This window comes from Procambarus clarkii, chromosome 6, assembly GCF_040958095.1.
Source record: "Procambarus clarkii isolate CNS0578487 chromosome 6, FALCON_Pclarkii_2.0, whole genome shotgun sequence".
Classification (NCBI taxonomy): domain Eukaryota; kingdom Metazoa; phylum Arthropoda; class Malacostraca; order Decapoda; family Cambaridae; genus Procambarus; species Procambarus clarkii.
In genome coordinates, this window is record NC_091155.1 from 16,530,592 (window position 1) to 16,663,091 (window position 132,500).

Below are 132,500 nucleotides of genomic sequence, written 5' to 3' on the forward strand. Positions count from 1 at the left end.
GGCATTTTTTCCCCCCCTGATAGTTCCCTCCCTCCAAGGAATACGTCAGACAAATGTGGGAATGCAATCCCAAGGGCACCGCAACTTCCGCCTACAGTTCCTCTTACAGGAGCAGTACCATGATGGGGGAGACACGTCAACTGCTCGACACGAAACAATCAGAACAACACACAATGTCACAATCTTCTTTAGATACAGAAGTTCACATATAAGAAGCAACAAAATTATATATTACAACAGCAATAACTATATTTACTACTACAGACATTTCTACTAATACTACTAGTACTATCATTACAACTACTACTGATAATACTTCAACTATAAAATAATTCTCAAATTAAAAATTTACAATGCAAATAATAATATATTTAATAAATAAATTAATAACTCAAAAGCAAAAAATTGGTAATATGGCACAGTAGCGTTCTGAGAACAAAATTATCTGAAATCTGAATCCATTTAAGAACAATTTGTCTTCACTCTCTAGTTATTTTGTATCTTAAGAAGTAAAGGTACTGATTGAATGCTAGTAAATGTTTAAAATATTATATTAGAGTAGTAAAGTTATCTTTTATAGGATGAATTAACGATGAAACGAGAAAGTTTTACAATATTAAGAAAGCAGAACCAAGACAAAATAATTATTAACTCGGCCAAACAAGCTGACTTGTTTGGTGAATCGAGGCTGTTAGGTGCCTCGATGTTGATTGACGCAGGATTGATTGATTGATTGGTGAAGATTAAGCCACCTAAAGGTGGCACGGGCATGAATAGCCCATAAGTGGTGGCCCTTTTGAGCCATTACCCGTATCAATAGCTGATACTGGAGATATGTGGAGGTGCGACTGCACCCTGCGTGACGGGAGATGTCTGCCCCTGTGGACGCAGGATTGTTGTTGTTGTTGTTATAGATTTAGCTACTCGGAACAAGTTCCAAGTAGCACGGGCTATGGTGAGCCCGTAACTTACCTGGCACAGAAGCGGGGCAAGTAGCACAGGCTATGGTGAGCCCGTCCGCAGGATTGCCTTGATTAAGCTTTTATACCCTGTCCAGCTTCGAGGTGGTGCATACAGACCAAGGTCACAGGACCCCTTTGTCCAGGTCCTGTCCAACTGAGTAATTGTGTTGTCGTTTATAATTTAATGGAGAAGGTTTGTCGTTTCTCTTCCCCGGCGCTGTGTCGTTAAAGGAGGGGATAATTACTTTTAGGTGTGTGTTTTGTGGTTGTCTGGGGTGAAGGTGAGCGCTGGAGGTCTTGGTAGTTGGTTGCGGTGGTGGGGAAAGCTACACTTCTTTAGGCGGGTTGATGACCAAACCTCACATCGCAAAATGGAGAAACGTGAGAGAGATAATGGTCCGTCTGGACCATTATCAAGTCGAAACGACGTCTGGACCGAAACGTTGTTGTTTCTCCATTTTCTGCTGTGTGGTTTGGTCATCATGTCTTCAGCCCCGTTATTGGGACTCGTCTAGTCTGCTTTAGGAAGGAAAGGGAAAGCGCCAAGCCATTACGACTATATAGCACCCAACCCGTTCTCGCACTTTCTTATAGTCAATATTGGCTTATTAAATAAGTGCATATGTGATACTAATTTATTGTGAATATTTTAGTTTACCTTGAAAAGCTTTATAGAAAACACCGACCTTACCTAACCTTCTTAGTATCTTAAGATAAGCATCTTATTGCTTCGTAATTACAATTATTATTTAACCTATACCTATAATAGGTTATGTAATAATTGTAATTAAGAAACAATAAGATCCTTATCTTAACATACTAAGAAGGTTAGGTAAGGTCGGTGTTTTCTATAAAGCTTTTCAAGGTAAACTAAAATATTCACAATGAATTAGTATGTCACATATGCACTTATTTAATAAGCCAATATTGACTATAAGAAAGTGCGAGAACGGGTTGCACTGGGAAGCGGTTAGGATTTGGGATGGGATGGGAGGAATGAAATTGTGCCCTACCACTTGGACGGTCGGGGATTGAACGCCGACCTGCATGACGCGAGATCTTCGCTCTACCATCCAGCCCAAGTGGTTGGGCATCTGCTTTAGGGTTAGGGGTGTTTATAGCCGTTCATTGGTTTATGGTAGTTGCAGATGATCATTGTGGAGAAGGTTGTTAAGGGGTGTTGTAGCTGTTAGGGAAAGTTGACATTAGCTATGAGAGTGATTGTTGGAGAAAGATGGGAATTATTAAATGAATAAATCCACAAGGGCCGTGACGAGGATTCGAACCTGCGTCCGGGAGCATCCCAGACACTGCCTTAATTGATTGAGCTACGACAGGGTTAAAAGGGTTGAAACCGAAGTTCTACTGAACTTACTGGATCCTGTAGCCTCTCCGAGGCACAAACAGTTTGTGCCTCGGAGAGGCTACGGGACCCAGTAAGATCAGTAGAACTTCGGTTTCAACCCTTTTAACCCTGTCGTAGCTCAGTCGATTAAGGCAGTGTCTGGGATGCTCCCGGACGCAGGTTCGAATCCTCGCCACGGCCCTTGTGGATTTGTTCATTTGATGCATCACGTTAGTGTGATCTCTGTGTGTGATGGGAATTATTGGTTGCTGATGGCAGTGGTTTTGGTGATGCCGCAGACAAATGAATGGTTTTCATTTGGCGACCCGTCTATATCTATACCCGTCTAAGGTATATACCTTAGTCTATATAAGAAATACTGTCTATATATCTGCCTGTCTGTTTGGCTGCTGACGTTTAGAGACCAGGGGGCCAGATTCACGAAGCAGTTACACAAGCACTTACGAACGTGTACACCTTTCCTCAATCTTTGACGGCTTTGGTTACATTTATTAAACAGTTTACAAGCATGAAAACATCCCAATCAACTGTTGTTATTGTTATAAACAGCCTCCTGGTGCTTCGGAGCTCATTAACTGTTTAATAGTCGTAAACAAAGCCGCCAAAGATTGAGAAAAGATGGACAGGTTCGTAAGTGCTTGTGTAACTGCTTCGTGAATCTGGCCCCAGACGCTTGGTGCTAGTATTACCAAATCTTGCAGGGTGATTGTTCTGGGGAATGGAACGGACATAGGGTGATCGGGGTCGGTACTATTGGGCCTTTTAAGAGGGGGGGTTGGGCCCTAGACGTTACCCTTCTCCCACCCATATAATCTTAGCCAACTACTTTGTCTGTCTACATCGCTAATGAAGGAGGAATTACTGCATTTTCATTGAACCTAAACAAAGAAATTACACTTTCCTTGCCAAACTTTGTTACACAATATGAAAGGTGTTTATGGTGCACATGCAGAAGGAAGGCTGAGGAACTAATTCACAAGTGGAGTGATGCAGCATCCTCCTCCTCCCTCCCTGCAGAAATCAGCAGGGAACAGCTCCTGCGACATGATGACAGAAGAATTAGGATAACAAGAGCACTGTCTAGTGATGACGAATATGGGGAACCAATCACAGCCCAAGAAGTAAGGGGCGCTATGAAAAAGGGTAAAAGTACAGCACCTGGTGAAGATGGCGTCACCTACGACATACTCAATGCACTGTGTGAAGTGTCTGGGAATCCACTACTCCACCTGTTTAACAAGTCATTCCTAAGTGGAGTGTTGCCCACACAATGGAAACACGCAATAATTATTCCCATACCGAAGCCCAATGACCCTGGTAATTACAGATCTATCAGCCTCGTGTCATGCACTTCCAAGATGCTTGAAAGGATCATCCTAAACCGACTGTTGCACAAAATAGGCAGGTTAGGGGAGGGGGTCAATGGATTTGTTAAAGGACGGAGCACAGCAAATTGTATAGTTAATTACTTGGCTAATGACACGGCTAGGTACTCTGTATTTGTTGACATCAAAGGAGCCTTCGACAAAGCACAGGGGATTGCGATCCTGGACGAGCTTGCATACATGGGTGTCAAGGGGAGACTCATGAAATGGGTTGAAGACTACCTCACAGGAAGGAAAGCCAAGGTTTGCTTCAATGGAGCAGTCTCCAGAACAATGAATATGGAACTCGGGACCCCCAAGGCGGAGTCTTAAGCCCTACACTATTCAATGTACTTATGAACGCCATTGCAAATATTGATTTTCCGGAAGTAACACAACAAGTGGGATATGCAGATGATGTCCTAATACAAGCTCCCACCTTGGGAAAAATTGAACAGTCCATTGAACTCCTCGGAAGGAAATGTATTCACAAACAAGACGAAGGCATACTCCCATCACAAGCGGAGAGCAAATGAAGAACTGCAAATTAATGGTGTAACACTTGAATGGGTTGACCACTATCGGTACCTTGGCGTCACTGTCGGCTCTAACAAGGGAAAGAAAGAGGAGCTCAATCAACTCATAGGAACATGCAAAAGTCGACTCAGGGCACTGAAAGCTATGACCTGGAATGGACATGGAGCCTCTATTGCCGTGCTCAAAATGATGTACACAGCCTATGTGCGCTTCGTCATAGACTATGCCGCACCAGTACTGTGCACCTACTCCCAAAGCGATATGAAAAGGCTTGAAAGCATTCAAAATGAAGCCATGACAATCATTCTTGGAGTCCCAAGAACTGCCAAAACGTCTAATCTACGAGAGGAGTTGTCCCTTCCCAGTGTTAAAAGCAGAATTCAGGAGCTGAATGCTAAGCTTGCAATTAGGATAGCCAGAGATCCCCATTACAATGATATTGCCAAGAAAAAACTGAGCTCTGTGCTACTTTCAGGGGGAAACAGGAGAAGCAAAAAATGGCATCACAGAGCAGTCTGCTACCTTGAAGAGCTTCACCTGCTTGAGCAAGCCCGTGAGCTCCTGCCTGTAGAGAGGTTACCTCCCTGGGAGGATGACTCATGCAAGATCATCATCAATGAAATGGCAATGAAAAAATCCAACATGATACCACAAGAAATGAGGCACAAGTATCTCGAGGACATTTATAAAGAAGCCGGAGATGAACTAGATCAAATCTACACTGACGGGTCATCTAATCCTATCAATGGCAGGGCTGGTGCAGCATACACGGTAATCAAGGATAATATCTTCCAACGCAGAAATGAAGAAAAAGCACGTATTGAGAACTATGCCTCTTCAACGCAAGCAGAGCTAACTGCCATTGTTATGGCGTTAAGGTTTCTTGAACGGAACACTAATGGTGCAGTGATTTGCACCGATTCAAAAGCAGCACTGCAAAGCCTAAGTAAAAATCAGGCAGAAAATCTTGCAATAGTCGCTGAAATCAAGAGAGCTGTGAGAGTACTTACCAATCAGGGAAGAGTCATCAAGTTTCTGTGGATCCCCTCCCATGTTGGAATATGTGGAAATGAACGAGCAGATGTGCTGGCTGCTGAAGGCGCTGAAGGAGACCATATTGAATACTTCATACCCAAGACTCAACTACAAATTAGAGGTATTATCAGGCAACATCACCGTGACAAGGTAACTGAGGAAAGGAGGATAGAAGCACAACCAGTGAATCTGTACGATTGGTACAACATGGTTGCAGCTGGCAATCCCAATCAGTATGGCCGAAGAGGAGGACGACGAGGGAGAGAATCTGTAATAGCGAGAATCCGTCTTGGATACAAATATCCATGGAGATTTGGAATGGAAAACAACAGTTGATCAGCGAAGTTGCAGAATCTGTGGTGAGAGTGATGGGACACCGCCTTGACCCACTATCTACGTGAATGTGAACACCTGAGAGACATTAGGAATAACAGTAGAATAATAAACCCCACATTGTTTGAGTTAGGAAAACACTATTTGTCAAATATTGATACTGTTCTTAAAAGATTTCCCCATTTTGCACCCCGCAAGATAACGTAAGCTTTTAAGGGTTGATAAATGTTAATCTTCTTGTTTGAGGAGCTGTTCACTTGAGACAGTTAAGCAAGTCCCAGCTGTGTCTGGGTACAAGTGACAGGATGAACAACCCAGCGGGTTTTCTTCCTATTGGGGAGTGTTGTACATGCTGCTATGGCGGTATGTTCACTCACAAGATGAGTGGCGCTGCCCAATAAACTCGCCCCTCGGGGCAAAATTTAAATTTAATTTAATCGCTAATGGCTGAACCAATCCTCCTCAAAAATTCATTAAAAATGAAATTTTCTACGTGATTAAATGTTAGTTTGTCTTATGTAGATTATTACTTATTGCCGAAGACAAAGTATATTGAAGATAGTTACAGTGATGAAAGAGAAAATGAAAGGTGAATAGTTGGTGAAGGGTAGGGAAGGTGGTGAAGGGTAGGGAAGGTGGTGAAGGGTAGGGAAGGTGGTGAAGGGTAGGGTAGGTGGTGAAGGGTAGGGTAGGTGGTGAAGGGTAGGGAAGGTGGTGAAGGGTAGGGAAGTTGGTGAAGGGTAGGGAAGGTGGTGAAGGGTAGGGTAGGTGGTGAAGGGTAGGGTAGGTGGTGAAGGGTAGGGAAGGTGGGTGAAGGGTAGGGAAGGTGGTGAAGGGTAGGGAAGGTTGGTGAAGGGTAGGGTAGGTGGTGAAGGGTAGGGTAGGTGGTGAAGGGTAGGGAAGGTGGTGAAGGGTAGGGAAGTTGGTGAAGGGTAGAGAAGGTGGTGAAGGGTAGGGTAGGTGGTGAAGGGTAGGGTAGGTGGTGAAGGGTAGGGAAGGTGGTGAAGGGTAGGGTAGGTGGTGAAGGGTAGGGAAGGTGGTGAAGGGTAGGGTAGGTGATGAAGGGTAGGGTAGGTGGTGAAGGGTAGGGAAGGTGGTGAAGGGTAGGGTAGGTGGTGAAGGGTAGGGAAGGTGGTGAAGGGTAGGGTAGGTGGTGAAGGGTAGGGAAGGTGGTGAAGGGTAGGGAAGTTGGTGAAGGGTAGGGAAGGTGGTGAAGGGTAGGGAAGGTGGTGAAGGGGTAGGGAAGGTGGTGAAGGGTAGGGAAGGTGGTGAAGGGTAGGGTAGGTGGTGAAGGGTAGGGAAGGTGGTGAAGGGTAGGGGTAGGTGGTGAAGGGTAGGGTAGGTGGTGAAGGGTAGGGAAGGTGGTGAAGGGTAGGGAAGTTGGTGAAGGGTAGGGAAGGTGGTGAAGGGTAGGGAAGGTGGTGAAGGGTAGGGTAGGTGGTGAAGGGTAGGGTAGGTGGTGAAGGGTAGGGAAGGTGGTGAAGGGTAGGGAAGTTGGTGAAGGGTAGGGAAGGTGGTGAAGGGTAGGGAAGGTGGTGAAGGGTTAGGGTAGGTGGTGAAGGGGTAGGGTAGGTGGTGAAGGGTAGGGAAGGTGGTGAAGGGTAGGGTAGGTGGTGAAGGGTAGGGAAGGTGGTGAAGGGTAGGGTAGGTGGTGAAGGGTAGGGAAGGTGGTGAAGGGTAGGGAAGTTGGTGAAGGGTAGGGAAGGTGGTGAAGGGTAGGGAAGGTGGTGAAGGGTAGGGAAGGTGGTGAAGGGTAGGGAAGGTGGTGAAGGGTAGGGAAGGTGGTGAAGGGTAGGGTAGGTGGTGAAGTGTAGGGTAGGTGGTGAAGGGTAGGGAAGGTGGTGAAGGGTAGGGAAGTTGGTGAAGGGTAGGGAAGGTGGTGAAGGGTAGGGAAGGTGGTGAAGGGTAGGATAGGTGGTGAAGGGTAGGGTAGGTGGTGAAGGGTAGGGAAGGTGGTGAAGGGTAGGGAAGGTGGTGAAGGGTAGGGTAGGTGGTGAAGGGTAGGGAAGGTGGTGAAGGGTAGGAAGGTGGTGAAGGGTTAGGGTAGGTGGTGAAGGGTAGGGTAGGTGGTGAAGGGTAGAGAAGGTGGTGAAGGGTAGGGAAGTTGGTGATGGGTAGGGAAGGTGGTGAAGGGTAGGGAAGGTGGTGAAGGGTAGGATAGGTGGTGAAGGGTAGGGTAGGTGGTGAAGGGTAGGGAAGGTGCATGGTGAAGGGTAGGGAAGGTGGTGAAGGGTAGGGTAGGTGGTGAAGGGTAGGGTAGGTGGTGAAGGGTAGGGAAGGTGGTGAAGGGTAGGGAAGGTGGTGAAGGGTAGGAAAGGTGGTGAAGGGTAGGGAAGGTGGTGAAGGGTAGGGTAGGTGGTGAAGGGTAGGGTAGGTGGTGAAGGGTAGGGAAGGTGGTGAAGGGTAGGGAAGTTGGTGAAGGGTAGGGAAGGTGGTGAAGGGTAGGGAAGGTGGTGAAGGGTTAGGATAGGTGGTGAAGGGTAGGGTAGGTGGTGAAGGGTAGGGAAGGTGCATGGTGAAGGGTAGGGAAGGTGGTGAAGGGTAGGGTAGGTGGTGAAGGGTAGGGTAGGTGGTGAAGGGTAGGGAAGGTGGTGAAGGGTAGGGAAGGTGGTGAAGGGTAGGAAAGGTGGTGAAGGGTAGGGAAGGTGGTGAAGGGTAGGGTATGTGGTGAAGGGTAGGGTAGGTGGTGAAGGGTAGGGAAGGTGGTGAAGGGTAGGGAAGGTGGTAAAGGGTAGGGAAGGTGGTGAAGGGTAGGGAAGGTGGTGAAGGGTAGGAAAGATGGTGAAGGGTAGGGAAAGTGGTGAAGGGTAGGAAAGATGGTGAAGGGTAGGGAAGGTGGTGAAGGGTAGGGAAGGTGGTGAAGGGTAGGGAAGGTGGTGAAGGGTAGGGAAGGTGGTGAAGGGTAGGAAAGATGGTGAAGGGTAGGGAAGGTGGTGAAGGGTAGGGAAAGTGGTGAAGGGTAGGGAAGGTGGTGAAGGGTAGGAAAGATGGTGAAGGGTAGGGAAAGTGGTGAAGGGTAGGAAAGATGGTGAAGGGTAGGGAAGGTGGTGAAGGGTAGGGTAGGTGGTGAAGGGTAGGGAAAGTGGGGAAGGGTAGGGATGGTGGTGAAGGGGAAGGGAAGGTGGTGAAGGGTTGGGAAGGTGATGAAGGGTAGGGAAGGTGGTGAAGGGTAGGGAAGGAGGTGAAGGGTAGGGAAAGTGGTGAAGGGTAGGGAAGGTGGTGAAGGGTAGGGAAGGAGGTGAAGGGTAGGGAAGGTGGTGAAGGGTAGGGTAGGTGGTGAAGGGTAGGGGTAGGTGGTGAAGGGCAGGGGAAGGTGGTGAAGGGTAGGGAAGGTGGTGAAGGGTAGGGAAGGTGGTGAAGGGTAGGGAAGGTGGTAAAGGGTAGGGAAGGTGGTGAAGGGTAGGGAAAGTGGTGAAGGGTAGGAAAGATGGTGAAGGGTAGGGAAGGTGGTGAAGGGTAGGGAAGGTGGTGAAGGGTAAGGAAGGTGGTGAAGGGTAGGGAAAGTGGTGAAGGGTAGGAAAGATGGTGAAGGGTAGGGAAGGTGGTGAAGGGTAGGGAAAGTGGTGAAGGGTAGGGAAGGTAGTGAAGGGTAGGGAAGGTGGTAAAGGGTAGGGAAGGTGGTGAAGGGTAGGGAAGGTGGTGAAGGGTAGGAAAGATGGTGAAGGGTAGGGAAAGTGGTGAAGGGTAGGGATGGTGGTGAAGGGGAAGGGAAGGTGGTGAAGGGTAGGGAAGGTAGTGAAGGGTAGGGAAAGTGGTGAAGGGTAGGGAAGGTGCTGAAGGGTAGGGAAGGTGGTGAAAGGGAAGGGAAGGTGGTGAAGGGTAGGGAAGGTGCTGAAGGGTAGGGAAGATGGTGAAGGGTAGGGAAGGTGGTGAAGGGTAGGAAAGGTGCTGAAGGGTAGGGAAGGTGTTGAAGGGTAGGGAAGGTGGTGAAGGGGAAGGGAAGGTGGTGAAGGGTAGGGATGGTGGTGAAGGGTAGGGAAGGTGCTGAAGGGTAGGGAAGGTGGTGAAGGGTAGGGAAGGTGGTGAAGGGTAGGGAAGGTGCTGAAGGGTAGGGAAGGTGGTGAAGGGTAGGGAAGTTGGTGAAGGGTAGGGAAGGTGGTGAAGGGTAGGGAAGGTGGTGAAGGGTAGGGTAGGTGGTGAAGGGTAGGGTAGGTGGTGAAGGGTAGGGAAGGTGGTGAAGGGTAGGGTAGGTGGTGAAGGGTTGGGAAGGTGGTGAAGGGTAGGGTAGGTGGTGAAGGGTAGGGAAGGTGGTGAAGGGTAGGGAAGTTGGTGAAGGGTAGGGAAGGTGGTGAAGGGTAGGGAAGGTGGTGAAGGGTAGGGAAGGTGGTGAAGGGTAGGGAAGGTGGTGAAGGGTAGGGAAGGTGGTGAAGGGTAGGGTAGGTGGTGAAGTGTAGGGTAGGTGGTGAAGGGTAGGGAAGGTGGTGAAGGGTAGGGAAGTTGGTGAAGGGTAGGGAAGGTGGTGAAGGGTAGGGAAGGTGGTGAAGGGTAGGATAGGTGGTGAAGGGTAGGGTAGGTGGTGAAGGGTAGGGAAGGTGGTGAAGGGTAGGGAAGGTGGTGAAGGGTAGGGTAGGTGGTGAAGGGTAGGGAAGGTGGTGAAGGGTAGGGAAGGTGGTGAAGGGTAGGGTAGGTGGTGAAGGGTAGGGTAGGTGGTGAAGGGTAGGGAAGGTGGTGAAGGGTAGGGAAGTTGGTGATGGGTAGGGAAGGTGGTGAAGGGTAGGGAAGGTGGTGAAGGGTAGGATAGGTGGTGAAGGGTAGGGTAGGTGGTGAAGGGTAGGGAAGGTGCATGGTGAAGGGTAGGGAAGGTGGTGAAGGGTAGGGTAGGTGGTGAAGGGTAGGGTAGGTGGTGAAGGGTAGGGAAGGTGGTGAAGGGTAGGGAAGGTGGTGAAGGGTAGGAAAGGTGGTGAAGGGTAGGGAAGGTGGTGAAGGGTAGGGTAGGTGGTGAAGGGTAGGGTAGGTGGTGAAGGGTAGGGAAGGTGGTGAAGGGTAGGGAAGTTGGTGAAGGGTAGGGAAGGTGGTGAAGGGTAGGGAAGGTGGTGAAGGGTAGGATAGGTGGTGAAGGGTAGGGTAGGTGGTGAAGGGTAGGGAAGGTGCATGGTGAAGGGTAGGGAAGGTGGTGAAGGGTAGGGTAGGTGGTGAAGGGTAGGGTAGGTGGTGAAGGGTAGGGAAGGTGGTGAAGGGTAGGGAAGGTGGTGAAGGGTAGGAAAGGTGGTGAAGGGTAGGGAAGGTGGTGAAGGGTAGGGTATGTGGTGAAGGGTAGGGTAGGTGGTGAAGGGTAGGGAAGGTGGTGAAGGGTAGGGAAGGTGGTAAAGGGTAGGGAAGGTGGTGAAGGGTAGGGAAGGTGGTGAAGGGTAGGAAAGATGGTGAAGGGTAGGGAAAGTGGTGAAGGGTAGGAAAGATGGTGAAGGGTAGGGAAGGTGGTGAAGGGTAGGGAAGGTGGTGAAGGGTAGGGAAGGTGGTGAAGGGTAGGGAAGGTGGTGAAGGGTAGGAAAGATGGTGAAGGGTAGGGAAGGTGGTGAAGGGTAGGGAAAGTGGTGAAGGGTAGGGAAGGTGGTGAAGGGTAGGAAAGATGGTGAAGGGTAGGGAAAGTGGTGAAGGGTAGGAAAGATGGTGAAGGGTAGGGAAGGTGGTGAAGGGTAGGGTAGGTGGTGAAGGGTAGGGAAAGTGGGGAAGGGTAGGGATGGTGGTGAAGGGGAAGGGAAGGTGGTGAAGGGTTGGGAAGGTGATGAAGGGTAGGGAAGGTGGTGAAGGGTAGGGAAGGAGGTGAAGGGTAGGGAAAGTGGTGAAGGGTAGGAAGGTGGTGAAGGGTAGGGAAGGAGGTGAAGGGTAGGGAAGGTGGTGAAGGGTAGGGTAGGTGGTGAAGGGTAGGGTAGGTGGTGAAGGGCAGGGAAGGTGGTGAAGGGTAGGGAAGGTGGTGAAGGGTAGGGAAGGTGGTGAAGGGTAGGGAAGGTGGTAAAGGGTAGGGAAGGTGGTGAAGGGTAGGGAAAGTGGTGAAGGGTAGGAAAGATGGTGAAGGGTAGGGAAGGTGGTGAAGGGTAGGGAAGGTGGTGAAGGGTAGGGAAGGTGGTGAAGGGTAGGGAAAGTGGTGAAGGGTAGGAAAGATGGTGAAGGGTAGGGAAGGTGGTGAAGGGTAGGGAAAGTGGTGAAGGGTAGGGAAGGTAGTGAAGGGTAGGGAAGGTGGTAAAGGGTAGGGAAGGTGGTGAAGGGTAGGGAAGGTGGTGAAGGGTAGGAAAGATGGTGAAGGGTAGGGAAAGTGGTGAAGGGTAGGGATGGTGGTGAAGGGGAAGGGAAGGTGGTGAAGGGTAGGGAAGGTAGTGAAGGGTAGGGAAAGTGGTGAAGGGTAGGGAAGGTGCTGAAGGGTAGGGAAGGTGGTGAAAGGGAAGGGAAGGTGGTGAAGGGTAGGGAAGGTGCTGAAGGGTAGGGAAGATGGTGAAGGGTAGGGAAGGTGGTGAAGGGTAGGAAAGGTGCTGAAGGGTAGGGAAGGTGTTGAAGGGTAGGGAAGGTGGTGAAGGGGAAGGGAAGGTGGTGAAGGGTAGGGATGGTGGTGAAGGGTAGGGAAGGTGCTGAAGGGTAGGGAAGGTGGTGAAGGGTAGGGAAGGTGGTGAAGGGTAGGGAAGGTGCTGAAGGGTAGGGAAGGTGGTGAAGGGTAGGGAAGGTGGTGAAGGGTAGGGAAGGTGGTGAAGGGGAAGGGAAGGTGGTGAAGGGTAGGGAAGGTGGTGAAGGGTAGGGAAGGTGGTGAAGGGTAGGGAAGGTGGTGAAAGGTAGGGAAGGTGGTGAAGGGGAAGGGAAGGTGGTGAAGGGTAGGGAAGATGAAGATGCTTTGTGAAGGTGGTGAAAGAGTGATTATGTAGGCAAGATTGTGAACATTGTTGGAGCTGATGGTGTTTATTGTGGAGATGGTGGTTGATGGTAACCATGTTCGTTGTTGGAGAACATGATGTTCATGTATATATATATATATATATATATATATATATATATATATATATATATATATATATATATATATATATATATATATATATATATATATATATAAAAACCTAGAAGGGGTACCACCTCTGGTGCAAATGTAGGGACCCATAGCCTCGGAGAAGAAAATAAAGAGTACTCAGAGAAGACCTTGTGGATCCTCACTGAACACTTTGATATTTTCTTCTCCTACCACCCCTATTCTTTTGTTAAGTGTGTATATTTATCTAACTTTATTTGAAAATGTCATTACACGAAAAAAGTTACAATATTGATTACATACAGGGTACAAGGCTGCTTGTCATAAGTTGAATAGCTCCTCCAGCTCCTCAGATGGCGGGCAGGAACCATGGATGCAGTGAGCATTTCCTCTCTGGATTGCCACACTAAGGCGCTGAAAAAGAAAACTGGCAGCTCTGGGGTCTCTAGTTGTTTCGATTAGCTTAGACCCCAACTCCTTTAAAAAGCTAGCAGCACTTTTACCCCAGGCACCAAGCGTCTCTGAGGCAATGGGGACAAAATTGTAGTGGTGCTCAAGGTCTCTGTATTTACGTGACTTGGCCGCTTCCCGGTGATTGGCAGCTCCTCCTGCTTGTGTAGCACTGAAATCAACATAGGTATTGGCTAAAGTTGAAACGCAAGTGTAGTCCCACACCAACTGTCTACCATTCTTCCAGGGGTTCACCGTAATTCCGTCTGGGCGACCGACAGGCTCATCAGAGTTGCGGGACATTAGGTAACGGGGCTCTCTCTCTGCTGGACAACCGGCTGTGGTAAGGCTTCTCTTAATAATCTCATTAACCTCGCCGTGTCTTGCATGCCATCCTCCGGTCCTTTGGCAAAGAAGGCCATGCCGTCCATATCTGTCGGCCTCTGCCTCGCCGCAAATACACCTGTATTCGGTGTGGATTGGGGCAGCTAGGCGGAGAGCCACGGCAATTCGGAGGGCCTGCGGTGTGAGACGGGTGCCGGTTGCTGACATTGGGGTTGCTAATAAGAAATCACCTGCATGGGGAGCTGCTACAGCTCTAAGTCGGGCAGTGTCATGTGGTGTCGTCGCAGCTTCTAGCAAAGTTGCAGCTTCTTGGTCGGCAATGGGGCGATCCCAGCTGGATTGCTTATGGGCTTCAGAAGGCGGTGGTTGGGGTGCTGGTCCTGCGAGAGAGACCCATTTGGTTGTGCAGTCTGTGAAGCTGGGATCATGCACCCCTGCCTGTTGAAATAGGTGCTCAGGTAGGATTTCCTTCACCAGGTTGTCAGACCCCACTGAAGAGGACAGGAATGCTGGTACAGCAATTTGTGTTGCTGTGCGCACGCCAAGGCCCCCGAGTCTGACAGGAAGGGAGGCCTGTTTCCACTGTGAGTCGCTGAGGGAAAGATTGAGGGCTTTTTCTAGTGTTGATTTCAGCAAGCTGTCATACTCTTCTAATTTAATATTGTTGAAAGATGGCGAACATCTTAGAAAGTAGGTCAGCCTGGGAAGGGACAAGCATCTGGTGATGAGGTAAAGTGCATCATGAGCATCGATGTCTTCAATCCTCTCGTTCATCCTCTTCAGGTCAGTGATCTTCTTACCAAGGACCCCGTCGATGGCATTCCTTCCAAGAGGAGCACCTAGGAGTGTGCTGTCCTCAGGGTTGGTTGTATGAATGTCAGGCAAAACAACCTTTATTTGCTCTATTATGTGCTGGTTGGTGGAGGTTATTTCGCACTTGGAAGGGTTCAGGGTGAGGCCTAGGCTTGCTCCTTGCTCCTGGATTATTCTTATGTCGTCCAAGAGTGAGGCTGGGGAGCCGGCTACAGTACCATCATCCAAAAATATATCATATATCATATATCAAATATATCATATATCAATATATCAAATATCATCATATATATATCATATATCATATATATATCATCATATATATATATACAAATATCATCATATATCAAATATATCATATATCAATATATCAAATATCATATATATATATATATATATATATATATATATATATATCCGAGGTCAGAAAATTCTTGAACCCCCTTTTGTACAGTCTGTGGCTGAGTGATTATAGTACTGGCCTCCTAAAGTATAGTACAGTACAACCAGGTCCTGGCTGACCGGGTTCGAATCCTTCAGGGGTCAAACGTTTTCTGATGCATGTTGGTTTGGGGACCATTCAAGCTTGATGCACAGTTGATGCTCATGCGCCCGTAGCATGTTGAGGTACAACACACACACAAACACACACACACACACACACACACACACACACACACACACACACACACACACACACACACACACACACACACACACACAAAGTTCAAAGGTTCAAAGGTTTGCCACCAGACTAGTATCCGAGCTGAGAGGTATGAGCTACGAGGAGAGACTACGGGAATTGAACCTCACTTCGTTGGAAGACAGAAGAGTTAGGGGGGACATGATCACCACATTCAAGATTCTCAAGGGAATCGACAGGGTTGATAAAGACAGGCTATTTAACACAAGGGGCACACGCACAAGGGGACACAGGTGGAAACTGAGTGCCCAAATGAGCCACAGAGATATTAGAAAGAACTTTTTTAGTGTCAGAGTGGTTGACAAATGGAATGCATTAGGAAGCAATGTGGTGGAGGCTGACTCCATACACAGTGTCAAGTGTAGATATGATAGAGCCCAATAGGCTCAGGAACCTGTACGCCTGTTGATTGACGGTTAAGAGGCGGGACCAAAGAGCCAGAGCTCAACCCCCGCAAGCACAACTAGGTGAGTACAACTAGGTGAGTACACACACACGCGCACACACCCACACGCACACACACACACACACACACACACACACACACACACACACACACACACACACACACACACACACACACACACACACACACACACACACACACACACACACACACAGTCCTTGGTGTGTGTCAGTCCTTGGACCTATACTGTTTCTGATATACGTAAATGATCTCCCGGAGGGTATAGAATTGTTTCTCTCAATGTTTGCTGATGATGCAAAAATTATGAGGAGGATTGAAACTGAGGACGATAGTAGGAGGCTACAAGATGATCTAGACAGACTGAGTGAATGGTCCAACAAATGGCTGTTGAAGTTCAACCCGAGTAAATGCAAAGTAATGAAACTAGGCAGTGGAAATAGGAGGCCAGACACATAATACAGAATAGGAGATAAAGTACTTAATGAAACAGACAGAGAGAAAGATCTAGGAGTTGATATCACACCAAACCTGTCTCCTGAAGCCCACATAAAGAGAATAACGTCTGCGGCATATGCGAGGCTGGCTAACATCAGAACAGCTTTCAGGAACCTGTGTAAGGAATCATTCAGAATCTTGTACACCACATATGTAAGACCAATCCTGGAGTATGCGGCCCCAGCATGGAGCCCGTACCTTGTCAAGCACAAGACGAAGTTGGAAAAAGTCCAAAGGTATGCTACTAGACTAGCCCAGAACTAAGAGGCATGAGTTACGAGGAAAGGCTGCGGGAAATGCACCCTACGACACTGGAAGACAGAAGAGTAAGGGGGAACATGATCACAACCTACAAAATCCTCAGGGGAATCGACTGGGTAAACAAAGATAAACTATTCAACACTGGTGGGACGCGAACAAGGGGACACAGGTGGAAACTGAGTACTCACATGAGCCACAGGGACGTAAGAAGGAACTTTTTCAGTGTCAGAGTAGTTAACGGATGGAATGCATTAGGCAGTGATGTGGTGGAGGCTGACTCCATACACAGTTTCAAATGTAGATATGATAGAGCCCAATAGGCTCAGGAACCTGTACACCAGTTGATTGACGGTTGAGAGGCGGGACCAAGGCGCCAAAGCTTAACCCCCGCAAACACAACTAGGGGAGTACACACACACACACTCAAACACACACACACGACATAAGTGAGTATAAAACACATGCTAATCATTCGTGGATAAGTAGTCAGCAGACAGCCGAATGGTCCCAGGTTATAACCCCAAGCAGGGCGAGACCTGTGAGCACATTTTCGTACACCTGATTCTTCTGATCACCTAGTAGTAAATAGGTACCTAGGAATAGGTAGCTATTGTGGGGTGCATCCTGTTAAAAGTTAGTCGTAGGCCTAGGGAGTGTTCGATAAATCTGCTAGGACTCCTGACCCCGACAATATGAAACCATTGCATTAAATTAGTCAAGTAAACCTGAACAAAGACCCTCACATATGTATTTTAAATACCTGTTGTAGAAGAAGAAAATATATGAGGCCCTTTTGATGGATTCATTATATTAAGTTTCTAGTTTGACTAATCTGTTGAAAGTTTCCTTAGGTCTTTCCTTAGGTTCATTATTAAACTCAAGAAGAAGGATATGAAAAAAATTATCATAATATTATCATTTATTGTCTGTCAAAGTTTTTAACAATTCTCATTGCTTCCTCGGATAGTTTATTATATAAGTTTATTAAATACAGAATTTAAAACATATTTTGTCCCTAAATGTTACATCAAATCACTGTTAAAATATAAATATTATGATATTACCATAATATTACTTCTATCGATGAACAATTAATATTAAAAAGCTAATTTTTATATAAAGAAAGTTAAATATTTTACGTTTCATAAATAAAAATATCTATTATTAATTTAAATTACTCATAAATCTTCAGAGTTGTCCTAGACGTCATGGTTTATATTAGAGTCCCTTTCTTGTGAATTATCCGACGTAACCAACGTTGACAGGAATGAACTTTCCACGGAAGCCAAGATTTCCACCACGATTCCCAGCGTAGCTTTTGTAGCCTCGAAGGTATCCTGCGGGAACAAAGATGGACCGTCCACGAGCACCGCTGAGAGCAGACGCACCGAAGATTCGTTTTCCATTGATGGACCCTCCAAAGCCACTCTTGGAGCTGCCAGGGAAGCCGTAGGGGCTTGCAGCAATCCCCTTCACGCCAGCAAAGCCACTTCGAAGACCACCAAGCCCACCGGAAGATTTTCCAAAGGAATCTATAGAGCCTTGGAGTCCTCCTCGGAAGCCACCAAGTCTACGTGAAGAGCCTACGAAGCCGTTTGACAAACCGTTCTTCACGCCAAATGAGCTGCCGAAGGAGTTGGCATTGATGCCGAAGGACTTGTCAAAGGAATGATCTTTAGCGCTGAAAGAGCCGTCGAAGGAGTTAACTTTGGCGTCGTAAGGATTTGCTGAGTTTCCTTTAACACCGAATGAACCGCCAAAGGAGTTAGCTTTGAAACCGTAAGGGTTGTTCGCGTTATCTTTAACACCTAAGGAGCTGTCGAAGGTGTTATCTTTCACACCAAAAGTGTTACCAAACGAGTTAGCTTTGACACCGTAAGGGTTGTTTGAGTTATCTTTGACGCCTAAGGAGCTGTCGAAGGTGTTATCTTTCACACCAAAAGTGTTACCAAATGAGCTACCTTGAACACCGTAAGGGTTGTTTGAGTTATCTTTGACGCCCAAGAAACTGTCGAAGGAGTTATCTTTGACACCATGAGAGCTGCCGAATGAATTAGATTTGACACTGTAAGGGTTGTTTGAGTTATCTTTGACGCCTAAGAAACTGTCGAAGGAGTTATCTTTGACACCATGAGCGCTGCTGAATGAATTAGATTTGACACTATAGATACTGCCTAACGAGCTATCTTTGACGCTGGAAGAACTGCCGAAGGAGTTACCGTTAACACCATATAGGCTGCCAGAGTTATCTTTGACGCCTAAGGAGCTGTCAAAAGAGTTATCTTTGACGCCTAAGGCGCTGTCGAAAGGGTTATCTTTGACACCGAGAGAACTGTCGAAGGAATGAGGCTTGCCACCATAGACGTTCTCATGAGCCCCGCCAAATCCACTGCTATAAGGCTTGACCGCGTCGTGCGCGCTGTGACTGGCTGAGAGGTCATGAGCCTTATTGGCAAAACCTTGTAGAGAGGATTTATCCAAAGACTCGGGAGCAATGCCACGGAAGAAGCCAGATGGATGGTGGAACGCCAACACGCCCCCACCACGACCACCGCTGCTTCCGTTTGCGGTGCCCCCATCAGGAGCAGCGCCGTGAAGGGAGGAGACGTCAACTGCCCTGCAGCAGCCCATCAGGAGAACAGCACACATGGCCTTCGCCAGCAGTGTCTGGGGACACAGATGTTTACACGTGTAAGAAACTGGAGTTAATACTAATGCCAATATCACTCATTCAGGACCAAATTACTTAGCCAGAGGGAACCACAAGGGACTTTCAAAATGAGACTTTAATCAAACTATAACATCGACAATTAATATTGCTATTACAGCTACAACTACAACTACTACTACTACTACTACTACTACTACTACTACTACTACTACTACAAGTAAATTAAACAAAAATTTTAGCAAAATTGGTTTTTGAACATCTACTCAGGAACGAAATATCTTAAATGATATTTCGCAATTCATATTTTTTGTTGACCAGACCACACACTAGAAGGTGAAGGGACGACGACGTTTCGGTCCGTCCTGGACAATTCTCAAGTCGATTGTGAGAATGGTCGAGGACGGACCGAAACGTCATCGTCCCTTCACCTTCTAGTGTGTGGTCTGGTCAACTTACTTTAGCCACGTTATTGTGACCCATCGCCTGCATATTTTTTTCTTTCAAGAAAAAAGAGTTTGGATTACAATAAGTTGAGTCGACGTTTAGTACATGGGATGGTGTAGCGCGGTTCTCGAGGTATATGCCCTGAAATTAATCATTAATATACTTTTATAATCAGGAGGGAGGGAGGGAATTATCACGGGAAAGTGCCAAACCATTACGACTGTATAGCACTTGGAAGGGGTCAAGATAATGATTTGGGATGGGACGGAGGGAAGGAATGATACCCAAGCATATGGACGGTCGGGGATTGAACGCCGATCTGCAATCTCAAGACTGTCTGGTTGGTGTGAAGGGTATTAATGGTGATCTTAATGGTCTCCTCTCGGTTGACAGGCCTTAAGCCCAACACAGACTAAACTAAACTCAAGTTTAGTAGATGCAGAAATAGTTAATTAGGTTATGAAGTAACAGATTAACAGGGAATATAAAAAAATGGAGTAAATTACAGATTTACAGATTTGTAATAATTAAAATTATTATAGCAAATATGGATATTGCATAATTTGTATATCAAGAAATAAATAATGAATAGAGTGAGCATTTCTTAAAATAAATTTCTCGTGGATTAATGGTTGACAAAAATGTGGTTTTGGTGTTGGGCTAATGGCCCACTAACTGTGGCAGGGTTGTTAAGACAATTACGCTAGTTAACTACCTAACGACCAGGTATACATCACTCGTGATCAAAGTTCAAAACTAAAGTATACTCTTAGTACATATATACCAAGAACTGGGGGGGAGTACACTTCTTGTTTAGTACATATATATCCTCGTCGAGAATAAAACAATAAAATTATTAACTCTGAGATACAAACTAACCATGATTGGTAGAGTTGGTTGTAGGGTGAGTCTCGCTCTGTTGACTACTGCAGGAGGGTCCTGTCTCAGCTTTTATACCCCCGTCCAGATTTGAGGTGGTCATTCAGACACAAGGTCACAGGACCCCTTTGTCCAGGTCCTGTCCAACTGTGCGATACTTTTGTCACTTATAATTTCACGAGTAATTTTAGTCACTTATATTCCTTGGTGTTGAGCCGGACAGTTTCCTTTTAGGGTGTGGTAGCTCTTAGAGGTGATGGAGGGGTCAATGGTGGTGGCCGTTGTGGCTGGTAGTAGCGTTGGCTGGGATTGTTGTTGTAGGTAGTAACTCTGGTTGTTGTTGTTAGTAATGGTAGTTGCTGGTTGTCATGGTGGTGATTGATGATGATGGTTGTGGTGATAGATATAACTGACGATAGCTGTTATTGGTGGTTTATAGTTGAGATGGTTGATAGGGTGCTGGTGGTTGTTTGAGACATGGTGGCATATGGTGATGAGGGGTTGTGGGGGTATTTACTCGTGGGGTTGTAGTGGTTGTGAGGGTAGTTACTCGTAGGGTTGTAGGGGTTGTGAGGGTAGTTACTCGTGGGGTTGTAGGAGTTGTGAAGATAGTTACTCATGGTGTTGTAGTGGTTGTGAGGTAGTTACTCGTAGGGTTGTAGGGGTTGTGAGGTAGTTACTCGTAGGGTTGTAGGGGTTGTGAGGGTAGTTACTCGTAGGGTTGTAGGGGTTGTGAGGGTAGTTACTCGTAGGGTTGTAGGGGTTGTGAGGGTAGTTACTCGTAGGGTTGTAGGAGTTGTGAAGATAGTTACTCATGGTGTTGTAGTGGTTGTGAGGTAGTTACTCGTAGGGTTGTAGGGGTTGTGAGGGTAGTTACTCGTGGGGTTGTAGGAGTTGTGAAGATAGTTACTCATGGTGTTGTAGTGGTTGTGAGGTAGTTACTCGTAGGGTTGTAGGGGTTGTGAGGTAGTTACTCGTAGGGTTGTAGGGGTTGTGAGGGTAGTTACTCGTAGGGTTGTAGGGGTTGTGAGGGTAGTTACTCGTAGGGTTGTAGGGGTTGTGAGGTAGTTACTCGTAGGGTTGTAGGGGTTGTGAGGGTAGTTACTCGTAGGGTTGTAGGGGTTGTGAGGGTAGTTACTCGTAGGGTTGTAGGGGGTTGTGAGGTAGTTACTCGTAGGGTTGTAGTTGTAGCTATTAGTTCATATATTATTTATGCTGAAAGTCTCTAATCGCCACTCTGTGTATTTTGATCAAATTTAATCCATCTTTATAAATAAAAATGGAAATGTTCGTTTTTTCAAAAGCGCTAATCTCCGAAAGTTCTTCACTGATTGCTTTGAAATTTTCACACAACTTTCCATTCGCATCTGAGCAGGTTTTCATATACGTATTATACAGATGTCACGTCTGTGACAGGAAAAAAACATGATTTTTTAAACTGTGTTTTTCATGTGTTTTTCATGTGAGGGAAATCTTCGAAACATCTTTACCGAGATGAAATTTTGAAATTTTGACACAATGTTGCATTCGAATAGGTGTTGTGGGAACCGACCTGTGAGATTTATATTTATTTAATTTATATGAATTTATATTTACGTTAATTTATATACTTCGATAGCAATTTGTATAATGATAAGTGGACTGTATTTCTGCAATAATCTCTTAATCTCACAAATCGATCCTCTACACATTAGGGGGGGTTATTAAATTAATATATATGCAGCCAATCAAACTACAGTAACTACATACATTGAAAAGGTTCCTTATCTTATAGTACAGCAGGTTAGTCCACCAGGTATAACTAGGGTGTAGACACCAAATTATCCTCTTTGAGGTAGCTTTCATCACCCAGGTAACTGATGTACAAAGCCTTGCTTCCTCGTCTTGACCTGTCAAAAGGGCGCTAACTGTGAAGCCAGATACCTATATATGACAAGCTATATCAGAGAAAATACTGTACATGGAACAATAAAGACCTGGCTTAATTACCTTTAGTTTGAGGCTATGTCGTGCTCTAACCGGATCACCCTATATAATGACATTAATGGCCATAAATGAAAGATACATGGGTTTCGGAAAGAACACTTAACTTGAATTTGTTGACAGCGTGTGATAATGGTACACCTTTGGTTTCCATAACACTTCGTCCAAGTAAAATTAACAGGAGCCGAATTTGCTCCCGAGAGCCTCTGGTCTAGTCTCAACAATGGCTGCGTCTAATACTCCATACTATTGACGCCTGGCCGACATTGTCCAGATATGATAGGAGCCGAATTTGCTCCACGCGTCTCGGATGTGACACAACAATGGCCACCCTCCTTCCTCCCTCTCGCCTGGCTTACATTGTCCAGATTTCAGAAAGTGATAGAAGGGTCACATTTACTCTACTTTAATATTGATAATTAAGTTAATTTATATAAGATGTTTTTATGATGGTAAAGTCCAAAGACTAATGTATTTAAGAATAATTCCCACCATAATAGGTGGTGAATATAATAGTATGTGGTGATGATATCCCGTTTTCTTTAGACGGTAATTCCACTACAAGTTACGTTTTCTATGGGTTAACTTGTTTATACAACACAGCTATTATCTGTCTGTATGATATATTAAATGGTGTCGGATTTTCCGACAGGTGTTATACTCAAATTCTGTCAGTTGAAATGTAACCAATCACAGGCTAGTAGGCCTCTGACGTCATGCCAGACAGAGGAGCATCAAGCCATGCTCCCAGTAGCCTCAGTTCTCCACACAGACTCAGAGTAGAAGGACCTCGGCTAGGCAGATATATACCTTGCTGTCTCGGTCAATAAATATATACAGAAGCGACTACTGTGTCTACCTTCTACCCGAACAAGGCAAACGAATATAGGCGCGTGTTTTTATATACCTACTATATACATGCCTCACCTGTGACAGGAAATAATTTTTTTTTAAACAGCGCCATCTATCGGATGTAAGAGCAACAGTACGCTGTAATCTCCTAAATTTCTTGACCGATTGCTTTGAAAATTTGACACAACGTTCTATTCAAATACGCGCAAGTTTTTATATACCTACTATATAGATGCCACACCTGTGACAGGTAAAGACATCTTTTTTTTTAAAAACAATGCCATCTGTTGCACGTTGTACCAAAACATGCTATGCAAAATATATTACAATTCCATTTAAACTTTTCCGATTGCATTGATAAATTGAATTTTCATAGATTTTGATTTATTTTGATTTTGATATAATTTTTTTTTTGTGTAACATTGCGTTGGAATTGAGCTGTGTTTTTTTATCATACTGTTCATTTCGTAAGTATAAGTATAGATGCCACACCTGTGACAGGTAAAAAACTTTTTTTTTTAAGAAACAGGGCCATCTGGTGCATGTAAGAGCAACACACATGCTATACTAAATATGTTATGATTCCATTCAATGTTTCTGATTGCAATGATAAATTGTATTTTCATAGATTTTTTTTTTTTTTTTTTTTTATTTAATTATTTTGTGTGACATTGCGTTGGAATTGAGCTGTGTTGTTTACATACCATTTATTTCATGAGTATAGTTTATTTTTTAATTTTTCATTGATTTTGTGATTTTTTTTTCTATATTTCAGTGATGGGAATATCAAAATATCTGATGTTCCCAATTATCTGATGGAGACATCAGATTATTTGGGAATGCATCGAATGAGGGAGTGGGGAATGGTAGGGAGGACGAGGGGACGGGAATGGAAGATAATTAGGAGGACGAGTGGACAGGGAAAGGGGGGTAATGGTGGGGAGGACAAGGGGATGGGGGAGATGGGGATGGTGGGGGATGGACGAGGGGACGGGGGAGGAGGGAATTGTAGGGAGGACGAGAGGACGCTGGAGGGGAGAGGGGAATGGTGGGGAGGACAGAGAGACAGGAGAAGGTTGCTGTGGCCGGGTACAGCCAGTTGTATAATAAGGAGAAACTCATCATATTCTCGAGTAAAGAAACCATATTGTAATTTCCACATATCAATTTAGAATATATTATTTTAGGGATACATCCAGATTTGGTTATTTCTAAGGATTTAATTGAAGAGTATGTATAAAGAAGCACGAGTATTTTTAAGTATTTTTTTATTGAATTTAATAAATTTTTTCAGTCAGTTTTCTCAGCATCAATCGATATGTTTAAACAAACTTTTATTCTATTATTTTCCAGCTAATTCACATTATTAGGTTTTGTGGGGTGATACAAGGACCCTCAGGTGACACTTCTCTGTGGCCTCAGGTGACACTACTCCGTGGCCTCAGGTGACACTTCTCCGTGGCCTCAGGTGACACTTCTCCGTGGCCTCAGGTGACACTTCTCCGTGGCCTCAGGTGACACTTCTCCGTGCCCTCAGGTGACACTTCTCCGTGGCCTCAGGTGACACTTCTCCGTGGCCTCAGGTGACACTTCTCCGTGGCCTCAGGTGACACTTCTCCGTGGCCTCAGATGTCAATACCTTGTTTTTATTCGAGGTTCAAGGTTTCTGGGGGCCACGAGTTACCGTGTATAGATGGACGTCATCCTGAGTACTGCACTTCAAGTCACGATTGACATCATACAGAGATCCGTAATCCAAGCCACGATCGACATCATCCAGAGCACTTCAGGCCCGCCTTGAGATGTTGACGTCATTACGAAGGCTGACGACTTCAGAGCAGGTGAAATTCTCACTCAGCCTCTTGCTTAGTAGGTCAGCGCTCAGAGACCTGAGCTGTCGTCATTGTATATACCATTTTAATATACCATATAGGTGTATACCTGTAGGATTAGTAGTACAGTCGGGTTCGTTCTCGACTTCCCATCGGAAATTCCGGGTTCGAATCCCGAGAGGGTCAGTAATAGTTGGGTGCTATTTTTCTGTCACCTAATGCCCTGTTCACCTCTCTATATATCATCTCTTCATCTCTGTACCATCTGTATATACTATGTATATTCCATCTATATAAATAGCATTTGTAAATTCCTTTTTTGCAGTATGTCACTCGCCCATACATCATTATATCTGCATATGTGATCTGTATATACAATCTTTATATACCATCTGTATACTTAATATGTATATGCATGTGAATATTCTCTCTCTGCTTATACTAATTGTAAGTAATACATGTATCTGTCGTCGGTATACCATGTGTATATACCATCTCTATTTACTATATGTATATACTATCTGCATGTATCATCTGTATATACCAACTGCATATTCAATCTGTATCTACCTTCTGTAAATAGCATCTGCATATATCCTCTGTATATACCATCTATATACATCGTTGTATATAGCATCTGTATATACAGAAAAAACATTATTTAAATGTCTCCTCAGCAGTAATTCCATTTATTTGCACTCTAGGGAGGTCCTATATATCATTATTTCCATTGTCAAGAATTTCCAAAGTTTCCATTCCCCTTTTTTGAGTGGGTTCTTAGTCTCAAGACAGCCCCGGCTATATGCTATTTTAGGGTTATGTTATTTAATAGTATGTTATTTTATATATGTGTCATTCACTGTATTATTATTCAAGATGTATTTTGTTTATTTACTTTATACAATTGTCTTGTAAAGTGGCTGCATATGGCAACACAGTTTTTGGTCAGTTCTTAGTTATGAACAATGAAATCTTTCCAGACAATAAAAAAAACAAGTAAAATTATTCAATTTGTGAAAAATGTGGTCTATATTAATTTAAGAAATTGTAAGTATTTGTTAATATTTTTTTCAGCAAGGATTGAAATAAATCGATCTTAAATTTTCTGTTTTATTTTTATAAAAATATCTGATGATTCATTGATGATTTATTCATAGAAATTCTGAATGGATTGTAAAGTTTTTTTTTTAGAAGAGTAAAACTTGGTGGATTATTGCAGCTCTATTAGCAAAAATACTTCATAGGTCATAACTGCTTTATGCATACACTGTATCACTGATCATATTGCTTTATTCACAAAACATTCTTCATTGGCAATAATTATTCACAAAATTACTTCGTCATTTGAGTTACAACCGCTGAATTGATGCATTAATCATGACTTGAGACAAGAATATTGTCCCTTTGAAATATCTACATTCACCAAAGACAAAAACACTTTACTTCCCAAGGCCGAGTTGTTTACCATAATTTCCACCGAAGCCTTTGAAGCTAGGATTATAGCCACGAGGAACACCGAAGGAGCCCCTATTACCTCTGATGAAGCCAGGAACACTGACAATAGATTTACGTAAATCCTTGAAGGCGCCACCGGAGGATCCTAAGGGACCATCAAGATCGTTCGTGGATCCATCAAACCCTCGGTGTAAACCTCCAGGAACACCTAATGAACCACCGGAACCGCGGTCATTGCCCAAGAATCTACCGCCACCGAAGCCGTGGATGGACGGTTTAATATTACCACGTGAGAAATAACTTGACTGGTCAACGTGAGCGGGGTGAGAAGGACCGCTGTAGGAAGTAGCATCGACAGCATCTGGAGAAATGCCACGGAAAAATCCTAATGGATGGTGGTATGCCAGAACCGGACCCCGACGGCGGGCGCTTCTGATGGAAGTGGCGTCACCAGGAGGTTCACCATTATGGGGGGACACGGCAGCTGCCCTGCACCAGGCCACCAGGAGGGCACCACCCACCATCACCAGCAGCCTCTGCTGATATACAAGTCCACATATATTAGCAATTCAGTGAGTAAAAAATTAAAAAAGTAAAAAAAAAACATATTTTTACTACTATTACTAATGCTATAATAATAATAATCATAGGAATTATAATAAAAACAGCAGCAACAACCACAGGCGACAGTAAAGGAGAGAGAGAACCCATACTAATGACACCACAAGGGTTGAAGATCAAGTCAGTCAATGTCAACATGAGACCATGGAAAGCTGGCCGGCTGTTAAGTCACGTTCAACCTTGATGACCAAAGCTTAGTCGACACCCACTCACTGACCCTAACCATACCATGAACACAAACATTCAACGGCATACATATACATTTACATATACCCCTTCAAGCAGGCCTGTGTAAAACAGGCCGAAAAGTGCGTTCTGGCTACTAGGTACGACATATGTAAATATGTCGTACCTAGTAGCCAGAACGCACTTGTCGGCCTACTATGCAAGGCCTGATTTGCCTAATAGGCCGAGTGATTTTCTTTATTTGCAATAAATTGTTTCCAATTGGTTTATTTGAATTATTATTATTATATTATATTAAGAACATAAAATATTGACTTAGTTATGTTAGTTTAGGTTAGGTTAAGATAGGTTAGGTTAGGTTAGGTAGGGTTGGTTAGGTTCGGTCATATATCTACGTTAGTTTCAACTCAAATTAAGACAAATGAGCTTATACATAATGAAATTGATAGCTTTATCATTTCATAAGAAAAAAAATCGCAAAATATATATATTCAGGAAAAATTGGCTTATTAGGCAAATCGGGCCTTGCATAGTAGGCCAAGTAGTGTGTTCTGGCTACTAGGTACGAAATATATATATATATATATATATATATATATATGTCGTACCTAGTAGCCAGAACGCACTTCTCAGCCTACTATACATGGCCCGATTTGCCTAATAAGCCAAGTTTTCCTGAATTAATATATTTTTTCTAATTTTTTTCTTATGAAATGATAAAGCTACTCATTTCATTATGTATGAGGTCAATTTTTTTGTATTGGAGTTAAAATTAACGTAGATATATGACCGAACCTAACCAACCCTACCTAACCTAACCTAACCTATCTTTATAGGCTAGGTTAGGTTAGGTAGCCGAAAAAGTTAGGTTAGGTTAGGTTAGGTAGGTAAGGTAGTCGAAAAACAATTATTTCATGAAAACTTGGCTCATTAGGCAAATTGGGCCTTGCATAGTAGGCTGAGAAGTGCGTTCTGGCTACTAGGTACGACATATATATATATATATATATATATATATATATATATATATATATATATATATATATATATATATATATATATATATATATATATATATATATATATATATATAAATGAAAACTCCACACCCCAGAAGGATTCGAACCCAGACAGCCAGGAGCACAATACACCATGGCGTATTTGGTTCTTTAACCACTCGACCAACCATGACTCTACAAAAGACGTTGGCAGCCGAGACTATTTCCCCAACATCCCGACAGCACTTGTTGGTAAGCTTGGGCATAGATATTTCATCGAATAACCTCACTTTGTGGGGCCACGTGAGCAACACAAATGCTCATCTCATCTTTCAGCAACTTCTTTTCGCCTCCTCAAACAGACCCGTAGATGAAACAACATTGCACCATATAGAGCAGCTTGGCCTGGTCACTGTACAGCAGACACAATACAGTACACCAAATACAGCAGCTTGGCCTGGTCACTGTACAGCAGACACAATACAGTACACCAAATACAGCAGCTTGGCCTGGTCACTGTACAGCAGACACAACACAGTACACCAAATATAGCAGTTTGGCCTGGTCACTGTACAGCAGACATAACATAGTACACCACATATAGCAGCTTGACCTAGTCACTGTTCAGCAGACACAACACAGTACACCAAATAGAGCAGACGCACAGTGCTCAACTACCAGAAATATCCTCGGCTCGTAGACTAGCAGTGAGTCACTTCCTGGTCACTGTCGTCACTGCTCACACACCGTACTTCCCCTCAACAAATATTGTTCTAATTATCTCTGTAAAAGCAAAAGTGTGTTGATTCATAGCTATTACGCTTTAAAAATAATAATAATAATGAAAATAAAAATAACAAAAATATTATTATTTTATTATTATTATTATTGGATTAGGAAACCACAGTTATGTATCTAAATATTTTATGTAGAGTCGTGAACTTCACCAAATCTTTTGCATTCTCCTAAGTGCATTATCAAGGCCTGAGTATACAGTTTGGAGAAGACTTGTACACTAATATAAGGTAATATTTAACACTATTAAATTGTTAACTTATCATATTCAACTGGTTAGACCAATCTAGTACGCGAATACAAATTATACATAAAAATATGTATAACTTTATAACAAGAGCATTAAATCGTGAATCAAGAAAAGCATGTTTTAAATTAAATTATATCCAACATTGGTTGATAGTTGTAAAATCACTAAATAACTGACCATGGTTGCTGTAGCTGGTTGTAACGTGTTGACTGCTGAGGGGAAGGGTCCTGCCTCTGCTTATATACCCTTTCCTGCACCGAGGTGGTGCATACAATCTTCCCAAGGTCACAGGACCCCCTTTGTCCAGGTCCTGTCCAACTGTGTAATGCTTTTCTGGCTAATGACATGAGCAATATTTCCTAGTTCCTTTCTCTGTCGTCGAGTCGTTCAGCCGGGATATAAGAACTGAAATGTTTAGGTGGTTGTTAGGGTTTAAAATTGTCCTTGAGGTTGAAGGTAAATGTTGAGGGTTAAGAGGTGATAATGATCATTGGAGGTACACAATTGCTGTTGATTTCTAACAACGATCACTTGTTACAATAGATCACTTGCGTCAAACTATTGTCCAGTTAGCTTAACGTCTATCGTATGAAATTGCTTGAATCGATAATTGCAAAAGCGATTATCGATCTATAATATATCTTTTGTGTCTGGAAATACATTGATTATATATAATTAAGGATTCACAAATGGTTAATATAAGAGCTACTGGTGTGTAAATAATTTGCACTCTTTATTTTCCAAACGATATTTAAATCAGCTGACAGCTGAAAGATTTGCAGAATTGTATACCTTGACTTTAGCAAAGCCTTTTCGTAAAGCTTCTTCCATTTTCAAAGACTTGGTTTACACATAACATACATCATGCTTTTATTTGTTTTGGGTGAGGTGATATGACACAAAAGTTTTGGGTGAGGTGACAATACGAATCAATGGGTATAAATTGGGTATGAAACCATATGAATAGAAGTGAGTACAGAAGGCCTATTGGCCCATACTTTCTCTTGCTACTTCTAAGTTGGTTTGCGGTCTTGAAGTGGGTAGAATATAGTTATGCGTTAACTGGCTGTTGATTGCTGGTGTTGACTTTTTGATGTGTAGTGCCTCACTGATGTCGAGTCTCCTGCTATTGCTATATCTGTTGATGATTTCTGTGTTGCTTGTTAAGATTTCTCTGGTGATGGTCTGGTTGTGAGAAGAGATTATATGTTCCTTGATGGAGCCCTGTTGTTTGTACATTGTTAATCGCCTAGAAAGAGACACTGTTGTCTTGTCTATATACTGAATTCTTTGGGGCTTACAGTCCCCAAGTGGGCATGTGAAGGCATAGACGACGTTGGTTTATTTCAAGTCGTTCTGTTTAGTGTCTGGGGAGTTTTTCATAAGTAGGTTGGCCGTTTTTTTTATTTTTGTAGTAAATTGTCAATTGTATTTTCAGATTTTTGTCTGTAGTGATGACGTTCCAATTAATTATATCTTTCAGGACACTTTCCTCCATTTTATGAGCCGTCGAAAAGAAGTTTCTGTAAAACAGTCTAATAGGGGGTACAAGTGTTATGTTAGTTGACTCTCCAGAGGTTGCATGGCGTTTCACCTCTCTTTTTATGACGTCTTCAACATAACCGTTAGAGAAGCCGTTGTTGACTAGGACCTGCCTTACCCTACAGAGTTCTTCATCGACTTGCTTCCATCCTGAGCTGTGACTGAGAACCCGGTTGACGTAAGCGTTGACAACACTCCTCTTGTACCTGTCTGGGCAGTCACTATTGGCATTGAGGCATATTCCTATGTTTGTTTCCTTAGTGTAGACTGCAGTGTGGAAGCCTCCGTTCCTTTCCTTGACTGTTACATCTAGAAAGAGCAGCGTCCCATCATTCTCCATCTCGTAAGTGAAATTTAACATAGAATTATGCTCAAATGCCTCCTTCAGCTGCTGCAGATGTCTGACATCAGGTACCTGTGAAAAAATGTTGTCAACATACCTGCAGTATATGGCAGGTTTCAAGTCCATGTCAACTAAGACCCTTTGCTCTATGGTACCCATGTAGAAGTTCGCAAACAGGACACCTAGGGGAGAACCCATGACGACCCCCATCTACTTGCTTATACATGTGCCCATCTGGACTCAAGTAGGGTGCCACTTTAGTGCAGGCTTGGAGTAGCTTTCTTAGTATGTTTTCTGGTATGTCAAGAGAAGTACAAACCAGCTTGTACTTCTCTTGACATTGATTTGTGATACACATTGATACCCATTGATTCGTGTTCTGTCACCTCACCCAAAACTTTTGTGTCATATCACCTCACCCAAAACAAATAAAAGTATGATGTATGTTATGTGTAAACCAAGTCTTCGAAAATGTAAGAAGCCTTATGAAACGCTTTTAAGCGTCAGACCAAAAATTAAAATATAAAAAAATTAATTTTGGAGAGTTAATTTTTCAACTACCCACAACAGTGAAGAAAAACCGTAAGATGTATTGAGAAGATTCGTGTTAGAATTATTAATATATATATATATATATATATATATATATATATATATATATATATATATATATATATATATATATATGTCGTACCTAGTAGCTAGAACGCACTTCTCAGCCTACTATGCAAGGCCCGATTTGCCTAATAAGCCAAGTTTTCCTGAATTAATATATTTTCTCTAATTTTTTTCTTATGAAAAGATAAAGCTCCCCATTTCATTATGTATGAGGTCAATTTTTTTTATTGGAGTTAAAATTAACGTAGATATATGACCGAACCTAACCAACCCTACCTAACCTAACTTAACCTATCTTTATAGGTTAGGTTAGGTTAGGTAGCCGAAAATGTTAGGTTAGGTAGTCGAAAAAGCATTAGTTCATGAAAACTTGGCTTATTAGGCAAATCGTGCCTTGCATAGTAGGATGAGAAGTGCGTTCTGGCTACTAGGTACGACATATTATATATATATATATATATATATATATATATATATATATATATATATATATATATATATATATATATATTGTGATGATAATCTCTTTCAAGAGAGATTGAGCCTGCTCTTTCTTCCAAACTACGTCCCTGTAACAACTAATATAGAAGATATATCCAACAAGTACAACAACAAGTTTTGCCCAGAGTGCAAAACGTATCCAACACCGGCACACCTGCTTGCCTCCGCCACCATGAACCGGCAAACTACTTGTCCATCGCCTGCCTGTCGCTGATTGGCTGGTGCCCGTCACACCTGCTCCACCACCCGCCACACGAGCTGATGTCTGGGCCACCGCGACCTAGAGAAGGCAGAATATATCGTGCTCCACACAAATTAACACGTCTCATTGGTAGACTAAGCCTTGGCTTACGTGTACTAAGGGAGGTGGCAGCTTGAAGCCAATATTCCTGCACTAATATAATTTACTTTGCTATTACTCACTTGTCTTAACGTAACTTTTCATTTGCCAGTGATTATTCTTATTATTTTGTTTGATTCATTTATGTTACAATTTTTATGCCCAATTTTATTCATGTCTTGCTTTTCTAACGTAATTAAATTTCATTGTTAAATTTACTTGTGTTTTGTGTGTCTTCCCATTACCTTACCACAGACGAAAGTTCCAGCTTTTTTCTTTTTTTTTTCTTTATGTGACGAGGCCATACCCCTAGCTTTTGAAACAGCCGAACACCAACGCGTTACCGTCACAATATATATATATATATATATATATATATATATATATATATACATATATATATATATATTGGTGTATACTGGCAGCAGGTTTTCTTTTAAACATGTCTCATTGAATATGACCGCATATTCTGTATTTACTATCTTCTGATTTAGGGCTTCTATCCCTCTAACTATTTTCCTAGCATCAGGGCTTAGCTGAAAGAGGAGATCTCCAAAACTCATTTTCATTAATTCAAGGTGAAGAAAAAAGTGAATTACTATAGAATGTATTACACTTATTTATACAATTTGCACAACGTTTCGAACCTCCATGGTTCATTCTCAAGTGAAAAGAAATTACAGAACTCGTTGATTTATACCTGTACTGGGTCAGGTGACAAGACAATAAAGGTAAAAACAAGGGGGATACATAGGGAATAAATGGGGGCGAAGCACATTAGAACATAAGAACTTAAGAATAAAGGTAACTGCGGAAGGCCTTGCGCAGTTACCTTGGTACCACATTAGCTACCTTCCTTATAATTTTAGATGGAAGATGCATGAGATCCTGGAAAATACAAGTGTGCTGTAAAGGGTTGTGTTGGGAAAGAGAAGTGGTGTTTGGGTGCTTCAGGAGAAGGGGGTGTTGAACTTATCCCCGCATTGCTTCCCTAGCAGCGTGGCCTCGCCCTGTAGGATGGTGCGTCTCCCTCCGGCAGTAGGCCAGTAGTATCATCCTCACACACGGACTCGACCAAGGGTAGAAGACAACTTGTTCCATAGTTACCTCACCAGGATCAACGCTACCGTCTTCAGCGCCGCAGTGTCCACGTCACATGGCTTCTTGTGTACACTCCTGGACGACTTTACTGGTGCTTTTATCAATTATAACTTAATTACTAATAAAAACCCTTATTAATTCCAATCTAAGAAACTGTTCCAGCCAAATTAAAAATAATACCACGGATATGGAACTTTCTTTCTACAGCTACACTAATCGCAGCTACACAACTGGAACAAGAGCAGGACAGTTTACAAGGATCAAGGGCGTGTGAGGATGGAGTATCGGGCGAGGTGTCTCTCCCTCTCGACAGGTACGATCGTAAATTGCACATTCCTATCCGGTTGGGAAGCCAAATTGTCGAATTCATCGCGGACACCTTCGTTCCTGTGACACCTTCGTCACGGTTCCCTTCATGAAGGAACATGGCTTGAAGGCCGTAATGGGCAAGGATTTTAAGTGTTTACACTTGAAAGAGTCCACAGGCTTTGATGATAACGAGTGGAAGACGATGGACTTTACAAATTTCTTCAGGGAGGTTCTGAAAGCCAATTAAGCCTTGTTTCCATGGAGGCTTCTCTGTTGATACCGGCGTGCAACCCATCCTCCGAATAGACAGTACGTTTTAATGCTAAATGTAATAGGTACATTTCATGACTTTCAGTCTTAGTACATAATTGCACTTATGGGGCTGTTGCATTTACCGGCTGACCTTCCCATATATTCTCCCGAAACAATGAATTCGTTTTCTGTAATGTAACAGGTGGGCCGTTTTCTTTTCTTAAATTTTGCGTATACTCAGTCAGGCCAGTTGTTATTAATTGACAATATGTTCTGCACAATTTTGGCCTTTATAATTTAAGGTATCATGAAAAGTGCAGACTTTTCAGGGAATTAAGTATGGTAGAAGCACAGGCACTGACATTCTAAGGACAGACGGTATGAGATAACGATTTAAAGAACGATTTAAATCCTTCCAGTTTTTGCTCGTTCGTCAATGAAAACTGATGCCAACGCATTGGCCAATAAACTGAATTATACTGGCCACTAAACAATAAACTGAACCTATCATAAAAAAGAACGACCACCATTGACCGTCTAGTGCTCACATAGTCTAAGTGTAAGAAACAATGCTCAAGTCTTTACTAACAGTCAAATATTTATCCAACAAACATGAAGGGGGCAAGTCACCCGATTTAAAAAATTGTTGTAGGGTATTCATAATTTATTATCCTGATACATGTGAAAGGTGCTGCACCTAGGCCAAGTTTCAGCATCTCAGCCTAAATAGAGACGGAGAAAAAAACAAAAAACAAAAAAAAGACGAATTTTTCAACCATGTTCAAAAAATTTCACAGCCCACAATTGTGAACCAAAATCATTTATACGACACTCAGCTATGACCTTACTATATAATAAAGATTTGCATGTCACATTATTATCCCAGATGTATTTAGTGCAATAATACAGATTTTATAAAAGTTTCCCAAAAACGTATGCAACAAAATGAGGTGTATCATTATTTATAAAATCAATAAATCTACGTAGATAAGAATAATGACATGCGTTTATAGAGGCGTATTTTCTACATATAATGTGCAAGTTTCATGTAAATAGAATAATAAATAAAGGCTGTGAAATTTTATCTAGTTTTAAAAGTTGGAGTTGCGTAGCGCGCTCTCAAAGTTTCTCTACCTGCGGTCACTCGTGAGGGGTGATTTACGCATTGCGGCCAGCTCGTATGCATCTAGCTGTCAATGCTTCTCTCTTGTTCGTTTGGTAAGTCATATTGCAGTACAAATAGCTAAAAATCCAAAAATAGCATGTTCTGGGAGATATTGTGTGAGCGCGTCAGCATACATCCTCTCTCCATGAGAGACACGCAGTCACTGACTGCACCACCCTCGTGTCAGACCATATGTTGTGTTGCCATATGGTTAGTTTATATTCATTTTATGCATAACATGTTATTTTCAACGCTATTACGAAAAATAAGACATCTACAACGTAAGATACAATACCCCGCGGCGTACTCACGGCGCGAGGACCAGATTCACGAAAGTTGCAGCGGGAAATTTGACTCTAATTACGTTATTTTTCAAGATATCATTAAACGGTTTGGACCACAGTGTTGCCAGAACGTTGTAGTATTTTTCGTAATTTTTCGTAAATATTCCATTTTTCATCGGATTTTCGGGTGACATGGCCCCTGAAGCGAAGCGAAATTGTTACATTCTTGTTAAGCCACTAGTACGCGTAGCGTTTCGGGCAGGTCCCTGGAATACGATCCCCGCCGCGAAGAATCGTTGTTACAACCAAGTACACATTTTACTGTTGCGTTAAACAGAGGCTACAGTTAAGGATTTGCGCCCAGTAAATCCTCCCCGGCCAGTACAAAGCGATCGCGGAACGCCAGGCGAGTGTCTTACCACTACACCACGGAGACTGTAAATCCCCAGACATCATCTCTCATGCAGGCGTCCCTTCCAATTGAAAAAACTTTTCTGATTTTACATAGGTTTACCATGAGAGACACTAACAATAGTAGCCTTGAATAGGAAAGGAAATCGGCAACTTGTCGAATTGTTGTTGTTGTTATAGATTCAGCTACTCGGAACAAGTTCCAAATAGCACGGGCTATGGTAAGTGAGCCCGTAACTTACCTGGCACAGGAGCGGGGCAAGTAGCACAGGCTATGGTGAGCCCGTAGTGAACTTACCTGGCACTGGAGTGGTGCCCCAGCTTGTCGAAGGTTTGCCTTGATGATATTTTCCAGCTATACTTTAAAAAAAAGTTAACAGATGTTTGTCTTTTACCCTTCGGCGAGTAGGCTGTTCCACCGATATTTACCAACCCTCTGGATGAATACGAATATCATATAACCTACACTTATCAGTAGGAAAAAACTAACTAGTCTCCAGATAGCAGAACGTGATTCGGTTGCATCGATATATCCATTTTCGGGTATTCGACTTCAATTTCGGTCCGTAGAATTACCCAAATGTACCCAAATCCTCCTGCCATTACGTAAGTAATGAAGAAATAATATGGTATATTTACTTACTGTAATGTTGGTGCTGCACGTAGAACATGATCAAACCTATTTTTACTCTGAAATAATGTAATTTCATATCGACATTCGAAGTAAATATGTAGCAGAGATTTTTACAAAAATTGCTAGGTTTATAGATAGAGCTGGTACATACAATGCCTAAAGCCACTGTTACGCAAAGCGTTTCGGGCAAAAAAAACATTAAAGACTAAAACTTAATACTTAATATATAATAAAATTATTGTCCTGTGGAGTTGATTTAACTTCCAGACACTTTTTTTTTAATAAATATTAAATGTTTTGTGGCTATTTATGAAAGATATTATTACAAATACCCATTCTACTTGTTAATATCAGTTTTTAGTTTAGTTCATATATTATGCACCCCATACCCATCTTGTGGGCGATAGTGGAAAGAGTTACAGAGGCACATAATGGGCTCAGGGACTGAACCCCACAATTCATTTAGCTAAGCAAGTTACAATCTTGATGAGCTAGTTACAAAATTCAATATTAATCGTCACATCAGCAATGGGTTCGAGATCAACTACAAGTACAGTTTCTAAACTAAGCAACTGACATATGTGGGGAGCTAATGTCACAATTGATGACCCTCATCTATCCTTATCTCAACTATGGTATTTGTGCTTGGGGTTCTACTACCCAAAATCATTTACGTCCTCCAATTACTCAACACAAAGCTGCTATTAGGACAATATCCAACTCTGGCCCCAGACATCACTCGGTACCCCTACTCAAATCTCTGAATATGTTAGATATTAAGTCACTGCACATCCTCTCATGTGTATTATATATATATATATATATATATATATATATATATATATATATATATATATATATATATATATATATATATATATATATATATATATATATATATATATATAGATATATATATAGATATATATATATATATATATATATATATATATATATATATATATATATATATATATATATATAACGCTGAATTGTAATGCTAATCCTAACCTTAAAAGCTTCATTGAAGGTTGTAACAGAACCCATGAGCACCACACCAGAAACAAATACCTTTTTGATATTCCAAGAGTACGACTTAATCAAACTAGAAATGCTCTACAAATCAAAGGACCCAGAATGTGGAATGACCTTCCCAATCATGTTAAAGACTGTACCTCCCTCAACCAGTTTAAGATAAAAACTAAGCACTACCTAATTAACTCCCTGTAACCTACCTTACCCCTATAATGTCCACCCATGTCTGCTATTTTTTTAATACAATGCTGTTTGTCGACCAAATTGTATTTTTTGCTGTTTTTCTGCCATGTTCCCCCCTTTATTATTTTTATATGTTCACAACACATTTTATACTTTAATCTCAATTAGTATTAAGTTTTAGTCTTTAGTGTTTTTCCTGCCCGAAACGCTTTGCTTAATAGTGGCTTCAGGCATTGTATGTACTAGCTCTATCTATAAATACATCAATATTAGTATCACACCTTTTATGTATGTACTTTACCTGAATAAACATTTGAATTTGAAGTTGGGTAATTGTACAGACCCTACAATTTGGCAACTTAAGCTTGGAAATATGAAAAGGCACAGTTTGGTGCATTCAGATCGTAAAGCTTTATGACATTAATTACAAATAGCATAAGAAAGAAGCAAATATTAGTTATATTTAGAACCAATAACAGAAAAATAATTGAAGTAAAACAGTTGATATAAAAAGCTGAATAAAATTAAAAGTTGTTTGTTTCATCGCAGTGAATGTAAACATGTGATCGTGGGCGCATTCGTTCAACAACAATAACAAACACACGTGAGCCTAGAATCGGGCATGGTATGTAAAGTTTTCTCGGTATTTATGCAGGCTATGAGTCGCAATAACGTGGCTGAAGTATGTTGACCAGACCACACACTAGAAGGAGAGTATTTTTTAGTTTAGTTCATTTATTATGCACCCCATACCCATCTTGTGGGCGGTAGTGGAAAGGGTTACAGAGGCACATAATGGGCTCAGAGACTGAACCCCACAATTCATTTAGCTAAGCAAGTTACAATCTTGATGAGCTAGTTACAAAGTTGTAACTAGTTTAGGTTGTAAGTATAAGTCCCATGCCTGTGGACTTATACTTACAACCACGTTCTTGTCTGTGGACCCTCCCAACTTTGGTACGGCTCTCAGTGTGCTTGGTAGAGTAAGGGGGGTGTTTGTCTGGTTAGGTGAGGTATTTGTTGACCAAACCACACACTAGAAAGTGAAGGGACGACGACGTTTCGGTCCGTCCTGGACCATTCTCAAGTCAATTGTGCATTCTCACAATCGACTTGAGAATGGTCCAGAACAGACCGAAACGTCGTCGTCCCTTCACTTTCTAGTGTGTGGTTTGGTCAACATATTTCAGCCACGTTATTGAGACTCCTCGTCTGCAGGTGTTTGTTTGCTAGGTCAGTATAGATACACAACTGGTCGGGTTCTGGTTACACGCGGACACGAGACGATTCGGCTAAACTCATTATTTTCTGTTTTAAATCTGGATGTATTGTTATGCTAGGCTGTATTAGGTTATGTTATTAAGGTTAGGCTGCATTGGGCTCGGTTGAATTAGATTGGTTTGATTTGGGTTACGTTAGGTTGGGTTGAGCTATGTTAGTCAGGTTTCAAAATTCAAAATTCCACTACGCCACGGAGCAGTCTCTGTGGCGCAGTGGTAAAGCACGCGTCCAGCTCTTCGTTAGCCCTTTGACCTGGGTTCGTATCCTGGCCGGGAAGGATTGACTGGGCGCCAATCCTTAACTGTTCACCCAGCAGTAAATAGGTTGTTAAACGATTTGGCGGGTCGTATTCGGGGAAAAAAATAGGATTAAGAACCTGCCCGAAACGCTATACGTGCTAGTGGCTTTACAAGAATTTAAAAACTGTTTTTTTATAAATAAATAAAAAAAATCCGCCGACGAATCTTCTTGTGTGCGATGAGACTTAAAGGCCAGATGAGACTTGTATCTGGCATAATTAAAATCTTAACTTAAATAATTCGTTTGTTAGACAATATATGATATTCAGATCTATAAATTACTTTAGACAGGCCTATAATGGATATAAATATTAATTTACACATTCCTGGCGCTATACGCTAGGAATTTCAATATGCGTTCAAATAATTTTAGGCAGGGAGTCTCTGGGTCGGTTGGTCGCTACGGATCATCGACGACGACCCAGTCAGTCGTCAGGAAGCAGCGGCGGCGTTAGCATGTGGCTCCCGTGTAGGTAAGGCTGATAAGTTTTTTTTTTCAAATATATCTGAGCAGTTGGGAGGTACGCATGAATGTATAGTCTACCTCCACCTACAATGCTTAATGCATTATACATTTGCTCGCTATTATAACATTGAGTTTTGTAATGTCTCCAGGGTCATTGTTTCCGTATTTTTTTTTCATCCGGGTTCTGTAGTATTCAAATGTTTGTATACCACTAATGCTAAATAGTCTGTCCTCTCTCGGATATTGTGGAAGATTTTGAGGATCATAATTTGCCAACATTATATGGGTAGGATATTATGTAGAATACACTTCCCCATTGTTAAACTACCCCGTCGTCAGGCTAGGCTCGTTAACGCAACGGTCGTCTCCTCCCACATCCCAAGACGCATTTATTATCGTCTTTCATGTACTGTGTATTAAAAATAGTTTTTATCGCGTATAAATTAATTTTATATTCTATAATTAATTAGGCGTATAGTAGGTTCGGTATTTAGGTTCTGTTGGCAATTATTTTCACTTGAAGTATGAGTAGGGCAGTTGCCTGTCCTCAGGCCAGGCTCCCCTACACCGCCGCCCGACCCAAAGCCGCATTCGTCAATATTATCGCTGTGTATTCAGAATTATTCTCGCGTATAAGGTAATATTATTTCATCAAGTTAATAGTTAACAACTAAGTTTAGTGACAAGCGACAGGCCAATGTACAAATACTGCAATAGTTTAGTTTAGTTCATTTATTATGCACCCCATACCCATCTTGTGGGCGGTAGTGGAAAGAGTTACAGAGGCACATAATGGGCTCAGGGACTGAACCCCACAATTCATTAAGCTAAGCAAGTTACAATCTTGATACAGTTTACATTTGGTCAGGTCTACATCAGCAGATAATGAGAATTCCCAGAGATACTTGTAACCGAGTCTAAGCTGAGCAGTAGTAACATCTAGAAGTCTGCTGATATTATTGGATGAACCATAGATGTGTGGTTCCTCTTGCATGATAGTATGATACTACAAAAGATGAACAACTTCCCAACAGGAAGGAGCGGGGACACCCCTCCGGGAACTGAATTTACCTGAGGGCCACTAACTAGTGGCCTCGATGAGGGCAGTAAGCCGGCGGCATGTCAAAGGTCCCCCCCATTTGTTCTGATGATCTTTTCCAGCTTTATTTTAAAACCCAGCAGAGGTTTGGCGTTTACTGCTTCGGCGGATAGGCGGTTCCACTGGTTTACAACCCTGTGGGTGAAAAAGCATTCTGGCTTGTTGAGTGTGAACCCGTTGCTCCTTGCTCGTGTAATATCTGACCTTTTGAAGACATTGTCCTGATCGACATTCTCCAAATTGTTTAGTATTTTAAAGGTTTCTACGAAGTCCACCCTGTCATGCCTGGTTTGTGGTGGTGTTAGCCTTGTGGCCCTCAACCGTTCCTGATACAACAGATGACTAAGCTCTGGTATGATTTTTGTCGTAAGACGTAGCTCCATAGCTCTGGTAAGACATGGCTCCAGAGCAGCTGTGTCTTTCTGAAGATGAGGTCTTCATGCCTGGATGCAATAATTCATGTGGGGGCGCACCATCTACAGTCTAAGTAGACATAGGCGTGCGGTTACACAACTGGTCGGGGTCCGGTTACACAATTGGTCAAGCATCGGTTACACAACTGGTCGGGCTCCGGGGGTGTCACTTGGGTTGTGAATGGTTGGGCTTCAGTTCATGCATGGTTGTGATCCAGAGGTTGTTTGGTTCGTTCATGCTAGGCTTGTGGTTACACAACTGGTCGGGGTCTGGTTACACAACTGGTGGGGCTCCGGTTACACATCTGGTCGGGCTCTGGTTAAATAACTGGTCGGGCTCCGGGGCTTAGGGGCAACCCACTTAGACTGTGGGTTGTGCATGGTCAGGCTTCGGTTCGTGCATGGTTGTGCTTCAGCGATTGTTTGTGTACTAGTGCTCCAGGTTTGTTTGCTAAGGCTCTATAATAAATAATAATAAATAAATGTTTATTCAGGTAAAATACATACAAGAGGTTATACAAAAATTGATAGATTTATAGATAGAGCTAGTACATACAATGCCTAAAGCCACTATTACGCAAAGTGTTTCGGGTAGGAAAAACATTAAAGACTAAAACTTAATACTAATTGAGATTAAAGTATAAAATGTGTTGAGAACAAATAAAAATAAAAATAAGAGGGGAACATGGCAGAAAAAGCAGCACAAATACAATTAGGTCGACAAACAGGGTTGTTTAAAAAACCAGACATGGGTTGACAATATAGGGGTAAGGTAGGTTACAGGGAATTTATTAGGTAGTGCTTAGTTTTTATCTTAAACTGGTTGAGGGAGGTACAGTCTTAAACATGATTGGGAAGGTCATTCCACATTCTGGGTCCCTTGATTTGTAGAGCTCCGTTTATATGTGTGAACTATGTTTATATGTTTGCTAGAAATCCGGGTTTCTTTTTTTTTTGTGTGTGTGTGTACTCACCTATTTGTACTCGCCTATTTGTGCTTGCGGGGGTTGAGCTTTGGCTCTTTGGTCCCGCTTCTCAACTGTCAATCAACTGGTGTACAGATTCCTGAGCGTACTGGGCTCTATCATATCTACATTTAAAACTGTGTATGGAGTCAGCCTCCACCACATCACTGCCTAATGCATTCCATCCGTTAACTACTCTGACACTGAAAAAGTTCCTTCTAACGTCTGTGGCTCATGTGGGTACTCAGTTTCCACCAGTGTCCCCTTGTTCGCGTCCCACCAGTGTTGAATAGTTTATCCTCGTTTACCCGGTCGATTCCTCAAATCGTGTGTGTGTGTGTGTGTGTGTGTGTGTGTGTGTGTGTGTGTGTGTGTGTGTGTGTGTGTGTGTGTGTGTGTGTGTGTGTGTGTGTGTGTGTGTGTGTAATTACCTAAGTGTAATTACCTAAGTGTAGTTACAGGATGAGAGCTACGCTCGTGGTGTCCCGTCTTCCCAGCACTCTTTGTCATATAACGCTTTGAAACTACTGACGGTCTTGGCCTCCACCACCTTCTCACTTAACTTGTTCCAACCGTCTACCACTCTATTTGCGAAGGTGAATTTTCTTATATTTCTTCGGCATCTGTGTTTAGCTAGTTTAAATCTATGACCTCTTGTTCTTGAAATTCCAGGTCTCAGGAAGTCTTCCCTGTCGATTTTATCAATTCCTGTAACTATTTTGTATGTAGTGATCATATCACCTCTTTTTCTTCTGTCTTCTAGTTTTGGCATATTTAATGCTTCTAACCTCTCCTCGTAGCTCTTGCCCTTCAGTTCTGGGAGCCACTTAGTAGCATGTCTTTGCACCTTTTCCAGTTTGTTGATGTGCTTCTTAAGATATGGGCACCACACAACAGCTGCATATTCTAGCTTTGGCCTAACAAAAGTCATGAACAATTTCTTTAGTATATCGCCATCCATGTATTTAAATGCAATTCTGAAGTTAGAAAGCATAGCATAGGCTCCTTGCATAATATTCTTTATGTGGTCCTCAGGTGATAGTTTTCTATCTAGAACCACTCCTAGATCTCTTTCTTTATCAGAATTCTTTAAAGATTTCTCACATAATATATAGGTTGTGTGGGGTCTATGTTCTCCTATTCCACATTCCATAACATGACATTTATTAACATTAAATTCCATTTGCCAAGTGGTGCTCCATATACTTATTTTGTCCAGGTCATCTTGAAGGGCATGACAGTCATCTAAATTTCTTATCCTTCCTATTATCTTAGCATCATCAGCAAACATGTTCATATAATTCTGTATACCAACTGGTAGATCATTTATGTACACAATAAACATCACTGGTGCAAGAACTGAACCCTGTGGTACTCCACTTGTGACATTTCTCCATTCTGATACATTGCCTCTGATTACTGCCCTCATTTTTCTATCAGTCAGAAAATTTTTCATCCATGATAGAAGCTTACCTGTCACCCCTCCAATATTTTCCAGTTTCCAGAACAACCTCTTATGTGGAACTCTGTCGAAAGCCTTTTTTAGGTCCAGATAGATGCAGTCAACCCAACCATCTCTTTCCTGTAATATCTCTGTGGCTCGATCATAGAAACTGAGTAAATTCGATACACAGGATCTTCCAGATCGAAAACCATACTGTCTGTCTGATATTATATCATTTCTCTCTAGGTGTTCTACCCATTTAGTTTTGATTAGTTTTTCCAATACTTTCACTATTACACTTGTCAATGATACAGGTCTATAATTGAGGGGGTCTTCCCTGCTGCCACTTTTGTAGATTGGAACAATGTTAGCCTGTTTCCACCCGTCTGCTACGATTCCTGTACACAGGGATGCCTGAAAGATCAGGTGAAGTGGAATGCTGAGCTCAGATGCACATTCTCTCAGAACCCATGGTGAAACGCCATCTGGGCCAGCTGCTTTGTTCTTACCGAGCTCCTTGAGCATTTTTTCCACTTCGTCTCTAGACACCTCTATGTGTTCTATGTTGTTCTCTGGAATTCTTATTGTATCTGGTTCCCTAAAGATTTCATTTTGTACAAACACACTTTGGAACTTTTCGTTTAGTGTTTCACACATTTCCTTTTCATCTTCCGTGAATCTATTTCCCATTTTCAACCTCTGAATATTATCCTTTACCTGCAATTTGTTGTTTATGAATTTATAGAATAGACCTGGTTCTGTTTTACATTTGTCCGCAATCCCTTTTTCAAAATTTCTTTCTGCCCCTCTCCTCACTGCCGTGTAGTTGTTTCTCGCATCTTTGTATCGCTGGTATGTTTGGGGGTTCGGCCTCTTCCTGTATTGATTCCATTTTTGTGTCTTTCGGTCTCTAGCCCTCTCGCAATTTCTATTGAACCAATCCTGTTTCCTAGTTCTGCATCTCTGTTTTGGTATAAATTTTTTTGTGCCTTTATCATATATTTCACAAAACTTGCCATACATCTCATTCACTTCCTTGCCTAGCATCAAGTCTGTCCAATTATACTCACTAAAAAAATTTCTAAGGTCACCATAATGTCCTCTCCTGAAGTCTGGTTTTTCAACTGCTTCAACCTCCTTATTTTCTTCCAGCTTATAACGCATTGCATACTTTATTCCCAAAAAGACATGGTCACTTTTACCCAAGGGAGGAAGGTACTGAATGTCAAATATCTCTTCCTCCTTCCTGGTAAATATCAAATCTAGCATGGAGGGAACGTCCCCTTCCCTCATCCTCGTAGCTTGTTTAACATGTTGATACAAGAATGTTTCCAGGATGAGGTCTACAAATTTACAGGTGTGTGTGTGTGTGTGTGCAGAAATATGAATAAAACAATTAACATCGTGTAGTGTACTCTATATATAAAAATATATTACTTTGAAACCCGTATCAGTCATTCAACAAAAAAATTGGGCTACTCTTATTACAAAATCGCTACTTTTTGACCGTCAGCTCGCTACTTTCAGCAATTTGTATCTGGCAACCCTGCATGGGCGCATTCGTTCAACAACAATAACACACGTGATCCTAGATTCGGGCATGGTATGTGAACTTTTCTCTGTATTTATGCACGAGACGAGTCACAATAACGTTAGTTTAGTTCAATTATTTTGCTCCCCATACCCATCCCGTGGGCGGTAGTGGAAAGGAATACAGAGGCACATAATGGCCTCAGGGACTGAACCCCACAATTAATTTAGCTAAGCAAGTTACAATCTTGCTGAGCTAGTTACAAAATTCAATAGTAGAAGGGACGACGATGTTTCGGTCCGTCCTGGCCCATTCTCAAGTCGGTATTTATGTCTTTAAGGAAGTTAATTATAACTTTCGTAACTTTCGATTGCCTATAAGCAGTCTGAGAACAGTAATATACCAGGAGGTTGTAGATGGTACGTAATTGAATTGTCCCAGTAGTACAGTTTTATTCGTTCTCGATCAGAATCGACAATTCTAGGTTCAACTCCCTGGCAGAATAGAAATTGTTAGGGGGTATTTCCTATCACCTAATACTCTGTTCACCAAGCAGTAAGTTGGTAATCAGGAGTTAGTAAGACATAAACATTCAGGAAATAACATACTTGCTTGTCCATTATTATTAGTTATTGCTCTGTTAATATTATTGTCTGACCCAGTTGGAATATGACCCGTCTGTTAATCGGGTCAACCCATGTGTTGTTTCCAAAAGGGTCGCCCATGTTGGAATCGGTGAACACCTAATAATATTGTTGAAAACATCTTGATAACTTATTAAACCAAATATCTTTTTATGTCATAAGAATGGCAGAAACAGGATCTATATGTGAAAACTCTTCCAAGACAAAATTTTAAATAAAACTGAAGATATTTGTAGTTGTATAAAAGTTCCATTTTTCATCTCTCGTAGAGCTGGAAGTCCACAATATTCATCTCAGAACAATGCTTATTTCACGCAGAATCTTTAATAAATGTAAGAGTTTTATATGTCTCAAGAAAGATAGAAACATAAGCTTCATTTTAAATACCTTATGGGCATATTTGAATTTAAAGCGAAGATACGTGTATTTTTATAATCGCCGAGCACTGATGCCGCACAAATCGAGCGACGGAGTAACACTCTCTCTGATCAATGCTTATTTCACGTAAATTTATTAAAAAACACAAATGTTTTATGTCTCAAGAAAGATAGAAATATAAGCTTCATTTTAAATACTTTACCATAGACATACAGTATATAAAGCTCAAGTGAAGATACATATGTTTTTATAGTGGCATTCAGTAGCTTGTCGGTCATGGAGTGCAGTAGCCTAAGCACTTGCCGATATAGTGTGTAATTAACAATCTTAGCTACCTATGTGCTTTAATATACTGTACCTACAATTTTCTCTTATCTTTTTTTCATTCCATGTAACTTATCATTTTTTTGTCTATAAATTTTGCAAGTATTTACCTCCTTAAAATTTTCTTAGATTAAGGACCTGCCTGAAACGCTGTGCGTACTAGTGGCTTTACAAGACTGTAATTACCATATTATGTATCCTCACATTCCCAATGTACATTCTTGTATATGCATAAATAAATAAATAAATAAATAAAACAAAGATACGCTAATAAAACCTAAAATATTATATGCCTTCAGAAAGACCAAGATATACTCGTTATTGTGAGTGCACCAAAGGAAATATATCTTGTTGGAGGACAAAGATATATCAATTTTAATGATTGTGTGAAATAAGCATTATTCTGAGATGAATATTGCAGATTTCCAGCTCTGAGAGATGAAAAATGCAACTTTTATACAACTACAAATATCTTTGGTTTTATTTTAAATTTTGTCCTGGAAGAGTTTTCACATATAGATCCTGTTTCTGCAGTTCTTCTGACATAAAAAGATCATTGGTTTATAAGTTATCAAGATGTTTTCAACAATATTATTAGGGCGTTTACCGATTCCAACATGGGTCACCATTTTGGGAACGCAACTCAAGGGTGGACCCGATTGATATATGGGTCAGATTACATTAAGGTTCAGAACATTATTACTATTAATTATTATTACTATTAATTAATAATATGAATATTAATATTCTTAATTTTCTGTGCAGATGTCATCAGAGTTGAGCAGGAAAGGAAACCAATTGTTGGGACTAAGTATGGACTCTGCTATGGGTAGGACTGGCAATCTTCCCAAAGCTGCACATTGTGTAAGGCTGCACATGATATATCAATTTAATTTAACCCCTCTAAGTTAATTAGCAGTTGATGTATTACTGTGATCTTTTAATGTGAGTGTCTTGGAATATAATGTAAATAGGAGCATTGGGATTGTATGCATTGGCTAATATAGCTTTCTTTTAACTATTTCAGGCTTTACTGTTGGCTTCAAAGTAGAAAGCTTTATATGTAAAAATATAAACCTTCACAAACTATAAGTTCCAATTCCACAATAATTCCTTCATATGTAATATTTTACTAATTGAAAATTATGCAAATGTTCCATTGCTGTTTAGTTAAATAATTTTCAAAAACTAGTTACAGTATTAAAATTTTGCTTGTTATGTGTAGGAAGAATATATTTTACTGCATATTGGTATTCACATTCCAATACGTTTGAATATGCAGTATGTTGTTTTTATCAATTATGTTTTTATAATAGGTAGATGATACAGAAAGCAGTACAGTGTCTGTCACAAATCCTTCTACTGCGGCAGCAGTAAAACCACAAACCAGTAGCATAAATATGCCTGGAAGATCGACCCCAGCCAGCATACAAGCAGGTAAGAATATCATTTAATCAGCTTGTGACAAAATTGCAAATAAAGAAGTGTTAGGTTGTCATTGTGTTAGGTTAGCCTAGCTATTATTTCCAATTTGTTTTTTAATTTGTATTAGTATGCAGTATTAGGCTATTGTAACAAATTGGAATGTACAAAGTCCAATATTTTTTTGGCAGATTCGTTCTTGGCTCCTGAAAACTATCTTTACTTACCAGACGTACCAAGAATAACTCCGGACAATAATGATGGTATTGTTTAGAAAATCATTTGATTATGGCATTTATAATACAGTAATATCAAACTTTACAACCTTGTGTAATACAATAAGTTTTTTTAACAATAACAACAGTATTTTTTTTCTATGCTCAGCATAATTGGCTTGAAATCCATCATCCCATTATAATTTCTATCACTTTGATCATTAGTTTAGACAGTTACAGTATCATCAAAACATTTAATGTAGCTTCTATTGCTTTAGTTATAAGGTGTCTTATTCAGAATGTATATTTTTTAACAGAGGGTCTCCGGACACTAGCAATTTTAGCTAAAGAGAACCTTGATCGGGAATATTGGAAAATAAACTCGGCTCTCCAGAAAAAATGTGAATACATCAAGCGAAGTTTAAATATTGAGGACCTAAATTATCTGAAGCCTTCAAACAAGAAAGGAAGAGGAGCAAATTATTGCAGGATTATTGAAATGAAACAAATGCAACGTTCAAACCTTTCATTAGGTAATTTGTTATTTAGTTATTTATTCCATGATGCATGTTTGTGTGTGTTCCTATATCATAGTATAATTATAGGTTTAATTGCTAGTGTAGATTTCACTTTGCCTCAGACTTATAATTATTTAAGTTTTTGGTGTTTTTATTATTCACAATTTGTTTATAGATAATCCAAGGTTATAGTCAACTTCTCCTTTGAAAACAGATATTTACCTGAGTGCCATTAACTCTAGTAGCCTAGACGAGTCCAGGAAGCCCGCGGCTTGTCGAAGGTCCCCCCATTTGCCTTGATGATCTTTTTCAGGTATATTTAGAAATTCAGCACAGTTTTGGCAGTTACAGCTCTGGTGGGTAGGCAGTTCTATGTGTTAATAACCCTCTGGGTCAAAAATAATTTCCTGTTGTCAGCCCTATATTTTCGTTTGTTGAATTTGAAACCGTTGCTCTTTGTTTGTATTGCATCTGAACCAAACTAGCCAAACTTTTCTTGATGTCATTGACTGCTTCATGTCTGGCAATCTTTCCCTGTGTCTTACGACAGATTAGGCCATGGCTGCCATATTGGTCTGCCCGTGCATAGCCGCAAATACACTGGTGTTCAGTGGAGATAGGGGCGGCAAGGCACAGGGCAACACAACACCAATACTTAGGGCCCCAAGGTGGAATTAGGGACTGCCAACAGGAAGTCTCTGGCATGGGGGGCTTGCACAGCTACAAGACGTGCTCTGTCCTTCTCATAAGCTGCCTCCAGCAATGCTGTGTCGATGTTCTCCACTATGGGGCTATCCCATTTGGCCTGTTTGCCGTCGTTTGGAAAAGTTGGTCGAGGGTGTGAGTTGGCAAGTGTCCCACTGACCCGTTCCTTCTGCAAATTTGGGACCATGAATGCCAATGGAGTTCCTTAGGTATTCTGGTAGTATTTCATTCACTAATTCACCTGTAGCACTTTTCGAGGACAAGAATGCCAGCAATGCTGATTGTGTCGCCATGCGAAACCACTGACCAGTTTCTTCTGCAAATTTGGGATCATGAATGCTAATGGAGTTCCATAGGTATTCTGGTAGTATTTCATTCACTAATTTACCTGTAGCACTTTTCGAGGACAAGAATGCCAGCAATGCTAACTGTTTGGCCTTGTGAATACTTATACCCCCCGAGTCTAACTGGGAGTATTGCTTGGACCCATTGGTATTTTGCAAGGAGAGGTTTAGCACTTTCATAGTTATTGACTTTAGGAACGAGTCATATTCTGTTAATTTTGGGTTGTCGAAGGAGGGAGCACACCTTCAGAAATAGGTAAATCTGTGCAGCCAGGCATCTTGCCAGGCACCATCTATTTAAACTGTATGTATAAATACTGTATACTGTATATGTATACTGTATTTATACTGTATATATATATATATATATTATATATATACCTGTATAATATATATATATATATATATAATATATATATATATATATATATATAATATATATATACTCACACAGTATATAAATAAACTTCATGATATTTTTGTTAAATTTGTAGTCATAGACAGCAAAAAATCTAGATAGTTTACAAATAAAAATAGATAAAGTTGTGGGGAAAACTGCTGGGATTGATATGAGAGGAGAACTACTAGGGTCTTGTACTGTACTAAAATTAAAAATTTACTGTATGCAAAATTAATTCAACTAAAGTCTCTAGCTAGGGTCGTAAATCCTAGCTCCTCTTTTCCTAATGACAGACTGTGGGCTGTAAGGGGCAGGTGGGGGTGAATGAAGAGGTTGATTGAAGCTCCACAATCCACCTGTAGGCAATTATCTCACATCAGCTTGTATTTTTAATACAAGGATAAGATTTTAATAAATTCAGTTCTATGACTGACGACTGGTTCTGTTTAAATCAGGGATTTAAACATCTAGTTATGTTTAATAACTAGTTATGTTGATAGTTATGGTGCTAGTCCAGCCTAGCACCATAACTATCAACAGCCAATATTCATTTACTATAAACACAACAATTTAAACTGTAGAAGTATGATATTAAATGACCTTAAATGTTGCCTAAGTACTGTTAACTAAGTACAAGAGATTATATTCAATTAGATAAACTTATATGATAAATTGAAGATAACTAAGCAAGCAATTGTTAACTTAATTTATATATTCAAGGATATATATAGATATAGATATATTCAATTTATATGAAGAGGTTCAGTCAGCTCGACTAAAACTCTTCCCAGACTAGGGACACTTATGAAGCAGTGAACCTCACAAATGTCTAGGGTCCTGGAAAAGATTCAGTTGCTGTAAGATTAATGAATACTCACTGAAATATAAGGCATTGCTTCACCCTATAACCGACAGACAGACCTATTGGATATATTAAAGTTATACAAGCATACAATTGGCTAATTAATACACTAAATAATATTCAATATACTTCTCTGAATGCCAGGTGCCTGTCCAACAAGTGTGCCAGACCGGATAACTCTTTTGTAGAGTTTAGGCACGATATTTTATATCACAGCGTTGCTGTATACTGTAATGTTCTAGTAGCGTTGCTAATTGATTGTCCTTAATTGCGGTTGCAATAAGTTAGATAAGTGATGATGGTGGAGGTGGAGACAGCAATACCTTGTGTGCTCCACTCTACACTTATTAGATATGTTCAAGGAATTTTTCCTTGTAGATATATTGTCCAGGTAATCCCCCAGTTCTAGAGAGTAATGACTGGTGATAAAGATAATTGGATAAGGGGATAAGGTGTCCTAAGCTGAATACTGTAATTGTTCGCAAGGCACTGTCACACGTTTTCACCGTTTTGTAAACACACGCGTTCTGCCTCTAGGCGTGGTGGGCGTTTCTCTCCCAGCCATCGTCCCCCCCATGCTCCCTGAGCAAGGTAGCCTTCAATGAATATTGATTGATTATTTTTACTGTCTAGACATATGATTGAGATGTGATTATAATATTATTAGATATAGGATTTAAAGATTATAAATAGTACTTGCTAGCACTATTGATTCTTATTAAGGATTTTATTTAATCCCTACTGGAAATCGATTTAATTGTTACAATAGTTTTTAATTAAGCAATCCTTCTAGAAGCTTCTGGATCATTGAGAAATCATGCACAAAGTCACGTAGGCACCTATAGGGCCCTATGGTGTACGTGATCATAGGTGCATTGTCATGTATGATCCAGATGTATAATGAATCTGTAGTGATTCTGATATGATTTTGATATGATTTTGTTATGATTTAGATATGATATAAATAATACATTTCTTAGATAATATATAGTGGGTAAAAAATTTCCCACAAAAGTGTTGTGGAATTACCTTACTTAAAGGTTGATTTTCTGCCCACAGCCCTATTGCCTGCTTCTGTTTCACCTCCACACATTCAAAGTTCTGACTTCTCAACTAGTGTACCAACGTATACTCAAATGCATTTACCAGCTGCAGAACAAACACCAAAATCATTTAATTCTGGTATGTCCCTATTTGAACTATGTAATGTAATATAATCTTAGTACTTAGTATCTACTGTATATATATCATAGTATAACTAACTCATTACTGAAAGCTGTCAGTTGTTCTAGATGCCTATATAATATGTATAAAATACACTTTTATTTATATCTATTTGCTCTTGAAGATTTTCCTGACTAATTTAGAATTCCATATTTCAAAGCACTTGCTACAGATCTGGAGGAAATTTATGATTCTCAAGTAGGAAAAAAATGCATCTCAAAGGGATAGAGTAGCTTAGGCTATTTCTACTCCCCAAAGATGTGAGATCTTTTGAACTCGGCACACCTCAGGGAGGAGTGTTGAGTCCCACCCTGTTTAATATACTAATGAATAAGATAGCATCTGAGAGATACTCAAATGGGGTAACTCCGATCATATACCTTGAGGTTACCTTGAGGTGCTTCCGGGGCTTAGCGTCCCCGCGGCCCGGTCGTCGACCAGGCCTCCTGGTTGCCGGACTGATCAACCAGGCTGTTGGACGCGGCTGCTCGCAGCCTGATGTATGAGTCACAGCCTGGTTGATCAGGTATCCTTTGGAGGTGCTTATCCAGTTCTCCAGTTATATGCCGATGATATTTTGTTTCAGGGCAAAGATATTTCAAAGGTTCAAACGGTGTTGAATAATTTTGGAAACCTGTGTCACCATTTGGGACGGGTGGTTAATGAAGACAAAACTAAGTTTAAATGTAGAAGTCGGAGGCCCATTATATTGAAAATAAACGGTAAAAATCTAGAGAAAGTTAATATATATATATAAATATTTAGGCATATATGTTGGATATACTGGTACCCATGAGAGTTTGGAAGCTGAGATGAACAGACTGTTGGGTCAATGTCGGAGGAGATTACAACCTCTGAAGGCCTTGACATGCTGTGGAAAGGGAGTGGGAGTCCCTGTGTTACGAATGATATACTTGAGTACTGTAAGATCACTTATTGATTATGCTGCACCTGTCATTTCTTGTTTTGGTAAAGGTAGGATGGGCAAGTTGGAGAAGGTACAAAATGAAGTCATGAGAATTATCTTAGGATGCCCAAGAAATGCTATGATAGAGATGATGAGGATGGAGTTGAATCTGAAGAGTATAGGGGGATAGAATTTCAGAGAGATGTAGCCATTACCATTAGATTAATGAGTGGTGGGGGAGCTAATGAATTAATCCTCTCAGTTCAAAAGGTGGGAAGTAAATGGACAATATATGATAAAGAAGAGAGCATATATGAGTACCTTATGCTCAAATTTTACAAAGTATGGTGTTTTTACAGAATGTATTACTGTGCTTAAGAGAAAAGTCACACCACCATGGGAGGATTGTAATGTAGATGTAGTAATTATTCCATTGCAAAAGAAAAAATGTATGTATGAAATAGGAGAGCTGGGGGCAACATATGATTGTATAATTAGAAAATTGCTTACAGAAAACACTACATGTATATTGTGTGGTCAGTAGCTAGGGATAGGAAGGCAGGATGTGGAGTCTTGATCAGGGAGTACACTGACATCGGCACTGTAGATACTGTTATTGGATGCTGCTTAACTGAAAATGTCTCTTCAACGCAGGCTGAACTCCAAGGTGTATTAGCAAGACTACAGGAAGTAGTCAAATGTGGTAAAAATGCCTGCTTTATTGACAATAGAGGAGCGTTAGTCTTTATATAGCAGACGCCCAGTATACCAGAATATTGTGATAGTGTGTAAAGAAATTTGAAATAACTGGGTATAAAGTAAGATGTCCCCTTGAAGGGTCCTCTTGAGTCCCCTTGAGGGACTTGAAATAGAGGGGGTAGAAATAGTCTAAGCTACTCTATCCCTTTGAGATATATTTTTTTTCTTGCCTCAATAAACATACTTGAACTTGGATAGGTAATAGGTGTGGAGTGGGTGTTTAATAGAGGGTCCCACGGTTAAACACAATTTTTAAGGTACAGTACTTAGCAGGCAGTCATGTTGTCCAGGAGGGACAATTTGACCATGTTGTCCATATATATATGTTGTACCTAGTAGCCAGAACATAGTACTTGGTCTACTATGCAAAGCCCAATTTGCCTAATAAGCCAAGTTTTCCTGAATTTATATATTTTCCTAAATTCTTTTCCCATGAAATGATAAAGGAATTAATTTCATTATGTATGAGTTTATTTTTCTTAAATTGAGTTAAAACTAACGAAGATATATGACCGAACCTAACCAACAATACCTAACCTAACCTATCTTGACTTAATCTAAACTAACATAACAAAGTTAATAATTTATGTTCTTAATATAATATGATAATAATATTTAAAATAAACCAATTGTAAACAATATATTGAAAATAAAAAAATTCACTCGGCCTATTGGGTAAACAACATATGTTTACAAGAAAGACTGCTACCAAAATATACTAATTATATATATATATATATATATATATATATATATATATATATATATATATATATATATATATAATAATATATTTTTTTTTGGTAGTATATTTTGGTAGCAGTCTCTCTTGTAAACATTTGTTAAATATGACCGAAAAGTTAAGATTAATAATTCTAACACAAATTTTCTCTTTCTTATGTTTCTTTTCACTGTTGATAGGAATTGAAAAATCAGTTCTCATAAATTCATTTTTATTTCTAGTCTGACATGACGCTTGACCGCATTTCGTAATAACTTATTATATTTTCAAAGACTTTGGCACCCATAATTTCACCCAACATTTTCAATGTGTCTGAGAGCAGTGCCCCTCTTCCATTGTTGTTCAACAAATTTGAGATCCATTGACACTATTGCTCATGGCCCAGCCAACAACATCAACAGGTAACAATTATAACATCAAACTTTATTTAGAAGGTTTTAATTTAGTATGAACTTGCAGTGTGCAGCTATGAGGACTAATTTATCGGTATATCTAATGATGTTTGTATGTGGAAACAGCTAGATCTTGACAAGCTGTAATAATTACATACATCTTCAACTTCTACCTGATGCTGTGTCAGCCCTCAGGCAGACTCAGGGACTAAAACCCTAAATTCATTTAGCTCAGCAAGTTAGTTTTAATGAGGTAGTTTCAAAATTAAATGCACATCATCACATCAACAATAGGCTAGAGACTGACCTCAAGTACAGTTTCTCAATTAAGCAACTGATAAATGTGGTGAGTTTAGGCTATTTCCAGGAAACATCATTTTAATGTGAAGTATTTCATTGCAGGTTTGAAAGGAAAATTCCTAATGAGATGCACAGAATGCCAGGAATGTGTTCACGTACGGTCTGCAAAATGCCAGAGATGTGGGTACAACTTTAAAGCTCGTCGGATGGAAAGCAAACACAAAATGGAAGAATCTCTCCATCTTATTGGAAAGAAGGTGGCAGGACGAAACAACATCTCCCGGGCTTACAGAGCCATTGAGAAGCAGGTAATAACTGCTGTTTCCTGAATATATTATATTGAATTCAGTTTATATATATATATTATATATATATATATATATATATGTATATATATATGTATATATATATATGTATATATATATGTATATATCTCCCAGGTACCTATTTACTGCTAGGTAACAGGGGCAAAGGGTGAAAGAAACTCTGCCCATCGTTTCTCACCGGTGCCCGGGATCACACCCGAGACCACAGGATCACGTGTCCAGTGTGCTGTCCGCTCGACCGGCCAGCTCCTTTGTGTGTGTGTGTGCATAAATCACGAAAATTAACACATTATGAAAAATATGATGGTGACGAATCATCTAGGAGGAAATGAAACGGGAATTTCCTTAAATTCCTGTTTTAAATTTTAAATTAAACAGGAAGGAAATTAGGTTTATTTATAAATGATTGAATAAGGGCAGGTAGGTGATTTGAATGGGTTTCTAACCACATGGATGAGAGCATCACCTGTTTCCTATCCTACATTGTTGCTTGGTGATCTTTAAATATTTGCTCCTGGTTTGTTACATCTGGCCCTTTTAAAGAAGTAATGTAGAGCAATATCCTCCAAAGTGTTAGGGAATTTAAATACATTCAATAACATCTGTCATGTCCCATTAGATATGTTTTTAGCCCTTTAGACTTAACTGTTCCTGGTATGAGAATTCCCCAGTGTAGAACTTTCTCAAAAGAGATAGATCTTTATGAAGACGAGATCTTTATGAAGACGAGATCTTGATGAGGCCTTTCGTTCATTAGGATTTTACCCCTTCTTTTCAGATGGCAAAAATGCGCGGTGCTGGGTATGAAACTTTGTTCATCTATTACAAGAAAGGACTCCATAAAGCTACTCAAGGCATTTTGCCAGCAGATTGCCTAACAGCAGCAGACAGTAAATCGATAAGCAATATCTTTCATTTGTGTAAGTACTGTATTGCAATATACTAATGCAATATTATATAATATAATCTAATCTAATATAATATTGCATATACTAATGTAATATAATGTAATATAATTTAATATAGTGGATTAATAATGCATAGACCTTAATGCAATAAATAAAATAACCCTCTAGGATTTGTCTTTGCTTTTCCAAGTTTTGAAATATGATGTTCATAGTTTTGCTTTCCTTTCCTTTCACATTTCATGTTTAACATTTCTGACTAGTTGGACAAAATATCCCATGCATACAAGGATTTTTGTACATACAATGTTCTTAAGCACATTATTATACACTTGGGGTCATTATTATCTGAACTGATAAATTTATATTGTATACTATATTACTGTGCTTTGCTAAGAATAAGTTTAAATGTTATATATTGAATATAAAAACAATTCCCTGTTACCTTGCCTGTTGCCAGATTCACATTCCATTACATGATAAGCACACCTCCCATAAACGGTATATTGCCAACATATTTTTGCTGAAATTTTAATAATTAAATTATTAGAAACTTTTATCTTCAGATCGCAAGAGGAAGTTGGAGGCTGCAGAAGTAAATCAACTCACAGTTGAACATAATGATTCTGTGACACCATTGACTAGAGGTCAGTAAAATTGTATTTATTTATATATGTATATATATATATGTATATATATATATATATGTATATGTATATATATATATATGTATATGTATATATATATATATATATATGTATATGTATATATATATATATGTATATGTATATGTATATGTATATATATATGTATGTATATATATATATGTATGTATATATATATATATATATATATATATATATATATATATATATATATATATATATATATATATATATATATATATATATATATATATATATATATATATATATATGTATATATATATATATATGTATATATATATATATATATATGTATATATATATATATGTATATATATATATATATATATGTATATATATATATGTATATATATGTATATATATATATATATATATATATGTATATATATATATATGTATATATATATATGTACATATATATATATACTGTATGTATATATGTATATATATATATATATATATGTATATATATATGTATATATATATGTATATATATATGTATATATATATGTATATATATATATATGTATATATATATGTATATATATATATATGTATATATATATGTATATATGTATATATGTATATATATATATATATATATGTATATATATATATATATATATATATATATATATATATATATATATATATATATATATATATATATATATATATATGTCGTACCTAGTAGCCAGAACGCACTTCTCAGCCTACTATGCAAGGCCCGATTTGCCTAATAAGCCAAGTTTTCCTGAATTATTATATTTTCACTAATTTTTTTCTTATGATATGATAAAGCTACCCATTTCATTATGTATGAGGTAAAAAAATTTTATTGGAGTTAAAATTAACGTAGATATATGACCGAACCTAACCAACCCTACCTAACCTAACCTAACCTATCTCTATAGGTTAGGTTAGGTTAGGTAGCCGAAAAAGTTAGGTTAGGTTAGGTTAGGTAGGTTAGGTAGTCGAAAAACAATTAATTCATGAAAACTTGGCTTATTAGGCAAATCGGGCCTTGCATAGTAGGCTGAGAAGTGCGTTCTGGCTACTAGGTACGACATATATATATATATATATATATATATATATATATATATATATATATATATAATATACCTAGTAGCCAGAACGCACTTTTTGGCCTACTATGCAAGGCCCGATTTGCCTAATAAGCCAAGTTTTCCTGAATTAATATATTTTCTCTAATTTTTTACTTATGAAATGATAAAGCTACCCATTTCATTATGTATGAGGTCAATTTTTTTTATTGGAGTTAAAATTAACGTAGATATATGACCGAACCTAGCCAACCCTACCTAACCTAACCTATCTTTATAGGTTAGGTTTGGTTAGGTAGTCGAAAAAGTTAGGTTAGGTTAGGTAGTCGAAAAACAATTCATGAAAACTTGGCTTATTAGGCAAATCGGGGCTTGGATAGTAGGCTGAGAAGTGCATTCTGGCTACTAGGTACGACATATATATATATATATACAGTATATATATATATATATATATATATATATATATATATATATATATATATATATATATATATATATATATATATATATATATATATATATATATATATAATTATATATATATTGTGACGGCAAAGTGTTGGAGTGTAGATGTTCGGCAGTCCTCCAATGGCAGGTGTCAATGCCTAGTCACACTTACAAAAAAAAAGATAGACTGCTTGCCTGTTTGTCTGTGGTAAAGTAAGGGAAGACACGCAAAACACAAAGTATGAATAATGAAACTTTAATTAATATAGAAAACAAATTATAAACAAAGACAATTCCTTGGCAATGTACAGTGCAAATGAACAAGTCAAAAACAATATAACATAAATGAATAATAGGGATGAAGTTACTCTACAATAATAATAAAGTTAAAGGTGAAAAATAAATCTACAAGTTAAAGGTTAAAAATCTACATCGATTTGAAGGGCATTAGATTCGTCTGCATCTCCTATGTTCACCAGTATCTTAGCATCATCCACAAACATGTTCATATAATTCTGTGTTTCTTCTGGTAGATCATTTATGTAGACTATGAACATTACTGGTGCAAGAACTGAACCCTGTGGTAATCCGCTAGTAACACTCCTCCAGTCAGCTACATTGTTTCTGTTTACTGCCCTCCTCTTGTCTGTCAGTTAAAACATTTCATTCATATCAGAAGTCTCCCTGTCACCCCTCCAGCTTGTTCCAGTTTCCAGAACAGTTTTTTTTGTTGTGTGGGACTGTCAAAAGCCTTTTTTTAGGTTTAGATAGACAGTAAACCCAACAACCTTTTACTTGTAATATCTCTGTGGCTCTATCATGAAAACTAAGTAGATTTGTTACACTTCATCTTCCTGCTAGAAAACAATATTATGTCATGACTCTTTAGGTGTTCTAAGTACTGCATGTCAAACATTTAGTACCTTCTTCCCTTGGGAAAGTGTGTGTTTGTCATACTAGACCCCCTCCCCATCCGGCCCGTTGGCGTCGTGAGGGGGCTTGGTGGATGGCTGCCGGAGTGTGATGCTCCGTTGGGCAGTCCTCTGTCCTTTTCTGGCCTTGCACTCCTGCTGCTGTCTTCTCCAATTGTGCCGGATCGCTTTTCCTTTTCCTTATGTTTCGTTTTTTCTCCCCCCTCTTCTCCTATCTGCTTGTTGTTTCCTGCTGACCTTTTGCTTGTTTTGGATTCTTTCTTTGGACTTCTTCTATTTTGACGCCCGGGTGCTTGAGGAGGCATACTCTTGCACCCGTAGAACTGTAGTACCCAACGTCTCGAGCGAGGGGAACCTTTTATTGTCAATCCCCCTTTCGTCGCTGAACCCGATCTCGACGGACTGACGGTTCTTAAGGTGGCGTTTGTGGGGCGTATACTCACGACGCACCCCTAGGGGGCCCCGACATGATCGGCGATAGCTTCCTGTTGGGTGTCCTGCCTCTAATTGTGGCTCCATGGTGGGTATGGGGGCACATTCGTGGATGAATTTGTCACTTTTTCGTCTCTATGTCGTTGAATGTTTCCGTTGTACCCTCTCAGGCTCGTGGGGTGGGCGACCAAGCCCCCGAGTCGGCCTGTATTGGAAGACCAGGCTCTGTAGCTCCCGCTGCGTTGGGCCCCGACCTTGCTCCTCCTTTGACTGTCCTGACTTCTTCCCCCAGCTCCCCTCCCTCCTCTGTGGTTGGGTCGAGCCTCCAGCCCTCGGTGGTGACCCTTCCTCCCCTGGTTTGGCTAAGTCTTTCGTTGTGACTACTGCGCCTTTTGACCCCTCTCTCTCTCTAGGGGTTCTCAACGCCGTTCGCGCCCCAACCGCACTCGCTCGATTCCTTCTCGTGCTGATGCGTATCAGGCCTTGTTTGGTCCTGCTTCATGGGCCAAATACTTTGATCTCCTCCCTCTTGATTCTGCGCCTCCTGACGATTTCTCCCTCCATCGGCATCTTGTAGATTCCGTGGATGCGTCTGTTACTTTCAACCCCACTCGTCTCGGTACACGTGTCGTTGCTGCTCCTTCTCAGGATGCGGCTTCCCGCTTGGCTGCCTTATCTTGCCTTGGCGAGATCCCTGTTCAGGTCTCCAAGAACGTTCAGATGAATGCCAGTGTTGGCACTATTCTCCTCCCACCCCATGTTGCAACCGGTGTTCGGAATCTGCAGGATTGCCACGATGATATTCGGCATATCCTTGATGCCCAAGGCCATTCTGTCCTCCAGGTTGACTCGTTTACTCGTCCCCCTCGTGGTCGTCGCCGTCAACCCCTTCGCGTTGTGAAGATCACCTTTGATGGTAGGACCCTTCCATCCTCTGTCATTCTTGCTGGTGCTAGGTGCTCTGTCCAGGAGTATATTCCTTCTCCTCGACTTTGTAACAAGTGCTGGAGGTTTGGGCATGGTGCCCTCTGCTGCTCTGGGACTGTCTCTCTCTGTCCTTTGTGTGGGAGTGAAGGTCACTCTAAGTCGGAGTGCACTTCTCCCCAGGCTCGTTGCCTCAACTGCGGTGAGGCCCATCCTACCTTCTCCCGTGCGCGTGTCCATTACAAGCTTGAGGCAGCTGTCCTCAACTTGAAGCACCGGGAGCGTTTATCTTTTCCTGAGGCGAGGTTCGCCGGCTCCCGCCTTTTGCTAATATCTCTTATGCTCGCGTGTTGCGCTCTTCCTCTCCTCATCCTTCCCGCCTTCCTCAGACTCGCAACCGTTTCCGGGCCTTGGACCCTGATGCGCCCACTGCCCCCTCCTTTGTTCCTTTGGGTTCTCTCCCGAAGGATCCTCCTCCTGGTCCTCTGTCTGGGGTTCCCCTTCCTTCTACCCGGTCTGTCGTGTCTCCTGTGTCTTCTTCCTCGTCCCCCTCCGATCCTCCTTCCCATCCTCTTCCTCCATCTATCGGCTCTCCCCACCGCCTGTCGGTGCGGGCGGATGTCCATCGCTCTCCTAACGGCCGTCGTGTGTGCTCTCGTTCAGCTTCTCCTGTTGAGACACTGGAATCCGTTGCCCGGTACGTAGTTGCTGGGACACCGGTCTCTTTAAGTCAGAAGCGAAAGCCTGGCTCCTCTCCTTCCTCTTCCCCGGCGGGTAAGAAGGCTTCGCTTTCTTCCTCAGCTCCTACTTCTGGCTCTGTTGCTCCTTTCCCTCCCGTTTCAGTGATTGCGCCCCCTGTTCCTGCTATGGAGGTTTCTTTGGCCCCTGCTTCCCTTTCGGTTGCTGCTCTTGCTGAGGTGCGCTCCCCTCTTTCTACTCCCCCTCTTCCTGCTGCTGTACTTGGCTGCTCCTCTCCGTTGTCTCCTCCTCTTCCTCCTCCTCCTCCTCCTCCTCCTCCTCCTCCTCCTCCTCCTCCTCCTCCTCCTCCTCCTCCGGACCCCGGCCGCCCACCTCTTATCTGTTCTCCCGTTTCCTTCCCTCCGTCTTTGCTCAGTTTACCCATGCCCCCCTAACCCTGACTTTGCTGACCCTGATCCCGACCCTGATATTCTTTAACGTGCTCTGTTGCTCTTTCGCCTTTGTTTCTTCCTTGTTCTCTGTTTTTGTCCTTTCTCTTCTCGTCGTTGTCCATTCTTCAATGGAACGTTCGAGGTTATTACGCCAATTTCCTCGAACTCCAACTTCTGATTTCGCGGTTTTCGCCCCTTTGTGTCTGTCTCCAGGAACCAATGCTTGGTGCTCGTCCTGGTCGTTTTCGTGGCTATTCCTTTCTCTCCCCCCCCCGGCCATTGCTGGGGCTTCTAATTCTTCTGCTCTCTTGATTCGTGCTGATATTCCCTTTGTTCCTTTGCTTTTTCCTTCGCCTCTCCATTGTTCTGCTGCTCGTATCTTTGTGGGGAAATGGTACACAGTTTGTTCCATTTATCTCCCCCCGAGTGTCCCGCTCTCTCTTCCTGATTTGAAACACCACCTAGACTCCTTGCCGGAGCCTGTGCTCCTGCTGGGTGACTTCAATTGTCGTCATTCTCTTTGGGGTGACGTTCTGACGAATACCCGGGGTCGCCTCCTTGAGCCGTTTCTCCTCTCTTCTTCCCTGTCTCTTCTGAATTCTGGTGAGCCCACTCATTTGGACTCACGGACTCGCACCCTTTCTTGTCTTGATCTTTCTCTCTGCTCTTCTTCTCTTTACTTAGATTTCACATGGCAGGTTCTTGATGACCTCCATGGAAGTGATCATTTCCCCATCCTTGTTTCCTTTTTCTCTTTTCGCCCTTCCCTCTCTTTCCCTAGGTGGCAGTTAGCTAAGGCAGACTGGACCCTATTTACCCTCAGTGCTGCTCTCTCTGACCTCTCCCTTCTGCCTCTCTCTCGCGCTCTCCTCCTTTTTCATGACACTGTCTTCAACGCTGCCCTCCGCTCTATTCCTCGCTCTTCCTCTCGGGGTCCACGGAAGTGCGTTCCCTGGTGGAATGCGGACTGTGCTCGGGCTGTCCGCTGTAAGCGTGCAGCCTGGAAGAGGCACCGCCGTAGGCAGACGACCGATTCTTTTCTTTTCTTTCGGAGAGCGAGTGCGGTGGCCCGTAGGGCCATCCGTACGGCTAAACGTGAATGTTGGGCATCTTATGTCTCAACAATTACGTCCGAAACCCCTCTGGCCCAGATCTGGAAGCGTATCCGCAAGATAGCGGGTAAGTTCGTTCCCGATGTTTCACCGGTCCTTCACCTCCATGATACTCTTGTGGCGGACCCGTTGCAGGTCGCTTCCGAACTGGGTTCCCACTTTTCTTCTGTTAGCTCTGGTCTTCATCTTCCCCAATCTTTCCTTCTTCGTAAACCTGTCCTTGAGTCTCATCCTTTAGATTTCTGCACTCATCTTCAGCTTCCCTATAATGATCCCTTCTCTCTCTCTGAACTTTGTTCTGCCCTGGCCCTCTGCGGTTCTACGGCGGCGGGCTCCGATCGTATTCATTATGAGATGCTTCGCCATCTCCCTCCGAGCACGTCTCAGTATTTACTGAGTCTGTATAATCGGATCTGGGAGTCGTCGTCAGTCCCTGAGGACTGGCTCGATGCCGTTGTCCTCCCTGTTCGCAAACCGGGGTCTCTGGGTACTTCCCCTAAGGACTTTCGCCCTATTGCTCTCACAAGTTGTGTCTGCAAACTCTTTGAACGTATGGTTAACGTTCGTCTGATGTGGTTCCTGGAACACCATCACCTCCTCTCCCCTTCTCAATTTGGTTTTCGCAAGTGCCGCAGCACGACAGATGTCCTGGTGAACTTGGAGGTCTATATTCGTACTGCTTTTGCTGCGAAGACCTCCGTTGTTGCCGTCCTTTTTGACCTGGAAAAGGCTTACGACACCACTTGGCGTTATCATATCCTATCTCAACTTCATTCTTTTGGCCTTCGTGGTCACCTCCCTCTCTTTCTCCGCGGCTTCCTCTCTCGTCGTTCCTTTCGGGTGCGCCTTGGTACCGCTCTCTCTCCCCCTCTTTTCAGCAATACGAAGGTGTGCCCCAGGGTAGTGTTCTGAGCACTACTCTTTTTCTGGTTGCCCTCAATGGTCTTCTTTCCTCTCTTCCTTCTGGTGTCTTCTCCGCTCTCTATGTCGATGATCTTACCCTTTGTTGTCAGGGTGATGATTCGCCTCTCCTTCAACGCTGGCTTCAACTTGCAATTGATGCCGTGTCGTCTTGGGCCACTGATCATGGCTTCAAGTTCTCTACTTCTAAGACTTGTGCCATGACTTTTACGCGGAAACGGGTTGTTCTTCGTCCCTCTTTGTCACTTTATGGTCATCCCCTTGAATACAAAGATTCCGCGAAGCTTTTGGGGTTATTCCTTGACACTCGTTTGTCTTGGTCTCCCCATATCTCTTACCTCCGTGTTGAGTGCTCTAAGGCCCTTACCCTCCTTCGGGTCTTGTCCCATACTTCTTGGGGGGCAGATAGGCGCACTCTCCTTGCTTTACATTCCTCTCTCGTCCTGTCTAAGCTCGATTATGGTTGCCCTGCTTACTCGTGTGCTTCTCCTTCTACTCTTCGCCGTCTTCATGCTTTGCACCATACTGGGTTGCGCCTCAGTTCTGGTGCCTTTCGTTCGACTCCCGTCCTTAGCTTGTATGTTGACACTGGCTTCCTGTCTCTCCAGGACCGCCGTGATCGCTACTGTCTTCGCTATCTTGCGCGGTCCTTGCAACATCCTTCCTCTCGCCTCTGTCGTGCTTTAACTTTTACCCCTCCTGCGGTTCCTGTTCCTCTTCACCACCTCCCTCTTTCTGTCCGGTTATCTCGCCTGCAGGATTCTCTTTCCGTTCGTATTTCTGATGTTTCTCCTCGTGTTGTTCCTTCTTTGCCCCCATGGAGGGTCCCTCTTCCGCGGTTTTGTACATCCTTGACCCGTATCACTAAAGCTTTTACCCCTCCTACGGTTCTAAAACGCCTTTTCCTCGAGCACTTTTCTTCTCACTGCCGCTCCGTTTCTGTCTTCACCGATGGGTCTAAGTCAGTGGACGGTGTTGGCTACTCTGTTGTTTTTCCTGATCGCACTTGTGTCGCTTGCCTCCGGAGACTAGCATCTTTACAGCGGAACTTTATGCTATTCTCTATGCTCTTCGTCTCCTGCTTTCTCGTTGTCAGTCTTCCTTTGTAGTTGTTGTTGACTCTCGTAGTGCCCTCATGGCTCTCGGGTCCTTTAATCCGGTTCATCCAGTGGTTGTCGAGATCCAGCATTGGCTGTTTCTCGTTCACAGTAAATTTAAGTCGGTTGAGTTTTGTTGGGTTCCCAGCCATATTGGTGTGTCTTTAAATGAGTGTGCGGATGCTGCCACCAAGGAAGCTGTCCGCTCTTGTCCCATCTCTCGTAAGGGCATTCCGTATTCCGACTTTTACCCGGTTATCCATTCCTCAGTCCTTACCCGTTGGCAGGCTTCTTGGTTGTCTATTACTGGTAACAAGCTACGTACTCTTAAATGTTGTGTTTCCTCGTGGCAGTCCTCCTTCCACCGTAACCGGCGGTGGGAAACAGCTCTGGCGAGGTTGCGTATTGGCGATACTCGCTTAACCCATGGTCACTTGATGGAGCGCCGCCCTGCTCCTTATTGTCCTAGTTGCATTGTCCCTCTTACGGTCGTGCATGTCCTTCTTGAATGTCCTGACTTCCAGGACGAGCGTGTGTCTTGCTTTCCGACCGCCCCTCGCGGTCACCTGTCCCTTGATAGAATTCTTGGTGACTCGGAAACTTTTGATATCGTTCGCCTTATGCGTTTTTGTTCTCGTATTGGCATCCTTGGTGATATTTAGCGCCCTCTGATTATTTTGCGTATTTGATGGTGCTATATAGCCTTCCCGGTTTGGTGCCTTCTTTTGATAATTACGTACTTACTTACTTGTCATACTAGATACTTTGCATAACAGAAAATTCCATTTCTCCCACCCTACCCATCAACATTGGTGTTCCTCAGGGCAGCATACTTGGCCCTCTCCTCTTTCTCATATACATTAATGACCTTCCAAATGCCTCCCAACACCTCAAACCAATTCTATTTGCTGACGACACAACCTTCATTTACTCCAGTCCTGACCCCTTGCTCTAAATGCCACAGTAAATACTGAGCTAAATAAAGTCCATCTTTGGCTAACTGCCAACAAACTCACCCTTAACATTGACAAAACTTTCTATATTCTGTTTGGCAATAAATCCTCTAATCAAATAAATCTCAAAATAAACAATACCCAAATTTGTAACAAATTAGATGGCAAATTCCTTGGCATTCTCATTGACCACAAGCTGAATTTCCAGGGACACGTTCAAAATATATAAAAAAAAGTTTCAAAAACTGTTGGCATTCTTTCTAAGATCAGATATTATTAGGACAATATTCAACTCTGGCCCCAGACATCACTCGGTACCCCTACTCAAATCTCTGAATATGTTAGACATTAAGTCTGCACATTCTCTCGTGTGTATTATACATATATAAAACGCTAAACTGTAATGGCAATCCTAACCTCAAAAGCTTCATAGAAGGTTGTAACAGAACCCATGAGCACCACACCAGAAATAAATACAGTTTTGATATTCCAAGAGTACGACTTAATCAAACTAGAAATGCTCTAAAAATCAAGGGACCCAGATTGTGGAATGACCTTCCCAACCATGTTAAAGACTGTACCTCTCTCAACCAGTTTCAGATAAAAACGAAGCTATACCTAATAAATTCCCTGTAACCTACCTTACCCCTCTATTGTTAACCAATGTCTGTTTTTTTTTTAAGGAGCGCTGTTTGTCGACAGAATTGTATTTGTGCTGCTTTTTCAGCTATGTTTTCATTTTATTCTGTATGCTCAATTAGTATTAAGCTTTAGTCATTTAAGTTTTTCATTCCCGAAACGCTTTGCGTAATAGTGGCTTTAGGCATTGTATGTACTAGCCCTATCTATAAATCCATCACTCTCTGTAAAATCTCTTGTATGTATGTACCTTACCTAAATAAACATTTGATTTGATTTTGAAAACACTGGCCTTATTGTTGGTCAGTGTTTATAGAGCAAAAAGTACTGGTTCATAGTTGATCAACCGGCTTCAACAATGAAGCCTTTCTTCCTGATGTTAGCGGTTAAATTTTTAATTATAGATGCGAGCGAATTATAACATGGAATTTTCTAATTTTTAATTATATATTTATTATAAATTTTTTTCCATTATTATTATTTTTATTATATATTCTAAATTTTTCTAGGTTCTAATGGCATTGGATGTGTGAGTACTAAACAGACCATAAATCAAGATGACGTGGATATAATGGATAAGGGCAAGACAACAGACTTCGAAATATCATCAAGTGGCATGCAGCAGCTAGAAGATGATTCATCAACCCCAATTTTGGGGAAGGAGAAACCCCAAAAATTCAGGAAAATTTGATTTTCCAGGATTTAAAAAAAAAACATTGCCAGTCAGGCTTAAATAATTGCCCAAGTCAAGCTAATATAACTTACCTCCTTTAGTTAAGATAGAGATTTCTGACACTGATAATTATAAATGTCTATCAGGGTAATATAACTAATGAAGTCAGGACATCCTTTTATTAAATTTGTCAAAACCTCTCTTAGCGAGTGTTTGCCTGTACCATGAAAAAGTAATGCAGTAAAACCACTAATTAATGCTAATGCTCTGTGTTTTGACTAATATTCCTTTTAGGTAAAGAATTAGGTAAAAAGTAGGCAATTAAGGGTTGTAAAAGATACATTGTGAGTTTGAAGCACAAGGAAACTATGAGGATGAAATAAGGTACTTTTTTTTATTTTACTTTTGAACTAAGCATGGTTTGGAATTTTTTTTAATTTATCAGTGAGAAAATTCCAAAGACTAGGCCCTTTTATTTGCATGGAGTGTTTGCACAGATTTAGTCTCACTCTGGGGATATCAAAGCAATATTTATTTCCGGTATGGTGCTCATTGGTTCTATTAAATATATCTTGAAAAAGTTTCAGATCAACATTAGCATTTAGGAACAAGGTTTTGTACATGTAGATTGCACAGGAGAATGTGTGGATTGTGGATTGAGTGCATGTTTAGCATGTTAATAAGGGACTTCAATAGCGAGACTGTGTGTTGTCTGACAACAAAGTTTGTTATAGGTCGGATCCTGCAGCCTCTCAGACACAAACCAGGGTTTTACACAATTCCTCCATGCACTCGGGCTCTGTCAACAAGCTCTTCTACCTATTCGCCCTTACTTCAATACTGTACACACGGAAATCACAATAGCGTCACAATTCAGTTAGTCAAATATGGATTTTATTGAGTTCAGTATTAACTGTCATTCAGAATAAGAGGATGAGGACTGAAGAAAATGAAGGTTTTATCATTGGCAAATAAAATTGTCTTGAGGTGTTTAGAGGCATTAGGAAGGTCATTAATGGAGATGAGAAAGAGGAAGGGGCCAAGTACACACTGACATGTGGAACACAAATGTTAATGGGTAGGGTGGTAGAATTCAATTCATTCACAGAAACATACTGGAGCCTGTCACTAAAGTAAGATTGAAGGTATTACAGGAAGTGACATCTGACTCTATAATATTGTAGTTTAAGAACGAGGTTATTGTGGTTAAGTGTCAAAACCTTACGTAGGTCAGGAAATAACCCAACAATGTACTCATTATTATCAAGAGCAGCATGTATCAAGTTCATACTAATCCGTGCACCATTGATGCTTTTTTGGGGTCTGAAGCCATATTGGCAAGTGTTGTGTTTAGATACATAGGAGTAAAGTTGCTTGTATACTAACTTTAAAAATATTTTAAACAAGGTTAGCTGGATTGATATTGGTCTGTAATTATTGAAACCAGTGAGATCACAACTTTTACTAACTGGGCTAACTCTTTTTATTTTTTTAATATCCCAAAAGGTTTGGGGTTCAAGTGATTTGTTGTAGAGTAATGCAATGGCCACAACATGAAATCAGGAGGCTTTTTTTGTAAGTTAGTTTGTATTTCAGCCAGGGCACATGACTTTGTTTTAAGAGAAAGGATATCATCATTAACGGCTGTGCAGCTGGTAGGTAGCGGACCTCAGACCCATGCAGGCGACGAGTCACAACAACATGGCTGAAGTATGTTGACCAGGGATGATGGGAAAATAGCCTCGGCTACCATCATTGTTTGTGCGGTCGTGATGGTCGAGTGGTTAAAGTGTCCTGTACACCAGATGCATAGCGCTCCTGGCAGTATGGGTTCAAGTCACTTCTGGGGTGTGAGTTTTCGGTTGCATGTATGCCTGGCGACCATTCAGGCTTGTTCACATTTGTTCCTCATGTGTGCCCCAAAGAATGAGGTGATTTGATAAAATACTATGCCCAAGATTACCATCAGAGTGCCGGCAGGATGATGGGGAAATAACCTCGACTACCATCATCTTTTGTCCGGTCGTGATGGTCGAGTGGTTAAAGTGTCCTGTACACCAGATGCATAGTGCTCCTGGCAGTATGGGTTCGAGTCACTTCTGGGGGTGTGTGTGTGTGTATATGTATGTATGTATGTATGTAAGTATATTTTGGTAGCAGTCTTTCTTGTAAACATATATTATTAAATGTGACCGAAAAAGTAAGATTAATAATTCTAACACGAGTTTTCTCCATATTTCTTATGTTTCTTTTCACTGTCGATGGTAACTGAAAAATCAATTCTCCAAAATTCATTTTTAATTCTAGTCTGACGCGACACTTGAACGCGTTTCGTAATAACTTATTACATTTTCAAAGACTAGTTTACACACACACAACTATAACCTGCAAACACTAAACAGAGTCCTACTATGCTATAATTTAAATGGCTTTCATTTTATATACCTGTATTTGGGTGAGATATGTTACAACAGTTTTGGATGAGGTGAAAACACAAGACAGAACACGAAACAATGGGTATAATATTGGGTAAGTTTTTAAAGGGAAGAATGGAAGTAACTGCAAAGGGCCTATTGGCCCATATTTCTTGATGCTTCTATATTGGTGCGGAGTCTTGAAGTGGGTAGAATAGTTGTGAATTAATTGGCTGTTGATTGCTGGTGTTGACTTCTTGATGTGTAGCGCCTCGCAGATATCAAGCCGCCTGCTATCGCTGTATCTATCGATGATTTCTGTGTTTTTTGTTAAGACTTCTCTGGTGATGGTCTGGTTGTGGGAAGAGATTATATGTTCCTTAATGGAGCCCTGTAGCTTATGCATCGTTAATAGCCTGGAAAGAGATGTTGTTGTCTTGCCTATATACTGAGTTCTTTGAGGCTTACAATCCCCAAGTGGGCATTTGAAGGCATAGACGACATTGGTCTCTTTTTAAAGCGTTCTGCTTTGTGTCTGGAGAGTTTCTCATGAGTAGGTCGGCAGTTTTTTGGGTTTTATAGTAAATCGTCAATTGTATCTTCTGATTTTTGTCTGTAGGGATAACGTTCCTATTAACAATCTTTCAGGACCCTTTCCTCCGTTTTATGAGCTGTAGAAAAGAAGTTCCTGTAAAATAGTCTAATAGGGGGTACAGGTGTTGTGTTAGTTGTCTCTTCAGAGGTTGCATGGCGTTTCACCTTCCTTCTTATGTCTTCAACGAAACCATTGGAGAAGCCGTTGTTGACTAGGACCTGCCTTACCCTACAGAGTTCTTCATCGACTTGCTTCCATCCTGAGCTGTGGCTGAGAGCACGGTCGACATAAGGGTTAACAACACTCCTCTTGTACCTGTCTGGGCAGTCACTGTTGGCATTAAGGCACATTCCTATGTTTGTTTCCGTAGTGTAGACTGCAGTGTGGAAACCTCTGCTCCTTTCCATGACTGTTACATCTAGAAAGGGCAGCTTCCCATCATTCTCCATCTCGTAAGTGAAACGCAACACAGAATTCCGCTCAAATGCCTCCTTCAGCTCCTGCAGATGTCTAACATCAGGTACCTGTGTAAAAATATCGTCAACATACCTGCAGTATATGGCCGGTGCCAAGTTCATGTCGACTAAGACCTTTTGTTCGATGGTACCCATGTAGAAGTTCGCAAACAGGACACCTAGGGGAGAACCCATGGCGACCCCATCTACTTGCTTATACATGTGCCCATCCGGGCTCAAAAAGGGTGCCTCTTTAGTACAAGCTTGGAGTAGTTTCCTTAGAATGTTTTCTGGTATGTCAAGAGGGGTACAGGCCGGATCACGATACACTCTGTCGGCTATCATCCCGATTGTTTCATCCACAGGTACGTTGGTAAACAGTGATTCTACGTCCAACGAGGCTCTTATCCCTGTGGCGCGTGTTCCCCGCAGTAAGTCAACAAATTCCTTTGGGGACTAAAGGCTGAAGGCACAAGGGACATAAGGAGTCAGCAAGCCGTTGAGTCGCTTTGCCAGTCTGTACGTGGGTGTAGGTATCTGGCTGATGATTGGCCGAAGTGGGTTTCCAGGCTTGTGTGTCTTGACATTTCCATACGCGTATCCAGGTTTGTATTCCCCAATGATCTTTGGCAGGTGGAGTCCGGTTTTCTTGGCGTTCACAGTCTCGATCAATTTGTTGACCTTTGCTTTCATTTCGGCTGTAGTGTCCATCGTTACCCTTTGGAATTTAGTTTGGTCAGAAAGTATGAGGATCATTTTCGCCAGATATTCGTCTGTTTTAAGAATGACATATATTGGCGACTTGTCACCTCTCCTGACGACTATCTCCTTGTTCTCACGAAGGCTCTTAGCTGCCGCTTTGAGCTCGAGGGACAGTATGGTGCTTCTGTAGTTGCCTCGAATCTTTCCTCCTGCAATAAGTTCTGCTTGTAAGGTGTCTTTGGTGGTGACCTTTTTTTGTGTCTCGAGGTCAATAAATATGTCGTCCAACAGGATCTCCAACTCCACTTTCCGGGCCATCTCACTTGGTCTGGACATAACGTGACAGTTTATACCCAGATTTAGGAGAGTGACTTGGTCCTCAGTGAGGTTGATTCCAGCAAGGTTCAGGAAGCCGTCTCTTGGTCGTGGAATTGCCATAGGTCCTCCATATAATGTTGTTGCATTATATGGAGGACATCTTTCATACTCACACATCTTTCATAATCACAGTTACTAGTCTTGCTCCACACGCACCCAACTGAGCGGCAGCTTTGCAGTCATGTGCAGGTTGCACCAACAGTAAGAAAATTTTGGATAATTCGCTAAGATTCCTGACAGCACATCATAATGAATGAACTACGTACACATTTCTTAGACTCCATTGATGGTGTTATCTCTGAATTCCGCGAAGTTTTCACATTCCATTATATAATGACGCAAAGTATGCGAATAGTTCTGCTGACAGAGTTTACATTTAGTCAAATCTACATCGGTAGATGTTGCAAACTCCCAGAGATACTTGTAGCTGAGACTAAGCCTAGCAGTGGTAACATCTAGAAGTCTGCTAACCTTATTGGATGACCCATAACCGTGCGGTTTTTCCTGCATAATAGAATGATGAAAGACGGAGTAACTGGTGTGAATTTCACTTTGCCTCAAGTCTACGAGATTGTATTGTTGTTCACCGGTTCCCACATATTCGAGAAAAGATCAGCCTCAGAGATCACATTTCCGAAATTTCCTATAACTGTCCGCAATGATATGAAAATAATTTAGTTTCACGTTGTTTAAAGCCACGTAAGTTCTCTTTGAAAATATTTCTTCAGATTTTGTTATAGAAAACGAGTAAGAGATGAGTTTGAGGATATACTACGATATACTCGAAAAATATACCCCCTGAAGCAAATGTAAAAGTCAAATTCAAAAGATTTACTGATCTCAGGAACTATGCAATAAATAAATAAATCATCCGAGCATATGCACGTGTAAAGGAAGAAATGTATATGCTTATCACTCAGAATGTTCGGTAATATGCTTATTGTTTCTGATGTATCTGTAAATATTATGAATACGTTGTACTGAACGGGGTAAGAATAGCTTAAGCTACCTCATCCCTTCTGTGGATTTATACCTCAATAAACTTATTTCAATTTCAAACTAGCATATTAAATTATAAGTTTGCAGTGGACACGAGGGTGACTTGGCAGTGATACATATGACAAGTTAGTAGCTTTACAACAATGCAATGTTAGTATGTGATCTTTCATGTCTTATTCATTAAATAAATAAATATAGCTCCTCTCACACGGGAATTATGCAGCAAGAGGTGTATCCTGCTTCTCGGTGTATATATAATGACAATTTCCTTTTGTCTAGGACATGTTCAGGACTTAAGTATAGACAGTAAACTATTATCATGCCCCTAATCACCCTCCAGCGTTTGATAGGCCTTGAGCCCAATACCAAACCAAAAATTGGACACGATACACCGAAAGGTGTATTCTGCTCATCGATGAAGCCTATATGTGAATAAAAAGATTTGTAATTAAAAACCTGTCACTAAATGTATATTTTTATTCAAGATTGACTGATTTACCTTGTAAGTTTACATTGATCGCAAATTTGTGTTAGCTTAAGGACCTGCCTGAAATGCTCTGCCTTAGTGTAATTGGTGGTGAAATTGAGCTGTGTCGATTGATCTACATTTGAATTGAAATATACCGTTAGTATTTTTTGGTTTTGCTTTAAAAACAAGAAAATGGAAAACCCGTTTATTTCACAGCTGCAAATGTGCAACAAACAGCTATGAATCCACAGGCTACAACGTTAACTGCTTACTTCTCGTTATGTCAAATGACGTGTTTGCAAAAACACTGCTGTATTCGGAAGTGCCTACGTAGTACACATGGAATGCCAGTATAAAATCGTGTGAACGACGCAAACGAGGAGAGCGAGTCGATGGACAACCTGGCATATTGAAATAAACTACGATAGGCAGACATCCACCGTGTATCCCAATCAAGATGAATGCTTCCGTCTTCGCATGCTGTTGGTAAATGTGTCTGGATCAACGTCTTCCAGTAATTGAGATTTGTCAATGGCGTTACACATGCCACTTTCCGTAGTGCATGTCAAGCTCTGAATTAATCTGAATCATATTGACCACTGGCTCTCCTTCATCTCCAACAGAGTTATGGGAGAAATATAAGTCGCACATGGCTGAAGATATTGTTCGTCGAATAGTTTAGTTCATTTATTATGCACCCCATACCCATCTTGTGGGCGGTAGTGGAAAGGGTTACAGAGGCACATAATGGGCTCAGGGACTGAACCCCACAGTTCGATTAGCTAAGCAAGTTACAATCTTGATGAGCTAGTTACAAAATTCAATATTTAATGATCGTCGTCATTAAATAATATTAAATATTCTGGCAGCTCCTGCGACGGTGCTGGAACCAAGCGTATTGGCGTTTGCCTTTCCATTAGACAATTTCAGCAACGTGAATGTAGGAGACCTGCTGCATAGGCAACAGCTTCTCCATATCGACCTACCCTGTCTTGGAGAGGAGAGGACACCTCAGCCTCGATAAACAGAGCGCAACTCTATAGTCTCCCGAGACTGCAGGTTGCCTACTGAGGTCGCATTTGAATCTTACTATGTGGCTGCTATCGAGAGGAAGATACTGCTTGACAGTGTTTATGAAGGTGTCCAGCTGCTGGACACCTTTTTTTTTTTACCAGAAGAGTGACTGTGTTGATGTCTTCAGGGTGGTTACTGCAAGATTCAGGAACTCTTTAAGCTCGTCTAAGGTCGTTGGTTGCTTCACATTACAGGAGATAGTGAAGTAGTGACATTTCTGTGATTATAAGAAAGGATGATTGATTGATGAAGATTAAGCCACCCGAGAGGGGGCATGGGCATGAATAGCCCATAAGAGAGGATGTTGTTGTTATTGTTTTAAAATCAGTTACTGGAAACAAAAATTCCATGTAGCACGGGCTATGGTGAGCCCGTAAGTGGAGGCTTTCTAGAGCCATTATCTGTATCAATAGCTGATACTGGAGATGTGGGGATGGGGTCCGTGGACGCGCCAATTCAATCCAAGACCATAGTGCTGGTCAGATCGGTGAATTGATGGGTTACACACCTTGCTCACAGCTGAATGCCACAGGAGGGCTGTCGGCGGGGCTGGCCGGTCTAGGGGAAATTGAAATTTAAATTTAAATAAGTTTATTGAGGTAAAATACACACAAAGGGATGAGGTAGCTCAAGCTATTCTCACCCCGTTCAGTACAACGTGTTAATACATACATAGACACACATCACAAACAATAAACATATTACCAAACATTCTGAGAGATAAACATATACATTTCCTCCTAGGTCTAGGGGAAGTTGTCCGGGTGTTACAAAGAGGGTTGGTTTCCTCATCCCAGTTCCCCGAAGTTGGTAGTCTGGGCGAATTTCCTTCTTCAAGTTGTCGTAGTCGCAGAGGTGGTCGAGGCGTTCTTGAGGGACGACCATGGGAAGTATCCGTCCTGCTTCCCTGCACTTGTATTCCCAGTAGTCGTTGTGGATTAGGGAGTTATGCCGTCTGTCATCCTTGGAAAGTACGCGGCCACGTCTGAAATACCCAGAGGAGGCAGCATGGGAGCCTGTCAGTCCGGGTGTTGCCGGTGCTTAATCAGGAGGAGCAAATGGTGCCCGGACGGCCGCATGATGGGCGGGAGAGCCGGTGACATCGACTAAAGCATCGGAGTCGGTCGAGTAATCGTGTTCGTCTTCCTTGGGTTCGTCTTTGGAATCGGTCAAGTCTTCAGTCGGTCGAAGTCTTCGGAGTCGTCCTGGAGGCTGCTGCCGTCTCTGTCAGTGGGACAAGCTCAATAACTGCCGTGGGTGGGGGGTCTGGCCACAGTGACATCTCCCTGAGGGTCGACTCGGGGTCCCCGGGGTAGAGGGTCCGGTAGCAGTTGTGGAAGCTGGAAGGTCATCAGGTACAGCAGCTGTCGGACGTCCATTCGTGACGCGCAGCCTGTTGAGGACACGGATGTAGCTGGTAATGGTGTTGCCTACTATTTTGGCAGCGAGGTGAAGGAGAACGGGTAAAAGGGTGATTTTGGTGGAGGCTGCAGACTGGTCCGGTGGTGGTGTGGTCATAGGTGGTGCGGTCGGCTGGGTGCGGCGTCCCCAGAAGCCGGGTGGTGGTTTATTATTATTAACATCTTTATTGACAAAATTAATTACAATTTTGCCTAATCTGAGGATTTTGATAGTCTTATTAAAGTGAGGATAATGCTGGTATTCACTGTCATGCAAGACAGAGGGTCATACATAAGACAATAGGTCTAAACTGTAGCCTGAAGCACATATATATTATGGTTACAATCAATGTTTTAGTGTATGGATATGTGAAAACAACTTTCTACTGTTCACTGCCACACAAGGGCAGGGATGGGTTCATAAGTGATGCAGCTTAGAAGTAATATAAATAAAAATTGTTCTTCATTCTTTAAAATGGACAAGCAAATTTTGGATAAATTGTTAGGATGTCGTCCAGAACACCTGAGTCAATAAAATAGTTACACAGTTGGTGGTACAAGAGGCCAGGAGGTCTAAAGTCCTTTACGGTTTCACATTCATCAATAAAGTGTTCTAGTGAATGCATTAAAGGTTTATCACAGAGTTTACAATCTGAGTATTCTGGTAGTGGCTCAGCCTCACTAACCTGCTAGATGTGCCTACAGCCAAGGCGAATTCGCGCAATGACTACATCACACTGCCTGGTCCGGTTACTGTGCTGACCATACAAATACCTATTATTACAAAACTTGTCATAACTTTTAATACTGCAGCTTTCAGGTCTCTGGGCATTTCTTAGTTCTTCTAAATCTGAATTATTTTTTTTAATTTGTATGTTTCTAATAACTGCATTAGATAGTCCAAATTCATAACCAATGTTTTCTTTCCTGCAAGCCTCATTGGCCAATTGATCTACAAAGTCATGTTTTCCAACTCCAACATGGGATGGGATCCACACAAATTTTTTACAAGAGTTATTATCATTGGCAAAAATGGTGAATCTCATGTGTTCCCGGGTAAGACCAGGAAGTCCGATGGGACTGAATTTGTTTGTCGAGGTATGGTGGAAGAGGAAGCGGTAGCCGTCATCTTTTGGATTTCCTTTTGCCGGAGGAGACAAGTCAGGTGAGACCGCAGAGTATGAGCCATTGCAGAGCAGACAGCTGTTGTTGTTGTTATAGATTCAGCTACTCGGAACAAGTTCCAAGTAGCACGGGCTATGGTGAGCCCGTAGTGGACTTACCTGGCATAGGAGCGATGCCCCCCAGCAGACAGCGTCGGTGGGAGGATTTGTAGTCCGTGTAGTGGTGCTCGTGAGCACTCACTACATCGACTGTATTTCCACGCTCGCTCGATGCACCTCCCGGTGTAGTGGGAGTACTGGTAGCACTTAAAGCACTGCCGGATCTCGGTGAAGCGCTCCTTGGTCACTTCGTTTGGTGGTATCTTGAGGTTATCTTGAGATGATTTCGGGGCTTTAGTGTCCCCGTGCCCCGGTCCTCGACCAGGCCTCCACCCCAAGGAAGCAGCCCGTGACAACTGACTAACACCCAGGTACCTATTTTACTGCTAGGTAATAGGGGCATAGGGTGAAAGAAACTCTGCCCATTGTTTCTCGCCGGCGCCTGGGATCGAACCCAGGACCACAGGATCACAAGTACAGTGTGCTGTCCGCTCGGCCGACTGGCTCCCTGGTGATTCCTGGTGGTATGGTGATTCCTGCGCACTTAAGACCGAAGCGTGGGTCACTGCGATGGCCGTAGTGAAGGTCACCTTCCGTGTTGGTCTGCGGTTAACTTCAGCACGGTCTAGACCGCTACTCCTGTCAGCGTCTGGTTCTGGTCGTTGATGCTGGCGAGGATGTCGTCGTTGTAGTTGGTGATCCATGTGCTGATATTCCTGGCGAACACGATCCTGTCCGCCAGGTAGCGTCGTGGTGGCGTGAGGGTGAGGCCGGCGTCTTGTAGGGTGGTCGTGGCGGTGAATATCTTCTCAAGATCCGAATCCCTGAAGAAGAGCAAGTGAACACCCCTCTCTTGTCTCCTGGATGTTGGCCGGTGAGACGTTGGTGGAGACTCGTGGTAAAATCTCGGCGGTGGAGAGAACGAGGTGCTCCCGGAGGCAAACCTTGGACCAGATTCACGAAGCAGTTATGCAAGCACTTACGAACCTGTCCATCTTTTCTCAATCTTTGGCGGCTTTGTTTACAATTATTAATCAGTTAATGAGCTCCGAAGCACCAGGAGGCTGTTTATGACAATAACAACAGTTGATTGGGAAGTTTTCATGCTTGTAAACTGTTTAATAAATGTAACCAAAGCCGTGAAAGATTGAGGAAAGATGTACACGTTCGTAAGTACTTGCGTAAGTGCTTTCGTGAATCTGACCCCTTGACCCTAAGCAACATGGTGCGTGTGGGCCCTGGACCATAGGAGCATGGGTCGGCAGCAGAGATGGATGTTTGGAGGGAATGTGATTTTTAGTTTTATTTTAGCCTTTGGGGCGAGTTTATTGGGCAGCGCCACTCATCCTGTGAGTGGACATACCGCCATAGCAGCATGTACAGCAATCTTCAATAGGAAGAAAACCCGCTGGGTTGTTCATCCTGTCACTTGCATCCAGACACAGCTGAGACTTGCTTAACTGTCTCAAGTTAACCGCTCCTCAAACAAGAAGATTACCATCTGTCAACCCTTAAAATCTTACGTTATCTTGCGGGTGCAAAAGGGGGGAATCTTTTAAGAACAGTATCAATATTTGATAAATAGTGTTTTCGTAACTTAAACAGTGTGGGGTTTAATATGCTACACATATTCCTAATGTCTCTCAGGTGTTCACATTCACGTAGATAGTGGTCAAGGCGGTGTCCGTCACTCTCATCACAGATTCTGCAACTCTGCTGCTCAACTGTTGTTTCCATTCCGAATCTCCATGGATATTTGTATCCAAGACGGATTCTCCCTATTACTGATTTTCTCTCGCGGCCACCTCCTCTTCGTCCATAATGATTGGGATTGCCAGCTGCAACCATGTTGTACCTGTCTGGGTTCGAATCCTTCTGGGGTGTGGAGTTTTCAGTTGCATGTTGGCTTGGGGACCATTCAAGCTTGTTTGCATATGTGTTGGTCACGTGGCCCCACAAAATGAGGTGATTCAATGAAATATCTATGCCCAAGCATACGACCAAGTGCTGTCGGGTCGTTGGGGATATAGTCTTGGCTACCAATGTCTTTTGTACAGTCATGGTGGTCGAGTGGTTAAGGTACCAGGTACGCCAAGGGGTGCATAGTGCTCCTGGCTGTCTGGGGTTCGAATCCTTCTGGGGTGTGGAGTTTTCAGTTGCGTATTGGCTTGGGGACCATTGAACCATGTGAATGATCGCTTGAATGGTTGAAATATGCATTTACATATATACATGTATGTATATGCATATTTATTGTAAATAGTTTTAGAATATAATTCCAAATCAGAGGTCTTAAAAAATAAACATTTTAGGAGCAGATTTTGTGGAAACGGTTGAAGAGGCAAACAACAATTAATTAACAACATATTTATTATGGAATAAATTATACACAAAAATAAAGAATATACTTGTAACTGGACTTAAATATACATATAAACTAATCGTTATCTCGTTGACTCTCTTAGGACCTGCTCTAGCACCAAGTCCCGGTGCTCAGAATTTTTTGCTGATTGGAGGGCCGTAACTGACGCTGACCTTCGGAACGCCGTAAGAACCGCTGAGGGACCCAACGCCGCCGCCAAGTCCGACACCACCGCCAAGTCCGACACCGCCGTCGAAACCTCCACCGATGCCTCCGATATCTCCACCGATGCCACCGAAACCTCCACCAATGCCTCCGATACCACCGCCAAGGCCGACACCACCTCCAAGGCCGATACCACCTCCAAGGCCTACACCGCCTCCAAGTCCACCACCACTGATCCCTCCAAGACTGAGTGTGTGGTGCCCATGGCCACCGAGCTTTCCGTTGAGGGTAGAGAAGCCAGCACCCAGGGAGTAGAGAGGGAAGCCATTAGCGGCGCCGTAGCTGCCATCTACGTTGTAGTACGCATCTACCAGGTACCCGGAGGAGAGGCCTGTCACGTATTCATTGGGGTAGAGACCGTGGTAGAGAGAACCCTTGTAGTATGGTTGGCCGTAAAGACCCCCGAGTCCACCTCCAATACCGCCTCCAACTCCAAGTCCGCCTCCGAGTCCGCCTCCGAGTCCGCCTCCGAGTCCACCTCCAATTCCTACTTCAATGCTATCACCACCGAGGCCTCCAAGACCACCGCTGATGATGCCGCCTCCAAGACCGCCTCCGTGACCGCCGCTGATGATGCCGCCTCCGTGACCGCCGCTGATGATGCCGCCTCCGTGACCGCCGCTGATGATGCCGCCTCCAAGACCGCCTCCGTGTCCGCCGCTGATGATGCCGCCTCCAAGACTGCCTCCGTGGCCGCCGCTGATGATGCCGCCTCCGTGACCGCCGCTGATGATGCCGCCTCCAAGACCGCCTCCGTGGCCGCCGCTGATGATGCCGCCTCCAAGACTGCCTCCGTGGCCGCCGCTGATGATGCCGCCTCCGTGTCCGCCGCTGATGATGCCGCCTCCGTGTCCGCCGCTGATGATGCCGCCTCCAAGGCCGCCTCCGTGACCGCCGCTGATGATGCCGCCTCCAAGACCGCCTCCGTGTCCACCGCTGATGATGCCGCCTCCAAGACCGCCTCCGTGTCCGAACCCTCCTCCTCCTATGAGTCCTCCTCCTCCGTGTCCAAGCCCTCCTCCTCCTCCAATGAGTCCTCCTCCAAGGCCATGGCCTAATCCAATAGAGCTCCCAATCCCGATTTCACCGGAATCGAGTCCAAAGCCTCCGCCAAATCCGCCGAATCCAATGGAGTTTCCGAGACCAAGTGAGGTCCCTGCAGATTCTATTTCATCCGAAACATCGACTTTGACGGCTTGATCGACTTTTTCTGCCGCCGAAAAGGCCAGCAGAAGCGCTAGACTTGCTATGCTGAGGACGGACATCTGTCGGAGAAAAACATACCGTATATCAGCAACAATTGTCGATGTATTGATTAAATGTATGTACATATAAGCAATTTTAATACATGTACAATCAATGGAAGCCATTGGGACTCCCATCAGTTACTTGATATCAATTTTTATTGCCGGATATATGGAGAAGTTTTATATTTGTAGTAGTAATGAAATTTGATGTAAAGTCTGTCATATGAAGAACAAATTTAACCTGATCGCCAGATTGTATGTGGAAATGTGTGATTTACTGTGGTCGTGATCATTAGTTACGTTTGATGGACATATTGCTGCCTGATCTGATGTGATGTGTTTTGTCGGGAAGCTTTTATGGTGTGTGTGTGTGTGTGTGTGTGTGTGTGTGTGTGTGTGTGTGGGTGGGTGGGTGGGTGTGTGTGTGTGTGTGTGTGTGTGTGTGTGTGTGTGTGTGTGTGTGTGTGTGTGTGTGTGTGTGTGTGTGTGGATGAGTGTGTGTGTGTGTGTGTGTGTGTGTAATTACCTAAGTGTAATTACCTAAGTGTAATTACCTAAGTGTAGTTACAGGATGAGAGCTACGCTCGTGGTGTCCCGTCTTCCCAGCACTCTTTGTCATATAACGCTTTGAAACTACTGACGGTCTTGGCCTCCACCACCTTCTCACTTAACTTGTTCCAACCGTCTACCACTCTATTTGCGAAGGTGAATTTTCTTATATTTCTTCGGCATCTGTGTTTAGCTAGTTTAAATCTATGACCTCTTGTTCTTGAAATTCCAGGTCTCAGGAAGTCTTCCCTGTCGATTTTATCAATTCCTGTTACTATTTTGTATGTAGTGATCATATCACCTCTTTTTCTTCTGTCTTCTAGTGTGTGTGTGTGTGTGTGTGTGTGTGTGTGTGTGTGTGTGTGTGGGTGGGTGGGTGGGTGTGTGTGTGTGTGTGTGTGTGTGTGTGTGTGTGTGTGTGTGTGTGTGTGTGTGTGTGTGTGTGTGTGTGTGTGTGTGTGTGTGGATGAGTGTGTGTGTGTGTGTGTGTGTGTGTGTGTGTGTGTGTGTGTGTGTGTGTGTGTGTGGGTGGGTGGGTGTGTGTGTGTGTGTGTGTGTGTGTGTGTGTGTGTGTGTGTGTGTGTGTGTGTGTGTGGGTGGGTGGGTGGGTGGGTGGGTGGATATGTGTGTGTGTGTGTGTGTGTGTGTGTGTGTGTGTGTGTGTGTGGGTGGGTGGGTGGGTGGGTGGGTGGATATGTGTGTGTGTGTGTGTGTGTGTGTGTGTGTGTGTGTGTGTGTGTGTGTGTGTGTGTGTGTGTGTGTGGGAGCTTGCGTGCGTGTACGTGTGAGTTCATCCAGTTGTCAGCAAGAAATAATGTGCAATTGAATCCGATTAAAACTGGCAGATTACGAAATAATGTTCCGTGTATTTATATTAACTAGCAAAATATTCCTATTTTTGAATCCGCACACTTAACCGGCCTTAAATATAAGAGAGATCGTGTCATACAGATAAACTGAGAACAATAGGTCGAGAAGCCTCAGTAGGAAGCCTCAGTAGGAGAGAAGTTTCTCTCACACACTGTGAAGTCTCAATAGGGATGCCAGTGGCAGCTAAGTCATAGCTGACAACGCTTGCTTCAGCGCTCCAGATTAAAACAGTTCGTGAAATTGATCACTATACAAACACAATTGTTTAAACAGCACTAACATTTTTGTTATCTGCTAGAAGAGAATTACAACAATAATTCGCATTTTAAAGTGAATTATTTTAATTGTTAATGGCTATTGTTAGCATTTACCGTACTGAGTTATCAAACAATGCAGTAATAAAAACCTACATAATTAAGGAAAATCTCTGTTATAAGGATTTTACTGCATTTGATAAAGCTCCTTTGCTAGCTATTCATTTAAAATATGTTTACTATATTATCCCCAAATAACCTCATATATTGAAGTCACTATTGTGCGTCTCGCTTAACGTGTGCTCATAGTTCTAAACTCAGTATTAAAATTAAAGAAGACTGTTAATATTAAGAAGCTTATGATCCACCAAAATGCCATTCTCAACCAAACAGATGACATTCTAAGCCACCCAGGTACCAATGTCAATTATCAAGGTGCCAATCTAAGCCATCAAGGTACCTTTCTCATCTACCCAGGTGCCATGTTACGCCAACCTTTTAGCAATGCTTCACCTCTCCTTTCTCTTTTATACCAGAATCCACCAGGTATAATTTAACCCCAAAAATACCCGTCTACCGAATTAAAATCAAGTGTGTCAAGAGACCTTTGAGCTTCGCCATCATTTCCCAATCGCCTCATACTTTCAGGTCACAGTTTAAGGAGTGCGGGTCACTGGTGTAAAAGGTCAGGTTCTTATATCGAGACCCAGTGTGACCGGTCGCTTGGCAGGCAGTGAGGGGCCAGATCATGGAATATGAACATTTATGGCATTTAGAGAACAAGTCTTGGCATTTAGTGAGCGTCAATAGACCATTACTTAACAAGTACAATAGAAGGAAATCTATGTGTTAGGTGAAAAGTGACGAAGAACAATTCATTATAAAACCTCTTAAAATCCGCGTTAAAAATTATATTCCCAATATAATTGCATCATTATCTTTCAACACTTAATTGCATTAGTATATTTCAGCACTTGATTCTATTATTATATTTCTTTTTATTATAAACAGTTTTCCATAACGCGGTATTAGAATACTTCCGAGGTATATGAGAAACAAGAATTTAGAGCGTTATGTTAATGGTGCATAGAGGCTGTGTTTGCATGTTGCACGACGCTTCGCGGGCTGAGAGAAAGTGAACATGTTCCGGTTCCGTCAACGTTATAATTCAGCATTATTATTATTATTATGACTCCGTTATTCACTTTCATGTTGCGGTGAGCAACTTCCTGGAAGAAGAGAAAGCATGAGAAACAGAATGAGAGAGAGACGAAGAGAGAGAGAGAAAAAAAAATTGAGAGAGGAAGAGAGAGAAATTGAGAGAGGAAGAGAGAGATTGAGAGAGATAGAGAGAGAGAGATTGAAAGAGGAAGAGAGAGAGAGATTGAGAGAGAGATTGAGAGAGATAGAGAGAGAGAGATTGAAAGAGGAAGAGAGAGAGGAAGAGAGAGAGAGATTGAGAGAGGGAGAGAGAGAGAGAGAGAGAGAGAGAGAGAGAGAGAGAGAGAGAGAGAGAGAGAGAGAGAGAGAGAGAGAGAGAGAGAGAGAGAGAGAGAGAGAGAGAGAGAGAGAGAGAGAGAGAGAGAGATTGAGAGAGGAAGAGAGAGAGATTGAGAGATTGAGAGAGGAAGAGAGAGAGATTGAGAGAGAGAGAGTTTGAGAGAGAGAGAGAGAGAGAGTTTGAGAGAGAGAGAGAGAGAGAGAGAGAGAGAGAGAGAGAGAGAGAGAGAGAGAGAGAGAGAGAGAGAGAGAGAGAGACAGAGAGGAAGAGAGAGAGATTGAGAGAGGAAGAGAGAGAGAGATTGAAAGGAAATATTCCTATCCAACTAGCTGTGCAATTATTGCTGTGGCTACCATTAACGCATAACAACTTATGTCGTTACTTTCAATACAGGAAATATTTTTTCTCAGGTTATCATTACTGATTCTCTGCTTTCTAACTTTGGTACTAAATATTTATTTACGAATTTAAACAAAAATGACAATAAATATATCAACCTTATTTAATTTTTGACAACAAGGTCCCCTTGGGCTTCATGGTGACACAGGACCGGGGTTTATCGTGGTATTTTGATACCATACATAACGTAATGTACCTAAAGGTACCGTATGTGACAGGAGTCATTCGTGTAGCGAGGAGAGGCTGTTGTCCTTATCGGATATTGCCACTGTTCTCCTACTGACGATTGAACCCAAACTGCCGGAGTTGAGGAGGTGTCTATGCTCTCTATGTATCGGGTATGATGCTACACACAAACACCTCATTCAACATATGCTGCGAGATTTCAACGCGAAGATTTTAGCACTATGACACTGTATTTTTAAATGGTAAATTCATATATTTATTGTGCTCACATATTAGCGCTAGCTGGGATCTGACTTAGGCTCTTGAATCCCTCCTCACAACCTCTAATTGGATTTTGTCAGATCTACCAATAACGGATTCCGAGAATGGAATATACTTCTTCTTCACTTCATTCTCATTATCTACTCTGGCACCTGAGTTCCTTGTGGCATCTATATGACTCCTTTAGGTACCGAATTCCCATGTGTGTCCCTTAGTTCGCGTTCGTTTATGTATGTGTGTTTCTGTGTGCATGTATATGTATGTGTTTGTGCACGTTTATGTATGTTTTAATGGACGTGTGTGTGTGTGTGATTGTGTATGTCATCTACTTTTGTTAAAAACATGGATCTGTCAATTTTTGTTGGAAATAAATGTTGTAAGCATTAATAACCATAAATAAATAATTATCGTCATGTGCAGTCAAGTGAAACAATATGATAACCCAAATTTCCTAACGATATCTAATTTCCTGCCCGAAACGCTTTGCGTCATAGTGGCTTTAAGCACTGTATGTACTAACTCTATCTATAAATCCATCAATGTTTGTACCACACCTTGTATGTATGTACTTTACCCGAATAAACATTTGAATTTTGAATTTGATTTGAATTAAACCCCGTTGATAAAGTACAGAAAACTGATCGGCATGATCAAATATCAGTACTTCCAAAAGAGGGTTGAAAACCCTGTGTTTGTGTGTGTGTGTGTGTGTGTGTGTGTGTGTAAACCAAGTAGAAAACTTAGTAGAACCAATAGCAGAAGCGAGTATGGGGGGAGAGCTGCTAGTTGCTTACCATTGGTAGGTCGAGAGTTCACTCACTGCACTCCTGCCGCTCCGGCTCTGGTATATATATATGCGGCCAGTAGTCGCGGCAAAACTTGTTCCTCCCTGGATGTTGAATGTGGAACACCTAGCCATGACAATTAACTAGCTGCTTAACCCCCTCACAATTTATTTATTTTTTTTTTTTTTGTCAAATAAGTGCGTGAGGAAGGCGATTGGGCTTCCTGTCTCCGTTACTCTTATTTTCTGTCTCGTGAATCCCATTGCTGTTTATGGTCCTCATTCGTTGGCAAATTAGGAATTTTGTCATAGATTTTTAAGTACAGGGTTGTCGTGCCCTTGATAATATCCCTCAAATGACTTATCACTTTTGAGAGTACTTTCGCTTTCAGAACTTGTGGTTTTTACGTACACTATTGGCAAGCGATGAGATCTGCATTAATGGAGTGCAACGAATAAGTCCAAACGGAAGCACAGAAATTGTTATCGCTAAGAATTCGGATTCGGCCATCGACACAATGCCCAATTCGGAACACTGTTTCACTCACAGTTAACACCGGGCAAATTAACTAGTATTAACCGCTGCCGCAATTATAAAATTATTTCATTTACAAATCTGAATTTGGAAATGATTCCATTGCGTTTCACACTGATTATATATTTTTTTCACTCTCGATAACCGTCATCATTACGCAAAGCCAAACATACATAAATTATCATCATGGGTATAGAAACACTGAGATAAGGACTGTTCCTGAACAAATAGCCTGGATGTGTCACAACGGAAAGGTCGATGATATTCTTGAGAGATATAAGAATTTTGCACCAAGACTGTAATCTTTTGTTGAATTAACTACATGTCTCTTGCAAATTGTCTATACAGTATACCTAGGTCATAAAAGTATTTGTGTGTACGTCTGATACCATACTACTTGTGAAGGAGGAAATGTATATGTTTATCTCTCAGAATGTTTGGTAATATGTTTATTGTTTGTGATGTGTGTATATATGTATGTATTAACACGATGTACTGAACGGGGTGAGAATAGCTTGAGCTACCTCATCCCTTTGTGTGTATTTTACCTCAATAAACTTATTTCAATTTCAATTTCAATTTCATCATAGTATTCCTAAAATAGCTTTCTTATACTCATACAGAATAACTGTAAATTTTCCTTGGTATCATGGTATACTTAAATACCATTATGGTATATTTTAAATTGCATCATGGTATTGTTTAAATGGCACCATAGTATACTTTAAAGAGCATCACGATATACTACAAATGACATCATGCTATACTTTAAATATATTCACAGTATACTTTAAAGAGCATCATAGTATACTTTAAACTGAATTACAATATACTTTAAATAGCATATTGATACAATTTAAAAGCATCATTTTATTGTTTAATTACCATTATGGTATACTTCAAATAGCACCATAGTATACTTTTGAAAAGCATTGTGGTATAATTGAAATAGACTCATGGTATGTTTTAAATAGCATCATATTATACTTTTGAAAAACGTCGTGGTATAATTTAAATTGAATCATGGTATACTTTAAATACCATCAAGGTATACTTTAAAGAGCATCGTGTTATACTTTTATATAGCACCATAGTATACTTTTAAACAGTGTAGAGTCAGTCACGTGATATTTCCCCTCATGTGGGTTAATTTTTTTGGAGTGGCTGATAGGGGGTCTCTCTCCCTCCCTCTTCCCCCCTCTCAGGATGCCTCCCGTCTCTCTCACCTGTCCCTGAGAGCCCCTCTCTGCCCCTCTGAGAGCCCTTTTCTGCTCTGAGAGCCCCTCTCTGTCTTCTGCCCCTCTGACCCTTCTCTGTGAGTCCTTTCAGAGCCCCTCTCTGTCTCTCTGTCTCTCTGTCTCTGTCTGTCTGTCTCTCTCTCTCTCTCTCTCTCTCTCTCTCTCTCTCTCTCTCTCTCTCTCTCTCTCTCTCTCTCTCTCTCTCTCTCTCTCTCTCTCTCTCTCTCTCTCTCTCTCTCTCTCTCTCTCTCTCTCTCTCTCTCTCTCTCTCTCTCTCTCTCTCTCTCTCTCTCTCTCTCTCTCTCTCTCTCTCTCTCTCTCCGTCATCCAAACTCCTCTCTCTTCCTGCCCAGACCCTCCGTCCCCCCTTCCCCCCTGTCGAGGGCTGCCAGCGTGCAGCAGTTAGGTTTTTGTGAGAACTCTTTTTTTTCCTTACAGTGACCGTCAAGTTTGTGGACAGGAGGAATCCAGATCTTGTGCAAAGTGGCCCAGAAACACCGGTTAGGACCAGAGTGTTGTGTGTGTGGGGGGGGGGGTAGGGGAGGAACAACTAATTTGGCTGCTTCCCGAAAGGGGAATGGTTAAACAGTGATTATATTATATCGAGGGAGTAAACGATTAAAAGGTAATCTTGTAAGATTACGGGTACAGGTGTATACAGTAACGCCTGTGTACTCACCTAGTTGTGCTTGCGGGGGTTGAGCTCTGGCTCTTTGGTCCCGCCTCTGTTCTGAAACTGTTTAATATTAAAACGAAGCCTTTAGATCCTGGGGGTGGGGGGTCATTTGCCAACTCCAGCGACCCGTTCTAAATGACGTGCCGTGTCCCATATAAGAAAAAAACAAATACAGTAGAATTTTCCATTTTGTGTATGTTATTTTCATGTTATTATTGTGTGTTATTATTATCATCTTAACTCTTGTGGGTTGTGATGAGATCTGCCATTTTTGTGTATTTTAGTTTGTGTTTGATAGGGAATTATGTATGCGTAGGGGTGCCTTCTCGCCATGCCCTGTGGCTGGGGGGGGGGGGTATGTGGGCCTGCGGGCCGCTCCAAGCAACAACCTGGTGGACCAAACTCTCACAAGTCAAGCCTGGCCTCGGGCCGGGCTTGGGGAGTAGAAGAACTCCCAGAACCACATCAAGCAGGTATATGTGGGCCTGCGGGCCGCTCCAAGCAACAGCCTGGTGGACCAAACTCTCACAAGTCAAGCCTGGCCTTGGGCCGGGCTTGGGCAGTAGAAGAACTCCCAGAACCCCATCAACCAGGTATCAACCAGGTATCAGCCAGGCTGGGGGGATTGGTGCCCTGAAGCTACATAAACACCCTATACCCATCCGAAGTGGCAAGGGGAGTTAGGGGACAACAACGTGCGCTTCTGAACTTAACTGAACTGTGTGGTGAAAAAAAAAAGCTTTTGTTCAACAGTGAGCGCTGACTGTTGTCTCTCGGTAAGAATCTAACACAAATCTTCAGTCTGTCATCTTCCCTTTCCTTTGTCACCCTTTTGTTCTATTGTTGCTCCATTTTTATATTTTGGGGCAAAGCGAGTCTCTTTGTTACCCTGTTCTTGTCTGCTTTGGATGACTAAAGTTTTCCAGCCCTTGAAATTTCTCCTCTTACATAAATAATCTCTCTCTCTCTTCTTCTTAAATGTGTTGATCCTTAGAGCTTTGTAGACTTTATATGTCAAGAAGCGCGAGGCCCGGAAGGTGATTGTCTATATAATGTAAAGAAGAATTTCTCTTAGTTTTCATTTACATTTGAATGGAGTGTTTGTTTCGTCTTCATAGACCAAAAGTACCAGGGATGCTGCCCTCAGAGACCACAAGTACCAGGGATGCTGCCCTCAGAGACCAAAAGTACCAGGGATGCTGCCCTCAGAGACCACAAGTACCAGGGATGCTGCCCTCAGAGACCACAGGCACTAGGGATGCTGCCCTCAGAGACCAAAAGCACCAGGGATGCTGCCCTCAGAGACCACAAGTACCAGGGATGCTGCCCTCAGAGACCACAGGTACCAGGGATGCTGCTCTCAGAGACCACAGGCACCAGGGATGCTGCCCTCAGAGACCATAGGTACCAGGGATGCTGCCCTCAGAGACCATAGGTACCAGGGATGCTGCCCTCAGAGACCATAGGTACCAGGGATGCTGCCCTCAGAGACCACAGGTACCAGGGATGCTGTCCTCAGAGACCACAGGTACCAGGGATCCTGCCCTCGATTTTTTCTGCTATATATTTGGATTTTTTTTTGTCAGTAGCTCTGGATATATGTGATATTTCCATGGATATTTTGTAATAGTATTGAATATTCTGCTCAGGATATTTTTTAATTGCCCAAGACATTTTTTTATTGATGTGGATAGTTTTATTGTAGCTCTGAAAATTTGTCTATAGACCTAATTAATTTACTTTATCCTGGATATTTTTGGTTAAAGTTCTGGATAATTGTTGGTGTGGGTTCAGCTATGACTCTGTGAATTGTGCTGTTGTCCTGGATAATTTTTATATAATCCTGGATATCTGGCAATAGATAATATGGATAATATGTAATAGCCCTGGATATTTTTATTTTGTTTACCAAATATGTATACTTCCAAGGAAATGTTTCTACAGCAATCAATATTTTGATATAATTCTTTATATTTTGTTGATGTTTCCTCAACACTGGAATGTTTGGAATGCCATAGATGTTTCCAAAGACATTGTTTGGTCCAATGATCCTCATCAGGAGACCCTGGGAGGCTGGTTCAAATTTTCCATTTAATTGAGGCAATCAACCATCTTCGACATCTCCAAGATCATGATAACACATAAAAGTCACTTTAGCAAAAATTAATGTAGATAGAAAGAAAAGCCATATTTTATAAACAAATGGTGCCTGGAGTGAGAGTCAGTCGAATATCAATGAATTATGTATTTAACCCAATTTTAGAAGAATTGTTATAGTTATATAGCTCCAAAGACCTTGATATTTCAATCCCCACAAACATTTTTATCAACCAAGCAATCCATAAGTTATTTGTATGGCTACTGATAATCCTATAATAATTACTGTCACACATTCAACACTAGCTAGTGAATCAATGAAATTATAATTGTCTCAGGTTACTTCTACCTCACACTAATGAGAGCAAGTTATGGTAACTTAAAATTTGACGTCTTTATAATGACATTTGTTGGGCAAGGGAAAATGACTAAGGTTTTATCACCATCAAAAATGGATCAGGGAGTTACCCTGATACAGGAACATAGGCACTCAAGAATACAGGAAAGTGAATTATTATTAACATCTTTATTGACAAAATTAATTACAATTTTGCTTAATCTGAGGATTTCGAGTAAGTCTTATTAAAGTGAGGATAATGCTGGTATTCACTGTCATGCAGGACAGAGGGTCATACATAAGACAATAGGTCTAAACTGTAGGCGGAAGTACATATATATCATGATTACAATCAATGTTTTAATATATGTATATGTGAAAACAACTTTCTATTGTGCACTGAATGAGGTCGATTGGACCCATGAAAGTCAGTGCCTATTTATATCCAGCTTAACTTATATATCTGAACGTTACGCTGTACTTGTAACAATAAAGCAAAGCCGTGTTTATTTTATTACTCGGTAATTTGTTCGACAAAATCCACAGTCCAAAAATATCCAAAGTTTGTTCTCGTGTATTTTTTTTTGTCTTTCAACTCGAAAGATTTTAAATAAATATCAAGTATACCCGCACTGCTCCGGATAACAGTACAGTATACCCGCACTGCTCCGGATAACAGTACAGTATACCCGCACTGCTCCGGATAACAGCACAGTAGACCCGCACTGCTCCGGATAACAGCTCAGTATACCCGCACTGCTCCGGATAACAGCACAGTATACCCGCACTGCTCCGGATAACAGCACAGTATACCCGCACTGCTCCGGATAACAGCACAGTATACCCGCACTGCTCCGGATAACAGCACAGTATACCCGCACTGCTCCGGATAACAGTACAGTATACCCGCACTGCTCCGGATAACAGTACAGTATACCCGCACTGCTCCGGATAACAGCACAGTATACCAGCACTGCTCCGGATAACAGTATAGTATACCCGCACTGCTCCGGATAACAGCTCAGTATACCCGCACTGCTCCGGATAACAGCACTGTATACCCGCACTGCTCCGGATAACAGTACAGTATACCCGCACTGCTCCAGATAACAGCACAGTATACCCGCACTGCTCCAGATAACAGCACAGTATACCCGCACTGGTCTGGATAACAGCACAATATACCCGCACTACTGTATACCGCTGTGTACCAGTACTACTGCAAAAAGATATACAGTATACCCAGAGTGTTACAGCTATTCACCAGTATATTCATTCTGTAACAGCTAACTCTACAGTATACCCAAGCTGCATCAACTAACCCTACAGTATACCCAAGCTGCATCAACTAACTCTGCAGTATATCCAAGCTGCATCAACTAACTCTACAGTATACCCAAGCTGCATCAACTAACTCTGCAGTATACTCAAGCTGCATCAACTAACTCTGCAGTATACTCAAGCTGCATCAACTAACTCTACAGTATACCCAAGCTGCATCAACTAACTCTACAGTATACCCTAGCTGCATCAACTAACTCTACAGTATACCCAAGTTGCATCAACTAACTCTGCAGTATACCCAAGCTGCATCAACTAACTCTGCAGTATACTCAAGCTGCATCAACTAACTCTACAGTATACCCAAGTTGCATCAACTAACTCTGCAGTATACCCAAGCTGCATCAACTAACTCTGCAGTATACCCAAGCTGCATCAACTAACTCTACAGTATACCCACAGTGCTACAGCTTACTCTACAGTATACCCAGACTGCTAGAGCTTACTCTACAGTATACCAACACTGCAACAGCTAACATTACCCACGCTGCTACGGATAACAGATCTGTACACTAACCGCAAAGTTACGGATAACTGCACAGTCAAAATACAGTTCAAGCTTGCAAGTTCTTAACAGGGATGCTGTTGTTGCATTCATTCGTTTAATGCATTCATTTACTGTTAATGCATTCCAAACATGTTCCAAAAAAAGAGTCAACAGGTGTACAGTCTTTTGCGTGTGTGGAACTAAATTGGCGAAAACATAGTTAAAATTTATTTTTAGTTTCTCGGAATTAAATGAACATTTCCGATTGCTTTTTCCTCTAAATTATAGAAAAAGGCTGTTGTTCCCATATTATTTTTTTCTTCCGGTTGGGCTGGACGGTAGAGCGACGGATTTCCTTCTTGCAGGCCGGTGTTCAATCTCCGACCATCCAAGTGGTTAGGCACTATTCTTCTCCTCAATGTTATCCCAAATCCTTATTCCTTATCCACTCCAAGGGTTACAGACACATAATGACTTAGTGCTTTCTCCTGTTAAAGGCATCTGAAGGTTGTCGACTTGTGAACCAATTTGTCACGTCTCTACGTAAGGAGTCAGCACCCTTCAAGCACCTTCAAAACGTTTTCCTTAAACTGTCTAGGGGAAAAAGGCAAAGCCAAGTTTGAGGGAAAATAGTAGTAATTTTTAATACTTTGTAGGCATAAGCAATCAGAAAATAGTACATGTTTGATAGGAACAAAAATTTGTGTTACATTGTGTAACCTACAAAATTCTCTCGCGTGCCTCTGGGGGAGAAAATGCCTGAAAGTGTTCATGAAGGAAAATAAGCACATCTTACCCTCAGGGAGACTTGTGCTGCTGCACGAAAGCTGACATATAACAGGCTTGTATGTTGTTGTTTTGAGAACTAGGAAAACTCTCTATGCATGATTCCCAGTTAATGACTCCCCCCGTCCTCAGGCTATATGTTCATTCCTTGCAGCGGCCGACCTCGAAAACACATCCATCAATTTAATATGCTGTTCATTCATAACATTTTTGTAATATAAATTAATGTTAATATATGGGAATTTTCTCAAATATAAATTAGTATTGGTATATATATTAGCATACTGTGCACATTTAAGCATTGGTTAGGTTAGGTTTGGTTAGGCTAAGTTTGTTTAGGGTCTGTTGGCGATTATTTGTATTTGTAGTAGGTGGGTGAAGCATTTACAGCGTTGTGGTTCGAACAAAATTCGTCAGTGAAGCATTTGTTCCGGATATGTTCGAACGTCAGCAGTTGTGAGTCGTGTGTAAACCGCTTTCATTCATAAACAGGGGGTTTGGCGGGTGCATGGAATCACTTTTGGGTCTTTTTTTGGCGGAGGGCCGTGATCGAAGCACCGCTCGAGAAAACTACGTACGTCATCAGATGTGAGTCGTGTGTAAAGTTTTTAAATTCATAAACAAGGGGTTTGGTGGCTGGATTAACGAGCTTTTGGCGTTTGTTGACGAGGACGGTCTGTTCAGCCCGTCCTCCAAACAAAGACCCAAAAGTGATTCCATGTACCCGCCAAACCCCAGCTGTTTATGAATGAAAAACGTTTACACACGACTCACAACTGATTTCGTTCGAACACTTCCGGAACAAGTGCTTCACTGACGAATTTTGTTCGAACCACAACGCTGTAAATGCTTCACCCACGCACTACAAATACAAATAATCGCCAACAGAACCTAAACACCTAGCCTATCCTAGCCTATGCCTATATATGCACAATATGCTAATATATTATAATATTAATTTATATTTAAGAAAATTACCTTTTTGAATGAACAGCATGTACAAATTTATGAATGAATCTGTGGGGTCGACCACTGGATGTAATGGACGTGTGTCAAGGACGGGTTGGTCTGTTATACTAATTCTATGTCTGTAAATGCTTCACTAACGTTTCACAAAATACAAAAAATTCCCCAAAGAGCCTAAAGACCTAACCTAATCTAGCCCTAATTATGCATCAGTTTCTAATATATAATTTTATTTTATATGAAAATATCGATTTTGAATACACAGTTCAGTATGATTTGTGAATGTATCTTTGGGGTCGTCCGCAGGGCAGACGACTGGGCTTAAAGACGTTACCGATGGTTAGTGATGGTGGTGCTGTGGAGTGACGGACACGTCTCAAGTGTTGTATGGAAAATCTTTCAAACCCATTACTCCAGGATGAGAGCTGTGTGTGTGTTAGTGGTGTTCGTGTTCGTGTTCAATTACAGTGAGTTATAGCGACCAGATTAGTAACGGTGAAGAACAATTAGCGTGTTATTGCTAGTTAATGTGTGTTTTGATTATTCGTTCTTTCTCTAAAGCAAACCTAAAAGTGTATTTTTATCAGTGAGAAATACGTGAAAAATATAAATGAGAAGCAGCAGGAAACGCCGCATCTTCTGTAAGCGCATAAAGTCGGAGGCAATACACACGCTGGGAACACCCCAGGGCATAGATTCGAACCCTCATCATGGCCACTATGGATTTGTTCTCGTAGGCAATGTTCGGTCAACCACTTACCACAGTCTGCCCTCACTATACGAGGGATCCCAGCACGACCAGCCGTCAGATCAAGGTAAATAATGCCTCGATCCTCAGTCACCCCTCACCTGGGCTGCTTATATATGTGTATTAAAAATTTACTAATATTTTTGTTGGTGAATGCATTATAGATGTAGTGTATCAGTATTGAAACCTATAAAAACATGTCACAAATTTACATAATTAATTCGCTTTCATGTCATTACAGGTAAGAAATATTGCCGCGCTCATCGAGGGATACACACCCGCCAGTTTTGAGGTATGTTGTTATATTCTTCTGTTTCCATAACAGTATTTTAGCTATGTGGTATACCCAGGGTGTGAGAGATGTTCCTCATTTTCGTGTGTAAGTTACGATCGCCGTCTAATTCAGTCCTTTCACACATAAAGAGTCATTTATTCCCACCCTAATGAGATACTAGACGGGCCAAGAAATGTTTTAAGTTGGGGAAAAGGGCGAGAAGTACAGTTTTAGTGTAAAACTTGGTTTCGAGGAGTTGGCAGGAGGCTAGCGGACAGCCATGATGGTGCCGAGAGTATCTGACGAAGAGGGTATTTCAGCCGGATGCGGGACACTGGTCTAGAGGGTATACAACGGTAGAAAAAAATTAACAGGGCGCCTACGGTCTAAATAGGGGCGTGTTAATGTCGCCCCTTGACGTTGGCACATCATGGCAAGAGTGAGTGTCAACCACCAAGTGTCCGGACGGTCCCGATTTGACAAGTTAGTCGGTACGTCGAACCGAAATGTTGGTGCACAAAGACCCACAACAAGAGAAGGCTAGTGACAATCAATAGGACGACAGGTACAAAGAGAATTAACAGGACGACAAGTGAGTGCAGTGAAAATTAACAGGACGACAAGAAAGTGTAGTGACAAAAAAAAACTTCGCCTATGGGGCAAGGATAGTGATTGATTACTGTGAATGTTTTACCTGTCAAGTCGTAAAGACTCTAGTCTACAGTGACAGTACCAGTGAGCGGCCTGAAGAACGACGCGTCCTTGTGGGAGTACAGAACAACTCAAGGATGGCGTGCAGCCCGGGAACGCGTCGCATTTCGCTCTTGGAGGGACGAGGCTAACCGGGAACTTCGCTGGGAAAAGGAACCCCTAGTGAGAGATCAACAGTGACGCCGGGGCTACGAATGAAAAAGTGTCTGGTGAGACACATAACGACGTCACACATCAGCTGGAGGAGTGACTTGAGAGGAACTTGACGCACTACATCAGCTGCTACCTTAGAAATTTTCCCTCCCAAAGTTTTAACTGGGAGTTCCTTTAAGAGACTGTTAGGGCATTCTATTATAATACTCCACGTCCCAGGATACGTTTTTTTATATATTGATGCGTATGTATGTATATGTCATATTGTGATGAAATACTAGTGCCTCGTTGAGGTTACCTTGAGATGGTTTCGGGGCTTAGCGTCCCCGTGGCCTGGTCCTCGACCATGCCTCCTCGTTGCTGAACTGGTCAACCAGGCTGTTAGACGCAGCTGCTCGCAGCCTGACGTATGAGTTGGTCTGGTTGGTCAGGTATCCTATGGAGGTGCTTATCAAGTTCTGTCTTGAACACTGTGAGGGATCGGTCAGTTATGCCCCTTGTGTATAGTAGAAGCGTGTTGAACAGTCTCGAGCCTCTGATAGAGTTCTCTTTCATAGTGCCTATTGCATCTCTGCACTTCAACAGAGGTATTCTGCATATCCTGCCACGCCTTCTGAGCTCATGTGGTGTTATTTCTGTGTGCAGGTTTGGGACCAGTCCTTCTAACATTTTCCACGTGTAAATTATTATATATCTCTCCCACCTGCGCTATAGAGAATACAGGTTTAGACATTTCAGTCGGTCCCAGTAGTTTAGATGTTTTACTGAGTGGATTTTAGCAGTAAAGGATCTCTGCACGCTCTCCAAATCAGCAATTTCTCCAGCTTTGTAAGGGGCTGTCATTGTGCAACAGTATTCCACTCTAGAGAGCACCAGCGTCTTGAAAAGTATCATCATCGGTATAGTATCTCTAATGTGAAAGGTTCTTGTTATCCAACCTGTCATTTTTCTTGCAGTTGTGACGGCTACTTTATTGTATTCTTTAAAGGTAAGGTCTTCTGACATGAGTACATCCAAATCCTTTACATTGCCTTTTCGTTCTAAGTTATGATTTGACGGCGTTTTGTTTGACCTCCAAGATAGGACTTGCACAGCGGATAATAGCCTAATGCTACTAAGAGATTTTCGCTAATAATTATCATGATTGAATTAGAAGCAAGATTTGATTTTCCAAGCCTCCTAAATTCTTGAAGAAGCTTTTCTTTTTATTAATACATGAGGTACATCTGCATTAGCGCAGCTACCCTAGACTATATGAAGTGGAGTACAGGCGTTAAAAAAGCTAACTACGTGATGGTAAAAAATCCCCATCACACAGGATCGTTAGTCATACAGAGGCATGTGATAGGCAGTCTGCACTGGCAGACTCCGGATTCATTTTGAGGATATCATCAACACAAGAGTGAATAAGGTAGCAGTGGTAATAAAAGTCCCCATCTCGCAGGATGGTTAGTCATACAGGGCCAAATGTTTAGTAGCCTGCACTGGCAAATTTTGGGTGCAATATGAGGATATCCTCAAGAATACGAGAGGTAATAAAGTAATTGCAAAGCTCCAGGTACCTCATGCCAACTGGTCTGAAAGGTCTAATAATTGGGCATTCGGTGATGTGGTGTGGGAGATCATGCCGTAGTTCCTGCTCACAGAGTTTGCACCTGGAGTGCTCAGGATTGGGAGATCCGTCACCTGTAGCCACCTGCCACAGGTAACGGTAACCCAACCTGATCCTTGCAACCACTGTGTCGCACAGTCTGGTGGACGTTTTGTGCTGCCCATAGATATAGGTTTCAGATCTGAACTAATCATAGCTTTATATACTAGTACTTTCAGGTCGGTGGAGTCAGTAATTTCTTTCCTATCAGACCTGAGTATTTGGACCAATACAGTTTTGACAGTAGAGATGGGGATACCTAGATCTAATTCAACTTCATCTTTGTTGCACGCTAATTTGGCTGCAATGTCTCTCATTATGATGGGTTATATTTATGTGTGAAGGTATTCATATAAAATAGATCCGAGACCCTTTACTCTGTGCAGCAATTAGATCATTTATAATTGATAGTATGAGGTTCTTGCTGTCGATCTTCCAGGAGAAGTTTTCGATTGCTTGAAGAGCAGACTTTGAATCACAAAATATTATTCCTCCTCCAATGTTTTTAATGTACTGGTAGCTAGTTGTAATGCTGCTAATTCTGCTTATGTGGAGGTCAGCCAGTTGTTTAACCTGACACTGACAGTCTTTGTGCAAATATTATTTCTATAAAAAAAAGGATTGCAGGACTGCATCCTGCTGCAGTCCGTCTAGTAGAAGATTGGACTGAGCCGTCGGTGTAGACACAGTGCTCGTGAGATCTTAAATTTTCTATGGAGGTAGTTGTTTCATGTGTGTGACAGCTTTGAGAAGAGCAAGATTCTCATTACCTTTCTTGGTGATAGGTGTGTATGATACTTGAATGGTGGGGTACAGATAAAGAGGAATATCAGAGACAGGTAGATTGCACTTAAAAGGAATGTTGAGTTTAATGAGATTGTAGGCATTTTTTCTCAGCCATTTATCATAAAAGGAGTGAGTTAGTATGTAGGCCCCAGTCAATAGGGTGTTAACAGCACTAAATAATTTGTCTTTGAGCAATGCAGGAGATGTAGGGTCTCTCATGACTTTAAGGCAAAAGGTAGTGTTGACTTGCATGATTCTCTCTAGTGTGGTTGGAAGCTTCAGTTCTTCCCGCATGTTGATGATTCTTGTGCATCTTGGGGCACCAAGAATTATCCTCATGGCCTCATTCTGTACTACTTCAAGTTTGTCCAACACAGAGGAGGGGAAATTAATTAAGTGCCGAGCATTATAATCAACGAGAGATCTAACGAACATCATATAGAATAGCCTAGCATATTTAATATTGATACCAATATTCTTACCAGTAAGTGTTTTCAATGGTTTTAGTCTTTCTTTTAACCTACGGTGTAGATCGTTTACAATGTCACTGTTAATACCAACTCCAAGGTATTTGTGCTGCCTACACGTTTCAATGTTCTGGTTGTTGACCTTGAAAGTTATAGGGACATGAGTTTTCTCTTGGGGATGGAGAACTCTGGATTTAGTTATAGAGATAACAAGACCACATTCAATGCTTTTAGCAGCGAGAGAATCAAGTAGAGCTTGCAGTCTAGTTTGGGTATTTGCAACAGTGCATATGTCATCGGCATAATATATAACGGCTTCGTCAGGTAGTGTGGGAATATCAATTGTTAATTTGTGCATGAGAACAATGAACAGTGTAGGACTTAGCACTCCACCCTGGGGTGTACCCAACTCAATGGGTGCATAATGTTTACTTTTGACGCCCTTGAGAAGGACTGAGGCGGTTCTGTTACTCAGGTAACTCCTGAGTCATGTCAACAGTCTTCCCTTAACTCCAAAAGAAGCTAATTGTTCTAAGATTATTTCTCTGCTGCATCAAAAGCAGTTTGGAGATCAATAAATGCCGCCTGAGAGCTTGGTCCCTCTCTAATAAAATATTCAGCAAAACTAGTTTGTGTGCTTCTTCCAGCTACATAGCCTTCCCGGTTTGGTGCCTTCTATTGATAATTACTTACTTCCAGGAAGGAAACCATACAGGTTAGAGGCAAGGTGGGGCTTAATTTGGAACATTAGTCTGTCGAGTATAATCCTCTCAAGAACTTTACACATACACGACGTCAAAGAGATGGGTCTGAATTTTTGTGAATTAGGCTTGGTTATGGGTATTATGAGTCCCTGTGTCCAGTGGTCAGGTAAGACACCCTATCTTAGACTTTGATTAAACAATTCTAGCAAAGGGCTATTTGACAGCTCAGCAAGTACTCTCATGGTATTGTATGCTATGCTATCCTCTCCAGGAGAGGTAGCCTTACCTTTCTTGAGTGTATTTTTAATTTCAAAGGGGGTTGAGCCATAGTTATCATCAGGCCCTATTTCATTACAGACAATTTCAATATTGAAGTTAAGATTTATTTTGGTGCAAGCCAGATGGTGTTGTACATCTAGGGGCAGGCTGCTTATACTGGCAGTGCTTGCATGTTGTTGAAGCAGCATGTCGGCATAGTCTACAGGTGAATGGTGATCAAGTTGACGACTGCTAGGATGAGAAATCTTTTTAATTTTATTCCACACTTGGGATGAGGATGTTGCATGATTGATGCCTTGCAAAAACTGTTCCCAGTGCTGGTTATACACCTGTTCCTTTAGCTCTCTAAACTCTCGGCTGGCCTCAAGAAATATGTTGATGGCGTCAGGTGTTTTATACTGCTCAGCTAGGAATAGAACTCTGTCATGCAGGGGCTTAAGGCGTGAGTCAGTGAACCACCTCTGTCCATCACTGTTTTGGGTCTTGTGGATTTTACAATATTGTCATAAAAAGCGGTTACTTCAGTGACCAGGTCCTCATATAATGCATTGACGGTAGTAAAACAGTAAGTGTTATACCGTTCAGAAATGCGGAACTTGAAGTGCATGTGTAACTTTTCAGGGATATTAATTATTTTTTTCAAAGCTTAGGGGTTTGACATTATTAATGGTGTATGAACTGAATATGGCAAAGTGATCACTAACTAATTCGTGAACAATTGATCCTCCGACAGCATTATCAATGAGACCGTGACCAATGACATAATCAAGCCTGCCACCCATGAGGTGTGTGACGTTAGAGGAGTCAAAGATGAATACGGACATGTTATTGTCTCTTAAATATTTCACAAAAACCTTACTATTTCTATTTGTTTTGGTGTCACCCAGGCTAGTGTGTCTAGCTTTAAAATCACCCACGACAATGGAATGAGAGCTGATTTTCTGGAAGAGAAGCTTCCACCATTTGATCACACCTTACATATATATTAACTAAGTTAATAAAGCCGGTCGCTGTAGCAATCTGAAACTGATGGTAATATGAGTCATCACTTTTGTGTTTTTTAACATGTTTATATACTAAGTTACTTTTAACATATGTCAAGATACCGACATCATGTGAACCAACATTTTTTGAAAGCTACATAACCTGAGAGTTTGGGTGGCGTTTTATTTTTTGTGCTTGCAGTGTATGGTTCCTGCAGGCACAGTACATCAATGTTGTTGGCACCAGCGTACCAGCCAGCGTACATCATTAGATCAAACAGCCTCCTACGTACGCTTCTTACATTCTAAGTGACCAAATGTTGAGTACACAATGTGTCAACTCTGTGAAAAAGAAAACATGCACTACCTTGAACATTATATTGAGGAATGTCCCATATTGACTGACTTTCGCCCTCCTGGGCTAAGGTATGCTGAACTCTGTAACTACTATATGAGTACTGGAACACTTGATGATATATTGGACTTGTACCCTAGATTGACCATGTAATATATCAATTATACAATGTATGTATGTGATGCAACTATATAACCTGAGCTTGTGAAAGTACCTTCATCACCTTCAGTGATTAAGTGCTTAATTGTACACTAGTTTCTCTATCAGATATCTCACCCTTTCAGAGTAAAAGAGACACATGTATGTGTATATGCATATGTGTGTATATATAGTACGTTTATGTGTGTGTGTGTGTGTGTGTATAAAGTATATGTGGAAGCTGATCAGAATTCCATTTCACCTTTATAAATGCACATTAATGATACTATGTTAAAGACACATCGGAACACTTAATGTAGGGTATATGTAAATCTGTGTATTTATGTATCTACGTATGTAGCTAAGCCTTGCATTTTAAAAGCACTACAATCACCTTCTGTGGTTGATTGTTCAATAAATCCCTGAACTATATGTTTAACAAATCTCTAACCCTGTCCATGGAGGACAGAAGAAAATGTATATATGCTGCATAGCATTGTTAATGTGTGGCCACGTCTGTGGTAGAAAATAATAATAATAATAAAAAAAATCCACGTGAGAAATTTAAGAGTGGGTAATAATGTTCATAAACTTGACGAAGAGAAGTGTTTACAAGGTTCACAAGTTGCAAACTATTGCTTACAAGTGAGAATTTTTTCAGGGTCATTAATGCCAAATAGTTCTTTCATCTGTGCCAAGGTCAGTTGGTTGCCTGTACCTTTCCCAGCTTGTATAATCATTGTCCCGAGTTAAATCCATGAGAATCGGATGGGGAAGGGGTGTCAACAATTATTAATTTTCCTTAAATCATTTAGCTTAGGCCTACCCCGACTAGCCTCTGCCCGCCCCCAGACAGTTTCCCCTAAAAAAATTGTTAAGGCTAGCACTCTGAAGGCGCGTGACCTCCAACTTTGAACAGAGAGACAAACATTCTCTCATTGTTCCACACTCTTTATAAGTGTTAATATTTTGCATTACCATTCTGTTTCACTTCTAAAGATTGTAGTGATCTATTACACAATAAATATTAAGCAACTATATAACTACTTATAATTAAATAAAAGCTGACTTTCATTCTACTCTCAAGATTGTAAACTGAGAACACTCTGAGCAGCAGCCCTTAGGTGACTTAGCTCTTTATTAATACAATATGCTGACTTAGCTCTTTATTAATACAATATGCTGACTTAGCTCTTTATTAATACAATATGCTGACTTAGCTCTTTATTAATACAATATGCTGATTTAGCTCTTTATTAATACAATATGCTGACTTAGCTCTTTATTAATACAATATGCTGATTTAGTTCTCTATTAAAATGCGGACAATAGCTCCTCTACAATACAGCTATTGTAGAACAATATGCTGACTTAGCTGCTCTTTAATGCATTATTGTAACTTAGTTGTTCAGTAGTAGATATTTCGGACTTAGCTGTTCAGTAATCAAACATGCTGACTAAACTGTGTAAGCCAAGTTGTGACTAGTGAAAGCTAAATCGTGACGGACATAATTTAAGTTGTGACTGGTGTGGGTTAAGTTTACCCTCAAGTTTCGACGGATGTAAGGCTAAGTTGAGAGCGTGCAGGTTAAATTGTGACATCTGTATGATGAATTGTAAATGGTGTAGGCAAGTAATCTAAGTTGTGACCAGTACAGGATGTGTTGTGACTTGTGGACATTATAAGTTGTGACCGATGTCGGCTAAATTGTGACTATTGTAGGTTGTCTTATCTGAATGTTAATTAAGATGTGATCAACAGATGTTAATACGCCCATTTTTTACCGTGTTGGCTAACCAGTAGAGGCTCCGTTGTGTCAAGTGTAGACAAAGTTATGGCCAGTGTAGGTTAAGTTGTGACTACATTGTGACCGTCGTAAAGTTGTAACCGGTGCTGTCTAAGTTGTGACCGATCGAGGCTACGTTGTGACCGATCTAGGCTACGTTGTGACCGATCTAGGCTACGTTGTGACCGATCTAGGCTACGTTGTGACCGATCTAGGCTACGTTGTGACCGATTTAAGCTACGTTGTGACCGATTAAGGCTAAGTTTTGACCGGAGTAGGAGTCCTTGAGCCGAGGTTAACCTAACACGCACCTTCGTACTCACATAAGGCGATGCATTACAGGCGAGCCATTTTTATAATACCACACACACTTCAGCTATAATAAATAAAGTCATTTTTTACCAGAGGTCACAATATTAATTTTAATATTCTAATGATTAAGGGGAAGCAAAACTTCATGTTGCATTAATATAAAACAAAAATGAACACAATTATGGAATAAATTCCAGAGATCGACCCAATCAGGGATTTAATTGCTAGGGAGTTGCACAATGAAACTGAAAATACCTCGCATTGTTTTATATGTAAAGTCAATATAAAATATGTTTTAATAATATATGTGAATGAATTCACAATTGTAATGGGCTGGGAATTAGTTCCATACTATTGAAAGATCGAATTATAATGTACAGTGCATAGTGTATGTTAGTGAGTGCATCACAAGGTACAGTGTATGTTAGTGAGTGCATCACAAGGTACAGTGTATGTTAGTGAGTGTATCACAAGATACAGTGTATGATAGTGAGTGCATCACAAGGTACAGTGTATGTTAGTGAGTGTATCACAAGATACAGTGTATGTTAGTGAGTACATCACAAGATACAGTGTATGTTAGTGAGTGCATCACAAGGTACACTGTATAATAGTGAGTGCATCACAAGATACAGTGTATGTTAGTGAGTACATCACAAGGTACAGTGTATGTTAGTGAGTGCATCACAAGGTACAGTGTATGTTAGTGAGTACATCACAAGATACAATGTATGTTAGTGAGTGCATCACAAGGTACAGTGTATGTTAGTAAGTGTATAACAAGGTACAGTGTATGTTAGTGAGTGCATCACAAGGTACAGTGTATGTTAGTGAGTGCATCACAAGGTACAGTGTATGTTAGTGAGTGCATCACAAGGTACAGTGTATGTTAGTGAGTGCATCACAAGGTACAGTGTATGTTAGTGAGTGTATCACAAGATACAGTGTATGATAGTGAGTGCATCACAAGGTTCAGTATATACTAGTGAGTGCATCACAAGGTACAGTGTATACTAGTGAGTGTATCACAAGGTACACTGTATTCTAGTGAGTGCATCACAAGGTACAGTGTATACTAGTGAGTGCATCACAAGGTACAGTGTATACTAGTGAGTGTATCACAAGGTACACTGTATACTAGTGAGTGCATCACAAAGTACAGTATATACTAGTGAGTGCATCACAAGGTACAGTGTATACTAGTGAGTGTATCACAAGGTACACTGTATACTAGTGAGTGCATCACAAGGTACAGTATATACTAGTGAGTGCATCACAAGGTACAGTGCATAGTGTACACACTCAAGACCACATCACCTTGCACATGACAGTGAACACTATTGCGTACCTCACAATGCACAGTGTAAACTGTATACTATGACTGAGAGAACAAGAAAAGCGGCACCGTGGCGTAGGGAGGAAAACCGGCATGACTTGCACTCGAGCCAAGGAGTGAGTCTACCTTCACACAGGTGAAGGTAAACTCTAGACGAAAGGGAATCACACCTGTAATTAAAGGTCAAAGGTAACGCCCGGTACCAGCTGGTTGGTGAGGGCGTGGCCCGGCTCACCAGTTATGTGGTAAAACAGTGGCTGTTGCTCTCTGTTTTGATGGTTTGGTGGATGGTGTCTGGTGGTGTTGTGGTAGTGTAGGGTGTTGTAGTGGTGTGGTGTTGTGGTGGTGTGGTGTGGTGGAGGGTTTGGTGGTGATACCTAATTATACTTGCGGGGTCAGAGCTTCAGCTCTTTGGCCCCGCCTCTCAACTATTAATCAAGTGGCGTACAAGCACCAGAACCTTTAGCACTCTATCATATTTACATATGAATCTGTATGGACACTACTTTTCACCACATTACTTCCTAATGCATTCTGTTCGTTAAATGCTCCGAAAATAACAAAATATATCATTCTAATATCTATGGTTCATTTGGGTACTAAGTTCCACCTGTGGAACATATTTTTATTTTCATTAGTTGCCCTGTCAATTCCTTAGAGAATTTTGTACATAGTGATCATGTTTCCCTGAGCTCTTGTGTGTTCCAGTGACGGGAGGGTGTTGAGATCTGTTTTGTTCCTGCTGATGTGGCTTATATTGACGTAATAGCTTGGCGACTACTGATAGTTTTAATCCACCTCTTGATTATGCTGTGGAGGCGTTTGGGCAAGGTGTTGGCTTAACTTGCTGTGTCATGTTCGTACTGTCTCACCGCTGTCTCACATTGTGGTACTCTTGGCTGTGGAATCTCCCACTGCTGTGGTGGTGGTGCAGGCCGTGTGGTGGTGGTGGTGCAGGCCAAGTGGTGGTGGTGCAGGCCGTGTGGTGGTGGTGCAGGCCGTGTGGTGGTGGTGCACGCCATGTGGTGGTAGTGCAGGCCATGTGGTGGTGGTGCAGGCCGTGTGGCGGTGGTGCAGGCCATGTGGTGGTGGTGCAGGCCATGTGGTGGTGGTGCAGGCCATGTGGTGGTGGTGCAGGCCATGTGGTGGTGATGCAGGCCGTGTGGTGGTGGTGCAGGCCGTGTGGTGGTGGTGCAGGCCGTGTGGTGGGGGTAGAGGCCGTGTGGTGGGGGTACAGGCCGTGTGGTGGAGGTGCAGGCCGTGTGGTGGTGGTGCAGGCCGTGTGGTGGTGGTGCAGGCCGTGTGGTGGTGGTGCAGGCCGTGTGGTGGTGGTGCAGGCCGTGTGGTGGTGGTGCAGGCCATGTGGTGGTGGTGCAGGCCATGTGGTGGTGGTGCAGGCCGTGTAGCGGTGGTGCAGGCCATGTGGTGGTGGTGCAGGCCATGTGGTGGTGATGCAGGCCGTGTGGTGGTGGTGCAGGCCGTGTGGTGGTGGTGCAGGCCGTGTGGTGGGGTAGAGGCCGTGTGGTGGGGGTACAGGCCGTGTGGTGGAGGTGCAGGCCGTGTGGTGGTGGTGCAGGCCGTGTGGTGGTGGTGCAGGCCGTGTGGTGGTGGTGCAGGCCGTGTGGTGGTGGTGCAGGCCATGTGGTGGGGGTGCAGGCCGTGTGGTGGTGGTGCAGGCCGTGTGGTGGTGGTGCAGGCCGTGTGGTGGTGGTGCAGGCCATGTGGTGGGGGTGCAGGCCGTGTGGTGGTGGTGCAGGCCATGTGGTGGTGGTGCAGGCCGTGTGGTGGTGGTGCAGGCCGTGTGGTGGTGGTGCAGGCCGTGTGGTGGTGGTGCAGGCCGTGTGGTGGTGGTGCAGGCCGTGTGGTGGTGGTGCAGGCCGTGTGGTGGGGGTACAGGCCGTGTGGTTGGGGTACAGGCCGTGTGGTGGTGGTGCAGGCCGTGTGGTGGTGGTGCAGGCCGTGTGGTGGTGGTGCAGGCCGTGTGGTGGTGGTGCAGGCCGTGTGGTGGTGGTGCAGGCCGTGTGGTGGGGGTACAGGCCGTGTGGTGGGGGGTACAGGCCGTATGGTGGGGGTACAGGCCGTGTGGTGGGGGTGCAGGCCGTGTGGTGGTGGTGCAGGCCGAGTGGTGGTGGTCCAGGCCGAGTGGTGGTGTTGTAGGCCGTGTGGTGGGGGTGCAGGCCGTGTGGTGGTGGTGCAGGCCGTGTGGTGGTGGTGCAGGCCGTGTGGTGGGGGTGCAGGCCGTGTGGTGGTGGTGCAGGCCGTGTGGTGGTGTTGTAGGCCGTGTGGTGGGGGTGCAGGCCGTGTGGTGGGGGTGCAGGCCGTGTGGTGGTGGTGCAGGCCGTGTGGTGGGGGTGCAGGCCGTGTGGTGGTGGTGCAGGCCGTGTGGTGGGGGTACAGGCCGTGTGGTGGGGGTGCAGGCCGTGTGGTGGTGGTGCAGGCCGTGTGGTGGTGCTCCAGGCCGTGTGGTGGGGGTGCAGGCCGTGTGGTGGGGGGGAGCAGGCTGTGTGGTGGGGGTGCAGGCCGTGTGGTGGTGTTGCAGGCCGTGCGGTGGTGGTGCAAGCCGTGTGGTGGGGGTGCAGGCCGTGTGGTGGTGCTGCAGGCCGTGTGGTGGGGGTACAGGCCGTGTGGTGGGGGTGCAGGCCGTGTGGTGGTGGTGCAGGCCGTGTGGTGTGGGGGGGGGTGCAGGCTGTGTGGTGGTGTCGTAGGCCGTGTGGTGGTGGTGCAGGCTGTGTGGTGGTGGTGCAGGCCGTGGGGTGGGGGGGTGCAGGCCGTGTGGTGGTGGTGCAGGTTGTGTGGTGGGGGGGGTGCAGGCTGTGTGGTGGTGTTGTAGGCCGTGTGGTGGGGGAGCAGGCCGTGCGGTGGTGGTGCAGGCCGTGTGGTGGGGGTGCAGGCCGTGTGGTGGTGGTGCAGGCCGTGTGGTGGTGGTGCAGGCCGTGTGGTGGTGGTGCAGGCCGTGTGGTGGGGGTGCAGGCTGTGTGGTGGTGTTGTAGGCCGTGTGGTGGGGGTGCAGGCCATGTGGTGGTGGTGCAGGCCGTGTGGTGGTGGTGCAGGCCGTGTGGTGGTGTTGTAGGCCGTGTGGTGGGGGTGCAGGCCATGTGGTGGGGGTGCAGGCCATGTGGTGGTGGTGCAGGTCATGTGGTGGGGGTGTAGGCCGTGTGGTGGGGGTGCAGGCCATGTGGTGGGGGTGCAGGCCATGTGGTGGTGTTGTAGGCCGTGTGGTGGGGGTGCAGGCCATGTGGTGGGGGTGCAGGCCGTGTGGTGGTGGTGCAGGCCATGTGGTGGGGGTGCAGGCCGTGTGGTGGTGGTGCAGGCCGTGTGGTGGTGTTGTAGGCCGTGTGGTGGGGGTGCAGGCCATGTGGTGGGGGTGCAGGCCGTGTGGTGGTGGTGCAGGCCATGTGGTGGGGGTGCAGGCCGTGTGGTGGTGGTGCAGGCCGTGTGGTGGGGTGCAGGCCATGTGGTGGGGGTGCAGGCCGTGTGGTGGGGGTGCAGGCCGTGTGGTGGTGGTGCAGGCCATGTGGTGGGGGTGCAGGCCATGTGGTGGGGGTGCAGGCCGTGTGGTGGGGGTGCAGGCCATGTGGTGGGGGTGCAGGCCGTGTGGTGGTGGTGCAGGCCGTGTGGTGGGGGTGCAGGCCATGTGGTGGGGGTGCAGGCCGTGTGGTGGGGGTGCAGGCCGTGTGGTGGGGGTGCAGGCCATGTGGTGGGGGTGCAGGCCGTGTAGTGGTGGTGCAGGCCATGTGGTGGGGGTGCAGGCCACGAAACACGCCTCGTGGGATGACCTCTGACACGCACATTTCCGTGTTTCCGACTTCATTGCTCTCATTACTGGCATAAATAGACACTGCAGGTTGTCGAATAGGTTCGCACGCTCACTCTCCTACGTGGCTACGACAACCACGGTCATGTTACGTGGCTACGACAACCACGGTCATGTTACGTGGCTACGACAACCATGGCCATGTTACGTGGCTACGACAACCATGGCCATGTTACGTGGCTACGACAACCATGGCCATGTTACGTGGCTACGACAACCACGCCCTTGTTACGTGGCTACGATAACCACGGTCATGTTACGTGGCTACGACAACCATGGCCATGTTACGTGGCTACGACAACCACGCCCTTGTTACGTGGCTACGATAACCACGCCCTTGTTACGTGGCTACGACAACCATGCCCTTGTTACGTGGCTACGATAACCACGGCCATGTTACGTGGCTACGACAACCACGGTCATGTTACGTGGCTACGATAACCACGCCCTTGTTACGTGGCTACGATAACCACGACTAGGTTACGTGGCTACGACAACTACTGCCCATGGTTAAAGAAGCATTCACAGATTTTAAAATATAGTTCCTTACATCTACTTCAGTTTGTGCCCAACCACTTGGAGTGGACGGTAGAGCGACGGTCTCGCTTCTTGCAGGCCGGCGTTCAATTCGCAACCATCGAAGTGATTGGGCACCATTTCTTTCCTCCTTTCTGTCCCAAATCCTTATCCCAATCCCTACCAAGTGATGTACAGTCATAGTGGCTAATCGCTCTTTCTTGATAATTATTATTACCTTCGCGTTGCTTTTTTCCAATATATATATATATATATATATATATATATATATATATATATATATATATATATATATATATATATATATATATATATATATATATATTATTAAATATGACCGAAAAAGTAAGATTAATAATTCTAACACGAATTTTCTCAATCTTTCGTACATTTCTTTTCACTGTTGGAGGTAAATCAAAAATCAATTCTCCAAAATTCATTTTTATTTCTAGTCTGACGCGACACGAGCGCGTTTCGTAAAACTTATTACATTTTCAAAGACTTTAGTTTACAAATACACAACTGAATAGAACTTACGCATCTCCGATTTTATATCTACATTTTAGTGAGGTGGATGGGGTGAGGTGGCATTAATAGGGTATTAATTTCATCAACACAAGACAGAACAAGAGGTGGCATTAATAGGGTACTAATTTCATCAACACAAGACAGAACACGAAACAATGGGTATTGAATAGAAGTGTTTGTAGAAAGCCTATTTGGTCCATATTTCTTGATGCTTCTATATTGGAGCGGAGTCTTGAGGTGGGTAGAATATAGTTGTGCATTAATTGGCTGTTGATTGCTGGTGTTGACTTCTTGATGTGTAGTGCCTCGCAAACGTCAAGCCGTCTGCTATCGCTGTATCTATCGATGATTTCTGTGTTGTTTACTAGGATTTTTCTGGCGATGGTTTGGTTGTGGGAAGAGATTATATGTTCCTTAATGGAGCCCTGTTGCTTATGCATCGTTAAACGCCTAGAAAGAGATGTTGTTGTCTTGCCTATATACTGGGTTTTTTGGAGCTTACAGTCCCCAAGAGGGCATTTGAAGGCATAGACGACGTTAGTCTCTTTTAAAGCGTTCTGTTTTGTGTCTGGAGAGTTTCTCATGAGTAGGCTGGCCGACTCATGAGAAACTCTCCAGACACAAAACAGAACGCTTAACGATGAAATTAATACCCTATTAATGCCACCTCTTGTTCTGTCTTGTATTGATGAAATTAATACCCTATTAATGCCACCTCACCCCATCCACCTCACTAAAATGTAGATATAAAATCGGAGATGCGTAAGTTCTATTCAGTTGTGTATTTGTAAACTAAAGTCTTTGAAAATGTAATAAGTTTTACGAAACGCGCTCGTGTCGCGTCAGACTAGAAATAAAAATGAATTTTGGAGAATTGATTTTTGATTTACCTCCAACAGTGAAAAGAAATGTACGAAAGATTGAGAAAATTCGTGTTAGAATTATTAATCTTACTTTTTCGGTCATATTTAATAATATATGTCTACAGGAAAGACTGCTACCAAAATATACTAATATATATATATATATATATATATATATATATATATATATATATATATATATATATATATATATAAATAAATTTTATTATGCAAGGTTATACAGTTACATATCTGATTTTATACAAAAAATTAACATTAAGAGGACACAAAAAAAAGTTCGCTTCCTAGAGGCTGCAGATTTCCTCGAACTCCGACGCCGGGCAGGAACCGAGGATGCAGCGAGCATTCCCTCTCTGGATCGCGACACTGAAGCGCTGAAAGAGAAAACTTGCTGCTCTAGGGTCTCTTGTGGTGTCAATGAGCTTGGAACCAAGATCCTTAAGAAACCTTCTTGCACTCTCTCCCCATGGGCCTAGGGTCTCAGACCATATTGGAACGAAGTTGTACCGATGATCTAATTGCCTGTACTTGGCTGACTTGTATATATATATATATATATATATATATATATATATCACTTTTCAAATGATAAACAATGTGTCGATCACTTTATAGCACAAATGTGTGATTTAGACAGTTGTACACCTGTTTAATCCAGCCATTATTGCAATGATTTGAATAACTTGTGACGAACATGTTTCTGATTAGATGGTAGACACTCAACTCCTCTACAGGAGTGACAAGTGGCTTGTCAACTGCCAAACTCCAGGCACACAAGGCCATGAGCGGAGACTAAATCAAAATGAGTGCAGCTGTGAGTCTGTAGCTCTCACTATTTGATGGGGTTTGGCCATACCAGGTGTGAGGACAAGTTATATGTGATCATACTGTTAACTACACCTGGGTAAAGTTCATGGTACACTCTCAGTACAGAGTGTAACCTCTTTTAATATGAAGGAAAATATCCATATCAATTAGCTTGTCATAAGGCAACCACGTCTGTATTCCTAAAAAGATATTAACATCATTAATTACACACAGAAATTACAATAGCGTGATGCATCAAATGAACAAATCCACAGGTGCCTTGACGAGGATTCGAACCTACGTCCGAGAGGATCAGTGCCACCATTAATTAACACATTAACACAATGCTCGAAGCATTGACAAAGAAACCTGGGCAGAGAGATATAAACAACGTTGTGTAATGCCGCGTTCAACACGACTCTCAGAACACTGAACCCTTGAGTGGATGTCCTTGGTACAGTTGTACTGGACCTGCTGAAGCATTGAATTTGCAATACTCGTATGGAATTTCATTGATTTTTTTTCAGCAATGATTAGAGTGTAAATCCAAGTGTCCTCTAAGTGTTTGGCTTCATTGGGATTCTACAGCAATAGATTCTGCAAAGGAATTCTAATGGCAGGGTTTGTAAGGGATTTGTCTTTTTTATGGGGAGTCTACAGTGGCTTATTGTGTAGCGTGACTCCTCGTAGCTGAGCAATTCTACAGTGAATAGTTCTCAAATGACTAAATTTGCAGTGAATGATTCTACTATGATAGGCTTTTACAAGTAATTTTGCAGTGAATAGCTGGTACTGTAAAAGTCTAAATAATAGGTTGTTCTAAGCAAAGTGCTTCGACACGTGAAAATTCTACATTGGCTTACGAATTCCCGTTTGAAAAAAAACTGTTTTGCAATTATTGAACACTGAACTGGTTTCCATCACAGATTAATTCTCCAAGTCTGTCTTTAGTTTTCTACAAAGAATTGTTCTACAGTCAATGGGTCTATAGTTATAGTTTAACTGTGACGGATTCTACAGCCCGTGGATGAATGAGAAGAGGCATTGGACCCTTTTTGTTTTCCTGAAGGTGGTTCGTCAAGGAGTGATTAAGGAGGCTGTTCACTAACTATTCAAATGTTGTATCTAATTCGGTGGGTGTTCCTGAAGAAAGGGTTCCTGTAGAAAGGGTTCCTGCAGGAAGGGGTTCCCTGTAGAAAGGGTTCCTGTAGAAAGGGTTCCCTGTAGAACGGGTTCCTGTAGAAAGGGTTCCTGTAGAAAGGGTTCCTGTAGAAAGGGTTCCCCGTAGAAAGGGTTCCTGCAGAAAGGGGTTTCCTGTAGAACGGGTTCCTGTAGAAAGGGTTCCCTGTAGAACGGGTTCCTGTAGAAAGGGTTCCTGTAGAAAGGGTTCCTGTAGAAAGGGTTCCTGTAGAAAGGGTTCCCCGTAGAAAGGGTTCCTGTTGGAATCGTTCCCTGTAGAAAGGGTTCCTGTAGAAAGTTTTTCGTGTAGAAAGGGTTCCTGTAGAAAGTTTTTCCTGTAGAAAGGGTTCCTGTAGAAAGGGTTCCTGTAGAAAGGGTTCCCTGTAGAAAGGGTTCCCTGTAGAAAGGGTTCCTGTAGAAAGTTTTTCCTGTAGAAAGGGTTCCTGTAGAAAAGGTTCCTGTAGAAAGGGTTCCCTGTAGAAAGGGTTCCCTGTAGAAAGGGTTCCTGTATAAAGGGTTCCCTGTAGAAAGGGTTCCCTGTAGAAAGGGTTCCCTGTAGAAAGGGTTCCTGTAGAAAGAGATCCTTGTAGAAAGGGTTTCCTGAACACCAGGCAGTGAACACCAGGCACCAGTGAACGCCAGGCACTAGTGAACGCCAGGCACTAGTGAACGCCAGGCACCAGTGAACGCCAGGCACTAGTGAACGCCAGGCACTAGTGAACGCCAGGCACTAGTGAACGCCAAGCACTAGTGAACGCCAAGCACTAGTGAACGCCAGGCACTAGTGAACGCCAGGCACTAGTGAACGCCAGGCACTAGTGAACGCCAAGCACTAGTGAACGCCAGGCACTAGTGAACGCCAGGCACTAGTGAACGTCAGGCACTAGGGGTAATAAGACACTAAATGAAACGAATATTAAGTGAACATCCACCACTAGTGAACACGAAACACTGGTGGATATTAACCACTAGTGAACACGAAACACTGGTGGATATTAACCACTAGTGAACACGAAACACTGGTGGATATTAACCACTAATGAACACGAAACACTGGTGGATATTAACCACTAGTGAACACGAAACACTGGTGGATATTAACCACTTGTGAACACGAAACACTAGTGGATATTAACCACTAGTGAACACGAAACACTGGTGGATATTAACCACTAGTGAACACGAAACACTGGTGGATATTAACCGCCAGTGAACACGAAACACTAGTGGATATTAACCGCTAGTGAACACGAAACACTGGTGGATATTAACCACTAGTGAACACGAAACACTGGTGGATATTAACCACTAGTGAACACGAAACACTGGTGGATATTAACCACTAGTGAACACGAAACACTGGTGGATATTAACCACTAGTGAACACGAAACACTGGTGGATATTAACCACTAGTGAACACGAAACATTGGTGGAAAATAACGAAGCACTGAACTCACTGACATTTTCCTCCCAACTTTGAGTTCAGTTTACTCATAAAAAAACTACATTTTAGTATTTTTTTTATCAGAATATGAGATCTCACCGAGAGAAAGTATTATGCAGTCAGTCACTAACTTGCTGAGTGATGCTGATCAGAGCAAAGATCTGCCCCAGAGGTGCTTCTGTAACCTGTTTCAGCGTCTTGTCGTTCAGTAAGTTTTCGACTCACACTCCAAGATCCCGGGTTTGATTCCCGGGCGGGACAGAAAAGATTGGACACGTATCCTTTTGTGTCAAAAGTTATGACGTTAAAGTAGTTCAACCTTAGGATTGTACTGAGGTGAACCTCAATACAATCCTGAACTATATAAAACACAGGTTTCTTGTCCCCGACAAAACTCATTTTAATTTACAATTACATAGACTGCATGTATAACCTGGCTACCTGTCAACGAATTGAGTGTTATACGACAAAGAGTACTAGGAAGACGGGACACCACGAGCATAGCTCTAATCCTGTAACTACACTTAGGTAATCACTTAGGTAATTACACACACTCTCAGATTATAACGTCATATCTTGGACGCAAGAGGTAGAGGTGATGACTGTAGACTATTGCGACAGTGAGGCCAGATACAGTGAGGCCAGATACAGTGAGGCCAGATACAGTGAGGCCAGATACAGTGAGGCCAGATACAGTGAGGCCAGATACAGTGAGACCAGATACAGTGAGGCCAGATACAGTGAGACCAGATACAGTGAGGCCAGATACAGTGAGAGTCAGATACAGTGAGGCCAGATACAATGAGGCCAGATACAGTGAGGCCAGATACAGTGAGGCCAGATACAGTGAGGCCAGATACAGTGAGACCAGATACAGTGAGGCCAGATACAGTGAGAGTCAGATACAGTGAGGCCAGATACAATGAGGCCAGATACAGTGACGCCAGATACAGTGAGGCCAGATACAGTGAGGCCAGATACAGTGAGACCAGATACAGTGAGGCCAGATACAGTGAGAGTCAGATACAGTGAGGCCAGATACAATGAGGCCAGATACAGTGACGCCAGATACAGTGAGGCCAGATACAGTGACGCCAGATACAGTGAGGCCAGATACAGTGAAGCCAGATACAGTGAAGCCAGATACAAGGACCTCTCTGCGGGGAAGGGAGGGAAGCAACTATCGGGAGAAAGCACCAAACCATTACAACTATACAGCACTTGGAAGGGATCAGAATAAGGATTTGAGATGAGACGAGAGAAAGAAAGAATAGTACCCAACCACTTGGACGCTCGAGGATTGAACACCGACCTGCATGAAGCAAGACCGTCGCTCTACCGTCCAGCCCAAGTGGCTGGGGGGCATCTCTCCTGGAGATACAGTTGAAACGTCACATTCACTCGTCTCAAAATTACCTCAAGAGGTCAGAGATGCCGAGGGGGCCGTTCAGTGCCTCCCTTGGTCTATCACTGGCTCGGACCTGGCAAGGTCTTCGTGTTTCATTCACCGGCAGTGTTATTGTTCGCACAGCTGACGCCATTATGAAACGCGGGACGCAACTTCGTTTCCAGTTTCTGGCCGTGACGACACTTTTGGTCGTTCTGCGCCGACCTTGATGCTTTGCTGGGAATAAAAAGACCAGACTTCAACGGAATTCACTTACAGGATTTTGTGTTGTAAGCCCAGTCATTCTATATATATATATATATATATATATATATATATATATATATATATATATATATATATATATATATATATATATATATATATATATAAAATATGTTGTTAAATATGACCGAGAAAGTAAGAATAATAATTCTAACACGAATTTTCTCAATATTTCTTATGTTTCTTTTTACTGTCGATGGTAATTGAAAAATCAATTCTCCAAAATTCATTTATATATATATATATATATATATATATATATATATATATATATATATCATTATATATATATATATATCATTATATATATATATATATATATATATATATATATATATATATATATATATATATATATATATATATATATATATATATATATATATATATATATGTACACTTTTACATAAACATAAGACTATGTACACCAAAAAAGTACATAATCTTGCGTCTATGTAAGTCACAAAACTCACCCATTTAAAAACTCGCTTCTTTTGTTAACTTGATTAAGCCTCGAAAACCGCTTGATGATGAGTCATTAAAAAAGAGTAACTTTCTCTTTCTGTCTTTTGTGTGTTTCTCTTCTACTTTCTCCCGCTTTCCTTTCCTCTGAGGAATGTTATTCGATTATTTCTCACATGATCTCGAACTTCATGTTTCTAGGCTGTTTTTATTCAGTCCTTTCACCTCCACCGAATTATAGTAAATTGAACGTTCCTTTGCAATACTGAAAGGCAATCACAATGGCGCGCGCGCGCGCACACGCGCACACACACACACGCCGGTGGCTGTGTGGGCAGCACGCTAGACACGTAATCATGTGGCCCGGGTTCGATTCCCGGCGCCGGCGACAAAACAAAATGGTCAGTTTCTTTCGCCCTGATGGTCTGTTACCTAGCAGAAAATAGGTACCTCGGAAATTGACAGCTGTTACGGGCTGCTTCTTGGGTGTGTGTGTGTGTGTGTGGGAGGGGGGGGGAAGTTAGTTAGTAGTTAGTAACAGTTGATTCATTGACGGTTGAGAGCCGGGCCGAAAGAGCAGAGCTCAACCCCCTGCAAGCACAACTAGAACTAGGTGAACTAGATGAATACACACACACACACACACACACACACACACACACACACACACACACACACACACACACACACACACACACATACAGGAACACAGGAACTCCATACACAGTTTCAAATGTAAATATGATAGAGCCCAGTAGGCTCAGGAATCTGTACACCAGTTGATTGACTGTTGAGAGGCGGGACCAAAGAGCCAAAGCTCAACCCCCGCAAGCACAAATAGGTGAGTACACACACACAAGCAGGCCTGTGAAGACACAAATCAACAATAAAATCAATATAGTTCAAAAGACAATGCCCAGAAAGAAACTAACGTACATCTATACACCACATGGAAGGGGAGGGGACTAGGAGCTGGAGTACGACCAAGGGAATTCTCTGTAAATATGTATAAACTAACCCAACATAAATGAACAAACAGATACAAATAAAACACATAAATTTTAACTTGATTTTCAATGCAGAGGCCAAAATGAGAAAGATAAAACGAAGATTATCTGACAGAGTGTCACCTAGGATATTAAGAGAAGACTAGGCAAGACCTAAGTATACGCACTATTAGCTCTAATCTTCAAATGATGACCAGACCACACACTAGAAGGTGAAGGGACGACGACGTTTCGGTCCGTCCTGGACCATTCTCAAGTCGTCTAATCTTCAAAGATTCAATTCCTGAGGGAGGGAATTATCAGGGGAGAGCGCTAAGCAATTACGACTATATAGCACTTGGAAAGGGTCAGGATAAGGATTTGGAATGGGATGGGGGGAAAGGAATGGTGCCCAGCCACTCGGACGGTCGGGGATTGAACGCCGACCTGCGTGAAGCGAGACTGTCGCTCTACCGTCCAGCCCAAGTGGTTGAGCGATTTACCAAGCTGTCAGATAGGTGGTAAGGAAGCGGCACATACCTACAGACCATCCGTCACTGACAAGCATCTTCCGCAAAGTTCTTAAAATAATATTAAAAAATAGATTAGAAAACGCCTAGAGAGGATAAAATGTGTAAACAAACACCAATCACAGCTTTACTGAAGTTAAATCATGCCTGAAGAATCTACTGATGTCCGGTGATAACAAAAATAAGATAGGACAAAGATGGACAATGGAGAGTATTTCTGGAAATCGTAAAGGCCTTAGACACCGATTCACATAAGGAATAACTACACAAATTTGAGAGGCAGGCGAGAGTATAGACATAAACACTGATGGAAGTGAGAGTACCTAACAGGCTGGAGTCAGAGATTCAGTGAGAGCCAATAAGTGATATTGGTGTTGTTAATCAAGTGGAGTCAATCCAAAAAGAATACTAGGACTCATGTTATTTCTCATTTATATTAATAGCCTATATATGGGGATTAAGTCCTCCTCCATCGTTCCAAATTGGTGCAAAATTAGGCTTACACATTAAGCCTTACTCTGGAGGCACAAATAAATTGGATGAAGTCAATCGCATATTCTAAAATGGTAAAAAATCAGGACGTCATTCAGGATCCTAGCTAATAGGGACATTCAAATCAGTATGTAAAAACATACAAAAACCTATAGTGTGGCAGAACACATGTAATGTAAACGACGTTTCCTGTGGGAGCGCAGCCTTCTCTAACATCCACAATAGTTACCTTGAACAGAGAGAAGAATTATATTCAGAGAAGGGGGAGGGGGGGGGGGGGGGGTTTGGCTAGTATTTGTAGCTGCAACTCTAAGGTTAATAGATCTTTGATGTTGTTTTGAACAGAGATGTTACAGGATTGTATCCGTTCTTCACCCTTGGTGGAGTCTGGACCGGGGTGAGACTACAGATTACAGACTACAACAAGGGTACTGTGATGTAAAGTGAAAAAGAACTACAGCATATGATGTAAAGTGAAAAAACTCATGACCAACAAAGTAGACAAGTCCATAACCACAACTGTAGTCAACTGTAACAAATTATGCAGCAAAGAACCACTTTAAAAAGGAAACGTTGTCACTGGAAATTGTACAACACTGTGTTTCACAGAGTTTGTTTAACTCTAAGCCCTAATTCTAATTAATTATTTTAACAATTAAATTAACAAAGTTCTTTATCAAATAAAATTTCACAAACGTGAGTCTGTGGTCCTTCGAATCCCTACCATTAGTCAATGATCTTACCGGCCTTACCATAAGTCAATGGTCCTTCGAGCCATACCATGAGTCAGTGGTCCTTCGAGCCCTACCATAAGTCAATGGTCCTTCGAGCCATACCATAAGTCAATGGTCCTTCGAGCCCTACCATGAGTCAGTTGTCCTTCGAGCCCTACCATAAGTCAATGGTCCTTTGAGCCCTACCATGAGTCAGTTGTCCTTCGAGCCCTATCATGAGTCAGTGGTCCTTACCAAGAGTCATCAAACAATACTATGAGCCACAGGGTCAGTACCATGAGGCACGGGGTTTGTACCATGAGCCACATGGTCTGTACCATGAGCTACAGGGTCTGTACCATGAGCCACATGGTATGTACCATGAGCCACATGGTCTGTACCATGAGCTACAGGGTCTGTACCATGAGCTACAGGGTCTGTACCATGAGCTACAGGGTCTGTACCATGAGCCACATGGTCTGTACCATGAGCCACATGGTCTGTACCATGAGCTACAGGGTCTGTACCATGAGCCACATGGTCTGTACCATGAGCCACATGGTCTGTACCATGAGCTACAGGGTCTGTACCATGAGCTACAGGGTCTGTATCATGAGCTACAGGGTCTGTACCATGAGCCACATGGTCTGTAATATGAGCCACATGGTCTGTACCATGAGCCACAGGGTCTGTACCATGAGCCACATGGTCTGTACCATGAGCTACAGGGTCTGTACCATGAGCCACATGGTCTGTACAATGAGCCACATGGTCTGTACCATGAGCCACAGGGTCTGTACCATGAGCCACAGGGTCTGTACCATGAGCCACATGGTCTGTACCATGAGCCACAGGGTCTGTACCATGAGCCGCAGGGTCTGTACCATGAGCCACATGGTCTGTACCATGAGCCACAGGGTCTGTACCATGAGCCACATGGTCTGTACCATGAGCCACAGGGTCTGTACCATGAGCCACATGGTCTGTACCATGAGCCACAGGGTCTGTACCATGAGCCACATGGTCTGTACCATGAGCCACAGGGTCTGTACCATGAGCCACAGGGTCTGTACCATGAGCCACAGGGTCTGTACCATGAGCCACAGGGTCTTTACCATGAGCCACAGGGTCTGTACCATGAGCCACAGGGTCTGTACCATGAGCCACAGGGTCTCTACCATGAGCCACATGGTCTGTACCATGAGCCACAGGGTCTGTACCATGAGCCACATGGTCGTTGCAATAAATCTCTAATTTATCAACATAACACAGCTTCCAGTCATGGTTTAGGCCAAGATATCCTGCCTTACTATACACTTCCAAACTAGGCCTAAACCATATCGTAGTTCACACAGCCCTCCTCTTCTCACAACGTGCAAAATACAACGTTCTAACCTAACGAGAAACATCCAAACCCGACCAACCCACCAAACCTTCCGACGCATAGAAAACGGGAGCATATGAGAGCCGGTAACTTTTATAAAATTATATGAATTCAATTTATATTATTTTACATACAATTTTGTATGTAATGGTGACCACTACATACAAAATGAGACGTACTAAGAAGAGGTGTTACACACAGTCCTACTCTCTCATGCACAAGCTTCAAAGGCAAATATAAGTTATGCCTAAGTGTCTTCAAATTATTCTTGAAATTTCGTATCACTGGGATAAATTTACCCAGATAATTCTTCCTATTTCTGAATGATGTGATCGAGTTAGAAGCTGTTTTATTGCTAATAAACTGAATTGCTGAGCTTAATATTTATTATCAACTAGCTGTACCCGGCCACGCGTTGCTGTGGCTCAGCAATGCATGTGTGTTGCTGAACCACAGCAACCTTCCCTGTCCCCCAGTCCTCCCCACCAATTTCCCCTCCCCCGTCCTTTTGTCCTATCAACCATTCACCACTCCCCCATCCCCTCGTCCTTCCTACCATTTCCCCCCTTCCCTGTCCCCTCTTCCTTCCCTGCATCCCCAACTCCCCTGTCCCCTCGTCCTCCCCACCATTCTACACTCCCTCATCCGATGCATTCTCAAATGATCTGATATTCCCATCAGAAAATTGGGAACATTAAATGATTCGATGTTCCCATCACTTAAAAATAAGAACAGTTAAAAACAAAACAAATGAAAAACAGTGAAAAATAAATAAACTATACACACGAAACGAACAGTATGGTAAACAACACAGCTCAATTCCAATGTAATGTCACACAAAATAATTAAATCAAAATGAAAATAAATCGAAATCTATGAAAATCCCGTTTATCCAACCCGTCCTCTTAAAAATAACGTCACTTTTCGCTCGTATGCGCACTATGGCCAAATTTGGACGTAATTTGAAATGAAATCGACTCACAAAAGTGACGTTCTGTTCCGTTTTCTATTTGAGTCGGCCGGCGTACGCGCAGAGGTTATAAGAGGACACTTTAAATTAACGTTTTTCATACCGTTTTGAAACTTTATGAGAATTTCCTGCCCACCTAACCTATCAGAGGACCCTTAACTTACTGTTGTTGAAAAAAAAAATCCCAAATTTATTATCATTTTTTCTTCAATTTCAAATTACGTCCAAATTCGGCCATACGGGCAAACGGCCAAAAGCGACGTTCTTTTTAAGAGGACAGGTTGAAAATCAGTGCAATCGGAAACATTGAAATGGAATGGTAACATATTTATGATAGTGTGTGATGCTCTTACGTGCAACAGATGGCACTGTTTTTCTAAAAAAGCATGGTTTTACCTTTCACAGGTGTGGCATCTATATTTAAACTCAGGAAATGAACGGTATGGTAAACAACACAGCTTAATTCCAATGTAATGTCTCACAAAATAATTAAATCAAAATGAAAATAAATAGAAATCTATGAAAATTCAGTTCATCAATTAAATTGGAAACATTTAAATAGAATCGTAACATAATTAATATAGCGTGCGTTGCTCCTACGTGCAACAGATGGCGCTATTTAAAAAAAAAAAAAAAAACATGTTTTACCTGTCCCAGGTATGGCATCTATATAGTAGGTATATAAAAACACGCGCCTATTCGAAGGCAACGTTGTGTCAAAATTTCATAACAATCGGTAAAGAGGTTTCGAAGATTTCCCTCACATGAAAACACATGAAAAACACAGTTTAAAAAAAAACATGTTTTTTCCCCGTCATAGACGTGACATGTATATAGAATGTATATAAAACCTGCTCGGATGCGACTGGAACGTTGTGTCAAAATTTCAAAGCAATCGGTGAAGAATTTTCGGAGATTAGCGATTTTGAACAAACGAACATTTACATTTTTATTTATATAGATTTCCTATTAACTACCGACGATGAATGGATGAATTATCGCTTATTTTGATACTACAAACTGGTGAATGGACGAACTGATGAATGGAGGAATCATCGCTTATTTTGGTACTACATAATGAGGTATCGCTTATGGAGGAGCTATCGCTTACCGCTGTTCAATCGACTGGTCTACCGCATGTCGATAAACTACCGTTTATTGAAGCACAATATTACAAGGTCTATTTCTGTCTATCACAAGGACTCGGTGCCGCTTGCTCTGAACATTCTGTGGGTGCAACAGTCAAGCACATGTTGTTCAACATGAACAACGTGAACAAAACGGCTGGATCTACCACACTGTGGAACCACCAGTGGGAGAGAGCAGATGATAAAGGTGGTAAGTGGGCCGGATAGGCAGTGAGGGCCGGATAGCCAGTATGGGCCGGATAGCCAGTGTGGGCCGGATAGCCAGTATGGGCCGGATAGCCAGTATGGGCCGGATAGCCAGTGTGGGCCGGATAGCCAGTGTGAGCAGGATAGCCAATGTGAGCTAGAACTGCCCAGTGAAAAAAAAATTAATTAGTAGTATATAGATTTCGTCAAAGTTATCATTGATTATTGAATCAAATTAGAGGATCCATAACCAAGTGAAATCTTCAGTAGATGAAAAGCTCAAGTTATATAAACATGTTTAGCAAGCAATATTAGGATAAGAAAACATTGACCTGCTCAAGAGTCATCACAAGCAGCGGTTACAACTCCCTTTAAGACACCACCATGACTGGAGGCTCGTTACTGGCGTAAGGTAACGAGGCCGAACACCCCGGTACTTGAAACGAGATGGAACACACGCTAGCAGGTCGACGAATAGCACGAGCTTGCCTACGCAGCTCTTGGATAGTTACACCATCACATGCCTGGTCTTGTCCTGGTAACTAGTAACTGTTATCTGTACAGCTTCAGGTAGTTATCTGTACAGCTTGAGGTACAGTTATCTGTACAGCTTCTGGTAGTTATCTATACAGCTTCAGGTACAGTTATCTGTACAGCTTCAGGTACAGTTATCTGTACAGCTTCAGGTAGTTATCTGTTCAGCTTCAGGTACAGTTATCTGTACAGCTTCAGGTACAGTTATCTGTAATGCTTCTGGTAGTTATCTATACAGCTTCAGGTACAGTTATCTGTACAGCTTCAGGTACAGTTATCTGTACAGCTTCAGGTAGTTATCTGTTCATCTTCAGGTACAGTTATCTGTACAGCTTCAGGTACAGTTATCTGTACAGCTTCAGGTACAGTTATCTGTACAGCTTCAGGTACAGTTATCTGTACAGTTTCAGGTACAGTTATCTGTACAGCTTCAGGTACAGTTATCTGTACAGCTTCAGGTACAGTTATCTGTGCAGCTTCAGGTACAGTTATCTGTACAGCTTCAGGTACAGTTATCTGTACAGCTTCAGGTACAGTTATCTGTACAGTTTCAGGTACAGTTATCTGTACAGCTTCAGGTACAGTTATCTGTACAGCTTCAGGTACAGTTATCTGTACAGCTTCAGGTACAGTTATCTGTACAGCTTCAGGTACAGTTATCTGTACAGCTTCAGGTACAGTTATCTGTACAGCTTCAGGTACAGTTATCTGTACAGTTTCAGGTACAGTTATCTGTACAGCTTCAGGTACAGTTATCTGTACAGCTTCAGGTACAGTTATCTGTACAGCTTCAGGTACAGTTATCTGTACAGCTTCAGGTACAGTTATCTGTACAGCTTCAGGTACAGTTATCTGTACAGCTTCTGGTAGTTATCTATACAGCTTCAGGTAGTTATCTGTATAGTTTCCGGTAGCTATCTATACAGCTTCAGATAGTTATCTGTATAGCTTCACCTAGTTATCTGTACAGCTTCAGGTAGTTATCAGTACAGTCATTATGTTTACTGATGTAAACATAATGATAGTGATGGCTTGGAATTAAACACACGCACCTTGCTGTGGACTTCGGAAGACCCGAGTACTGCTGACTGTTTTCACTGGATTTGAACACCTTTTTCGTCATTATAATTATTTCACTCACTCACTTCAACAATTTTCTTACAATCAATTTAATATTTCTTGTCAGGTTTGAGTGGTCATTGCAAGGATGAACCCCTGAGGTGCGTCTTCAACATGTCCTCCATTCTCAGTTTGTTCTCAGAAAAAAATGACAGATCAAAAAATGCTTAAAGGAATATTATAAAGGCATCTATCTCACTGCATAGAAATTTAAGTTCAGAATCTGGGTAAAACGAGTTCAGTGAGTTACAAAAATATACAAAACATTTGGCAGAATTTAACATGGGGGTTGTATAATTATGTAATTTTTCCAATGTATCTGGTTGTGGTGCCAAACGAAGTATTAGCCAAAAAATTCAATAAATAAATAAATAAATAAAAAGTTATAGAAAAAAATTGCCCTAATATTGACTATTTGACAGCCATCTTCATTGACTTTTAACTGTTTAAACAATGGATGAAGGCGTAGAGAAAATATTAAAGAACTAAAAACAGCAATATGTTACTTCGGGCTCACCATAGCCTGTGCTACTTGGAATTTTTTGTTCCAAGTAGCGAATCTTAAACAACAACAATAACAACAATATGTTTTAGACCTTTTTTAGCGTGAAATTGCCTGAGAAAATATTACTTCATTTCACAACTACTTTGCCTATATGATAAGTAAAATTGACACACATGTAAATATAGCAATTTCAGAATATAGTTCCGCTTAGCAATTCCGTAAAATGTTTGTTGTGTTCAACGTTGTCGAGCATTATGGAAGCATCAGTCAACTGAGGAGTAACCCGGTAACTACCCGGGTTACCCGGTAACTCTACCCGATAACTCTAAATCCTGAATGGTTTCCACCACCACAGTACCATATAGAGCCGTAAAGTAACCAGTTTTGAATGCAAATTGAAAGTCAGAGGTGTCTAGTTGGCCAACTAGAAAGTCATGAATATATATTAATCGTATAATAGTATGTTTAATGGTTCTACAGTTATAGAGGAGAACATAGGTGAACGGCAATTCTTTGGACTGAATACAAGAAGAAAAACGTCCTTTTCAGGCAGCAATATACAAACCATGGAAAAAAACCTGCAAGACATCTATACAAAGAGTTTCGACGTTTGTGTTTTTGAGATTTTGAAGCAAGAAAAAAATCGACGTTTGTTTTTTTAAGATTTTGAAGCAAGATGTAAAAGATATCATAACTCCTCTTATTATCAATTTTACAGCTTTCTAAACTATAACAAAGGTTGCAGAATACTGGTGTTTAACATTTGAGGGGAAATATATAAAGGTCTCACAGTCAGGTCAATTTCATTTTCATCTGTTCTGTAAATGGTATTGCCAAATGGTGTTAAATATTACTAATAATACTTCTATTGCTATTAGGTTATACTTTGATTAATACTACTACTACTAATACATCATATAATATTAATAATAATAATATTAATAATAATATACCGTACATGGAGACTTCTCATCAGGAAAGATAAGGCTGGTCTGTGTATTTTGCAACATTCCAAAATTGCCTAACATGTGTTCAACTTATCAACAAGTTCCTCCCCCAAGAACAAACCCCCAAAACATAACGTATGACATATATATATATGACGACTAGATACAGGTCGTCACTCTTGTCACATGCATAACTGATAGCATGAAGGCACACAAACACAAACTATACTGTGACTTCAACAATTATTAAACCCTGGAAATGCATGACCATTAACACACTGGTATTCACACTTGCCATATTCCTTCAGGTAACACCGAGAAAAGTGCAGTTCTAAGTTGTAAACCTCAAAGTTACTCTAATGATATTTTAAAATTAAAAATAATAATCATGGCAACAGCAATAATAATAGCGATACTAATAATATTATTTTTATATAATAATAATAATGCAAATTAAGACCCCCACGTCCCCCAAACACTTAAGGCTCCATAACGCCGCTCATCCTGACTCTAGGACCCCGAGAGTGGATTCAGCGAGTCACCGCTGTGGCATTTAGCGTCAAGCAAGAACTAGTTAGTTTCTAGGGCACGCTTGGACTAGGTGGTGGAAGGTTGGAGGTCGTCCTGCGAGTCTGGTCACAGCATGATGTGCTGTTCCATCATTACGACGCTTTTTCTATGCAAAATGAAAGTAAATATAATGGTTTTTTCCCGTCGTGTGACTTCGTCATTGCTACCGGCTTGTGTCTACTTAGATTGCTTTCATGTATATTGTGGTTGGGTATATTTTCTATGTGTATATTGTGGTTGATTTTGTATACTGTAGTTGGTTATATGGTACGTCGTTGGATAAATATACTGTGGTTGTTAACAATTATGCATAATAAACTATCCACTGCAGTTAATTATGTATACTATGGATGATTTTGCATACTGTGGTTGATCATGTATTCTATGATTGTTATATATATATTGTGGTTATGAATGATGTGGTGGTTTATATGAATGGTTATGAATACTGTGGTTGGCCATGTATACTGGGGTTGGTTATATATATTGTGGTTGGATATGTAGCTGGTTCATGTTGGTTTAAATATCACACAAGTAAATATAGTGGTTTATTGCAATGTTATTAATTGCTGTTTCTTATATTTAGGGTGTCACTCTTAAGATGGTTCTATGTCAACGTTTAGTGTCACTCTTAAGATGGTTCTATGTCAACGTTTAGTGTCACTCTTAAGATGGTTCTATGTCAACGTTTAGTGTCACTGTGTCAAGGTTTAGTGTTAATAAATAATATTTCATATATGTCTATACCATTCTCTTTATTTAAATAATATATAACCAAAATTTTGCTTTATTGTAAACAATTTGTTTACAAATTATAACTATTGGTCTCGTAATGTATACTAATTTTAGCAAGAATTCCAATACATTTATTATTTTTCCTGTGAGTTTAAAACTTATATAATTTACATACTAAGTAAACACGGTTTGATCACTTTTATAATACAATTGTAGTTTTATTTGTTATAACTAGTTCTTATTAACTACACTAATTATTATGTTTTGAACCAAGATATTTGTTGCCTAGTTTGTGTAAAATTTGCTAAAATTATGCATTTAGGTCGGAATTTACATTATAAGTTAGATATCATGGACCAAAGCAGCTTTCTCACGCACTGAGAGTTGTCCACCTCTCATTCTAACTTAATAGATAACTATCTTCAAGGTTACTCAAAAAATATCATGTCGGTACTAGAAAGAATTTTTCAACTTTTTTAAATTCGGCGTTTCCAATGAATACTATGTAAATGAAATGTGTAAATTATGTAAAATTATACATTTATGGTTAATGTGTCGCTCAGTGGATTGTTGGAATAGACAGTAGATTCAAGTAAGCCTTAATGTGCTCTCTGTGACAGTACCACTGTGGGTCTGTCTGTGATTCACTCTGGCAACAGACCAAAGGATCCTGTCTGTGATTCACTCTGGCAACAGACCAAAGGATCCTGTCTGTGATTCACTCTGGCAACAGACCAAAGGATCCTGTCTGTGATTCACTCTGGCAACAGACCAAAGGATCCTGTCTGTGATTCACTCTGGCAACAGACCAAAGGATCCTGTCTGTGATTCACTCTGGCAACAGACCAAAGAACCCTCTGTCTGTGATTCACTCCGGCAACAGACCACAGGACCCTCCGTGTTTGGTCCAGGTTGCTTTAAGAAGTGTTTAACTGCCTGTCGGTGTGCGAAGCACATTTCTGATCATAATTTCGAACACGGTTAAGTGGATTTATAAAGATTTCAATAAATCAGTAACTTAAAGTTCACTTTACATTCGAAACTAAGATTATAAGCTTCGTTCACTATAATTAACTGAAACAACATAACAAGCCTTACCTAAACCTAACTATGCTTAAACCAATATATAATTAAAATTTGTATATGACAAAAAAATTTGACATTATTCCATACAAAAGATTCATCCTCTTAAATGGTTATCAAGATAACAAACACTGATATTTAAATGCACGTAAGTCAATATTTAACTTATAACAAGGGTAGGATGATGAGTTGTCCATTAGTCCAAATTATTTACAACTAATTCCAACAAATGATTTCTCATTCACGGTAATAATTACATTATAATTTCAGTGAAATAGTGAAAGTCTGCTTGTTCCTCAACCTATTCAAACCCATCAGCGCCTCAAGAATACAAGAAAGAATATCAAGAACAAGAGGATGTGACCGTTAAGGACTGAACAGCACAAAGAATGACAGAAAGGCGGGATGCAAGAGATAATAGCTCCATTCTACAGACTCAAATAGTAAATACAAATAAGAAACAAATGATCTGGTCCAAGTGCTTATGTGAGTGCATGTTTTCATGCACTCACATGTTGTATTACAAATCGTTGGTTTAAAATATAAAAATTGTATGCTGAAAACCTTTTCTTTGAAGAATTTGGTTTTCAATAAATGAAATTCACGGGTAAACTTAATGTTCGAATTCCATATATCACATTATCGTCAATAATACACCGTATTAACGTAACCAAACGTAATGAAACCTAACACAACCAAATTTTAACCAAAAGTGACCTTAACCTAATGTGACCTTGATTTAACCATGCATAGAGAAGAGATAATAGCACTAATTTTGCTGTCATTTCCAATCCATTCCCTTGAGTGGATCTTCTCCCAGAGGAAAGGTCGACTTAAATTCGAAACCCCCCAAACAGACACCATAACTACGACGTTGGTACAACGTTCGAACAAGTCTTAACTCCTCCTAACCAGTTATAACAGCCAATATATCAAGTTGTAACAACGTTCTAATACGTCATAAACACGTTAAACCAAGATGTAACAACTTTATTACAAGTTGTAACAAGCGGAAAATAGAGTCAGTTTCGGTTTGTGTTTCCAGGGAAGGTGCTACGGGCTGCTTCCTGGGAATGTGTACGTGTGTTAGAAATAAATTTATGTAGTAGACATAATAAAGGACAAAAATTATATCGGCTACAAAGGTGGGGGTCCAAGAGCTAATAGCTCGAGTCTGCAGGCACATACATTAAATACACCTAAGAGAGCAGCGGGAACAAACAGCACTCTGGGATTACAGTTCTAAGTTCGCGACTTCCGGAACTTTTTCAGTGTCAGAGTAGTTAGTAAATAGAATGCACTAGGTGGTGATGTGATGGAGGCTGACTCCATACACAGTTTCAAGTGTAGATATGATAGAGCCCAGTAGGCTCAGGAACCTGTACACCTGTTGATTGACAGTTGAGAGGCGGGACCAAAGAGCCAGAGCTCAACCCCCGCAAGCACAACTAGGTGAGTATAGCCGCGGGAGGCCTCGAGGCTGGGTGGACAGCGCTCGGGGGTCGTAGTCATAAGGGCCAGGGTTTGATTCCCGGGTGAGGTTGAAACGAATTAGCAGATTTTCTTTCACCCTGATGCACCTGTTCACCTAGCAGTAAATAGGTAATTGTGAGCTAGCCTGCTACGGGCTGCTTCCTGGGGATCTGTGTGTGTACGAGTGTGCGTGTGTGATTATATATATATATATATATATATATATATATATATATATATATATATATATATATATATATATATATATATATGATATGTAGGCGATATAATAGAGGAAAAATAGATTGGTTAGAAAGGCGGAGTCCAAGAGCTAATAACTCGCTTCTGCAGACACAAATATTAAACACACACACACACACACACACACACACACACACACACACACACACACACACACACACACACACACACACACACACACACACCGAGTAACAGGAATTAGGTTTCAGATACAACAAAAACCATTTAGATCAGCTACTACAGTTTGTCAACTGAAATTCACAAAATAGCGGATTATTTCCCTTATGACAAGAATGAAGGGTGGATTGCGTCCCTTAAACCAAGGGTAAAGTAAAGGGGTGGATTGCTTCCCTTATGACAAGGATTAAGGATGGATTGCTTCCCTTATGACAAGGATGAAGGATGGATTGCTTCCCTTATGACAAGGATTAAGGATGGATTGCTTCCCTTTTGACAAGGATTAAGGATGGATTGCTTCCCTTATGACAAGGATTAAGGATGGATTGCTTCCCTTATGACAAGGATTAAGGATGGATTGCTTCAATGAATAATAATTTAATAAAAATAATAGTTATATTTCTTATCAAATTATTATTTTAAATAAAACACTATAGTAAATAAAATTCACAAGAACATTATTAATGCTTATATATTAAACCTAAATAATTATTATATCACTCTTGCAGAATAATTACAGTTCAATAAAGATAGAGAATATTTTTGTAATAACAATAAAAATGTTAGAATCAATTAAATTGAAGATCTAATTGCTGTATTATTGTGAGCTAAAGGAACGCGAAGTATCACTGATTAATGAGAAAAATATTGTGAGTTAAAAGAACGCAAAATGTCACTGATTAATGAGAAAAATATAGTAAGCTAAAAGAACGCAAAGTATCACTGATTAATGAGTAAAATATAGTGAGCTAAAAGAACCCAAAGTATCACTGGTTATAGAGAGCTAAAAGAACGCAAAGTAACACTGGTTATAGTGAGCTAAAAGAACGCAAAGTATCACTGGTTATAGTGAGCTAAAAGAACGCAAAGTATCACTGATTAATGAGAAAAATATAGTGAGCTAAAAGAACGCCAAGTGTCACGAATTAGTGAGAAAAATATTGTGAGCTAAAAGAACGCAAAGTATCACTGATTAATGAGAAAAATATTATGAGCTAAAAGAACGCAAAGTATCACTGACTAATGAGTAAAATATAGTGAGCTAATAGAACGGAAAATATTACTGATTAACGAGAAAAATATAGTGAGTTAAAAGAACGCAAAGTATCACTAATTAATGAGAAAAATATAGTGAGATAAAAGAACGCAAAATATCACTGATTAATGAGTAAAATATAGTGAGCTAAAAGAACGCAAAGTATCACTGGTTATGGTGAGCTAAAAGAACCCAAAGTATCACTGGTTATAGTGAGCTAAAAGAACGCAAAGTATCACTGATTAATGAGTAAAATATAGTGAGATAAAAGAACGCAAAATATCACTGATTAATGAGTAAAATATAGTGAGCTAAAAGAACCCAAAGTATCACTGGTTATGGTGAGCTAAAAGAACCCAAAGTATCACTGGTTATAGTGAGCTAAAAGAACGCAAAGTATCACTAATGAGAAAAATATAGTGAGACTAAAGAACGCAAAGTATTACTGATTAATGAGTAAAATATAGTGAGACAAAAGAACGCAAAGTATCACTGATTAGTGAGAAAAACTGTAGCTGAAGTGTGTCTCAACTTTCCCCTCCTCACCAAAAGGGTTGAGTGACTCAGCAAAGTGCACGGGGAGGTAAAAAAAAAAAAGCGCTCCGAACTCTCACTTTCATGCCGCTATTGACCCGACTAACTGGCTGGCCAGTTAACACTTAAACTGGCCAATCCAGTCAATCAAGTAGCCGGGAGGGTTGGCTACCCCGATGAACGGCCATTCCAGTCAGGCAGCGGCCGGTGTCGCTGCTTCGACAATCTCTGTCTTTCTGTCTCTCTCTCTCTCTCTCTCTCTCTCTCTCTCTCTCTCTCTCTCTCTCTCTCTCTCTCTCTCTCTCTCTCTCTCTCTCTCTCTCTCTCTCTCTCTCTGTCTCTCTCCCTGTCTCTCTGTCTGTCTCTCTCTCTGTCTGTCTCTCTCTCTCTCTCTCTCTCTCTCTCTCTCTCTCTCTCTCTCTCTCTCTCTCTCTCTCTCTCTCTCTCTCTCTTGTACTGGGAAATATCTATTTAGTGTCTGGTTTACGAAGTTCTCTGTAGAGAACGCTAAACATTGACAGAAACACTGAGATTGCATCTCACTTCTGTACCTTTTTTTTTTTTGCTACATGAGACAGTGGGCAGACATTAAGTCCTAATATCTTAACTACTGCGCTAAAATACATCGTGGTTTGTTGTATTTGACACTTGCCGTATGCTTGGATACAAGCGGGTGTATTGCAGGTATGG

General features: G+C 42.0%; 5 protein-coding genes and 1 long non-coding RNA gene across 7 annotated transcripts in view; 1 reads left to right on the forward strand and 5 right to left on the reverse strand.

The window, feature by feature from the left end:
• Nucleotides 1-17,084: 17,084 nt before the first annotated feature.
• Nucleotides 17,085-20,064, reverse strand: LOC123753227 (uncharacterized). The gene is made up of 2 exons (XM_045735219.2): nucleotides 20,035-20,064; nucleotides 17,085-18,707 (listed from the first exon to the last, which is right to left on the reverse strand). Exons 1-2 carry the CDS (start codon nucleotides 20,035-20,037, stop codon nucleotides 17,280-17,282), a joined length of 1,431 nt encoding a protein of 476 aa, XP_045591175.2. The 5' UTR covers nucleotides 20,038-20,064; the 3' UTR covers nucleotides 17,085-17,279.
• Nucleotides 20,065-25,797: 5,733 nt separating this feature from the next.
• LOC123753239 (uncharacterized) lies at nucleotides 25,798-29,507 on the reverse strand. Of its 2 annotated transcripts, none has more exons than XR_011223780.1 (2): nucleotides 29,184-29,507; nucleotides 25,798-26,692 (listed from the first exon to the last, which is right to left on the reverse strand). It is a non-coding gene; the product is annotated as an uncharacterized lncRNA (long non-coding RNA). The 2 variants fall into 2 exon arrangements; XR_011223781.1 differs by having other exon boundaries at nucleotides 25,798-26,695.
• Nucleotides 29,508-45,177: 15,670 nt separating this feature from the next.
• Nucleotides 45,178-67,869, forward strand: LOC138353121 (uncharacterized). The gene is made up of 10 exons (XM_069305913.1): nucleotides 45,178-45,294; nucleotides 47,334-47,432; nucleotides 47,885-48,005; nucleotides 48,182-48,253; nucleotides 48,523-48,738; nucleotides 52,094-52,216; nucleotides 55,461-55,666; nucleotides 56,463-56,604; nucleotides 57,156-57,236; nucleotides 67,442-67,869. The coding sequence occupies exons 1-10, from the start codon at nucleotides 45,292-45,294 to the stop codon at nucleotides 67,621-67,623; spliced, it is 1,245 nt and encodes a 414-aa protein (XP_069162014.1). The 5' UTR covers nucleotides 45,178-45,291; the 3' UTR covers nucleotides 67,624-67,869.
• An 11,797-nt stretch (nucleotides 67,870-79,666) lies between these two features.
• Nucleotides 79,667-85,998, reverse strand: LOC123753247 (uncharacterized). The gene is made up of 2 exons (XM_045735237.2): nucleotides 85,963-85,998; nucleotides 79,667-81,166 (listed from the first exon to the last, which is right to left on the reverse strand). The coding sequence occupies exons 1-2, from the start codon at nucleotides 85,963-85,965 to the stop codon at nucleotides 79,808-79,810; spliced, it is 1,362 nt and encodes a 453-aa protein (XP_045591193.2). The 5' UTR covers nucleotides 85,966-85,998; the 3' UTR covers nucleotides 79,667-79,807.
• Nucleotides 85,999-119,870: 33,872 nt separating this feature from the next.
• LOC138355386 (coiled-coil domain-containing protein 70-like) lies at nucleotides 119,871-120,380 on the reverse strand. Its single transcript, XM_069310278.1, has one exon. It carries the CDS (start codon nucleotides 120,378-120,380, stop codon nucleotides 119,871-119,873), a length of 510 nt encoding a protein of 169 aa, XP_069166379.1.
• A 3,278-nt stretch (nucleotides 120,381-123,658) lies between these two features.
• LOC138355396 (A-kinase anchor protein 5-like) overlaps nucleotides 123,659-132,500 on the reverse strand; it is a 12,143-nt gene continuing 3,301 nt past the window's right edge. Inside the window, exon 2 of the mRNA XM_069310289.1 lies at nucleotides 123,659-124,233. Within this exon, the coding sequence (XP_069166390.1) occupies nucleotides 123,659-124,233 (575 nt within the window). The remainder of the gene's footprint in view (nucleotides 124,234-132,500) is intronic.

Coding starts and splice junctions, on each gene's coding strand:
- LOC138353121 (XM_069305913.1), top strand. Junction 47,433..47,884: donor TTCCCAAAGCTGCACATTGT/GTAAGGCTGCAC, acceptor TTTTTATAATAG/GTAGATGATACAGAAAGCAG. Junction 52,217..55,460: donor ACCAAAATCATTTAATTCTG/GTATGTCCCTAT, acceptor ATTTCATTGCAG/GTTTGAAAGGAAAATTCCTA.
- LOC138355386 (XM_069310278.1), bottom strand. CDS start 120,380: ATGTGGCTCATGGTACAGACCCTGTGGCTCATGGTACAGACCATGTGG.